The sequence below is a fragment of the Abrus precatorius genome, unplaced genomic scaffold (genome assembly GCF_003935025.1).
Source record: "Abrus precatorius isolate BTA unplaced genomic scaffold, Abrus_2018 Scaffold3, whole genome shotgun sequence".
Taxonomy (NCBI): Eukaryota; Viridiplantae; Streptophyta; class Magnoliopsida; order Fabales; family Fabaceae; genus Abrus; species Abrus precatorius.
The window spans coordinates 1,225,679-1,364,190 of record NW_020874373.1 but is presented as its reverse complement, the minus strand read 5'-3'; the positions used below and the strand labels follow the sequence as shown (position 1 = coordinate 1,364,190).

General features: G+C 32.5%; 22 protein-coding genes across 37 annotated transcripts; 10 read left to right on the top strand and 12 right to left on the bottom strand.

Annotated features, from left to right (window-relative positions):
• Positions 1-13,400: 13,400 nt before the first annotated feature.
• Positions 13,401-15,980, bottom strand: LOC113863380 (floral homeotic protein APETALA 2-like). The gene is made up of 10 exons (XM_027496942.1): positions 15,379-15,980; positions 15,253-15,278; positions 15,142-15,172; positions 14,970-15,057; positions 14,718-14,863; positions 14,539-14,583; positions 14,353-14,456; positions 14,112-14,254; positions 13,848-13,961; positions 13,401-13,761 (listed from the first exon to the last, which is right to left on the bottom strand). The coding sequence occupies exons 1-10, from the start codon at positions 15,807-15,809 to the stop codon at positions 13,510-13,512; spliced, it is 1,380 nt and encodes a 459-aa protein (XP_027352743.1). The 5' UTR covers positions 15,810-15,980; the 3' UTR covers positions 13,401-13,509.
• Positions 15,981-23,216: 7,236 nt separating this feature from the next.
• LOC113862937 (60S ribosomal protein L4-like) lies at positions 23,217-24,871 on the bottom strand. 2 transcript variants are annotated; one of them, XM_027496249.1, is made up of 2 exons: positions 23,677-24,871; positions 23,217-23,415 (listed from the first exon to the last, which is right to left on the bottom strand). In XM_027496249.1, the coding sequence occupies exons 1-2, from the start codon at positions 24,766-24,768 to the stop codon at positions 23,302-23,304; spliced, it is 1,206 nt and encodes a 401-aa protein (XP_027352050.1). In that variant the 5' UTR covers positions 24,769-24,871; the 3' UTR covers positions 23,217-23,301. The 2 variants fall into 2 exon arrangements, with proteins under 2 accessions (XP_027352050.1, XP_027352051.1); XM_027496250.1 differs by having other exon boundaries at positions 23,217-23,412.
• A 962-nt stretch (positions 24,872-25,833) lies between these two features.
• Positions 25,834-29,366, bottom strand: LOC113862024 (protein REVEILLE 8-like). 3 transcript variants are annotated; one of them, XR_003504410.1, is made up of 10 exons: positions 29,072-29,366; positions 28,785-28,842; positions 28,568-28,691; positions 28,332-28,490; positions 28,097-28,216; positions 27,889-27,998; positions 26,981-27,040; positions 26,811-26,856; positions 26,466-26,588; positions 25,834-26,385 (listed from the first exon to the last, which is right to left on the bottom strand). XR_003504410.1 is itself a non-coding variant. In XM_027495178.1 (9 exons), exons 1-8 carry the CDS (start codon positions 29,230-29,232, stop codon positions 26,484-26,486), a joined length of 897 nt encoding a protein of 298 aa, XP_027350979.1. In that variant the 5' UTR covers positions 29,233-29,319; the 3' UTR covers positions 25,834-26,385; positions 26,466-26,483. The 3 variants fall into 3 exon arrangements, 2 of the variants coding, with proteins under 2 accessions (XP_027350979.1, XP_027350980.1); XM_027495178.1 differs by lacking the exon at positions 26,811-26,856 and having other exon boundaries at positions 29,072-29,319; XM_027495179.1 differs by lacking the exons at positions 26,811-26,856; positions 26,981-27,040 and having other exon boundaries at positions 29,072-29,298.
• A 3,467-nt stretch (positions 29,367-32,833) lies between these two features.
• Positions 32,834-34,208, top strand: LOC113863163. The gene is made up of 2 exons (XM_027496624.1): positions 32,834-33,088; positions 33,877-34,208. Exons 1-2 carry the CDS (start codon positions 32,857-32,859, stop codon positions 34,143-34,145), a joined length of 501 nt encoding a protein of 166 aa, XP_027352425.1. The 5' UTR covers positions 32,834-32,856; the 3' UTR covers positions 34,146-34,208.
• A 1,785-nt stretch (positions 34,209-35,993) lies between these two features.
• Positions 35,994-39,282, bottom strand: LOC113862755 (zinc finger CCCH domain-containing protein 11). 2 transcript variants are annotated; one of them, XM_027495928.1, is made up of 8 exons: positions 38,872-39,282; positions 38,656-38,740; positions 38,438-38,578; positions 38,235-38,323; positions 37,905-38,093; positions 37,695-37,825; positions 37,381-37,483; positions 35,994-36,545 (listed from the first exon to the last, which is right to left on the bottom strand). In XM_027495928.1, the coding sequence occupies exons 1-8, from the start codon at positions 39,040-39,042 to the stop codon at positions 36,372-36,374; spliced, it is 1,083 nt and encodes a 360-aa protein (XP_027351729.1). In that variant the 5' UTR covers positions 39,043-39,282; the 3' UTR covers positions 35,994-36,371. The 2 variants fall into 2 exon arrangements, with proteins under 2 accessions (XP_027351729.1, XP_027351728.1); XM_027495927.1 differs by having other exon boundaries at positions 36,002-36,545; positions 38,235-38,326.
• Positions 39,283-40,888: 1,606 nt separating this feature from the next.
• LOC113863304 (pentatricopeptide repeat-containing protein At5g02830, chloroplastic) lies at positions 40,889-48,106 on the top strand. Of its 3 annotated transcripts, none has more exons than XM_027496839.1 (12): positions 40,889-41,453; positions 41,932-42,019; positions 42,206-42,410; positions 43,282-43,389; positions 43,830-43,994; positions 44,147-44,722; positions 45,303-45,368; positions 45,500-45,580; positions 45,906-46,003; positions 46,735-46,945; positions 47,358-47,418; positions 47,566-48,106. In XM_027496839.1, the coding sequence occupies exons 1-12, from the start codon at positions 40,982-40,984 to the stop codon at positions 47,892-47,894; spliced, it is 2,460 nt and encodes an 819-aa protein (XP_027352640.1). In that variant the 5' UTR covers positions 40,889-40,981; the 3' UTR covers positions 47,895-48,106. The 3 variants fall into 3 exon arrangements, with proteins under 3 accessions (XP_027352640.1, XP_027352639.1, XP_027352641.1); XM_027496838.1 differs by having other exon boundaries at positions 40,968-41,453; positions 47,503-48,105; XM_027496840.1 differs by lacking the exon at positions 43,282-43,389 and having other exon boundaries at positions 40,968-41,453; positions 47,566-48,100.
• Positions 48,107-48,334: 228 nt separating this feature from the next.
• LOC113863303 (thioredoxin-like protein AAED1, chloroplastic) lies at positions 48,335-52,427 on the bottom strand. Its single transcript, XM_027496837.1, has 9 exons — positions 52,154-52,427; positions 51,764-51,905; positions 51,593-51,638; positions 51,108-51,167; positions 50,708-50,744; positions 50,537-50,616; positions 50,310-50,401; positions 49,099-49,159; positions 48,335-48,780 (listed from the first exon to the last, which is right to left on the bottom strand). Exons 1-9 carry the CDS (start codon positions 52,344-52,346, stop codon positions 48,721-48,723), a joined length of 771 nt encoding a protein of 256 aa, XP_027352638.1. The 5' UTR covers positions 52,347-52,427; the 3' UTR covers positions 48,335-48,720.
• Positions 52,428-53,633: 1,206 nt separating this feature from the next.
• Positions 53,634-57,034, top strand: LOC113863161 (adenylate kinase 1, chloroplastic). Its single transcript, XM_027496622.1, has 4 exons — positions 53,634-53,953; positions 55,051-55,191; positions 55,496-55,768; positions 55,846-57,034. Exons 1-4 carry the CDS (start codon positions 53,705-53,707, stop codon positions 55,987-55,989), a joined length of 807 nt encoding a protein of 268 aa, XP_027352423.1. The 5' UTR covers positions 53,634-53,704; the 3' UTR covers positions 55,990-57,034.
• A 4,362-nt stretch (positions 57,035-61,396) lies between these two features.
• Positions 61,397-68,202, top strand: LOC113862938 (WRKY transcription factor 44). The gene is made up of 6 exons (XM_027496251.1): positions 61,397-61,494; positions 64,704-65,072; positions 65,185-65,316; positions 65,508-66,217; positions 67,149-67,304; positions 67,723-68,202. The coding sequence occupies exons 2-6, from the start codon at positions 64,854-64,856 to the stop codon at positions 67,907-67,909; spliced, it is 1,404 nt and encodes a 467-aa protein (XP_027352052.1). The 5' UTR covers positions 61,397-61,494; positions 64,704-64,853; the 3' UTR covers positions 67,910-68,202.
• Positions 68,203-71,241: 3,039 nt separating this feature from the next.
• On the top strand, positions 71,242-74,946 carry LOC113863377 (probable serine/threonine-protein kinase PBL7). The gene is made up of 5 exons (XM_027496937.1): positions 71,242-71,704; positions 72,623-72,813; positions 72,971-73,160; positions 73,256-73,647; positions 74,318-74,946. The coding sequence occupies exons 1-5, from the start codon at positions 71,605-71,607 to the stop codon at positions 74,582-74,584; spliced, it is 1,140 nt and encodes a 379-aa protein (XP_027352738.1). The 5' UTR covers positions 71,242-71,604; the 3' UTR covers positions 74,585-74,946.
• Positions 74,947-75,207: 261 nt separating this feature from the next.
• Positions 75,208-77,814, bottom strand: LOC113860956 (glutathione S-transferase L3). Of its 2 annotated transcripts, XM_027493536.1 has the most exons (10): positions 77,740-77,814; positions 77,582-77,656; positions 77,447-77,507; positions 77,079-77,165; positions 76,902-77,000; positions 76,528-76,630; positions 76,364-76,440; positions 76,042-76,149; positions 75,706-75,786; positions 75,208-75,594 (listed from the first exon to the last, which is right to left on the bottom strand). In XM_027493536.1, exons 1-10 carry the CDS (start codon positions 77,748-77,750, stop codon positions 75,583-75,585), a joined length of 714 nt encoding a protein of 237 aa, XP_027349337.1. In that variant the 5' UTR covers positions 77,751-77,814; the 3' UTR covers positions 75,208-75,582. The 2 variants fall into 2 exon arrangements, with proteins under 2 accessions (XP_027349337.1, XP_027349338.1); XM_027493537.1 differs by having other exon boundaries at positions 75,211-75,594; positions 77,079-77,507; positions 77,592-77,656.
• Positions 77,815-79,368: 1,554 nt separating this feature from the next.
• LOC113861592 (glutathione S-transferase L1-like) lies at positions 79,369-81,311 on the bottom strand. The gene is made up of 10 exons (XM_027494517.1): positions 81,301-81,311; positions 81,115-81,189; positions 80,951-81,011; positions 80,790-80,876; positions 80,580-80,678; positions 80,172-80,274; positions 80,014-80,090; positions 79,790-79,897; positions 79,493-79,573; positions 79,369-79,404 (listed from the first exon to the last, which is right to left on the bottom strand). Exons 1-10 carry the CDS (start codon positions 81,309-81,311, stop codon positions 79,393-79,395), a joined length of 714 nt encoding a protein of 237 aa, XP_027350318.1. The 3' UTR covers positions 79,369-79,392.
• Positions 81,312-83,665: 2,354 nt separating this feature from the next.
• On the bottom strand, positions 83,666-86,093 carry LOC113861590 (glutathione S-transferase L3-like). The gene is made up of 10 exons (XM_027494511.1): positions 86,014-86,093; positions 85,826-85,900; positions 85,624-85,684; positions 85,036-85,122; positions 84,832-84,930; positions 84,613-84,715; positions 84,459-84,535; positions 84,216-84,323; positions 83,858-83,941; positions 83,666-83,765 (listed from the first exon to the last, which is right to left on the bottom strand). Exons 1-10 carry the CDS (start codon positions 86,022-86,024, stop codon positions 83,757-83,759), a joined length of 714 nt encoding a protein of 237 aa, XP_027350312.1. The 5' UTR covers positions 86,025-86,093; the 3' UTR covers positions 83,666-83,756.
• A 2,831-nt stretch (positions 86,094-88,924) lies between these two features.
• Positions 88,925-92,856, bottom strand: LOC113860816 (glutathione S-transferase L3-like). The gene is made up of 9 exons (XM_027493331.1): positions 92,708-92,856; positions 90,501-90,575; positions 90,328-90,388; positions 90,105-90,191; positions 89,926-90,024; positions 89,723-89,825; positions 89,565-89,641; positions 89,208-89,315; positions 88,925-89,014 (listed from the first exon to the last, which is right to left on the bottom strand). Exons 1-9 carry the CDS (start codon positions 92,854-92,856, stop codon positions 88,925-88,927), a joined length of 849 nt encoding a protein of 282 aa, XP_027349132.1.
• Positions 92,633-98,579, top strand: LOC113861587 (zinc finger BED domain-containing protein DAYSLEEPER-like). Its single transcript, XM_027494509.1, has 2 exons — positions 92,633-92,803; positions 94,040-98,579. The coding sequence occupies exon 2, from the start codon at positions 94,056-94,058 to the stop codon at positions 97,608-97,610; it is 3,555 nt and encodes a 1,184-aa protein (XP_027350310.1). The 5' UTR covers positions 92,633-92,803; positions 94,040-94,055; the 3' UTR covers positions 97,611-98,579.
• Positions 98,580-102,020: 3,441 nt separating this feature from the next.
• Positions 102,021-104,783, top strand: LOC113861591 (protein MODIFIER OF SNC1 11). Of its 5 annotated transcripts, none has more exons than XM_027494514.1 (6): positions 102,048-102,448; positions 102,572-102,649; positions 102,742-102,870; positions 102,991-103,051; positions 103,138-103,208; positions 103,334-104,783. In XM_027494514.1, exons 1-5 carry the CDS (start codon positions 102,189-102,191, stop codon positions 103,171-103,173), a joined length of 564 nt encoding a protein of 187 aa, XP_027350315.1. In that variant the 5' UTR covers positions 102,048-102,188; the 3' UTR covers positions 103,174-103,208; positions 103,334-104,783. The 5 variants fall into 5 exon arrangements, with proteins under 5 accessions (XP_027350313.1, XP_027350315.1, XP_027350317.1 ...); XM_027494516.1 differs by having other exon boundaries at positions 102,060-102,448; positions 103,151-103,208; positions 103,334-104,730; XM_027494513.1 differs by having other exon boundaries at positions 102,060-102,448; positions 103,135-103,208; positions 103,334-104,691.
• Positions 104,784-105,923: 1,140 nt separating this feature from the next.
• LOC113861589 (probable protein phosphatase 2C 38) lies at positions 105,924-108,477 on the bottom strand. Its single transcript, XM_027494510.1, has 5 exons — positions 107,965-108,477; positions 107,480-107,872; positions 106,798-107,165; positions 106,310-106,546; positions 105,924-106,231 (listed from the first exon to the last, which is right to left on the bottom strand). The coding sequence occupies exons 2-5, from the start codon at positions 107,763-107,765 to the stop codon at positions 106,013-106,015; spliced, it is 1,110 nt and encodes a 369-aa protein (XP_027350311.1). The 5' UTR covers positions 107,766-107,872; positions 107,965-108,477; the 3' UTR covers positions 105,924-106,012.
• Positions 108,478-117,429: 8,952 nt separating this feature from the next.
• On the top strand, positions 117,430-119,133 carry LOC113863269 (dirigent protein 17-like). The gene is made up of 2 exons (XM_027496793.1): positions 117,430-117,621; positions 118,322-119,133. Exon 2 carries the CDS (start codon positions 118,345-118,347, stop codon positions 118,822-118,824), a length of 480 nt encoding a protein of 159 aa, XP_027352594.1. The 5' UTR covers positions 117,430-117,621; positions 118,322-118,344; the 3' UTR covers positions 118,825-119,133.
• A 1,327-nt stretch (positions 119,134-120,460) lies between these two features.
• On the top strand, positions 120,461-123,457 carry LOC113863026 (protein ALUMINUM SENSITIVE 3-like). Its single transcript, XM_027496400.1, has 3 exons — positions 120,461-120,869; positions 121,352-121,597; positions 122,274-123,457. Exons 1-3 carry the CDS (start codon positions 120,582-120,584, stop codon positions 122,583-122,585), a joined length of 846 nt encoding a protein of 281 aa, XP_027352201.1. The 5' UTR covers positions 120,461-120,581; the 3' UTR covers positions 122,586-123,457.
• A 1,015-nt stretch (positions 123,458-124,472) lies between these two features.
• On the top strand, positions 124,473-126,870 carry LOC113863281. The gene is made up of 4 exons (XM_027496808.1): positions 124,473-124,710; positions 124,783-124,958; positions 125,307-125,505; positions 126,438-126,870. The coding sequence occupies exons 1-4, from the start codon at positions 124,629-124,631 to the stop codon at positions 126,659-126,661; spliced, it is 681 nt and encodes a 226-aa protein (XP_027352609.1). The 5' UTR covers positions 124,473-124,628; the 3' UTR covers positions 126,662-126,870.
• Positions 126,871-128,391: 1,521 nt separating this feature from the next.
• LOC113861675 (serine/arginine-rich splicing factor RS2Z33-like) lies at positions 128,392-131,913 on the bottom strand. Of its 5 annotated transcripts, none has more exons than XM_027494643.1 (7): positions 131,856-131,913; positions 131,360-131,484; positions 130,545-130,584; positions 130,278-130,373; positions 129,405-129,592; positions 129,180-129,278; positions 128,392-129,031 (listed from the first exon to the last, which is right to left on the bottom strand). In XM_027494643.1, the coding sequence occupies exons 2-7, from the start codon at positions 131,464-131,466 to the stop codon at positions 128,656-128,658; spliced, it is 906 nt and encodes a 301-aa protein (XP_027350444.1). In that variant the 5' UTR covers positions 131,467-131,484; positions 131,856-131,913; the 3' UTR covers positions 128,392-128,655. The 5 variants fall into 5 exon arrangements, with proteins under 5 accessions (XP_027350444.1, XP_027350448.1, XP_027350446.1 ...); XM_027494647.1 differs by having other exon boundaries at positions 130,545-130,825; positions 131,856-131,901; XM_027494644.1 differs by having other exon boundaries at positions 128,442-129,031; positions 129,180-129,275.
• Positions 131,914-134,358: 2,445 nt separating this feature from the next.
• On the bottom strand, positions 134,359-136,614 carry LOC113860814 (ABC transporter G family member 20-like). The gene has a single exon (XM_027493329.1). The coding sequence runs from the start codon at positions 136,612-136,614 to the stop codon at positions 134,359-134,361; it is 2,256 nt and encodes a 751-aa protein (XP_027349130.1).
• Positions 136,615-138,512: the final 1,898 nt, after the last annotated feature.

Below are 138,512 nucleotides of genomic sequence, written 5' to 3'. Positions count from 1 at the left end.
TAAAAATAATTCTTAAAAAAATATTAACTATAAACTTATTATAATAAAATAATTTTTTACCAAAATAATCTTCTTAAAAATTAAAATATAATTGTTAATTTATTTAAATATGAATATTGAAAATATAATATTTTAAAATATAAATGTTCATAAATAATGTAGGATTAACAATTTTGTAACAAGGAATTAAAATTGTAACAGTCTGGTTCCACATACCTTTGTTTGTTTAGAATAGTTTAATTTGATTCCCTCGCTGTCATTGGATTCTTGTGATAAAAGTTGGGGCCTTTAACCAATTTTGTCCCCTTTTTAACTTTATGAAATCTTATTTATGTTCTTATCTCGCTATATAAAAGGTTCGTCACATCACATTAGGTTTCTTAAAGATACAATATCACCCTTTAATTATATATATAATTTAGTGTTAACTTTCATATCAATTTAATACATTATTGACATATGATTACAAATAAAAATATAAAAAAGAATAAATAATATTTTTATGAAATTAAAAATATTAACTATTTTATTTTCATATAAAATATTAAATATCAAAGAAAAATGGAATAAATAAAATGTTGTTTTTGTTAGTGCATTATCAATATATTAATATAAAAATCACCGCCTTTCACTTTTAGGTTGTGCAGCTTTATGTAAGTTTACCTTTGTGCATGTCAATCTACATTATTGCATCACATTTTCTTGAATTTGTAAAGAAATGATGATTTTCATGTATTTTGTTTTGTCATCAGGTTACCTAGAACAACCCAAGGAAGGGTTAAAAAAATTTGGAGGAAATAAAAAAGATAAATAAACAGCTTAAAATGAATTTATTTATATTGTTAAAAAAGGACCGATGAAGTTTGAAAAAAATAATAACGTCAAGGATGACTTTTTATTCATCCGAAAGCAGATTTCTTAGCAATTCAAGAAGTTTAACTGTGTGATACGAAATGAAAATTTTTAGACATATAACTTATTCACATATTAAAATTTTTAGCTTGATGCTTGTGCTACACATAATCTAGAAAAATTTCACAGGTTGCTTTGTCTATGAGGTGAGTAACTATGACAAATTTTCTTGTTCTTATTTATTTTTATTTATATCATTTTTGTGTGATTAAACTGCTAAATTATTGTATTTTTCATATAAGTTTTATTAACTTAACTTTTAAGACTAAGGATAAGCGGTTAATAATAATAAATTTTTATTAAAAAATATTTATTATATTTTTATAATTTTAATATAATAATTATATATTTTTTTATAAAAAAATTATTTATAAATATTTAATATCAACCTTAAAAGATAAAGTTAATAAATTTCTTTTCATATTTGTTGCTAATAAAAAGCAATAAATGCAAAAGAACAACCTTTTGTCGATCTTTGTTTTATTATGGATTTTATAAATACATCAGCAGATAGGATATTATATATTAATTGCCCAATAGTTGCTTTTACAAATAAGAAGCAAAAAAAATGTACAAGTTTTACAAATCACAAGCCAAATGATGCCCAACATTTACAGATTTTGAACCCATTAATGGATTTTGAGGTACAAGTATACTGGCCCTCGCATAGAATCCCTGGTGGTTGTTACTTATCATCATGATGAGTCTTCATTTAATTCTTCAGACAGCATATGTTGCCAGTACAAGTTAATTTGAAACATTAAATTGATATTTCCACATTCGTTTGGTCTACTACTTCAATTTAAAGAAGAAAACAGAAGACTTTCAACTACTGTTATTGTTATTGTCAATTCAGGATTTAGGGCTTCTTCTTGAGAAGACTAACAAAGAAACAAGGAATTTGGGTAGTATACTAGTTGCATGATAAGTAGGGCTAAAATTTATACTAGGCAGAATTCAAGCACTTTCAGTTCTTCAATCCTTATTGTCTTCTTGGTATTATGAGATCTATAGGACAGATTACCTCAAGATCAAGTGGTTCCACCACTATAAAACTTCAAGTCCTCTAGTCTCAACAGAACTTGTTAAACTTTTCACAATATAATTTTGTTCCCTTTCTTAGTACCTAATTCCAGCTCAAATTCCTAAGGGCAAGAATGAGGAGAATTGTGCATGATGATCCTGCTGTGGGTCTAGGAATTTTGAGCAACAGTTCTTTTGGAACACAATTCTCGAAATCGTGGTAGAAAGACTGATTTATCAAAGCTTCAAATGGTATAGAAGTGCCTTTGAGAAAGCAGTATTGGAGCTCTTAATTTTCCTTGCATTCTCATGTTCACTAATAAAGATAACAGGTTGGCGCTTGAAGTAGTCATTTGCAGGTTGTCAAAACCAAAATGTAATCCCTCTTCTTGAACTTGCAGCAATAGAGATTGCTTATAACATTTTATTAATCTCAAAGTTGTGTTTGGATAGAGGAATTTTAAATTACTAGATTGCATATATTTAACTAATAAAAGAAAGTATTATTCAAATACTTTAGAATTTTAGTTAGAGAATTTTTATGTCAAATATAAAGAATTTTAAATGACATATCATTAGAGAAAATTTAAAATGTCTTCTGTTATACTTAACTTTCTGTAATTATCATTTATAATTCTTATCATACTTGATTCATATTTTAATTATTCCTCATTGTTAATTTCAAATTCTCAAGAATTCTAAAATTTTCGGTGCAAACATAACACAAGTTTCTTTTATCAACACAAAACTTCTTTCCACTGCATTGTCTAACGGTAAAACTTCTCTAGCAGCTTTTATGAGCAATAATCAAGATATGGTAACATCTTCTGTGAGCACTAGCTTACAAAAACTCTCCAAGTCACACTGTTCAATTCTTATGTTCAAAGTAATCATCTATTAGCATGTGTGATCTTGACGATTCACTCTACTGATTCAGATAGATTACTATGCACATAATAAATGAACCCTTTGTGTGTGAAGTTTTGGGAGCATGTGAAAAGTAAAGGTAATGTTAATAAGGTTGCTTCAGACATGGGAGAAAGAACGTTATATTTAATATCTTGTCTTTATATTGGATGCATGCATGGGAAGATTCATAAGTTGCTGGATGTAAGTAAAGAACAATGCATATCCTTTAAAGCATCAATTTTGAGGAGAGTCCATGACAAGAATCAATTCCCTTATGAATGAGGCATCTGATATAGAGCAATTGCATGTTTCTAGAGGGATCCTTCCTTCAAATGGTTTAGTGAGAAACAAGGATACTCTCACTGGGAAATACCTATATGTTGTGTTGTCAAGCAATTCTGATCTATCAGAGAAATTCATTGGAAGTGAGTCTTTTTTGTCATCAAAATTTTCTGCTGAGTACTGATTAATAATGAGCTAAGGACTCTCTTTTGGCTCTTGCTATTTATAGTTTCTTTCACTTGGTGATATTATATGCATAAGTCTTGCGGTTATTTTTTGTCGGGTGTTCTTATTCACTATGGCACTCTGATTATTCACTTACTTAGATTGTCATAAAATCTGCTGCATTTAAGTTTCCATAATGCTCTCTAGTCTCTTCTCTTTTATCTCTCTCTCAATGGTTGGACTTTAGAGAAACATTTTGTGTACTTTTACTTAATGAATGGATCTTTTTGCTGGTTTCTTCCATTGCATCTTTGACAGATGATTTTTCATTAATATATTTCCCTTTTTGTTTTGTTGTTATCATTCGGGCATATATTTGTGAAACTTTGCTATATCCTTCTATAAATCTCCTTAATAATCCGCCTCCTACTCTGTAAAGTATGTATTAAATAAAAAACAATAAATATATTTATTATCTTAAAACATAAAAATCGTTTAAGATTTTCTTAATTTAGTAATTAAAAAGATTTTTAAACGTACCAAGTAAGAAGATTTAGAATTATTCATATTTGTCACTGGTTTTCCATTTTAGTCCGACATTCTTACATATCAATCCCCCCTCCCCACTCATCACATGAAAACAATTAAGAACTTATTAACATGGCACTCTTTCATTGCTGTGGATTTAGCTGAGTACGGATACAAGTTTGATGAAATTGATGGTTATATCTTGTTGATAAATTTTTGTATTTTATGAGTGTCAAAAGCTCATGCTTGGAGTCATCCAGGATTTTCATTTTTATCTCCAGCAGAATATCTCCTGGCTGTTAATGTGGGAGTGTAGAACTTGATTATTTTACTTCTGGTGTGTCTCTATGGTTGAAGTTCTACTCTGATTTTTCTCCTTGTGTTTCCCTTTCTAACTACTCAATTACATTGTACTTATTAATATTATTTTCTCCGGTGAAACATTTGCAACAAAAAAATGTCCCTCCTTATGGAAATATCAGCAGGATAGGTGTTAAGATATTCCACATCAATTACAAATAAAATCAAAATATTCTTTATAAGGTTTGTGTAAACCTTTTCCTTTGAGCTGACTTTTGAGAGTCACTTAGGTCCAATTTTCTAATAATAGGAGATGCCCAATTTAATGATCATGCAATTTTGAAATTTTGGAAGAGGATGATGGCAGAAAGGTTAAGTTGTTAATGCAACAATCCTTACCTTTACATAATCTAAAGCTTCCGTGGTTGTTATATTAACCTGTTCGGGCGGTAAGTGTTTCCTTCTTTCTTTTTATTGGTTAGTGAAAAAATGTTAAATGATATGAAGGGATGAAACTCTCAATCTTATTGACTGGATCAATGACATGTTATAGGAACCATTAGTGTTTTCACTTAAAAGATTGCTATACAAGTTAAAACTACAAGCAGTGTAATTTAGTTACAGCTATTCAACTAGCTGCTAAGCATAATGAGATTTCTCCAGGGAAGAACGCTCACTAAATGGAAATTTAGATAATTTTAGGACACTCAAATTCATTGCTATTAAAAAAAGCGCAAGTTTTAAGAATTTGTTCTTACTTTTTAGATATTTTTATTAAAAGATTTGGCTTTAATAGAAGTATCGCAATGATCATCATCATTTAGGCTGTTTTTCACGACAAACCACAAGTGGTATAAGTAAATTAGAACTACTAGCAAGAGATTTTAATACACTGTAATACATTTTGTAAACTTTTACAGACTAGAATAATTCTAAATTTTCATATTTTTTATGCATATAATTTTTCTTATTATAAATAAAAGTATTAAATATTTGTTATGTTTTTAAATTAATAAATATATGTATTTTTATTTAACATTTTATAAAATAGTGAAAGAATTATTTAAAAATATAGCAAAACTCATTTACAATGATACATATAAATTTCAATGAATAATAAAAATATATTTAAATAAATATATTTAAATGAATATATTAAAGAGTATTTTTTTAATATTCTCTCAGATCAATTTGTCTAATTGAAATATTTGTTTACTCTAACTTTTATAATGAAAACAATTACTAAGTAGAAGATGACTTTTGAGTTTTTTAATGAAAGTTTCTTAACATTTTTTTAATAGAAATATTGCTTAGAAATTTATTTGTAACTTGGGTTCATTTTCTAATATCGTGATCCAAATAACTTGGGCTCTTAGTAATTTTTTAAAAAAAATTAGTCTTCAAATTTTCTAACTGCTGCATGTAATCAAATTTTATTCATTTTTCTCTACTTAAAATTTAAGGTATATAGTTTTGTTCAAATAATTATGAGTTTATGATAAACTTGATATTGAAAATAATTTGAACGACATAATGATAATTTAGTATTTTATCAAGAAGTAAAGTTATGAGTAAAAGTATAATTTTTTTAATTTTGGGAAATATAATATTTTTACTCTTTAATACGTTAATTGAAAGGAAAAGAGATTTTTGGTGAGAAAAATAATTTAAAATAATTCAATCAGTATAGTTGTGAAAGTTTTGTGTAAAAAACGAGGATATAAATATTTCAAGCAAAAGAAAAACAAAACAAAAATTTAATAATTAAAAAGATCAGAAACTAAATTTAAATAAACAAATACTTATAGGCCAAGATTCGCATAATAATGATAATATAAGAATAAAAAATTGTATGTTTAAGAAGTACACTTTGTTGTTGAATATAAAATTACCTAAAAATGTGAAAGTTATTGTAAAAGCACTAAATTAACAGTTTTAGTGAAAAATCTTGGATAATAATATAGTAAGAATGAAGTCTGGTTAATGGTACGCAGATCTCGCCTTTCTCGAATGCAGTTTGCTTTTTCGATAGCAAAACATGATAAAAGAAAATTGCCTAAACGATGTAAACAATGTACAATGAATATGCAACTGCACGGTGCGAATGCTATCGTCCTTTCGTACGCTTATGCTGTGTTCTGTTCGATATGGCAGCAGACAAACACTGCTTCATGAATCCACAAAGTGACACTTATGAACTGAAATAAGGTTCAATGCAATGGTTGACTGCTTGTGCCCCAGAATAACATAAGTTGAATGAAACACATGTTTTAAGTTCATGAAAGAAAAAGTGAAAAGCATGCCTGTTTACTTCAACATTACCAATGTACTGAATTTAATTTTCTTCAATTTTGTTTTTCATCAAACTTCTCCCTTCCATTCTGCCTTGTCTCCCAGACTTAGAATTGAGACAAAAAAGTAACATGTTTTATAATTCATTGGTAACAGATTTAATATTTAAAATTAAGATTTTGTTAACAATCTAAATTGGCTCAAGCCACAATAAAAAATATAAATTATCACATAATTTAATAATACATTAATAATATTAAATATTATCACTTTTAATAAAAAATATTATTTGCTAATTATAAATATATTCATTACAAATTAATTGTTTAAATTGAGCCTTGAAACAAACTTCAACAGAATCCTTAAAATTACCCAACAACGGAAAAACCCAATGGGTAAATATAGGAATCACTTTATAGCATGAATCATGGGCATGCTTTTAATGCAATTTCCTCTCAAGGCAGAACAATAAGTGGAAGTTGAAACGTGGAAGATAAGTTCATAGTTGATGCAGAAGGCATGCATGCTGCTCAACTAACTAATATTGGTGATGCAATATTGACAATTCAACGGCCATGTTTGGCTTGAAAGGGAGAGAGGAGAAGATAGATGCTCACAGATATCATATAGAAAACAGAAGGCAAAAAGGGAAGATGTTTCCACATGACATGACAAACACATGCAGGGTTTGTCCTAATCAAACAACAATGCAATGGACATGACAGGGAACCCCCAACGTCCTATATATGTATGCTTCCAAGTCCAACTCACTCCTTAACCCTTACAATGTCTTTGGTCTGTGTAATATACCAAAAGGCTGCAAAGACTCAAGGGCTAGCTAGTGTTTGAAAAGGGGTCACTTTGTTAGATTAAATTTTGAAGCTTTTTGTTTGTAGTTTGCATCAATGGTACAGTGGTTTGGTTGGACATTTGTGTGTTCACAGCATCTGCATGCTGTTTGAAATAGTTGTTTGTAGCCTCAGTCTTGCATGCATTATAATGCTAGATACAGAGCCGCATGGTGCGGCACTCTTCCTACACAAGTTTTTGTTTCTTTTCTAATGGAGGTGGAATCTAGGATTCTATTTTGGTAAAGAATGAAGATACCTTAGATTTTTATTTCATGAACATGAGGAAATATGTTTCATTTATATAGCCAACACCCAAGTCCAAAATGGTGAAGAAATCTTCAGCTTGCGTGCCGCAGATTGACAATGTATTGTTGAAATTTTAAATGATTCAGTTATGCTAAATTTTCGTACTTATTTTTCTTTTCGCAGATGCTAAACAAGTACAATTTCATTAAAATTTATAAACATTTTTTTTTTGTAAAGAGAGATAAAATAAACAAATTTAACATGCATTAAAATATGAAACTTTAACATAAGAAGATTTATACTTAAGAGGATTAGAGTACATTGAACCATGACAACATCTAGCTTGTGTCATTTCCAAAGAAAAAATTACTTCATTTATTTTTTCATTGTTCAGCTTTTATCATAGAATTTCATTTATTTATCTCAAAAAATAAGAATTGTGTCTTTTTTTTTTTAACTATTTGTAAAACATTTTACATATTTATTACAAATGAAAAACAATACCAAAGGTCATATTAAAAAATTATAATAATTCTTATTTCAACTAAAATATTAATTATTTTTCTTATCGTTGTAAATAAAGTAAAAGAACATAAATAACATTTTTTTTGCAATCGTACAGTGACAGTGGCTGATAAAAAAGAAAATTTAACAGAGCCAAAATATTTAATATTTTATTTGGATGAGAAAAAATAGATAATAATATTTTTGATTTATTTGAAAAAATAAAGAAAAGAAAGATAAAAATTAACTTTTGAAAACAAATATTTATTTTTTCTATTATTTTCTTTTAATTTTTTGACTGTCAATTTTTTTTAAAAAAAGTAGAGGGTAAAAATGAAAAATAAATCTTGCTGGTCAACATAATATGTCCTGCTATTTTATTTGATAAAAAATATTATAATTTTTCAAAATTACAAATGTAGGTCATATTAGTGTTTTAAGAATTAAAGTATCCCAGCAAAAATTAATTAATATAAACTATTTTTATAATTTTTAATAATTAAGGGTGAACTTTTTTATATATTATCATATACTGAAACGTTCCTCCCTGGCAACATTTAATAGAGAAATATAAGTATTTATTTTTTAAATTTAAGTTTTCTTTCTCTTGATGTTCTTCTATTTGGAGGGTGCATATGCACATAGTATAGTATGTACAGTTTTAACTTTTCTACATAAAATTCAACGTTTGACATGAGCTCATGAATCTACTCATTAATTCTAGTGTAATTTTTTTTCAGAGCAGGTCGCTTTCAATGCATGTTAAGAAGAGGTTGTTTACCAATTCTAATGTAATAATGAAGGCCAACAATACCCCCACCAATTTTAATTAGCTTAATTAATCTGGAGAGTTTACTTATACTTAAGGAGAGTGAGGAACACCTGAAACAATAATGAATGATCGCCATCACTCACAATTTTGAAAATTACAATCTTGGATCAAAATTAATCCCTCCTCTGAACTCATAAACAGTGCATGCTATAAACCAAGAAGAAGATTAAAGAGTAATGTTTGGACTAAGGGGCAAAATTAGATGAAATAATAGATACAAATCTCACTTTTTCTGCTGTTTTAACAATCGTAGGAATAAATGGTGAATTGACTTTTCATGTAAGAAAAATGCCAAGAAAAATATTGGTTAAAAATTTGAAAATAATTTTTTATTACAAAATATATAATATATTAACTTTCATTAAGGGAAGTGTCCCCGAATCGACTGTGTTATGTCTGCTGCCCTTGTCTCCTCCAACAACCATCCTTGGATCAGTCCCTCTCTTGCATTAACATCAGTCAAATTGTAGCTAATGAATGGCGTATAAATAAACACTCAATACTTGTATAATGTAAATTAACTTTGTATTTTCTCCTCCTCTACATAGTTTAATGGATCCAGATTCTTCAGTTTTAAATTTAACTAATAAAATATATTAATAAAATTTAATATTATATTAATTTAATTTAATATAATAAAAATTATCATAAAAGAAGATTTTGTATATGTAAAATAAAAAAAAATTAAACATATTATTTTCTATTAAATCTTAAAAAATTCTTAATATATAAATTGCACAGAGATAGAACAATTTATAATTTGAATATAAATTACAATACTCATATAAGTTATGCTTATGCACAAGCCTTAACTTGAACATGTGCTTGGAAAAAGAATATATTTTAAGATTTTTAAAAAATATATATATATATATATATAATTTTTTTATTTATTTTATTGTAAATATAAACAAAAAATCTTCATAAAAGAACTGTTTTTTTAACTATATTCTCCTTCACCAAAATTTCTTTTTTCAAAAATTTTCCGTCCCTCACCAACATTTTGTCAAAAGCAGCCGTGCATTGTGACAGTTGTAAAAAAAAAAATAAAACTCTTGACCATATAAAGAATTTAGTTGACCTTAAAATATTTTTTTTAAAGAAATTTAAAATATATTAATTATTTTTAATGATACTTTCATTTATTACATTATCAAAACACTTAAATGATTGATAATTATAATTTAAAATTTTTTAATAAAATATTTTTTGTCAAAAATAATTATCATATTATAACATTTTATATAATTAATATTTTTCCTAGTTGCATTTCCAGAAAAGCTCTTAATTAACCAAAACAACACAGACAAGAAGGGTTAATCCATATATAAACAGTACAACGCTTAAGTTCCAAACCTATCCAACACTTTTAGAGTATTTGTACTGTACACACTGCAAATCTAAAGGTCATTGATTGTGGGCATGCAGCAGAGGGGTAAATTTTGTTCTTTTATAATATTATACATAGGGAGGTTAAAAATGAAGAAGATTGTAATAATTATAGCTGGGATGATGATAATGATGTTAGGAGTTGCAATCGTCACGGAAGTGAATGAACAAATTGATGGAGGAGAAGAGAGAGAGGTGTGTGTAGGCATTGAAGTGATTTAGCAAAAGCATAGGAATAGGATAGCATAGCATAGAGCCCAACAAAGGGAAAAACCAAAGTTACAGTGTGGGATTAGCCCATTCATTTGCAACCTTGAAGTTTGGAGAGAAGCGACAGGGACAGATAGAGAGAGAGAGAGAGAAATTTAAAGTGACAGAGATAGGGTCAGTAACTTGGTTCGGAATTGATAAGTGACCTACTTTTGAGTGAAGAGTGGCCCTGCCAGAATAATCAACTTTTTACTATTCACATATAGAAACTAGAAAGTGCAGTACAGGGGAGGGGTCAGGCTTTTGATGCTGCTCATGATACAGATGATGCCATTGCAATTTCAATTGCCATTGTTATTGCTATTAAGCTACTATATACTATATATTATATTAGATACTATATGCTATTGATATTTGCTATGCCCCCTCCTTCAAATATTTATGAAGGTCATTTATGCATTTGGGCTTTGCAGGTTGTAAGACTCAGTCCTAATCCTAAGGCACTGCCAAAAGCCGACGAATGCGGAATTACTTTAATTCAAGGAAAGGGACGGGACATAGCAAGCCCCTAATTCTACACGTGGCTGCAAATTATAACGCCATGCGACAAAAACACCAAATAAATCATTTTCAATCTCGTACCTCTTGTCCTTTTAGCATCTGCCATCCCATACTTCTTTTTTCACTCAATTGCAAATCATTTTCAGTTTTTTTTCCCCTTTTTATATGTGATTTTTATTTTATGTGATGTGATTTCTTGAGCTTTTAATTAAATATTCAAAACTTTTCTAGTTTTTCCATTCAAACTTCCGAAATGAAGAATTTAAAAACAAATAAAATATTGAAGGAAATCTTGTTATTTCTTTGAATTTGTACACTGCACTAAACCTTAATTTTAAAAAATATCAAGAAACACGTTCAGTTAACATAATTTATGAAAAAGTCAACAAATGATATTATTTTGCCAAAAATTATGAAAAGCTTTTAAGGACAACTAATTTGGTTCATATAGATAGAGATCCATTTCCTTTTTATGCAAATGGAGACTTTTAGCCTGCTTGGATATTTAATATAATGGAATTATATAATGATCAATTTTAATTGGAGTTATTAGCTTAAAAACTCGATTTCAAAAATAAAACAAACAAGCTATTCCTTAGAATGCAAAATTTCCATTGGCGTTTAAAAATTGTGTCGTGGTGCATTTACGTTTGAAGTATAATCAACTTCATAAATAACACCGTCACTTTACCTTAAAAGAAAAACTCGTTCGTGTATGAATTAATTCAGATATTCGTATAATTAGTATTAGATCATGTTATTGTTTTATTATCAAATTCATAACTTTCCATAATTACACTTACAAAAACAATTCCAATTTATGTTATCCAGAGTACATTTACTTTTATCCAAACATAAATTATGCTATTCTAAAATCAATTTTGATTCTAATTCTTAATTGCTAATTCTAATCTAAACAGGAAAAAAGTAGAGTTTCAATAATAACGCAGCCTGTTCAGTCCAATTTAAATACTCATACAAGTTAGCCTTAACTTAAATCGACCTCAATTTCAGTTTTTTCTACGCATCACATTTTTATATATTTTTATTTTATTTTAGATCGTAAATACTTTCTAAGAGACAATTTTATTTCAACTGAGAAGCATCTTATGATTTTTTGGGGGGTCAAAGTTAAACAATTTTCTATCAAATAACAGAATACTAGCCTTCGTTCCTATTTATCCACAAAAAATGAAATTATGGACTTAAATAAAGCTGATTATTTTGTTTAAATTATTAGAAAATTCCCAATTTATCTTTTATTTTAGTGTTGAAATAATATAATTACTTTATTTGTTATATTTTAAATTTGTATATAAACAAAGAAGTATTAATTAATAAGTAATAATATTGGCTTAAATTTCTGCATAAATGAAAAAATAAAAATATTTCTTCTCTCTAAAAGATAAAAAAAAAAAAAATAGTATAGAACAAATATATTATTATACTATAACTTATAAAGCTTCCATTATCTTCACAGACAGTGCAGCCGTACTCTGACAAGGATGCTTATTACACACTACTGCTTCAGTTTGAGGTAAATTTAAAAAGTGTTAAGCAAGTGAAAATGCTTATGCAATTAGTGATAAAAAAAAAGGAGGAGAAATAAAAGTTGTTACAGGTAATATAATATGACAAAAGCTGTATTAACTAATGCCTTTGAAACCTTGATTAAGAAAAAAAATTATTACAAGTATCCTGAGATTGTATTAAAAATTATGGTAAAAAGGGATTAATGATATGTTTAATATTTTTTTTTCACTTTTATATCTTTGAAACTTCCTTTGGCAAATATTTCCTTAAAAAAGTAATAAAAAATTGAGGTAAAAGAGAAGTAAAATTAATGTAAAATGTGTAAGTGAATAAATGTAAAATTCTTCCTTAAAAAAAATACTATGTACAAGGAAATGGGACATAAATTGATTTGGACGTCCTACCATGCGCACAAAACAAACGTATAAACTTCGGCCAAGGACGGGGCAGGTATCATTAGGATAGACTATGAGACAGCTTTGGTGTTCCTTAAATATAACAATAACCATGTGATGGGATTCAAGCCAAAAATTGTTAATAGTGTCATGTCGGCAATAATATACACTGGCGACTAACTAACGGAAAGTAAGATAAATTCAAAACAATGACCCACACATACGGAATTGAACTTAGCATGCGCACCAATCTGTACAAATTCAATCTCTTCAAAGATCACCATCATCTTTTCAAATATTTTCAAGATAGAAAACCACTAAGGTTGGATGTTGGATACCAAAGTAAATGCTGGGTCATTATAACAGTCTCAGATCAGCAAAAGCAGAGTTCAACCATGCCGCGAGGCATGACATTTCTTTACACCGAAGAAAATTGGTATATTAAAGACAAATAGTAAAAGCTATTGAATCAAGCAATTCAATTGCAACTTGTAGTCCTACTACTTTGTCAAATCACAGATCAAACAAATAGTCTAGAAGATTTGCAACTGTAGCTTTGCTCTACCTTGCTATGCTTTCAGCTCCTGCAGTAGAAAGGGGATATGGTGGTGGAGTTAGTGATTGATGGAGGAAAATGTGAGTGGAGGAACGTCACGTTCGGAAAATGAATTTGACTATCCGCAGCTGAAGGTATCATTGTAGAAGGGAATCCTGATGATGCTGCAGCAGAGAACGGTGGAGTCAGAGCTGCCCCGCCATAGGGACCTTGGACTTGCCATGCCCAATTTGGAACAGGAGCAGTTTCCATCCTCTTCTCTGTTGCTCTTTCCTGTGAATAATAATTCATAATTAATAACTAATGCAGAAGAAACTAAAGCAAAATTAATTATGGTGGCAAGAATATATGAAAATCACCTCATAGACGGGAAAGAAATTGGTACCACTCCAGACGGAAGGATGATGCTCAGATGCTATGGAGTAGCCATGAGATGGCTGAACATTCAGCGATCTCGATCCGGAGTGCTCAAACTATTAATCAAAATGAAAACATTCCTTGGGAGCTAAGTATACATTACACAAATACTAGCTCATAAAAAAGATGAAAAAAGCAAAGAGGGGCATGGGAAATTACAAAAAATTGAGTTAACTGAAGGGTCATGCAACATCTATCTAACTTACCATAATTCTCTTATCAAGAGGGATATCATCCCAGCTGCGTTGAACTGGCAAACAACTTCCATTATTGGGAGTGTTCTTGATTTGACCATCAGAGTAAGAAGGGGGAGCTATTCCCAAGTTAAGATCAAGACTTCGCCTGTTATCTGAATATTGTAAAAATGTTAATGTATTTTGTCTTCATAGATCAATCACTAAGCAGTTTATAGACCAAGACAAAAATAACTAAATAAACAAGTAGTACCTTCATTATCAGACTGAGAAATCACCTCCCCTTCATATAAGCTGGGCTCGAAGTTCGTAACAGCTTCCCTTCCATTGCATTTTATAGCAGCCCTATCATACGCTCTGGAATTATTACACAGCAAGTCAATAGCACACTAGGCATAAGAGAATATATACATATATTTTGATCTACGACTTGTAGAACCTTGCAGCCTCTAGTTCGCTGTCGAATAGCCCAAGATATATATACCTGCAGGTAAGCAATAAAGATTTAGCTTACGACAGGGAGTTAAAATTTGAGGTATCACTCAAAGCAAATGGAAATAAAAAATTGATAAAAAATGCAAGGTGATCAAAGCAAGAAGACCAAATGGGTTTTCTCACTTTTTCCCAAGAAACTGGCCCATACGAGCTTCCCACCGCCCGCATTTATGCAGAGTAACTCCCCTGTATTTGGAGCTTCCTCTCGAAAAGCCAGTGCTCTGTCGACGCAGAATATGCACAAACTCCTCCTTTGTGAAGTTACTCATCTGCACGACGCAGTAAAAAAAATCGATACTACAACTATAAAATATAAAGTCCCATTCTAAATTTTTAGAAAAAGTGTAGCACACATAAAATCACGAGGTCACCAACCTGCTTTATATCTTCATCATAATCGCTAACGTTGAAATTGATATCCGCATCAACGCCACGGAACTTGATAGCAGCTCGATCATAAGCCCTGAAATTCAAATAAAACAAAATAGAACTGCATGAAACATTTCATCATACGCTAAAATAAATAAAACCTAAACACGAAATTTACCTTGCTGCAGCATGCGCTGTATCAAATCCACCTACAAAAAAGAAAAGAAAAGCGATATTGAAGAAAGCTGAAGCACAGAATATAAAACGAATCTTCTACTTGCATCCTCACCCAAGTACACTTGTTTCCCACAATCCCTGCACGCAACAAAAACAACGCAGTGAACTCAGAAACAGTAACGTATCAATACAAAGCAGATAGCCAAAGTTAAAATGCGGAGAAGCATCTATTGCTAACCAAATATGCGATTCCCATCTTCCCGTTCTCCGGTAGAAAGTAACACCGCGATACTGCGAGCTTCGCGACCTTGGTCCACGACGGCTCTTCTTCACCTGCGGTTGCCGGGGAGTAATCACCTGCTCCGGCGGAGCACCGTGATGATCCACCTCCTTCGACGACGAGAAATCCAACCATCCTGGCGAGATTCCCGAGTCGGACGCCGGAAAAAGCTGAATGGTCCGAACGGCGGCGTCATCAGCAGCAGCGGTGTTGCTGTTGAGGATGGCGAAGTTGTAAGCGACGGCGCCGTCGCCGTAAGAGCAGGAATCTTCGGTGTCGGCGGCATTGACGACGGAGGAATTGAGGCTGCCGGAGCTCTCCATTGGAGTGGCGGAGAGCGGAGGAGTGTTGGTGTAGTCGGAGGAGGCGTTGAGGTTGAGATCCAACATTGCGACGCGACCCGACCCGAACGGTGAGTTTGTTAGAAATAAACGGTTTGGAGGGAAAGTAAAGTTAGTTACAACGGGAATGATCGAATCGGCAACTGCATCACATCATTGTGATTGTGAGCGAGGAGGGAATTTCTTTCATGCAGCGAGAGAGAAGAGTTAAGGATGAAAGAAAAAAGAACAAGTAGAATGGTGAAGAGAGTGCGTTAACCCAAGCATGATATGATATGATATGGCACCAAAGTGAACGCTGGCCCTCCCCTTCTTTTTCTCTTACCTCTCTTCTATTTCTATTTCTATTTCCCCCCTTTTCCTTTCTTTTTTTCACACTTTTCACCTTCTATTTCTTTTTTGGGTAATAATATATTACTCCCCATTAATAATCATTGTAAAATAAGGCAATTCTTTTTTCTTTTTTTTTATTCTTCCCATTTTCTTTTATGAGAGCGAAAGATTAAACTACCCGAACCAGAAATACTACTTGCGTAATACTGATCCACGCTTTTAATAATTAATATGTCATTAATTAACATGCATTTAAATTTTCTGTCTTAAATTAAAAATAAGAGAATTTATTGATTTAAAATTATATAATTATTCAAGACATTTTTTTAAATATTTAATGACATGTATTTAATTTATTTTAAAATGTATTTTTGAAAACAAATTAAATTTTTTTTAATTGAGATATGAAGTGCAAAATAAAAATTAGGTGGAATTAGATTAGAGACGCATCCCTATGATTCTGTTAAGGCTGACGATGTCATTTTCCAGTGAACTGACCTCGTTTTGTCCCTCCCACCCCTTTTGTCCACTGTTTTTCTTTTATACTAATACTTTGTAAAGAAAATATAGGATTCGGATTTGGGTGAAGTTTAAAAATACCACTGCAGATTCATTTATTTTATAATAACTTTTTAAATATTAAATTAATGTTTTATTTAATGGATTAAATTTATAAAATATATAAATTCTAAATTAATTAACACTTCATTAAATAACTTATTTGAATATATGTTTTTATAAATTAATCATAAAAGCATATATTTATAAACATTTAATTTATTTACTTAATATAAATATAAATATTTAATATTTTAATATTATATTATTTAATAATTAAATTAATAAAACTTAATATTTATAGATAGTCATTAAAAGAGCAAATCTTTAAAATAATTTGATATTTACACTTTAAAAATATATTTAAATTTTTATCATTTTTCAATAATAAATTAGAGATCAAATAATATGATTTCTAGCATTTACCATTTTGACAAGCCTCGAAAAGTGTAATAACTATAAATATTTGTCTAAACCTTAATTACAATCTGAGAATTTAAAGCACCTTTAAAAGTAACAATAAATAAAATATAAATAAATTTTATTCTTTATTAATTCATTTTATTAGATAATAATATTTGAAAATTTTATAATAAAAAAGGAAATTCATATAGTAATGTTGTTATAATATATTTTTATAATCGAGTAATTGTAATAACAGTTACACGACAATTGGAACTATTTTCATAACGCGGTAATATATAGAAAATAATTATAAATTATACTTAATTTAAATTATATGTTTAAAATTATTGAATATTTATTTCACAAGAACTTCAAGGAAAAGAAATGAATATTGAATATAATAAAATTTAAAGTGCACGAATTAAAATTTACTTGCGCTAATGTGAATGTCTGCCTCTGTCTTTTTTGGAAAATATGTGTACTGTAAAATGTAGTCACTACTTGACAACTAAAGTAATAAAATTGTCTACCAAAAAAAGTAATAAAATTGAAACAAAGGTACATATATTGGTATTCTTCATCTAAAACATAACAAAGTTGGCTTCTCATCCATGCTCATACACCGACCACACTGCCTTAAACTTAATGCATGTCAAGAGTTTACATTTATTGGTAGAACAAAACTTATAAGAATCACACGTTTTGGTGTGTAGTTGGATTTGATACGTATATTTTATAGGTCTATATAAGTTTATTTTGTTCACATGCAATGGACATAAGGTAAATAAAATTCGAGTGAGATACGTACACTTTTTTCTTTTTAGTGAAATACCTACGCTTTCTACGTAGATACAACGGTAGCTACGTGGATTATTATATTTATTGAGATTGTACGAATGAAGAAGAAACTAGAAATGGAGAATGACACATTGTAATTGCTAAGTTTGTTAGGCTATTTATGGTGCACCTGATTGTATATGGCAATACGATGAGACATTGATAAAATTATTATACTAAAAGGTCTTTGGTGTGGGCATAAGTAAATATATGACTACTCTTGTACCCAATTTGTCCCGTCCCATAATCACACGCCATTCACATTCTTGTGTTGCCTAGCTAGGGTTTGGTGGCACAGGATCGATCAAACAACCTAAAGTGGATGTTAATTAATGTAGTGCATTTTGACATTGGCATCCAACAAGTGACTATGTATTTGATTCTTTGTTAAAATAAAATTGAATCAAACACATTGTGTTCCTTTGAGTATATGATTCCATACCATACCAATTTTTTATTTGTATAGACACCATTTGGCTAATTCTTGGAAAGAAATATTTGGAAATGATTTTGAAATCAATGTCATGTTTGTTATAAAGTTATTAATTTTGTTTTGTACGTTTAATGAAAACGCTATATGTTCTAATGTGAAAATATAAAATCAAAATTAATTTCTTTGGTTGAAAGGTGGTTGAGTGGTAGTACAATAGTCGTTTAGCAAAGGAACAAATGTAGTGCAGGGGTAGGCTGAGCACAGGGATATTGTCTTTAAAGGGAGAGAGATGAAGGGGTGAAAACTGGAAAATGACTATTCTTGACCTGGTCATCGATATTTATTACAGGGAAAAATTATAGGCTGGGTTTCATTTTTGGATTTAGCGTGGCAGAAAAAAACGACAAGTTTAAAAAATAATTAAGAGTGTAATAAAAAAAGAGTTAGAAAGTAAGCATAAAAGAATAAAAAAAATATTACTACGTATGTGACAAACAATTCTCATAAGATATTGTTTGCTTTTTATAATTTTTCCATTTTAAGAGTATTTTTTATGATAGACCAGTCATTAGTGGAATCCTTTTTATAGTATATTTTTATATATATATATAATTTTGAGATTTAATTAAAAATCACACATTCAAGGAATCTGAGCGTTTTTTTACTTGGATAAATACATGCTGGTTAATGTAGTTGGTTTAATTAATGAAAACAAATAATTGATAATTAGTTTTAATTTTTATATTTAAAATGTGATTTGTTTTATTTCGTTATTACTTATAATTCGTCTCTTGGTGTCGTGTAATAGTAATACTTAACTTTCATACGGATTAATTATCTTTTTCTTATTACTTATATAACGATCCTATTAAATTCTATCATGTGATGTGGGAGAGTACAAGAACAGCAAAATATTGGCATCTCTCATAACCATGAAAATTCCTTGTAATGGCATGGAAGATGCACGGGTTCCCGTGGAATGAATAAGCAAGATGAAATCATAATGCAAACCACATTACTACTTACGGAATTTTTATATTTAATATAGTAGATTCTGATTTTTCTCTCTTTCACTTTAATACAAAGAAGAATGTATATTTTTAAATGAACAAGTCCATGCTTAGCTAAGATATTTCAGTTAGTTAAAGTTGATTATACCAGTTAAAAAATTGTTTAATTAATTTTTTTTAAAGTAATTAAAACGAGTAATTATTAGTATTTATTTAAATGGTACTCATATTAATATCTTTCATTTTCAGTTATTAGCTGATAATAATTTTTTTATTTTGTCTCTATTATTATTGAGTAATTCATTTTTTATTTATTCAAAATTTCAAACACCACTCAATAGATAAATGCCAATTTTAATTACACATGTTATTAATATAAAACTCAACTTTTAATTAAAGAACAACACCCCCCCCCCCCCATCTTTCAATCATTATTTCCAATTGCATATTAAATTCTCATATCCAATCCCATATGCAACATATTCGATCTTATGTGTAGTTTTGTGTCATCTTTCATTTTAAATGCAACGTCCCATATCCAATCTCAGCCTAATCTTCAAATGCAAGTTAGTTCACTTACTTGAACTTTACAAGTGAAGCTAACAAATTTTCATTACACTTAATATCATATTTCATAATTATTTAGTTGGTTGTAATTTTATAGCTTAGCATATAAATTCTTAGGATTATATATAAACACAAATTCTTATATCATATCACAATCAATATATGTTAGAAATATTCATTGTCCCCTGTGATGAACTAATTTATGGTAATTTCCAATGTGATAACAGTAGTACATGGCTTGTAAATTGACAGTACTACCAAGTAGATGGCCATAAAGACATGGTACATGGGTAGTATTAGGATTAGCCTAACGTTGTAACATTGCTCCTATATAGTACACCGAACATGAACCCTACTAATAGCTAGAGTATCCGTTAGCCTTGAACATTAAATTTTGTTAACAGTAATAACTGCACGTGAATGTGAACGGAATATCATTCACAATACTAACGGCGGTGAATCGTTGTTTAATTTTAGTTTCGGCTTCCCACTTTCAATTTACCAATATACCCCTAACCGCCACCCAATGCCTATATTTTATTTTCCCATCCTCAAAGATCAATCTTGCTTTGATCAAATAATATATTTTGTAATGATTAATAAAAATATTTTATTTAAATGAAAATAAAAAAACTAATTACACTTTTATCTTTCATATTTTTGTAACATGGGGTATCGCTTTTTTATTCAAGATAAAAAAAAAAAATTGTGTGTGACAAATAAATGTGAGGATCATATTTCCAAGGATGAAACTACGAATACATGACACATGCTTCAAATATTTACTTTGGATTGATAAAATAATTTGATAAGAATGGAATGTTAAGTATAGCACGTTTGAAATTTTTTAATTGAGTGAAGTAGATTGGATATGAATGGGGAAAAGAAGTACTATGATAAAGTTGTTGAAGTGGAATGCTTCACAATCAATTGGACAGTGTCCACATGTTAAGATCCCACTAATATTTGATTTATTTAGTAAGATTTTAATGCATAGAGTCAAAGGTACCATACAATTCGGGAAGAGATTAAGACACAACACAAAACATTGTTATGCATTGTATCTATATTTATATTTGGATCCACTGAGGCTTACTTTAGATATGCCAATAAGGAGCGCTGAGGCTGTTGATTAGCTGGTTTTTACCGACACAAAGTGGAGTCTTTAAAATTCATACGCTGACATAATTAGAACAAATATTTCCATAGCATTATTTAATGTTAGTGAAGTTTCTTTTTCGGGGTACATTGTTAGTGCAGCTTACTATTTGTCGATGTGCTCCAATTTCACCTTTTGTTTCGAGAATTTATAGGTTCGCACCAACTTTCCCTTTATGGACGAAAACCATGTTGTAATATCTCAATTTAGAAAAGCCCAATTTGCGTTCCACGTAATTGAACCAGGTCAGCCCAACAGATGAAAGCGAACCTCACTTTCCACTTTGTTGTGCCATAGTTAAAAGCAACTTGGATCAGTGACGAACTTATTCTTGGGTAGTGTATCAGTGACCAATGATAGATGCATATCACTTTGGGGTGAAAGGAGTCGCACTAGTTACACAATGCTGTATGATCTTTTATAATTTGTCTCTATATTCATATGGAGTTACTTCAACTTACATTAAAATCGACCTCATCATAACAAAAATAGTACAACTTAAAAATAATGTACAACTATCTCTGCTTTAATTTATAACACGCTCTAATAAAACAAATATGCATTCACGATGAAATATATACGGTCTCTTTTTCCTTTCTTTACTGCTGGCACCAAATAGGAAATATATCCTTAAAAAGAATTCAGGTACTATTGATAAAATTGGTCTTACATATACTTTTGGTCTCGATTATGTTTAACTTGTGATTTTGATTTTCTAATAAATTTTTATTTAATTCTTCAAAATTTTAAATTTTGTAATCAAGTTAGTTAATTATTTGTTATTGCTACAATCAAAATTTTAAATAATTTATTCTTTGTTTTGAACTCTCTCTCTGTACTAAATCATCTTAAACTCTTCTATTAAAAAATTTCTAATAAAAAAATCATCAATCTAAATCAAATAACTCTAAATTTTTTTTTCAAATTTTTTGGTTTCTGAATCTAAATCGGGTTACGTATCTAGACATAGTGGATGAATTTATCACTGAAAGTTTTTTATATATTCAAGAACTCAAATTTAAAACTTTGTTTAGTTGCCACTCAAACCAACATTCTTTGATAAATTTTGTACTTTTTGAACTCTTTAAATCATTTTTTTTATCACAATATCGTCTTAAACATTTAATTACTTTAATTATAATTTAATTTAAATAAGTAAAGACTTTTTACTGTAATATAAACAAAAATTATATTTTGCAACAAGTAATATAAGATTTTTTTTTTATCACAACAGGGTATCGACATTTGGTAAAAAAGATCGTTAAACTTGAAAGTTAAAATCACAACCTCAATCTCAGTTTATGAGGTTGGCCACAAGTAAAATGTCACTTGTTCCTTTCATTACCGGTACTTTTGTTTGCGTTAATTTATCTTCACATAAGTTTAACTTTATGATTCTAACTGTCATCATCTTGGATGCAGTCTCAAGTGAAATCTCGAGGGTTATGACAATGATTTTATTAGCATTACTGCATCATAGCACTTCCCAACTTGAATTTGATTCGCATGACAAGCTCATCCTTTACTTGTCAGGAAAATACGTTCCTCTCTGAATGGTTGATCCAGTACTTGATCACCAGAGGAGAAAATAGTTTAAACCAACTCCAGAGCTTCCAAGAACTAGATAAAATTTCGAGTCAGTTGCTTGGGAATTTATCTTTCACCGTTGGACAATATTTCATTTGTTCGACACTTAGCTTCGCACGTGATCAGATCTTTTAATTGGTTCTTAGCAGTGGGGTAGAGAATAAGAGGGAGCCCTATTCATTGTAAAATTGCTAACACAATCTCTGGGAGGACTTTCTCTATCTCATTTAAAAAGGATCGACACTTTAATCCAGATATTATATACTGGATTTAGAAAAATGAGATTTTTTTAAAAATTATATTTATACAAAATTTCGTGTAGAACTTAACAAAGAGACAAGAAAATGAATGTAAGATAAGTCGATTGATATGATACAAATAAAAGGAAAAATGTTGCATCAATTTATTCTGTAAACAATATAACTCAATCTTGTACTGTGATTTTCAAAATTTTAAAATTTAGCAAACAAAATCTATTTCCAGCAACATTAAAACGCGAATAAAAAACATGTTACTCGAAGTATCAAACCAAGACATGTCCTAATAATCTGCAAGATTTTCTCCCACGATATAATTGCCGTATCAAAACTGCAAAGCAATATAATCCGAAAGAAAGTGACAGAACAAAATCTACACGCTACAGAAAAGAATTCACTGAGAAATACCCAGCCACTTAGAAAAGTTATCAAATTCGGCATAATCAGAGTCGGACACCATGGTTTGATACCACGCTTTTCCGGCAGCCTTGATAGCAGAAGCCTCCTCCTGACAAGAAACAAGTGTCAGTTCAAACTTCAAACAAATGCTAGCAGCATAAATTAATTATACACCCAACTTCAAAACTAAAAACTATTTAAGGAAACCTAAACTCGCAAACAACACATTACAAATATACGTTTCTAATCTAATATCTCCTATGCTCCCATATGGATACTTGGAACAGTTATGTGGATATATTTTATACATAATCACCATGCATATTTAATTATATAACGATGTTTAATGGTAAAGGATAAAGTAATTGACCTTAGAGACAGTGGTGCGCTTCTTATCAAGCTTCTCCTTCTTAGCTTTAACGCGCTGCGCCTCCGCGAGAAGGGACATTCTCCTTGCAGTCTTAGCATAGGGATTGAGCTTCAACATAGCATTAAGGTTCTTAAGAGGGTTCTTCTTCAGAGTGGCTCTCTTAACCTCTTTCTTAATGGGCCTAACAACGGACTGAACCTCGTCGGAGTTAATGATCCGGGCCAAGTCAGAGTTAACCATCTTGGACCTGGGAAGGAGGTAACCCTTTTTCTTTTCGGAAACCTTATCGAAGGACCCATAAATGGAGTCGAGCTTCTCAAACGCGGACTTGGTCCAAACAACGAACCTCCCAAGGTGGCCACCGGGTGCTAACTTCAGAAGGTTAAGCCTATCAACATTTGCCACGTCAACGCCTGGAATGTTCCGGAAGGCTTTAACGGCTTTGGCACCTTCGGTTCCGTACACGATTAAAGGGCCCTTGCGTGAAATGTACCTACGGTTCCTCATTTTACCCTTACCGGCTCGAATTCCGTGGCTATCTTTCGCTTTTTCTGCGTCGGCCAAGGCTCCGATCTGTTTCAGGACTTTCACGGCTTCCTTGCTTTTCTCGACGCTTTCCACGGTGTCGCTAACCACGAGGGGAAGCTCCGGGACGGAATCGATGCGGTGGCCGCGGGCGAGGACGAGGGAGGGAATTGCGGAGGCCGCGATGGCGGAGACAACAGCGTAACGTTTCTGGTTGACGTTGATCTTGCGGTGCCAGCGGCGCCAGATCTTGGTGGGAGCGAACATGCGGCCGCCGCGGCACATGTTGCCGAAGGCCCCCTGGCCGGCGCGGTGAGTGCCGCCGCCGGGAACGCGAGGAATGCGAGAGACGGCGCGGCCGGTGCCCCAGGATTCGGCGGAGGTTTGGTGGCCGGCGCGCTTGCTGACGGCGTAGGGTTGGCGAGCGTTGCGGGAAATGTTGGAGTGGACGAAGGTGACTATGTCGGGGCGAATGGAGGCCTTCATGACGTCGGGGAGTGGGACGGTGGGGGCTGCCTCGCCCTCTAGGGTTTGAACGGAGACGATAGGGCGAGCTGCTGCTGCCATTGTTGAAGAAATGGAAGGTCGTATGGTACAAACAAAACTAGGGTTTTGGGCACATGCAGAAGAGAAGCTTAATGTTTATACGGTGAATATATAGGGCCCTTATTCTAACTGGCCCTTTCAGTGCTTCAGTCCTACTCAGGCCCGTTCACTTTGCCAATATGATTGGGCCTGTTCTTCTTTACCGGATCAAGTTCTACTCATCCCAGATCCAAAAAAGAAGAAGAAGATAAATGTAGGACCGTATATAAACTGGCTTGTAATATTAATTATTTTAATAATGGAAATGATTACTCGGTAATGAACAGTGTAATTCCACTTCCCATGTTAAAACCCCAAATAAAAATTGCACGTCTTTGATAAAATTTCCAAATTCTAAACGAATTACATTGCATATCACAAATTTTTAGTAAAAATTATATACATTTACCGTAATTTATAAAATTGAGAAAAATAAATTATGAATTATCAGAAATAAATCAAGCATATCACAAATTTTTAATTAGACCAAATTTTACTTTATTATAAAGCAATGAATTTTTATTGGAGTTTTTTTAAAGACAATAACATTATAATTATAGGCACCTACAAAGTTGTATTGTTGCACATAATTTTACAAACTTAAAAATATTGAAGATTGAAATTGCAGAGACTCATAATTATAATTCACAAATTATATTAGTCAAGAAGAAAATACTGCACGTTCATAAAATAACAAATTATTAAGTCATTTTCTCTTCTTTTTTATATGAATTTCTTAAATATAATATTATATTAGTTTATAAAGCCTATAAAAAATTCTCGTTCTGTATCATGTAATATGCAATTAAGGTTAATAAAATATTTAAGAATTTTAATTCTCTTTCTCTTAATTTTTTTTACATGAATTTTTCTTTGTATTACTACATTTATTTGATTACATGTATTATCCGGCAAGGAAATTGTGTTGAAAGTGAGGCAAGATTCCTCAATTTTGTAGCTGAGTACTAATAAGTGATTAGTGAAGATATGTCGATGCTGTTTACTATTCATAAGTGGTATTCTTGTGCATAATCTAGCGTTTAGGCCTGAAGTTTGGTACTTCATTGTGACGACAAATAACTGAAGACACAACTGGTACTATGTTGAACTGCTTTCTTGATATGTTCATACTTGCATTCAAGTTAATGAAGCTAGAAAATGTCAATCAAAATTAGAAACTGGGACCATCTCCATCTCCTATTATGATGCTTCTTATTCCGCATTGAAAAGCCACATTGATAGATGATAATAGCAACCTCCCCCAACCCACCACCACCAACAACCAAACACACAAATTTAATACCACTGAAACCGTCAAGCTTATCTTACTATTTAGACCTGTGTGTACCTGAAAACCACATTCTACAAATAGCTATCGCCTATCATAATACACAATCACTGCAATTCAGCAAAACCTTATGGACCTTAGAATTAGCTGAAGAATATTTTTGGCTCTAGTAGAACTTCTAACAATACACTCTCGTAATAGTGGTTACAAAGACTGATGGTTTTGTTGCATTCACAAGCTTCACAGCAAGTGCATGAATTGTTGCTGGTTGAGCAAAACCTCATTCTTCCATCCAATTTTGACCCAGCTAACTGTAATAGGCAACGTTACAATGTAAACGTAAATGGAAACACAAAAGAAAGTTACAAAATATGAGAGGGAAAACACGTACTAATTCAATTAATGGTTGTCATGTGGTTTGACATGATACATCATTTCTCTGCTTCTTCACGTCAATTCCTTCGTTAACTCCTATAATCTTGGTCATGACATTGTACGATAACAAGGCCTTCCTCTAAACAAAACAATAAAGATGAACTGGTATAATCTCAGATTCAAAGACAAAGCATATCACATCAACTTCATGAGCATGGCTTACTTTCTACAAGAATGAACCACATGACATGACATTAGCATAAACAACGGAATTATCAGGGGTTTTTTGGTTATATTTTATTTTCTCGGAATTTTTTAAAGAAAAAAACAGTGAGAAGGGGATGAATAATGCATAACTCACAGATAGAAAAGCCAGATGAATAATACATGTGAAATTGGCATTTCACCTTGATGAATCCAATCAATCCACGGCCAAGATATTCGCCAAACATGAGTAATTGGAGTGCAAATAGTGCAGATCTCTATATATAGTGAATATTAATTATGATTGAGATTGATTTTAATACTTACAATGGGATCAAAGTCAGGGGAAGACAAGTTGACAGAGAGGTTTTTCATTAATAACAAAACCTGAAGAAGAACACCAAATATATGTAATTCTAAGTCAACAGATAATCAAAAAATAAAAAGAAGTTTGTATGCTCATTAGTCCCTTTTGCGCCAATCTATTATACAATAAATTGGAACCAATCCCTTAATGAAGATTGAAAATAGTTCTAGAAATGGTAGGGCGTTTCATACTTTTGACCTTGAAGTGATCATAGAGAGAACACGTACTATGCTTTACTAGTTCGCAACCAAAAGGGATCATAAAAAGCAACCACTGGCATTATGTATCCCTATGAAATTGATTTGAAAGATTAGATTGGCCAACAAAAGCTCCCAAATGTTAGGACAGTAATTAAGAACCTGCCTGATTCATACAAAGCTTAATTACACTTTCAATTTTACGAAACTTCTAACGTGTCTTATGATGAATAATGTTAGACACTACTAAAGACTGACATGCCGGAAACGAGGTGTTCTTAGCCAAGAATCTAAACTTGACATCCTAAGGCATGCATATAACACTCTAAATGATTTTAATTAATTTTAATTCTCTCCACTTCCATACGTGAAGGTCTTTCTCATTTCAAACCTAATTATGACAATCATTCAAAATTTCCCAAATTTTTTTAATGTTTTCAATGGGTTTACCTTCCCCTAAAATATCTTTTATTTTTATTTGTGTTCTTGAAGTATCATGGAAGCATTCGAGTTGCATGGAAGTGTTGGTCTAAGTGTTCGAGCTAACAAAAATAATTTATTTAATTGAACAGTGTGTGTCAGAGTCAAAATCATGTCCTACACGAACACCTAGGAGAAATGTTCAGGTTTCATTTTACAACTGCGATGTTGACAAGTGTTATTCAACTTACAGTTTCAAAATTTATAGGATCCATTTCCTTCAGCTTCTGGACATGGCCTTTTGTTTCTGGATCAAAAACACTTCCAATGAAGCTGTAAACTTCAGCAAAATCTGGCAAACCTGTGAAATTTGGCCAAGATGAGACAATCACCATCAGTTTACCAATTTCACCATGAAAGCAAGTGCAAAACAAAAATAAATGCACGTAAGATCATTACCCTGAAGCACCGATGCCTGTTTCCCTTGTTTTGGCATCTCAATAAGCTTTCTAGTAGAATTCCCTACACCACTAAGACTACTGTGGCCAATTCGTGTTGTTCCCTTTGATCCAATATGAGCTGAATCAGTAACATCATATAACATAACAAGTGGTGGAAAAGTTCCATTTAGTATAGCCATTGCAACCTATTCACATCAAACAATCACGCAACAACAAAAAAGAAGCATCCATGCCTTCATTTCCATGAAGATCGGTGAGTCCATCCTGACAGGGCACTGATTTGTTGGATCCTTCATTCGTGCGCAAAGAATTTTCATCCCATGTGGCATAACCATGTGGAAAGGTACTAGAGGAAGAAACATAAGCCATGGAAGCTGGCAATGGCACCAAAACTGCAAAATAGCATGTCAAGAATGCACATGTTGTGCTTTTAAGGAACATAATATCATAGTTTCAAATAGAAACCAACCATTTTTGGGTGCCTTTTGTGGATAAGGATGAGCAGCTTTGCGCTTAGGACGAGGAGGAGGAACATGTGCTATTGTCCCATTCTTTTGAACTTTCAAGAAGTATTTCTGGGCATGACTTCTAATCTGAAGAAAACTCACAGTGAGAAGAAGAGAGACATATAATGACATGACACCAGACAAAAATGAAGTCACACAGTTGAAGAGACGTTGTCTCACCTGAATAACCGTTTTTGAACCTACAAAATCTTCAATTTTCTTCCAATCTCTATCAAATCTAAATAGCCAAAGAAAAAAGGGAAATTTAGTAATTCAATTGCATGATGTCTTTGATCCTTCACTCAAACATTCAAAGCAAAGAGGCTGCGTAATGATAAACGAATATAAAGTTGTGCACTTTTTCTGTCCAAAATTTTAGAAGAATCAAAACGAGGGAATAAAGTTCAAATTTGAATAAAGAATAGAATAATTTGTTATGTGAAGAAGCATTATGGTTCTGAACTCACAGTTGAAGAGCTTCAAGAAACTTGTCATGCTCTTCTTCAGACCAGCTTTCCCTAGACTTGGTAATAGTATAAGGCTTTCTAACCTTCTTCCCTGACCCATTCGTGGGAATTGAAGGCGCCATTGCCATTGATTGACAACTTGAACTGTTGATATTATTCATGCAAAAAAATTAAAAGTAATAATAAAAAAAGAAAGAAAGAAAGAAAAACAAAAGAATTGGTGGGGTGGGGTGGTGGACATCTGAGGTGCATATTTGTTAAGGAATGGTTGCTTTTACTGCCACTCTTCTGGTTCCAAATTTAATTTTCTAGGATGATTAATATACTATAGATTTAAAAAATAATAATTTACATGTATTAACGGTATATATTTTTTATATTGTTGTCTAACTATGGGTTATCATTTCAGTCAAATCCTTAATTTATGTAATAATTAATATCAAAATTATATTCACTATATATTTTAATTAACTGTAAATGTAAAATTTTTTACACTGATAATGTCCTAAAATTAAATTTAAAAAAACCTTATTAAGGTTAGTGTCAGTGGCACAAAACCCAGCTTTCGCTATACATCCATTTCATCCTCTCATGTCATTGGTATACCCAAAACGCACTATGATCAAGTTGATCCACTAGCGTAAATACAAATTTCTTCCAACATGGAACATACAAATTTCAACACAGTTTAAGAACTCAATTATAAGACAAAGCAAGTGTACAAATACGTTTTTAACATAAGATAAAATGTCATTTAATTAGACTTTTTTTTATAACAAAGGTCTAGAAAAAAGGTACGTGAAAGTGTACATGGTCTCCAATAATTTGGCGGCGTAAATGCATAAGGGATTTATTTATAGCATATAGATAAATGTTGAGGGTTTAATAGTTAAGAGAGAGGGTGGTAGAGAAAAAGATGAGACATGGGGTGTTGAGATGGGCCTTAGGCAATGTTTTTGTGAACATAAGGAGATGATAGTGAGTGAAAAGAAGAAGTGGGTCATACCATATGGGCATGAAAGTTGAAACATTTGGTATGTGGGGGTCTGAGAGTGAAGAGCAAGAACCACAAAGACCAATTACAAGCCATGTGCTTGTGCTGCTGCTCTTTCTGCTTTGGCAAACCTAGCCATTTAATAAGGTCCAATCCAATAATTTCATTTATTCACGTACCACCACAAAAATCATTTCATTTATAGTCCAATGAAGGGACCAATTTCTACTGTTTCTTTGGATTTTTTTGGCTATATGTAGTGGTACTATATATCCACGTACGTTTATTAATATTAATAAATGAGTAAATTAATTAGTATAAGTTTTTTTTATCTCGAATTCGAGTCCCATTAAAAATTTGATAATAGAAAATTTCATTTTTTTAACTATTATGTTACTTTAACTATTAAAAATTAATATTATATGTTATTAATTTTTTTATATATATGAACATCTTAATAATATACTTTAAATATATAAGGTACACTTACAGATATTTTCTTGTCTTAATTAATACGCAAAATATTTTGCTTATCTATTTCTCCACGCAAAGTTTTGACAACTAGCAATATTAGGACGTGTGCCTGATTTTTTTTTTTGTCTACCCATTGCCTCACAACAAGTAGTATAATATGGGACGGGGAAGTCTATCCACTATCCCATTTGTAAGATCTTCAGATATTTGCTGAAAAATATTTTTTTAAAAATTAAATAAAAAGTAAATTATTTGTTATATTAAAAGTATAATATATAAATTTTGACATTACTAAAAATATTTAATATTTAGTGAAAATAGTTAAATATTTTTTTAGTTAATATTCTTCAAACATTTGTCAGACAAACTTAAAAGTGAGGTAAGAAAATATTAGAATAAATTATACCTCATACCCTTAAGATTTTTCTAATGCTTTGCTTTATTTGAAACAAAAAAGAAAAAGAAAAATTATGATTAAAAGAATAAATTAAAAAATTGTTTGATACAAGATAATAAAAATAAAGAAATTGAGTCTTCTTGAAGAACCAATAATGTCTCTAATCATAAAATTGAGTTTTATAAAAATATAAAAAATTAAAACTATAAAAATATAAAAATATACCTTTTCTCTCATTTTCTCTTCACATGAAAGAAGAAAATTAAAAATAATGAGTCACATGTTTTTTTTTTCTTTTTTTTTTCTTGTTCTCTCTCACCTAAGATGGAGAGTCTCTTCATTCTCTTTCTCTTTTTTTCTTATCCAATTGAATTGTGACCAAATAAAGTATAAATGACACTAAATTTCAAACTTACATAAAAAATACAGTCCACTTTTTAAAATTTTGACAATTATCTTAGTTAGCATATTTTAAGAGAATGAAAAATATTAATAACACACTTTTTAAAAATATATTATTTATTATTAACTAAAATATAGTTAAAAAAATACAAATTATGTACACTTCTAATTTAATGAGTCTCACTCATATTTTTAAATTTTTTTTAATTATTTTTATTAATAATTAAAAGAATGTAAGAAATAAAGTGTTTCTAACACTTCTCTCCAAGATACTATTCATTAGTTAGCCTACTCCTCTTAATTAACCAATCACTAATTCTTATACTTCTCAGTTTAATCATTAGAGGGAAAAACTAGTTCAAGTAAATATTCGAAAGAGACCATGCATGAGCTATAAAACAAGTAACATTGAAAAATTAAAAGATATGCCAACCTTTATAATAGATTTTGGTTTCACCACTTTAGCCAATTGTTTATTGTTTTTCCTTGGCATGCTTGTAGAAGCAAAAGGGACTTGATTGAGGTAAAGTGAGACAGTATTTTGTAGATGACATTGGTACTCTTTTGATGACTTCAAAACGTATCATAAATTCATAACAATGATATTGAAGAAAAATTATTAGAATTTAACTTCAATCAAAGCGGTGTTCTGTACTCTTTCTATTACTTCAATTATTAATAGTTGAATAAGAATTAAAATTTGTTGTAATCTCTCTTTCAATGCAAATTATCAAGCTATATGTTGGCTAAAAACTCGACTTGCATCTTGTTTTTCAATCTTATTCTGATTCTATCTTTTCATTGTTGATTAAAATATCTTTCAGTTATTGTTGTAATATTCAGAAGAATCAAAATAAGGAAAAGCATTTTGTCAACCAAGTAGTAAACATTTGATTGCTCTGTTATTGTTAAACGTGAAACACAATTCCTAGATAGTTGCTAAATTTTTCGAATTTGATTCTTGATAAACATTAACAATGAAATGCTAAAGTTGAAATTGAAAATTAATATTCTACTCATTTAAATATATGAGATAATATTTTTGACAAGAGTGCAAATTCTATGAATGTAAAAAACTTGCAAGCATCATTCAAAAATCAAAGCCGAGCTCAAAGTTATTCCGATAAATTTTCAATTTTATTAATATTTTAACAATATTTTGAATATTTTATTATATTTAATTTTAACTAAATAATTTTACACATTAATTAAAATAGTTACAGAAAATAAATTTTGTTTAATTAAATAGCTAGTTATAGCTAAAAGAATAATTTAATTTGAGCTGAAAATTTATAAAACACGTATTACTAAAATAAAGAAAAAAGAGTTACATAATTTTTTAAAATAATACTGAAATTTATGGTATAAAAAATAAAAAAGTTGGCATTAGAGTAAAACTGCATTTATTATTATTCTTATTATTAAGTGATTGTAACGTGGAGCTTGAGGCACGGAAGGAAAGACACGTGTGACAAAGTGAGGAAATTTGAGATTCTCGTAAAGGATAAGGAAGATGTGATGATGGAGTTCCTATCTGGGTTCCAAAGCAAGCTTGAAATTGGAATCTTCAATCTTCAATACAATAACAACATCATGCAATTGCAAATGGGTGTTTATACACACACTTTAATATCTCATCGCTTCTCATCATCATACCAACCCTCCTTTCCTTTTTCTTCCTATTCCCCCTTCAAACTTTTCTGTTCCAACTTCAAGGAATCACAACGAAACGATGATAACAATAACAAGGGTATTGCTCAACGTACAATTATCAATTTTTTTATTGCATACATCTCTTATTAATGTTGTTTTTAGAGTTCTTTGGCATTTCTGATTTCACGGATCGGATTACCTTGCTCTCGATCGATGCTTAAGGTTCCCATAAAATGGAACCTACGTTCTAACACAAATTGCTGAAAGCACCATTCATAGTATTTTGGGAAATGGCGTACATTATATTTTGATGTATAGTTGTTTATCAAGATCATACTACATGGGTAGACACAATATCAAAATTAACGTAACACACACTGTTACACTTCAGAAAATAATAGTTTTTTAATCAATGACTACTATGGTTTTTGGTTAAGAAAAAAAAACCGGTACCGTTAATTGGACATAGCGTCGTCTATGATCAACGTGGTCTAAAGTCCAGTTATAATATAAAATCAATTCATGGTTCATTACTTAAAAATTTAAGTTTTTGAGATACTTAGTTCATCATTAGTACTCCTTTGCCGAGAGGAATGAAAATGAGATAGTAGAAGACACTTTTCTTGGAATGGTAAATAGAAAGTTACAGAAAATGCAGAGACATTACCTTAATCATGTCATGCATTATGTATCTGATTTTGTGTTGTATTGAGAGAGAACTTTGTTTCTCTCCATATTTGCCAATTTTGTTTCCCCCTTTTCCCTAAGCACAGTAATCTAACTCTTAAACTTCATTGCTTTGAAAACTATTTCCTTCCATTTTCACCCATTCCAAACAGTGTAGAACTCACGACTATTTACTATAATTGTTTGTAAATGTCTTAGGTGATAAATCTTCAACAGACTGGGACAAGGCATGGACAAGCTTCAAGAAGCAAGGGAGAAAAAGACCCTTCTCTAAATTTTCTCCAGATAAGTATGTGAGCTGGAATCCTAGGCGATCAGAGTTTCCACTGTCTGAGGAGGTTGATCCTATTAAGAGAACAGAGAGATCAAACCTCATGTTCTGGAATAGTCCCACTTTCACTCTAGGGGGTGCAATTATAATTGTCACATTTCTTTTGTTGTACACCATTCTTGCACCAATCAAGTGAGTCTCTTTAAAAACAATAAAAGTGAAAAATATTGTTTCACGGAAATGTAAATTCTTTACTAATGTAGCTGATGGTTTACCCATTGCATGAAACACTTTTCTTCCTTTGATTTGTTACTGGGTAACAATTTTTGTAGGGTATAATTCTGGAATGGTCAAAAGACAAGATAAATGTTGGGCTTGGATGGACTAATAAATGACAATTAGTGAATTAGGTCGTGTAACTGGTTGAAGGTTAATCAATTGTTTGATTAGATAACTAGTAGTTATTAGTCAATTTCCCTCCCTATGATCATCATTTCAGGATAGTGGATTAGGGCAGGCGGTGGTTGTCTGTGCTATCTGTGTATTAGGAACAATTACATATATTGCATCTCGAATTGGCATATATTTGGTATGCCAACTTAATAATACTAAAATAGTGAGCCAACAGTAGTATTTTCAAATCGAGGAATAAAATCAATGACCGATTTTACCATTAACAATTTGATGACGGTGAACAATCGGTCACATAAAATATTTTACAGTTGGGGGTATGAGGAATTACAGCTTATTATTAGGTGAACTTTGGGAAGGTTTCACTAAACAGAGTTAACCATAGTTATTTTGTGAAATTTACGTGAAATTGATATAATAATTAAGACTGCATTCTCTTCTATTATTTATTTCTTGTAGTATTTAACAATGAAAAAATTGTTGTGGGTGAGAGTGTAGGAAAATTTTTCAGCTTATGCGACAGTGATATTTAAATTAAGAAATTATTTTGTTGAGATCATAAATACCCTCCCAAGCATATTATGATCTCCAAATTTGCATAATGAGATTCCTTACAAGTTCAAACGTTTAATGATAAATAAGCACTGTTTCCTTGACAGTTTATTTTCTACACTTTGATCTATCTTTCTCGAAGTATTGTCTTCTCCGACATCCTCGCAACTGCGTGCATTTTCCTAAAAAGACAAAGTAGGATAAATGCTGTGTATTTTGGCTGGATGAAAATGAGGCTCGTGGAGTCGAGAATGACGAGACTTATGTATCAGGAATATGAATGGCGTACCCATTAACATGTCCCACTGATTCCCCTTTTAGAATTAGCAAAGCTTATGTCTCAGAATTCTCGAAGTTATGAGTCACGGCTGATAAAGAACAAGGATAAATCCAACTCTCCGGGTTCAGCACACTTCTGACCGACCCTTGTGTATCAATGTTTCATGCCCTCTCCGATGAATCTATCTATAGATTTATCATCAACTGCATTCACATTATAGTATATACTATTTTGAACATTTGCTCTTAGGTTACGTTGAGTGTACAGAACAGTGATTTCATATAATATGAAAAGAATTAGAATGGTAAGGACTGCTGAATACAATCAATCTATCTTAAATTACATAAAGATTCATCACTGATAAGTGATAACCAAAATTACTTGCAAGAAAAGGTTTTGAAGAATTTTAGGAAGGTTTGTGTGGGGTATGTAGGAAAAGAATTTTAATGCTCATTCCATGAAGCATGGAATCTCCACCACCTCCACCTCTCTTAAAGGGCTGATAAAACCTAATTTTATGGAATGAGACTTGACATGGAATCACAATAATATGTTATTTTCTACGAACAACATGGGAAAGCTCGTTCCATAGAATGGAATTGCCATTTCAAGCACTAAAACATAACATTAAACTCGTCTCTGATTTTTAATCCCCATTTTTAAGGGAATACAATTACGGGCTTCATGCAATTCCATTTTTAAGAGAACTAGTCCCTTATATATTCATTTATCTTCTGGAAATTTTTTGCCATTCCGATGATGTATTGATATTGATTGCTCAGTTACTGTAGGGGAAGTTAAAACATCCAAAAGAAGCCACAGTGCCATTTTACGCTTCAGTGTTAATAAGGAGAACAAACCATAAAGCAATACAGAAGATCCCCATCGTTGATTACTGAAATAGACATACTCATCAACAAAACTAGGTACAAACTACCCAAGACAACCTAATGTTCAAACAACAAAAATGTGTGCAGTAAATTATCTCACACTGGCAATTATTCTAACCAAATGCAAAGTTGAGAACAATAACTTCATTATCATCAAAGGCTTCATTCAAAAATTTTCTTAAAAGAAAGAAGTGCTAATGGCGACAGGCACGTGCTCTATGTGTGCATCAGGCACAGAAAAATATCACATGGAGGTTATAACTGATTCACAGAAATAAGTTCCAGCTCCTTACTCCTTTATTTGAATTGATGTTTTAGATAAGCTTGCTTCCAATTCATTCAACTCATCCATGTCCAGTTCATCATCATCATCGTCTTCGTTGACATCAACATCATCAGGATCTTCAGCATAAGCACTAGCTGTTGAGGTACTAGGACCCTCATCACCAGCATTCCCATTTGCCTAAATTAAACCAGACAATTAGCAAATTGAAATACACAGTCAAAAAATAAGGCTGCAGTATTCTAATAGTTCAAGCACATATTTTAGCCATTAATTCGATAGATCAAAAGAGGGCAAGTGAGATAACAGTGCTAGGCCTAGATGCAACAAGGCCCCCTAGAAACAGCTGGCCTGTATATATGTTTAGAGAAGGAATATTGAAATTAGTCTAACTACTGTTCTGAATGGGGAAGAGAAAGCTTCAATTGGCTATAATTCATGACATAGCTCCACGAACAAAGTAAAACACAATCATCCCTGGATTCATTCCGGCAGGGCATGTAATGTGTAGCAACCTAGATGCAAGATAATAATGAATTTACAGTTTTACTTACAAGAATTTTTACCTTTTTATTTTTTAAACCTCATTAGAGATAGATAAAGTCCATTTCAATGTGTTCTGAAACAAGCACAAGCTGTATACTAACTACAAAGTATACTTCCTGGATTATTCAGGAAATGCAGATCTAACAATGATTGTTAGTATTGTATGATTTGGGAGGCGTATTGTCTATGTTACATGGATGTGGTATGGGGGTTATGAAAGGGGTTGAGCCCCACCCCATCATAACCAAGTTCCAATGGAACCCCAAAAAGTCAAAGATTAACAATACATGTGCCCAACACTGCAAATTGAAGAAGTTAAATGTCAAACATTGTTTCCTCTTACTAACAGATTGAATACCCAGCATAATATGCATCACGTTTACATTCACCAGTCTGCTACTCATTTGCAACTATATCCATTAAATAGGCAACTAAATTAGGCAGAGAAATAAGTGAAGAAAAAACTAACATTCTGTTCAGTGACATAAGATTCTGGTTCTCTTTGGTACTTGTCATATGCTTCAGCATCATCCACAAACAAGCTAGCATCTGACAAAAATAGCTCACGACCACTGCAAATGGGAGGGAAACAATATAGCATGATTAGTGACAAACAACTAAAAAGATAACCAGCCTTCATAAGTTGTAACTAACCATGATCCTACCATTCAAACAATTCAACATCATGCAGTATCTTTGTTTTTTTGAGTAACAAGACTCGTACACACACGACACACTGTCATTCATTCACAAGTGAATCATAAAACAAAGATAAAGGATTACCTCATGCGATCATTCTTAGCCCTCTCCGCCTGTTCTGCAGCCAAATTGGCATCTCTCTCTTCTATCTTCTTCTTCTTCCATTCCATGAATAACTCAGGAGTCATAGGAGTTGTAGTTGCCACTTTGGCACGCTAAACCATGATAAAATATTTTTTTAGCTAACCTAATTGATATCAAATGGCATAGATCATTGCAGAATAATATTTTCACCTGATTTTCAATCTCCTCCTCTATTGTTATTTTTTCAGTTTCCTCCTCTAATAGAGCCTTCATTTGAGATTTTAAAACATATCCGGGGGGGAGAGCATGTCTATAGTGGCAACTCTTACCCCCGTTGGGGCAGACCCAGAACCAACCATATTGCTTCTTCTCCACTGCTTCCAAAAAGTATTTACAGACCTGAACAGAATTCGCAAACACCATATAATGGTCACTCTGAGTTGCACAAGCCAAACAGCAAAAAAGGTTTGAAAACAATCAATGTCCAATAATCAAATATCTGAAAGACACCCCCACAAAATCAAACAAAATGAGACATACTATGTCAGTTGGTTTGTTCTGATTATACTCTGTTTTCTTCGACTCCACCACCTTCTCCAAGGTCTCTTGATCCCAATCCTCCATCGTTTCTGACAAAAACAGACCCAGACAATGCTTAAATAAACAGAAACCCATCAAATGAAACCCAAACAACAGCAAACAAGCAAATAATTGTCACAATTGAACTGTCTATCATCCAATACCCTGGTCACGTGTATCACTATAAATGTCAATCTTTTCCCCTTTCCTCTGAACATTCAAATCATGGGAGAACTTGCACTTGAAACCCTTAGCACACTGCCCCACTTTAAAAAACTCACACAATATGGACTTTGGATCAACACCTGTTCAAATTATTCAGATATCAGTTTCCTGCAACACTGAACAAACAAACCCACGATGAATCTTAGATGACATTTACCAACTGGCACTTTAGGCTGACTAACAGCAATTTTGAACAAATCATTTAACTCCTTGTCCTTGGCCTTCTCTTCCTCCTTCTTTTTCTGCCATCATCATATCCATTATACAATCAGCGAGAGTTGAAAACAAATACACGGATTAACGATAATAAAAATAATTGAAGTAGTAATTAACGATAGAATTAGAAAAAAAAATAAAAATTCAAAACTCGGACCTTGGCAGCGACTTTGGAAGCATCGGGCTTGGGCTGCACGGATTGCTTGAGGTTCTGAACATATTTCTGAACATTTTTGCTCTTGTTTTTGTTCTTGAGACCGAAGGTTTTGTCCTCTACGATCTTCTGCTTCTTCGCTAAATCAGCTTTGGATTGCTGCTTGGGCGGCATGAATTAATAGCCTTGGAGAATTGGGAACGAAGAAAGGGATGAGAAAAATTAGTGTTTGAGGGGGTGACAATGTGGTGCTATGCGTTACGAGACGATGACGTTCCCTCCGCCAGAAATTGAATGGTGTGGTGCGGTTTGGTTAGGGTTTGAAGAACCGGAGAGGGTCGAGACTCCAAATTTTAAATTTCCCGATTTACCCTCTAACTCTTCAGAGGTGTTGACGTGTCGGGCTATCGTGGACCGGGGTGTTCTGGACACACACTTCACGGTTCCCCCCAGAAGGGAAAGTACGGTAAAATTAGTGATTAAACTAATTAATGTATTTTTTTTTTCTAATTTAAATTTACAGTTTCACTTTTTGTCTTATAAATTTAGTCATTTAAACTTTTTTTTTATTTCAATATTTTCTTTATTAATATCTCTATTTTTTTAATCTCAAGTGAATGTATCTTATGAGTAATTTATGTGAATGTAATGTTATTATGAGACATAGTTGATAATATTTACTTACAACATTGTCGTTTAAACAATATTTTATCTTCTTAATGTAGATTTAAAAATATGCAATAAAATTAGTAAAAAAAATAAGAGGATCAAACTAAAGGTGGCCACGATAATATACTTTTTAAGTGGTGGTTTGATCTGCTTGAAAGCATGGGTGAAGTGCTTGAAACTCATCTGGAGAGAGTGATGTTTGTGAATATGGCTTCCCCATTATTGAACTTTGTTTTTAGTTATAGCTTCTACCTTGCCTCTTCTCTCTTCTCACTTTTATCTTACTTTATCTCAATCTTCTTCTTTATGTTTTCATTTATTGTAGAAGGCATTAACGATTATTTATTACTAAAGTTATGTGAAAATGGAACAAAAACAAATGAAATACCAGTTAGAAATAGGTAGGAAAAAATGAAAAAAAAATAATATTTTAGACGATAGATTGTGGGCTAAAACTCATTATATAAACTTTGGTTTTAAATTTTAAACACAAAAACATTTATTACCCAACCATATTTTTGTTTTATATTTATTTTTAACATTTTTTTTGTTATTTTTACTTTTTTATAATTTTTTTAAAATCTAACATTCACTGCTATAAAATAAATTATTGGTCATATTTTAGTTCAATAAAACCTTTTTTTATGGGATTTACATATTTGACTTTCATTTTTAAAGGCTTATGTTTTATGTGTTATGTGTTTATTAATTTGTTTACCATTTCATAAAATAAACTTTTATGTCCTTAAACTTAAACTCAAAAACTTGTAACATAATATTATTTCTAATTTTAACATACAATTTTTTTTTATTTTATATATTGTTAAAATTATAATATACATTCTTCATTTTTACCTACACCAGTGAAATTCCTTAGTTGCAACATCTGTCACCAAAGCTCAAATTTAATGATACTTTTTCTTCATTCACAATATTATATATATATATTATATGATAATAACGTTGTGCATGTATTCGTTAAACGCATTAAAAACTAGGTTAACAAATAATGATTTAAGACTGATGTAAACTTATCCTCAAACAAATTCTTACTCTCACCTACTGTAATTCTTACACTCGTAGATCAAATATAAACTACATGAAAACTTATCACTTTTAAAACTCTAGAACACGTTATACATGATCATGTATTTTCTTTAAATTAATAGATATTACATTGAAGTCTTTTCTTTTTGATTTTTTTTTTATTAATATCTTTAAAAGATAAAACGATTAAAGAAATAAAGGAATAAAATATTATACCAACTTGGAAAATCATCTAGGGGGACATGGTAAAAGGTAAAACAATCTAGGATCTTCTTGTGTGGGTACCATAACGCTGAACATCCACCTTTCATATCCAATCCAATCCAAAATCCAAAACCCATATAAACCCCTCCATTTTCACTCTTCTTGCTCCATTCAAAACGGTTGGCCAATAATAATGATAGATTTTGTGATCCTTGGCTCCTCCTCCATTGTCACTCCGCTTCCCAACCCACAACAACCACAACACCGCCACCCCATCAAACCCCACAAGCCTTCTGTCCCAAAGTTCGCTCCTTTTCCTTCTCCTCCTCCCTCTTCGCATTGGCCCATTTCCTGCACCCTCCATGCCCCCTCCACTCTCACCCACTGTGCTGACTCCCACCTCGCTCAAGAATTTCAAACGGTCATTGAAGACGTGCTCGATTCCGGGGTTGACTCTGAACTTCTCGCCAAGGTGGTTCTGTTGGGTATTCGAGCCAAGAAGGTTAGCACTGTGATTCACACTCTTAACAAAGTGAAGGGTCTTCACATTTCTCTGTCTACTCATCTTCATGGCTCTGACATCGATGCCATTGCCAAGGAGTGTTGTCACATGGTCATGTGTGGCCACATTGAGGAAGCTGTTGAATTCATGGAGGTTCTCGCACGTAATTCTTTTTTCACCAATTTCCCTTCTTTTTTTAAATATTTTAAGCATATAAAAGTAGTATTCTCTTTATTCTTTTTATAAAAAAAACTACTATTTTTTTAATTATAAGAAATAAGCTTATTTTAATTTATTAATTGCTAGTTTTTTAATATGTTTATTTATTATAAATTTTGCTATTACTTATTTATTTCGTACTCAAAGAATAAAAAGAGTGATATTTTATTAGTAAAAAAATATTATATTAAAAATATAAAAGTACAGTAAATATTTATTTTTTTATTAAACATTGTGATCAATTTTAGTTTTTCTTTGAATAGTAGGAAACAATTATATAAACATCTATGCTATCCATTCATTCACTGAAATCTTTTAATCTTATTAGCGAGGGAGAATATTAAGCATGGAAAGAGCTTCCTAATGATTGACATCGTGGTGACTTGTGATAAATTACAATGCATGATTTTCTTCCTTTTCAGGTTTCCAATTATCAATCAGAGAAATTGTTCAGCCATCTGACGTAATAAAACGATGTGTTCTTAGTCGGAACCCAGTTTTAGCTGTTAGGTACGGTTTTATACTGTTTTTGACACATTGATTCTATAAAAATGTGCTGTCTTCTATTTCTAGTAAGTGATTCTGCATATGGTTTCTTTTGTGACATTAATTTTTAATTTATGGATTCTAAACTAGTGCTTCGTTCCGTATTCTATTCCAAATAGTTAATTTATATGATAGTATCACATCTTTCAGGTATGCAAGCCTTCTTCCACATGCACATATATTGTTCTACAACATTATATCTGAATTTGGCAAAAGGAGGGATTTAGCGTCTGCTCTGAAAGCATATGATGCAATGAAGAAAAACTTGAACAGTCCCAATATGTACATATACCGGGCAATAATTGACGCTTGTGGTCCATGTCGTGATTACAAGAAATCTAGGTACATATATGAGGTATTTTCTAGTCAGTTTACATTGACTTCCTTTAACTTCTGTGCTAATGATTTAAAGCTATGGACCTGTTTAAAGACTTCTTTTATTTGAGTATTTTATACTCCTTGATGTAGTTCTTATGGTGCACATGTCCATTTGCTTACAATGCCCATGTTTATGCACTATTTTGGTCTTGCTCCTGTTTTCTTTATTGAACATTCGTGCATATATCAAACCTGGAGCTATTTTAATGAATACAAGTATTGCATTGAATCAAGTGTTTTCAATTATAATTTTGTAGAACTCTGCAGCTAGTTGGCAGTGAAATTGTAGTACAAATTAATTGTAAATAGTTTTAGAATATCAGTGTAACATTATAAGGATTGTTTTATTGATTCTTATTCATGAATATGTAGTCTCTCCATTCACCATAGTTTAGTTGAATATGCAGCAGTAAAAGGCAGCATTCAAGAATAAGAATTCTCTTGGATGGGAAGAGATGGCTAGAGCGTTGGCATTATTAATTAATCAACTATTACTACTATGGCTACAACTTTAGAGAATGGCCTGAGGCTTATAGTTTGAAAAATGTGTGAAGAACGTATCAAACTTCTCTGAGCCTATGGAGACCACATCATATATTCTTATCTGGATTAAATTTGAATTTGTTGACTAAATAAAATGTAATTTGGCCTCCACTTGTTCTCTAAAATGGTGGTCTTAGAATTTCAAATATGAAGTTTAATCTTGATTCTTGATTGATCTCTGAAAGATAAGTACCATACTAGTGGTCATAATGTTTGCTTACAAATGACAGTGCAACACAATTGCACAAATCTCGTATTATTCATTCATTTTCTCATATGTGTAGCATTCATTTGCTCTGATGCAGGATTTGCTTAATCAGAAGATCACTCCAAATATTTATGTGTTGAACAGTCTCATGAATGTGAATGCCCGTGATCTGGGCTACACATTAAAACTATATCAAAATATGCAGGTAGCCCCCTCTCCCCCAAATATCATTTTGGTATACATATGCATGCGTGCACATACACACCCATGAAATATGCATGCATAAACCCAAATAATAATAATAACAGAATTCTAGAATGGAGATGTCCATTTATTATATCTAGTTCAATAGAGATTCCCAAAACCAGGCATAAGGGGATTACCTATCCTTACTGTTCTTGTTTTCTCACAATAATTTTCATTATTGAATAAAATACCTCAAGCAAATTATGTTTATATTACTTTCCATTTGGTTTCACTTAAAAAATGAGAAAGCAAGACTAATTATATTTTCTTCTGCATAGCTTGATGTAATAATTGACAGCACATGCTTTCATTTTCATGCCAAGAGTTGTCAAGAGCATTAAAGTTTCTCCTCATCTAAGCAAATACTGTATATTGTCTAAATTCCTTCTACAAATCCAGAATCTTGGTTTAAAACCAGATATGACAACCTATAACATCCTACTGAAAGCATGCTGTGTTGCTGGAAGAGTTGATCTAGCCCAAGACATTTATAAGGAACTTAAGCATTTGGAATCAGTGGGACAGATGAAATTAGATGTTTTTACCTACAGCACAATTATAAAGGTATATTACGATAGATACAGAATCACCATACTTTCATTGATTTGCATAGTACTTACAACCCTGAACCCTCTCTCCTTCATCCCTCTTCAGTTAAGGAATATGGAACACATAGTACACTATATTTGGTATCTCCTGATCAGAACTGATTTCAGGTCTTTGCCGATGCAAAATTGTGGCAAATGGCTCTAAAAATCAAGCAAGACATGCTGTCTGCTGGTGTTTCTCTTAATACTGTTGCCTGGTCATCATTAATCAGTGCCTGCGCACATGCAGGGCTTGTAGAGCAGGCAATTCAGTTATTTGAAGAAATGCTTTTGGCTGGCTGTGAACCTAATACTCAGTGTTTCAACATCATTTTACATGCATGTGTTGAGGCTTGCCAATATGACAGGGCTTTTCGCTTTTTCCATTCTTGGAAGGAAAAAAAGATGTTGTGGTCCTTTGGTGAAGGCGACAATAGCAATTTAGAGCATGGAGGCATGGGTAATGCTACTACTAAGCCAAATGGAATTTTTAATTCGCACATTTTGAGGTTTGCTGAGAGGTTCCCTTTCATGCCAACTACCACAACATACAATATTTTACTGAAGGCCTGTGGTACCGATTACTACCATGCAAAAGCACTAATCAAAGAGATGAAAAGAGTAGGTCTTTCTCCAAATCAAATAAGTTGGTCAATTTTGATAGATATATGCGGAGAATCAGGAAATGTGGATGGTGCCATTGAGGTAAAGATATAATTAATCTATACCATCATGTTTTTGCATCTATTTTGCACAATTTTTTGGAAACTTTTTTAGCCAAGTTATATCAGGATTGGTGTTTTTGGTAACACCGCCACTCGGAACATCATTTGCAATATTTAGTCACACCAAGGGAATGACTACTAAGTATTTATTAATCTCATAAATGTGTCCAATATGCTCAATTTTTAGGTTGGGTATCAATTGAATGTAAGCTTGGTAAATAATTAGATATGACTTGATTTAAACTATGGAGTTATGGAATAGTAAATAGGAAAACCCTTCCAAAATGTTGAAAAGAAAAACTATAGCTGCAGGATTTATGATAGTGGACCTGCAAAATTATCATGTTTGATTTGCAGCTACATAAACTAATTATGGGCATCGAGTCTCCCTTACCCATCTTTAATTAGCATACATTACAAGGAAATCATATTCCATGTAAAAGCAGACTTCACAATCATCAGTTAATATTGATATGCATGCAGTACATATTATTGTACTTAGCATAATAATATCATGTTAATGCATTTAGTTCTCATGAGATGACCGTGTTCCCATGCAGATTTTGGAAAACATGGGTGATGCTGGAATTAAACCTGATGTTATTGCATATACAACAGCCATTAAGGTCCAAAGCTTTACTGTGATAATTAGCTTATTTTATTTTATAAAATTATCTATATACTCAAAGTGGCATTTTTCACTATCTTAAAAGTATATGGCCCTTGACGTATGGGAATTTTGCTTTTTGCTTCACAGGTTTGTGTTGAAAATAACAATTTTAAGCAAGCATTGACATTATATGAAGAAATGAAAAGCTATGAGATACATCCAAATTTGGTGAGTGTCCATAAACTGTAGTTGTTATCATGTTATGATTCTATTCACAAAATGGTAAACTTAGATAGCTCTATCCACTAACTCAACTCAATGTGACTTGGATGAGGCTGCTCTAAGGTTCTACAACCATAAAAACCAACTAAAATATAAGTAGAATGGTTGACATGTCTACTCATGATAAAAAGAAATGAAAGACAATGCATTATATTGTAAATATCTGAGAAAAAAAAACTATAGAAATCACAACTTTCTTGTGATCTGGGGAAAAAATAATAGAATATGGTTCATATTGTAATCTCTATTGATTTTGTTAATTATCTCTTAGGTGACATATAACACACTTTTGAAGGCAAGGAGTAAATATGGCTCCCTACTTGAGGTGCAACAATGCCTGGCTATATACCAGGATATGCGAAAGGCGGGGTATGTTAGCTTATACTCTCATTACTCTGTACTTGGACTCATTATCTTTGTCAAAGTTATGGGTAGATGTCAAATGTTATGTATACCTTGTTTATTCCATTTTAAATCACATATTAGCAACTTTCTAAGTCATTGAAAGTTTGGAAGATTGCTACTTAATGGTGTCAAGAGAAGGTATAGCTAATTAATATTGTTAGCAGTATGTAATGTATATATGCAGATTGCCTATGCACAACAAGCTTCTTTATATGTTATTTCAAGCTGTATATGTGCACCTACCACATCCATAAAGAAGCAGTCTATGCTGATGCCATGTTCGTAAACGTTAACCTGGGTTTGCCTGGTCCTATTAGATATGAATCATTTACTATTAGGCATAATTTGTCATAGGTTGTTGCTTCTAGTCATAATTTCTCCAGAAGAGAATTGGTGATAAAAAAGAATTTGAGATAGTATACTTTACTGTAGTGATACCTATACCATGACTCTCTGAGTCTTCCTGAATCCCTCATTGTCCGAGGAAAAAGAGGGTATTCTGAGCCAATTTGTTGATGCTCGCTGTCCTCATGGTACAATAAAATGAGTTGGAAACTATTATAGCTTACAAAGGACTGAACTGAAGGATATAATCCAGGACTATCTTGTATGTTTAAAGTCTTAAGGGAATGACCAGAAAATCCTTTGACACCAACATTGCTTCGGTTTTAAACTAAATAATGCATGTATTGCAGGTACAGACCCAATGACTACTATTTGGAAGAACTGATTGAGGAATGGTGTGAAGGAGTGATACAAGATAACAGAGAAAACCCAGGAGAATTTTCTTCCAGCAATAAATCTGAATCAGAAAGACCTCATAGTTTACTTCTTGAAAAAATTGCAGCACACCTGCTAAAGAGGATAGCTGACATCCTAGCGATTGATGTTCAAGGGCTCACAAAGGTGCCTATAAATTCTTAAGTTAATATTTGGCATAAATCTGTCTCAACTCAAGCATGGGTTAAAGCTATGTTTTTATTTAGAGAAATGCTAGCAGGATAATATTTTGTGACAATTTTTTCAACATAGTATTGGGAAAATTTCATGCAAATCTCTCTAAACAGGAATGTAACTCACATGATTTAACGAGTCTTGGATGAATTTTAGCCAAAGTGTGTTAAAAAGAGTGTGTTATTACTATTTCTTTTCTTGTTAATTGCAGATCTTAAACAGCACTTAATCTGTTTCCATATCTTCTCTGGGCTTCTGTTACAACTTTGAAATTTATGTAATAAAACAATATTTTGTAAGTTACATTTGATTATGGTGAAGTCTTAGTTCTTACTTTTTGTCATCGACCCTTTGGTGTTAACAGGTTGAAGCTCGCTTGGTTATTCTTGCAGTTCTTCGAATGATCAAAGAGAATTATGCTTTAGGTATGAATAATCTGCATTCTCTTTTTGCATGGTATTTTGCCTACATAATCATTCAAATTCATATGAACTTAGCAAGAAAGCAAGTGGAGATTCAGAGAATAGTCCACGTAACTAAATATAACTCATTGTTGGCCTTTGTGGAAACAGGACATTCAGTGAACGATGACATCTTGATCATTATAGGAGCTACAAAAGCAGATGAAAATTCATCTGAACACTTATTAGAAGTGCAAGAGGCAATAATAAAACTTCTTAGGAATGAATTGGGGCTTGAAGTTCTTCCAGCCAGAACCAAATTTGCACTAACTGACACAGCAAAGATAGTGAGCCCCAACCTTTCAAATCTCAACATAGAAGCCTTGAAAGGAGAGAATGCATTACCCTCAACAATGGTGTGTCAGACAAGGAGACCTGCCGTTCTACTAAGGTTGAAGGTCACCAGAAAATCATTATACAATTGGTTGCGCAGGAAGTAAGCAATAAATAGTAGTTCGACTAGAACTTCTAGGAATTTTGTACAAATATTAGATTAGTTATGCCAAATTTTTTTTTCTCTCAATGGCTTCTTCAACGTATATATTGTATGTGGGTATAGCTGCATATGTATCTATAACCGATGTATAAGCTGTAAGTAACCCAATGAATGATACCCGGTATCATGGAATAAAATAATCTTTTTTCTTCTTTATTTTCATTATCTTTGTTCAGTTGTACTTGTCATTCCCAATTGCTATAGTGGTTTTCAATTCAGGATCATAAGAGAATCTCAAGCAATTCAAAAGTACTCTGGTTTTGGAGTTTGTTAAAGTTGGTCTCAACTTCCACATTTACTGAAACACGACTAGAACCGTTGCAGACACTAAACTAAAATCATAAAACAACATTAAAAACTGTTAGAAACATAGCATGATGGGTAAGGCCAATGTTTCCATTCCATCTGCAAGAAGAAAACAGAATTGCGCGTTTCAGGCCTCTCACCAGGTAGAATAATCCACAATGCTGGTAGCCAAAAAGGGAATGGATTTTTCTTGGAATGGAAAAAAATATTATATACAAGATTTCGAAATAAACGATAGAATATTAAATTAAGAGCTTAATAGTAATAGTTTACAAATTGTGAGCTTTCATTTGGTGTATTGCGGGTTAAAAAGTTAGCATATAACTGAGCCTCAAAGAAGAGCTACTGTTCAGCTAAAGAAGCAGCTAAATATGATGATGTAGAATGCCTTGTGCAGGGAGTACACACTTAACGAAGCAAGATAAGCAGGGGAAAGGACCGGCACGGCGTATTCCATCCTTTCTTCAAGAGCAACATGCTTTTAAGATATCTTCGATTTCAGGGTCATCCCCTGCTTCTTTATCCTGTTCACATGAATATTCAAGTTATTTAATTCATATAATATTTTTCTACAATATTTTTTACAACATTATTTTTCTCTTTAATTATCTCCTCTACATTTATCATTTAATCTCATATGTCTCTTCTTGTCTCTCTTTGTTGTAAAAGAAATAATACAAATTTGATGTACTAATATAATCTCTCTGAATATATTCCATGTAATGACATCAGAAAAATGTTTATAAGCCATGAATATTTTGCTGATTGATGCTAATTGTAGCTAAAGTGGCAAGGAAAATATATTCTACAAAGAATGGAGCAGATTAGGGGGTTGCACGTACCTTGTGCACGTATGAGATGTTATTTTTACCTGGACCTGCAACTACAATTCCTCCTTGCTTCCTGCCGCAATACCAAGTTCATGTTATAAAGGAAAAGTCAAGAGTTCAGCCATTCACAAAGAGAAGAATATGATTCTGTCAAGTGTCAATTACTGAAAATGGACTGGGGAAATGAGTCAGAATCTGTTATAATACCTAGAAAATATCTCATATCGTTATTGGAATTTAGAATATCTTAGGTGATATCGTAAGAGTGGAATTCATATTTCATTTTGCTTAGTAAATTCTTAGGTTACTGATTAGGTGAAAAGTCTAGTATTAGTATTAGGTTGCTATGGATGACAACTAAAGCCAATTCTTATTCAGACTCTTATTATATAAGAAATTTATATCATAAATTTTATCATGAAATTTGTTGGCATAAGATAAAAGAACTTATTTTGATAAGCTATAAAAAAAAAGCTTATTGAAATAAGCTGAAAAAAGTTGTAAGTTATTTTTGCTTTCTATAAGTTCTTCCAAATAACTCCTAAATAGAGGTCAGTTCTTTTTACTTTATTATCACAACATAATCATTATATGACAGTCCAATATATCATACCAGAGTCTTTAATTTCTTTTCTCCTTCCTTCCCTACCTAATAATATTAACAGAATTCAAGAAGCTTATATACAAATTTAACTATCCCCTCAAGTGAGAAGGCATATCCAAGACATTGTCTAAAATCTTAAAGGATCTAGCTTTCTAGCACTGGATTTTTCTTTTAGAGAGTGATAGATGAGAGGTTATCAATAACAACAAGGGAAGGTTAGAGAGGGATGAGAAGTCAAGCAGTCAAAATTTCGTGAGTCATTACAGCAGAAATTATGATCTTTATTCCAACAATGATATTCCTCCACAATATTCAAGAATAAGATGACAAATAAACAAATGTTCACCGCAGGGTTCTCTAATATCAGGAGGTAGGTGTAATAGATGGGCTAATGCCATTAAGTTGGAATGGACTGCTTATCTACTATCCTACATCATAGATTATTAGATTCATAGTAAATAAAAAACTTTGGGATTTTGAGGAGGACAAAAAGGAAAAGAGGACATCAAGCAGGATCCTTTTTTATAGTGGTATTAGTATAGATTAAGAGAGCCTTGAAAAACCAGCATAACCTGTCAAATCAGACAGTTTAACACTTATTGGGAGATAATTAACATACCAGCCTCCTTTGGTAACGGTGTCCTTTTCAAATGAAAGCTTCCAATCTTGTCGATAACCATCCATATATAATTGTATTATTTTAAGACCTGCCTGCAGTGTAACAGCTGAAATTAACATGGGAGATCCTTTGTACTGTTAACAAAAATCTTAATTTATGAACATATATCCTTCAACCACTGATGTTTACATTCTTTATGATAAAGGATGAGGCAGTTTCTCACTTACTTTGGGGGTAAATGTGGTTAAAACTCCAGAAACAAATTTAAAGGCCTCGTATGATGAGTGAGTGGGGTCTGCATAGATTTCTAGAACAGATAACAGGAACCAATCAAAGTGATGATATAAGATGGTTACATTACTAAAAATAGAACAAGCATTAGGTTAGCTGAATAGTACCTCCTTCAAATTTTGTTTTCTCAGCGAAGGCTTTAGCCTGTACAAAATATAGGTATTTAATACAACTAAATTCTAGCATACTCACATGGTAAGAGAAGGAGGAAATTAATATTTGGGAGCATTGGACTTAGAATTGTATCTAGTAAAGAGAATTCTAGTGCTCCCACTCAAAAATATAAAATAAGACTCTAATTGAATATAAGCAATCATCCCTTACACTCTTTCCCACTAAAAATTATATCTTACGACAACATGTTTTGAGAGGATTTATGTTTAATAAACCAGTTAAGCAGATCAAGGATGCAATAAAAAAATGCAACACCGAAAAATGAAAATAAAATCCAGCCCGACAGACCTGATCCAGAAGTACAGACATTCACTATAATTTCTTCTGATATACCTGATCAATGCTCCCAGGTCCAATCAACACAAGTGCCACACCAGATGCATCCATTCTATCCTGTTGACAGAGCATATCCACGTTAGTAGTAGACATATAATTTTTGCTGAAATAGAAATGTTTCTGTTTTACCACTAAAATTTTACCATAATAAAAAAGATTATATGTTATTCCACTTGCCAAGACTTTTATTGCAAGCTATAGAAAATTGGCACTCACTTTTCGGCATTCCACCCACGGTAAGGATTAGGGAAGATATCTTCATTCAGAAGTAGTCAAGGTAAAATGCAGCTTACACAAAAAGGAAGGCATCCAAACATTCATGTTTGGACCTGCATTTTGAATTAAGATGCATACTGGAGGATACCCTAAAGAGTATGTTTGTTTGACAAGTCATTTCAACTAGCTTATAGTTTATTTGACTAGCTTACAAGTTTGTTTGACCAAAATAAAGATGTTTGTATAAGTACAGCAGAAAACTTTACCTTCTTGGATGCAAGATAATCAGCCCTTTTGCGGCAAAGCACGCACCTGCAAATGTAAAGAAAGGAAAAAAATAATGCACAATTAATCGTTAAACAAACCCATAAACAAGAACTAGCACATCTAGCTAAATAAAGGGAACTTCGTTTGTGTATCAAACATGAGAAAATCACCCAAAATGGCGTGCAAATGCCACAACGGCTTTCCTATCTTTCCACAAGTCAGAAATTGGAATCCCGTTTCCACTCAAATCAAACACTTTCACCGAATCCAATGAACTCATGGTATCCTCACTCAATGCGGCAGACTCAACTCCTGTTCACATTCAAACAATCAACCTTAAATTATGAGTGATGAAATCTTAAACAATTCTAGTGCAATCAAAATTAACAAGTAGCTTGAATTGTCATGCTCATGCTGCTTCAGAACAAAAAAATGGTACAAAAATCTTCCTTTTTTTAATGCTATTCCATAAACTTATCTCTTCACTTACTTTACAAAGAGAAAAGACTAAAGGGTGTTTCGAAAAAGATGATAAGACTAAAGGGTGAGACAAAACTTGCCTGCAGAAGCAGAAGCAAAGGGTATGTTCGTTACACGGTGTAGTGTTGTTGAGAGTCTGAATATATTCTTAGAATATATTCGAAGGTTTTGTTTTGGTGGAAGAGTGGGATGTACATGCAGCCGACACAGACTCGTTGTTTTGTTAAGGTGAAGAGAATTTGACAAAAGCGTTGCAGAAGGAGAGCATGCCATGGAACGTGGTCTCAGGAAACAAAACAATGAATGGTTAAGGCTTCTGCTTCTTTCTGTTTTTTCCCCTCGTTTCTTAACATGTGGAAATAAAGACAAATCACACGTGTGATGTTTGAGGAGTGTGAACGTAGAAGAACTTAGAACTTGTGAGTTCCGAGTGAGAGAATCGACAAACGTGGCATATTCGGTGGCACATAATTTCTTTTAGAATATATGGACACAAACAAAATTTTCCATTCAAATTACGTTAAATAATGTAAAAGATGTATCATAATAGTTTTGCATCTAAAAACTCAAAATCATACTAATCAACGGTACAACACAGTTTTCACCCCCTCGAGATACATGATATGAAACAGTGACATTTTATTATGAGGATAAAATTTAGTCCTCTTTCGAAAATTTGAAACTGTAAATTGAACAAGTGTATGCAGTGGTAAAAAATTGTAAACCTTCGTAGGTAAGTAAAATCACACAAGTTAGTTTTATCACTAATCCAATATCCTTCAATACCACAGACAATCAAAGGGTTATTATATCTTTATGAAAAAAAAAATGATCGTACAATGACTAAATTAGATGTCAAATGAAATGATAATAAAAATGATAAATGTTGAAATAATATTTTTTTATATTTAAAATTGTGTGTATGAATAAAGTATATATGCTTGTAAATTATGGTTATCGGTATATGGGCTTTCAGTTATTAAAATTGATTAATTTGGTATTAACTTTTAGAAGAATCTCTTAAAGATCGTCGCCAAAATCTATATATTTATCACATATCCGTAGTGTGCTATCAATGAGATAGATAGTTTAGTAAAAGATTAATGCATATGATTGATTATATATTATTAAAGTTAATGTTTAAGATACTTTAAAATATATTTCAGGTGTAAAGAATGGTTTTAGTTAAGCAGCTATCTCAGTCACAAATTGGTTAAGATGATGAGGGGAGAAGAAGAAAAGAAAAATAATTTTTTTTACCAAATAGTTAGATTTTAAAATTTTTTACTTTTTTTTAATGAATCTATCAAACATAATAAAAGAAAATAAATAATTTATAACGATTAAATAAAAAAGAACAAGGCTTAAAACTTAAGCAATAGTTGTCGGTTAACGGTAACGCTAAAAGAAAATTAACGAAAAAACAATATCCCGAAAAAGATATTCTGATTAAAAATGAAAAGAAGAATAGAGCTAGACCTAGTAATCAAACGGCACAAAATGAATTAAAAAAAGAAAAGAAAAAAAAAATAATATAAGAAGTATAATAAAGAGGGCATTAAGCATTGTAATAGGCAATAGCATCACTTTCTTCTCATTGTTGTGCTTCGGAGTTTCTACCTGCGATTCCAATGGCGGCCATTACCCGCCTCGTAAAGCGCAACCCCCCTCTATTTTCCTTGGCGCGTGGATTTTCATCAACCATTTCTCCCGCGCCGCCGCGCAAGGAGAGAAACGTCCAGTGGGTGTTCTTGGGCTGCCCCGGCGTCGGAAAAGGCACCTATGCCAGCCGTCTCTGCAACCTCCTCGGCGTCCCTCACATCGCCACCGGAGATCTCGTTCGCCATGAGCTCGCCTCCAATGGCCCCCTCTCTTCTCAGGTTCCTTCTTCTCTCTCTCTCTCTCTCTCTCTCTGAATCTTACCCTTTTCGTTAGTGTGATTTGGTGTTGTTGATTGTTGATGTGCTATTTTATGCAGTGTGAAACGCAAATCGATTAGATGGCATAACGTTGTTTAATTTGAGCACGTGATTTGTCTCTTAATGCATTTTTAGTTCCAATATTAGGAACCCCTCTGTGAAATAATCATAAAAATTTGTGCTTTTGTCACTTGCAAAACTCTGGACACAACTCGCGCGCCTCCAATAGCCTTTATACGATCCCCTTGGTACTAGGTAGTCTCTTTTCTGTTGTTCACTCTGGCCTGTGTCTTTGAATTTTGATGCACATAATTAGCTGAATTGAGATCCAAAAGTTTGTCACTTGTTAGAGTGGAATGTCTAGGGATCTTAAATTAGTTCAAATCTCTGATTGGAGATTCGTGCTGCGACTTGTTTGGCATGCCCTCATTTTGCTTTGAACGGATCTGAGTTCTTTTAGCCGTTTATAATTGTTCCAAGAATGACAAATTATGCCGTATTGTTGTCACTTTACTTCTTGTTCGTTGTTGTGTTTTCGTGACAACCTGTGCAGCATGTATCTAAAACCGAGATTTGCTGGATTTCAGTTCCTTAAACATTTTAATCATTAATGTTCTTGCATTGTTATATTTGAGAGTGGTGGTGGAGCTTTATTCTGTTCTTTTGGTTGCATATTGCTCTTTGTTTACTAGCTTATAAGTAAAGCCTGCCTGTTTTGTCTTCTGAATTGGTGAATTCTTGACACTTGATTGGTTCTAATTTTTATTTTTCCATCTTTTATCATACAAGGTATTGGAATTTTCACTATTCTTGATCTCGTTTGAGGTTTTAACTATACTTAGTTATGGTAGTTCAGTTTCAATACATCATATGGAGTACCCTAGTTTTTACCTGTATATCAGAAGCTTGTGAGTGTGAATTGAAGATAACATGATCTTAACTTTTAAGAAGTAGCATACTTTTTAACCAAACAAGTTATAAAAGGATAATGTATTTATTTTATGTCAATCAAGCCATCTCTTCTGCTATCTGATTTGCAGTTTTTGGTCCTTTTACAGCTATCAGAAATTGTTAATCAAGGAAAATTAGTGTCAGACGAAATTATCATAAGTTTATTGTCAAAGAGACTGGCAGATGGGGAAGCTAAAGGTGAATCAGGATTTATTCTTGATGGTTTTCCTCGAACTATAAAGCAAGCAGTGAGTATCTTTGTATTTCATTATTCTTAAACGCCCCCACCTCCTAGTGTTCTAAAAATCTTTTAGATTGATACTCGAAATGCTATTTCCAACAAAAAGTAACAGAAGGAACTTTGTAGATTGACTTGTGTGCTTGTAATTGGCCGTGATGTTTCTAGAGACCAACTAACCAAACAAGCAGCTATATTTTCTGTCCTCCCCAAACCCCTCCAATCCCTCATGTTTGAGGTTGCAACAATGCAGTGACATGTTTACTTTTCATTGCAGCAATTTATTTAAAATGTGCTTAAATTTGTGTGCTCAGGAAATATTGGAAGGGGTAACTGACATTGACTTGGTGGTCAATCTGAAACTCCAAGAAGAAGCACTGCTTGCAAAATGCCTTGGTAGGAGAATTTGCAATCAGTGTGGAGGAAATTTCAATGTTGCCACCATTAATGTCAAGGGTGAGAGTGGGCGCCAAGGAATGGTCATGGCTCCACTTCTTCCTCCTGCTCATTGTATGTCAAAGCTCATTACTCGTTCAGATGATACTGAACCGGTAGTCAAAGAAAGGCTTCGTGTATACAATGAAATGGTATTTGTCCTCCTATCTATTGAATATCCCAACTTATTTCTCATATTTTTATAATTTGATTTCTGTCATTTTTTCAGAGTCAACCTGTAGAGGAATTTTACCGTAGTAGAGGAAAACTGTTAGAGTTTGATCTGCCAGGAGGGATCCCAGAATCTTGGCCCAAGTTGCTGCAGGCTCTTAATCTTGATGATTATGAGGAGAAGCAGTCTGTGGCAGCATAAGATATAAAAGTGTACTATACAAATGAGTATTTCATTCTTTGCATGCATGTATTGCATGCTTGGCAATTTTGCAGGAAATAGAACCAAAGAAGGTGGACTTCTCTATTAGTGTTATACGGATAAATAATGATTTCAGGAAGTGTCGGAATCTGATCTAACTTTACCCTGTTGGGATTTCCATTATTTTAATTTTGCTATATATGGCAATGGTTTTGGTGCTTTCTGATGTTGTCAGGAGCAGTTAATTTCTGATTGAATTGCTGCATAGATGGTTGACACAATTATGTGTTGTAACTGAAATAAGAATGAACCAATGTTATTGTATTATCAATCAAGGGATTTAGGGAATGCTTTTCGCTGGAGTTAACGTCGAGGAAAAACTATTGTACCATGCTATTTAATTTTAATATGCTTGTTGATTTCATAACAGTCACGAATGACTCCTTTTCATCGACTATGCTTTGGTTTGAATGCATTTTGCAGGTTTAACGTGAGGCCAAATCCTAGGCATTCTTATTTTACTGTTAGCAGGGGTGTGGGTATCATACATTTTATCTAGTTCAAATGAAAATGAAATTATCAATTTTCTTCTAGTTTATTTAATTGATATATGGGTTACTAATATTCAATTCTTCTGTCAAAGTTGCCTTCTTCCCAGATATCGAGGGGATTTTTCTTTTGGGTTAAGAAGGAAATGGAAAAAAGGGAGAAGGGTGTGGTTTTAGAACATTGCAGCTGGCCGAGCTGGTTGGCATAAGTGTTTGCTAGCCAGTAAGTTGAAACAGCTGCTAAAATAATACAGGGCATAGTACCAGCTCTTCACTGCTAAGCTTTTGTGGTGTAAGATAGATTGTGCCGTGCATTTTTTACCTAGTTAGTCATCCTCGTGTTCCTGTGAGTTCCTTTTTCTTCCACCTTTTTAAGCAGTTTCATGTGGACCTGCGGTTGAAGTTCTCTCATGGGCACTCACTGATAGATTTTGTCGATTCTTTTGTTTTGGTTTTTTCGTTTGTGTCAAACATTTTAAACTTATCTATTGTAACTGATTCAAGAAGGGTTGAGTTTCTTTCTTTTTTTATCTGGGAGGAATTAGTATGATTAATCATTAACAATTGCATTTTTATGTTCCGTTGTAAAATGGTTATATTTGTTTTTGTAACATTTCTGTGTGTGTCTGTGGGTGAATATTGTCGTTGAACAATGCTCAGAGGGGATGTTTTGAAAATCGCAAGTTTTAAAAGCTTTTTATTTGGGAGTGGGCGAGGGGGTTGGTTTTAAGGGCCGGATGTAAAAATTGAGACTTCCAAGTTAAATTATTAGAAAAATTTAATGTAATGTAAATTGTTGGTTTTAGAAAAAAAATTCAATCTTTTGCAATAAAAAAAATTATTTAGAAGTATGTATGTATATATATATATATATATAACGATTATAATCAAGGTAGATATTATTTTTAAAGAACTTTTAAATAAGGAAAAAATATCTTAAATAATTAATATTTATATTTGCATATTTTTCATGAATTAATAATATATTTTTTAAAATATAAAATGTTTCTGGAAGGTATTTCGAAAGGCCCAAGGCAGTGAACGTGTTGGTTTAAAGATGCCAATTTTTACTTTTACTTTTGTGAAAAAAAAAAGAGAGGATAGGGACTATAAAGTCCAGCACAAACAAAAACAGAAAATACACAGGGTTTGGAAGCCCAACCATTTCAATAGCAGCAAGCACAAGTAAAGGATGCAGCACATAATGAAAGCCAAGATGATGACATAAAAAAAAAAGAGCAAAATAATAATTTAATTTTTTATAAGTTAAAAGTAACTTATATGTTGTAAGTTTTAAAAGTTAAATAAGAGTTAATTTCTAATAACGTTGAAAAATATAAATTAATTTTAATTTATAGGAGATGTTTAATTCACGTTACTTTCTTAGACACAATCATATGCAGGATACGTTAAAACAGTTAATGGAAAGCAAAGTCAGCTTCCTTAGTGTAGTGAGTAAAAAAGGAGGATGTGAAGGGAGAAAGTGTTCAAATTCACATTATCCGTTTTTACTCTCTCTCTCTCTGATCCATTTTCTTTTTCTTACTCTTATCAAACACTTCCTTTGAGCAAAGGACATTTAACAATAGAATCATATTAAGGAACTAAGTCCCAATTAGAAATTCCAGCAATCTCTCCACACGATTGGTTAATGTTATTTCTATAATTGTTAAGGATGAAAGGAGGGAGAGGTGCTAATTAAGCATCATCACTTCTAATTTTACATAGTATATGTATATGTAAATGACTTCACAGGAATTTATTCTTGGGTTGGGAGGGTAAGGCCAATATTTACTTTTGAAGAGAATCTTTACTTTACTTCACATATTAAAGATATTCCACTTTTTCACGAAGCATTTATCCATCACGAAAAGTTTGTGATGCATGCTATTAGAAAAGAAACAAAATGGTGTCATTAAATGGAAGGAAACAGTTGCATATTTGATCGTTTAAAGTGAACAACATGTTTGGCTATACAAAGGCAGAAATGGGATATTGGGGGTCCTCTTAGACTTTGAGTTTGTCCCATGCAAGTGACAAAAATAATTATGCATGAGGTGAGCATGCCTTGGTTATGTATTCATAATGACAAGGTGCAAGTTGAGCAATTTTAGAACATAATAAGAAACAAACACCAATGAACTAATTTTCTTAGATTTATGGAGAAATTTCTTAAAGTTTAGAATTGTACCCATATCCTCAATTTCTCATCATTTATAAAGGTACGCTATATTCACTCTGCTTTTTTCTCAAGCCTACTAGAACTGTATTTGAACACGAGTCAAGATGAATATGCCAAAAGAAAATTTTCATATCACATATTTTGGGTGTTTGATATCTACTGGTATCATTACCAATCAATAAACTTAAATATGAATTTGTTGGACTAATTAAGTTTGCATATATCATACCATAAAAAGAGAATATATAGATAATTTGCACAGCATTGGTGAAAATTTTATTGTATACGGTCCTCTCGTAACATTTTTGCCGCAACTGATCAAGAGATTGGGTGCTGTATTGCATGGGTTAGGTTTCAAGAAATTTAAATATTCACATTTTGATAAAGTACCTTTTATTACTGAATTTACAATTTTGTCAAACTCTATATTTAATTCAACAACAAATCTTTGAAGAATGAATAAATTTAGCTAGAAACAGAGAAGAGAATATCTTTAACTTAAATTAGTCAAAGCAACAGCTAAACTAACAAGAACATATCTTTTTCTAGGTGCTTAAATATATACATACTATTTATATTAGACCAAGATTGATCTGAAGGGTTGTGCTTTGTAAAAGAGTAATACTACATTATGAAGATAAAATTCAACCAAAATTAGTTGAGTGATAAGAATTACTCATCTTTAGCCAACGGGACTATAATATTTCCCTTGCTTAAAAAAAAGAAAGTGGTAACTGGTAAATATTGAATAAATTTTCGTATACCTTGACTTTTACAACACACTTTTCCGCGAGAGACCAAACAAAATTAAATGATAATTTGAAATCACAAAACATATTCAATCTTTCTCATATAAAATGACAAACAAAATTATTAATAATGTTAGGACATAAAAATATAATCTCTCTCTGTGGGGACACATGTCACAACTACTGGTCATAACAATGGAAATTCCGTTTGGTAATCAAAATAATTTTATCCAGAGGGGTACCCACGCGTTCACTTCCCTTCCATGCTCCCAACTAACGTTCCAATTTTCCAATGCCTAAACTAACTTTCAAAGCACCCTATGTTATGTGAAAACCCTCATATTGATTCTAGAAATCTATGACACATCGATTCCATTCCTTTCTCATGAGTACTTTTCCTCATTCTGTAATCTAATGCATATTATCTTCAATCCTCATCACTGATTAAACACAGACTGTATATATGGTTGTACTGTTCAATAGGCACTACACTCTCCCATGCCTGTGTTATAATGATATTGATGATGTTTGAATCTTCAACTTCATGCACATTAGTTATATATACCTCTCATATGATTAACCAAATTATAAACAAGTGTTTTTTATTTTTATTTTTTTATATTGGTTTTAGTTTCTTAACATGTGTTTTATAACAAGCTTTTAAGGATTTTGATAATTAAGGATTGTTTTAAGGTACTGATTATGCAAAGAGTTCGAATAATATTAAATGTTTTTTTTAAAAAAAAACTAATTAAACTTGTTTAATAAATGATATGGAATGAGGATCCTTTGATATTACACGTAACGAATATGACAATGTTATGGTATGAAAGAGAAGGATATAAAATTAAATTAATGGAATATACATAAATAATGCAAGTATTAGTGCTTTCTCTTTCGTGGCATTATCATGAGTCACGTTTCTCATTAAAAAGAATTTAAATATATTTAATTTGATGACATCATTAAAGCTTTCTTACCACAACCTGAATTCTAAAAGCATATATTTTGTTAATTTTGATGCATGTATATAAGATATTACATAGTTTTAATTCAAAATTTTATTAATATAATTTATGTAATTAAAAATTTTAAAATTAAATTATTTATTAAAATAATCGATTTTATAATAGGATGGTCAGGACTATCGAAAGAAAATAAATGCTTACAAAAGGAACAGAAAGGGGCATTGACATTGACATAGTTACGTGAACTTTTTCACATGTGTGGTATGGTTCATTTTTACCTTTGATTAAAAGGAATCTTATGTTTATGTCGTGGTTCTTCCACTTTCTCACTGCACACGTATAACCTATGAGACAGTAAGCTTTAGCGAATGGTCAAAAAGAACACCGTAGACAGTTAGTTGTCCGTACATTTTGGAGGTTGGCTCCCACTGCCAACTACCAATCCCAAGATTCATAATTTCCAATAACCCATGCAACTATATTCATTTTTATAATAGTTTTTTTTTTTTTTAAATTATAGTTTTCATAATTGACTGTATTATTAAGAACTAGAGATCAATGTGTGCTGTAAATTTTTTAAAAGGGAACATCATCATTTTGATTCAAAACTTTAGGAATCAAAGCACTCCTCCTCTCTCTCTCTCTCTCTTCCTTACTCACTCACTCTGTGTCTGATTTTTATATATATTCATACATATGTATAAATATTTATGTATTAGTATATGGTCAATACTGACTGAAGAGATTCGAGAAGATCCTTGGAAGAAGCTGAAGGTCCCTTTTTTTTGTTGGTTTCTTTGGATGGATCAAAAGAGGACAATCTTAGCAGTGAGGCCCATCTTTCTTATGTTTGCTTGAGTTTGTTTCTCTCTTGCAAGTCAACTTTTGTATTTCAATAAGAACAGATATTGTTATTTTGAAGGCCGTATATGAATTTTGGTTCCTTTTTTATTTTCTTACAAAATTTTGAGCCTTCCAATGTACATACAGCTGGGAAAGGAAAATTCACCGAAGCCAACCTGCCTCATGTTAGCATGTTGGTTTTTCTCGGCTTTCTGGTTAGTTCTCTACTCTTTTTCTTCTTACTTTCTTCTCTAAATTATTATTGATAACACTACTTCCCTTATGAGAAAACAAAGAATAAAAAGATAAAGACAAGAAGGAAAATAGGAGCTTTTGTTTTTTCCATTTGAAAGACTATGGTTTGGAATAAAGCCAGAAGAGATGAACTTTGTTCAAATCACTTATACTACTACATATATATTTGGTTTTCACTTTTCAGTTTTCATACATCAAACGTAGAGTAGTGCAAGTTATAGAAACTTTTTTTTTTTTTTTGGATATTCTATTTGGGTTTGAGGGGCTAACTACTACTAAGAACAACACAAATTCAATCATCACTCTTCATCTCTCTCTCTCTCTCGCTCTCTCTCTTCTTTCTCTACAACATCATATCACCTCACATTTGGAATGTGTGAAGTCTGTGCAACGCATCTTCTGTATAAGGGGATCGACAATTTCCTATGTGAATTAAAAACTCATAACCGATGTGTTTAAGTAAATTTCAATTGACTTGTGGTTAAATATGTTTTTAATCTTTAAATTCATTTGATTAGAAGTTGAAAAAACAATTTGAATTTCAGTAAAATTTCAAACTATGGTTTGTAAGTTATAATACAAGCAAAGTTCCTTGTACGCATAATCAGATCGATGCTATTGACGTAAAAGGAATGATATTATACGGAGAAAAGGCTATGAAGATATAAGTGTTTGAGTTTGAAAAATTGCATGGAGATTGGTGAATGAACTTATGAGTAAAATGACAGCTTTTATCTTTAAGTTCAGCACTTGATTTTTTTATATTTTATTTTTTCAGTCACTTTATATTTTTTTTATCGCATTACTTATAAGGTGTATTGTTTTCTTTCTCTATTTTATCTTTTTCTTCTCCATCAATTTCTTAAAGATATTAAGTGTACATTTAAAAATATATTTATAAAGTTATAAACATTATCAAATACAAAAATTAAAAGTAATATTGTTTAAATAAACATAAATATAAACATACATAGCATTTATGTTTGCAGACAAAGTTCTTAGAACTTAAAAAAAGACATCTCTTTTATTATTATATTTTTGTAATATATATATATATATATATATCACTCATTTTATTAATTTTTTTTTCTCTTTTCTTTGTTTAATTTATATAAAAAATTAGACAAATTTATACCTCCAACTAAATTGATGCTTCTTGTTAAAGTTTCAAAGGCTTACAAACTTTAATATATCATATTTATAAGGTGAGACTAACGTCCTTTCATTTATTGTATGAAATAAGATAAAATGTCTTTTTTTTAAAAAAAAAATTAAATTATGTGAACTATAGATTAAGATCAGATGATTAAAAATGAAAGAAAAAAATTAATTATATAAGTTAAATTTATAAAAGGATATATTATTATCATATATGTTTGTATTCCTCATCCTTTTTTCTTTTCTTTATCTTTCTCTTTTCTTTCTTTTGTTATTCTCATCGCATCTTTCTTTTTCTTTTCTTCTCCTTTTCTTTACTTCTTATTTTCATTTCATCCTTTTCTTTCTAAAGGATTCATAAATAACATAACTTTTTATACATAAAGATATAAAAAATACTAAAAAAATTTAAAATTTAAAATTTAATTTTTTTAAATCTCTTTGAGTATTTAGGTTAGATAGATATCAACAAGTTATATGAAATAAATATATAATTTGCATAAATCAAAATTTTATGCTAAAAATCATGACTTTCAAAGTTCATGACATTAACTATAATAATATTCAAATTTTTTACTAAATTCTATGTCACTACTTTCTACATTAGGACATTAAAAAAATGTTACTTTTTAGGTTAATTTTCTTAAAAAATCAAAAGTAATAATTTCTAAGTTACTAAATTAGTTCTCTAAAGTAAGTAGTGTTTTTTTTAATCTATCTTCTACTTCAAAAAATTTTCCATTGTGATTGTGAAGGTTGAAAACTAGAAAGAAAACAAGAAAGATAAAAAAAAAGTGTGATAAAAAATAACATTTCTTCTTTACTTTTTATCTTTTTTAAATGAACAATATTTCATCTTCTTCGACAATATAGAATCAATATTAAAATTTAAATAATATATATTGTTAATTTTTTAATAGAATCAATATTATTTGTATATACTTATGTCACGTTATAAATATTTTATACTTATAATATAATATTAAAAATCATATAACTTCGATGTTTATAAAAGAAGAAACTAATGATCATGAAAGAAAGATAAGTCTCTAGGCCATAGTTAAAGGTACAGATATAGAAACAAAACAATTTATTTTTTTACTCTTTATGATTAAGATTTAATATATATTACTCATTTTATTTTTATTTTTACTTTTTTTTAATTTATCCATTAATTTACTACAAAATCATATCGATAGTTTTAAATAATTTATGATTTATTTATCTAAAAATATTTTTTTTCTAATTCTCTTACTTTTTCAAAATAAATGGGAGGACTGATCCATATTTATAGTCCCTTCCTTTCTGAAAAAGAAAAAATAGCATCCAAAACTGAGTGGTTGTAAAATATTAACACAGCATTGTTGGTACCGACAACTGCAAGTTGTACATCCTATATCTCAACACTTGCTAAGCTAAAGGCAAATGAGAACGCACTTGAAGAAAAGATAACTTTAGCCCTCCCCCAAATAACAAAATTGATCTTGCCTCTCTTTGATCGATGTTGAGTTAAAAGGGGAAAATTATTTGGATTGAGAACAGAAGTAGCATCCATTATATGTCCATAACTTTTTGAATTACAGTTCATTTATATGCATAGTGGAAATTCCGTGAAGCATACAGAACAAGTATTTATTTAGTGGAATCCAACGTCACTATTTTTTTCGCATTCCTTGTCCTGTTAGGAGAGAAGACTTTTCTTCCATGGCTGTCAGTATTTTCTTATTCTCACATTTTATCTCAATTATTTTATATTTCTTTTCATTTTTTTTTTATTCATTTTATTCAATATTTTTATTTTTTACTTTATTTTTATCTCTCTTCTTCCATTGAATTTACACCTTAGAAGAAGAGTGTCAACTTAACATTTATGTTGTCTCAATTACAAAAAGGTAGGATAAGATATTACATCATAGCATCATATAATACTATATACCCTCATATACAATAATTATTATAACCCTTGGAAATTTGTATTATATAATTTTAATCAACCATATATATCTGCTAGGTGATTTTAATCTTGGGTCAACTGGATCGTTAGAAATTAATTGGTGCTGAGTTTTGGAAAGTGAACGGCAAACCGGGGTGCAGATTTTCTTTTCTTGCAAGCATAATCACACTTAAAGGGCATATTTTGCAAGACATATAGTGATTGAAGATGGATATTAAGGAAGCAGAAAGGGTGGTCATTGCCAAACCAGTTGCCTCAAGGCCTACTTGTTCTACTTTCAAATCTTTCTCAGAGCTCCTAGCAGGTGCAATCAATGCTTCTCCCGCGATTGCATCTTCTCAAACTACAGTTTCTGCCATTAGACCAAAGACAGTGAGGTTCAAGCCAACAATAAATCGCCCTCCTGCTGGATTTGTTTCTTCTCAGGTCAACTAGGACAAACAGAATCTCTCTCTCTCTCTCTCTCTCTCTGTAAATATATATAGCTTCTTGCATTATTGATCTCCAATAACTTATATGTGGTATTTTACAATTGCAGGATGACATTTTTGGAAACTCACTTTGTGATTCTCCTGACAAGACTCCTAAACTTGATACCAAACAGTCACTCATATACAAGCCAACAGCAAAACTCGTGTCAAGAACAACCGTTTCACTTTTAGCAAATATGGTTAGTATATATCTATATATATATATATATATATATATATATATGTACGTTAGTCCGCATATACTAGACATGTCTAGTTAATTTTGACCCTTCATTATGATTGAATTGTGTAAATGCATCCTTGTTTCTGGCAGATGAGTGTCTTTATCTATGTATGTTTGTGACATCTTTTTGTCTTTATGTTTTGGAAGGGAAATTGCGGTACTAGTCAGCAACAAACACGGCAATCAATGGAGACCAATCTTCAACATTCCATCCATGAAAATATTAGAACCAATATGAGCTCAAATCTTCATCATTGTATTACTCGAAATGCTGAAATAAATCAAACCAGTGAAACTAGTAAGATGGTACAGCAGAACATAGAGGAGGACCAAAAAGCTTTAACATCCTCAACCAATTGTGATCGACCTTCTTATGATGGGTATAATTGGAGGAAATATGGTCAGAAACAAGTAAAAGGAAGCGAGTACCCACGAAGTTATTATAAGTGCACACATCCTAATTGTCCAGTGAAAAAGAAAGTTGAAAGATCATTTGATGGGCAAATAGCAGAAATTGTTTACAAAGGTGAACACAACCATTCAAAGCCACAGCTTCCTAAGCGGAACTCATCAGGGACACAAGGATCAGGAGTGGTGTCTGATGGAATGGTTCAAGATATTTGGAGTAATAATCAAAGTGAGAGGAATGAAGGAAACGAAGAGAGAATTGAGAACACGGGACTTTCTATGCATTCAGATTATCATGTTAAAGCCCCACATCCTAATGATTCTGTTCTAATTGGTGCAACTAATGCTTGTGGAGGAAGCACAGAAAATTCGTGTGGTCTAAGCGGGGAATATGAGGAAGGAAGCAAAGGATTTGAGGCAAATGAAGATGAACCAAGAAGTAAAAGAAGGTAATACGTCTATAACCATCATACGTAGGCATGAATATGATACGTATTCGATGTATGTATCGTATCTACGTCTATTGTTATTGAAAATATACAAGATACATATTAAAAAAAATTAATTTGATATCAAACATGTTACTGTATATGTATATAAAATTTGTAAAACATAATAAAAAATATTATTTTTATAAATTCAAACCAAGCATCTTTCTTGAATATTATTAAAAAAAATAGAAATTATCAATCGTTATTTACTGTCAACGAAATCTCATTTCCTTGAAATTGAAGGGGATGCTTCCATGTCCAGTTCATGAAGTGTATGACTATACTTTTATGTGTCACAACTATTTGCAGTAAAATACAAAGAAATAAAATCTGTGATATATACATTTTAAAATTAAGATTTGACGTAGCTAGGTGGTTTACTATGGATAGGATTTTCACGTAAAAGAATAATTGATTTAATCATAAAATATGAAGCAGTTTTACTTGAATTAATTTAAATAAAATCTAAATTTAGCTTGATTCAATTAAAACAATTTTTTATGATTATTAATTTAATCTTTGTGATTTTTATTGGATCAAACCAATTTATAAATATTCATATATAACGAGATATTTCACAGATACGTATTAGTAAAGTATCTAAAAATTTCGTTATTATATACATATCTGGTAATGATAGTCTATAACTTTCTAATGTCATGTGATGTGCGTGTCAAATAGATGGATAAATCCATAGTTTCATCCTAAGTTTTTGGGATACATGATTCATGACACCCTTCTTGTGCATCCTTCATCATGTCCAAAATCGAAAATTTTCCATTGAGTAACATAATAGTACAATTTTAATCTGTAGCTAATATATTACTACTTTGTCATGTAATTTTTAATTAAAATTTATATATATTGTTAAAAACTTTTCATCCTTCAGGAAAAATGAGAATCAATCAAATGAAGCAACATTTTCAGAGGATTTAATAGAGCCGCGCATTGTGATGCAAAGTTTTACGGATTCTGAAATACTTGGAGATGGCTTTCGCTGGAGGAAATATGGGCAGAAGGTGGTGAAGGGAAATCCATATCCCAGGTTCATACTTGTTACCTCTTCTTCTATACCAATATAAGTTGCTAGGCTCTCCATCAAATTAACTACATTAAATAATTTGCTTCAATATTGCTTTGAAAGGAGTACTTTGGATTCTGCTATGCATTGCCTTGACGATCTCTAAAATTATAGATACAGCTGCAATATTATAGTTGAGGGATACAAGAGAATCCTAAAATACAACTCAGGAACAATAATTCCTTGAAAATATTAAGGACTCAAAATTGATGAGTTTGATTTCCTATTCAAATAGCTTCTTACTAGTATCTCTTTCTATTTTCCTGTTTCATAAATTTTTCTAACATTTCTAAAAATTTGAATTTTTACTGAGTTTAATCACATCATATAATTCATCAGTAAAAATTATATGATGAACTAACACCAACTAATTGTCTTGCAGAAGTTACTATAGATGTACTCATATCAAGTGTAACGTTCGCAAGCACGTAGAGAGAGCAATAGATGACCCAAGGGCATTTGTCACAACATACGAGGGAAAGCACAATCATGAGATGCCACTCAAGAACACAGGAAGCGTGGCCTCCGAAAGAGATTCACAGGCTTCACTTAGTAAAGATAAATCATGATTGATACTTCAAATTAGTTAACAACATTATGACCCAATGGCATTGGCACAAGAATACAAAACTAATTGAGAGGATCCATTACCTTTATTTCCTAAACTATGCTCAGAATAATTGAAGTTCATCAGAAGATATTGACAATTTCGAATGCATTAACTACTGATACTAGGATATTTACTCATGGGGCAACTTGTTGATGCCGGTGGTGGTAATTTGTATCATATTTATGGAATCAGTGGCATTCTTCAATAATTTTGCATCTCTGCTAGCTGCCTTGGTATACCAAATCGGTATATTCTATCAGCTTTATCACCATATACATTTATTTTCCTTCCGCATTTAATCTGAACTATATATCCTATGCTAATAATTCTTATCGTAAATCACTGGAATCACCAGAGGAACAAGAAAAGACCTTTATTCAGTATTAGCTATGGAGTATGGACAATATATATTTATATATATTACTTTTTTTTCTTCTTCAATGCAGTTTAATTTGATATAGTCTGTACTTTCTTGTTCGATATGTTATCAGGAGTCAATAGTTTATTATTGTCATCAATCACAATCGCCATGAAAAAGAAAAAGAAAAGAAGTTAACGACATGCTTGGATACCATTTTGTCAAAAAGGCTATGATGCTATATTAGAGAAAGTAGTCTATTAAAAGTGATATGTTTAGAGACTTTTATCGACAAAAGTGAGTAGGAAGTGCTTGATGGTTGATTCTCTTGATCATGCAAAAAGGCATGGTGGATAACACTAATTACATAAGTGATAAATAGGAGGCAAGTAAACGCTCCTCAGCTACTAACACCTAATCAATACTCCTTAACAAAACTCTTCTATTTTATTGCAGTTTGATTTATCATTTTGATAAGGTTTCAATGGCATTAATTGCTATATCAACCACGATGCATGTTAGGGTATGATTCCTTTAAACTTTAATCAAAGCAATTAAGAATTGTCTCAATTCAAGTTCTAAAAGAATATTGAAGATCAAATAAACTCTTGGAAAAATAACTATTTCTCCTAAATACATCTCTTGATTCCTTAAACCGTACTTAAGAGAAGTATTATATTTAAGAATTTTTTAAATATCATATTGTCAACCTTAATTTTAAAGTGTCACCAATCATGCATATTATTAGATCTTAATTTTAATTTTTAATTTAATTTTTTCAATTATAACTAGAGATCTACAATATCTATTTATAATAATCTTAGAAGGAAAAATATGACATTTTCAATTATATAGCGATCTAATATTAAATGCTGATAAATGACTATTCAAACATTAAGTATCCAAAATGCTTATTCCTTCACCTTATAGCCAACATTTTAACAATCAATTTCTTCTATATTATAACACTCTTTAATTTATAAGTTTTTTTTAATTTTTACTTTTTTGGATGAATCCTACCCACTATTTCGATCAAAGTAATCAATTTTATTATGAATCAACCTATGAATCTTCAATTACTATAAAAACTACACATACTAGAAGTCACATCATGAAACATCTATTTTTGAACGATTTAAAAAGAAATCAAATGTCTATCCAAGTCGAATACACATATGTGTAGCTTTATACAGCAATCTTTTAATGTAACTAAAGCACCTTCCACTCTAACCAATATCTTAGGTTGAAGAGGAAAGATTTTTTCTAATTGTTTAACTAAATTGAATAATTATACGGGCTTTGCAACTTGATATCTTTGTGTCAAAACAAAGTGTTCACCAATCAATAATACAAAAATTGCAAGACGAAAAAAGGAAATCAATTGGAACCAATACCCTGCCTCCATAATACAAATATGTTTGGTATTAATTGGTCAGCAATTGATGTGTTTTTATATGTCAAAATGAGGAAAATTTTGATAAAATAAAAATAACAATAGCATCAAAAGTATAAAGTTTTAAATAATATGGTTTTGATGGAAAATTTTAAAAAACAATTAATATTTCGTTAATTTTCTCAAAGGACAGATTTAAATAAGCAAAATGACTTTTTGAAATATTGATAAAAAGAGGAGATTAAAAAGTGTTTTGCGTTTAAAAAAAGGATGTCTTTAAGTTTTTTTTTTTGCATGTAAGATATTAAGATGTGTGCATATATATAAAAGAAATGTTACATAAATATATTTTACAGTAATTTAAATAATAGACTCAGTAGAGATAACACTTCTTTCGTTCAAAAGCGTAAAATCTCCCGTTTGATATTGGAAACAATTTTAGACCTTGAGTAGTAATTATTTCTAATACCGTGAGTTCATTGCGTTTATAAAAATTGAATTTAAAATAATAAAATGCATATCATTTTATTAATTTTATTTTTATTAAAGATAAAGAAAAGAAAACATATGATTGCATTACAAAAACAGGTGGCACGCTCATAGAGAGCCGTTTCCCACCAGCTGTCTCCGGGTGGTAGATTTGTTAAACCTGAAGCTTCTATCCATATTTTCATGTCTTTTTTTAAGGAAATTAAATTAGGTCCAAACTTTTTTTTTTTAATTGAAAGGATGAATATGAAATTAGAAAGACGAAAGCGGAAGAGTGAAACTTTTCTTTTTTTAACACCATTATGACAAGTCCTCCTACAATTAGACACCTATGGATAGAAAGTTTATCCAGGTTTTGGCCTAATCCCTTCATTTTTATTTTTCTTTTCATTACTTTAAAAAAGGAAAGAAAGGAGAAAAAAGAAAGAAAATTGGTAAAACTGTATCTTCTCTCACTCCAAAGAATAACTTTCATTGACTAGAAGGGGAAAGAAAAAATCAAAGAAAAGAAAGAGAACTAATTTTAGATGGTGTCATGAAACCCATCTTGTAATAATTATAGGAATGTCTTTAAGATCTACAGCTGTTAGTACTTGTTCAGTTTGTTTGCCAAAAGTTGAACTCTGAGAGCGGCCAAAATTATGATCATTGAGTTACACTGTAGCACATGTATTAATTAGAAAAAATAAATCTTCTTACAACTTTTTTTTAAAAATTATCCTAATTATTAAAAAAGAAAAATAAATTTATTTATATTTTAGTTAATACTTAATCACTAAAATCTTGAGAGAAATGATAAAAAAAATAAAAAATAAAATATTATTCATTGATTGAATGAAAAATTATATTTCGGTAGAAGAAAATTGTATATAGGAATTGTTCAAATAAAAGAACAAAGCATCTATTTTTATAGATTCCCGTGGCAGATAGTAAGCACTAAGCAGGGTGTGGAAGGCAGATAGGAGTGGCTAGCATGACATGATATGACAGAAATTAACTTAATTCCAAGGCAATTATTTTATGCTTAGCCAAAAGAAAAGAGGCAAATATATATATTAGATTAGTTTGGAGTTGGTTTCGGAGGTGATCCAGTGAGGCGCATTTGAACCAATCATGGGGTTTTTCCGACCAAAAGACAAACCAATGACTAAATTAATGAACTCTAACTAAAACACCAAAATAAAGAAATAAACACAAAATATAAACAAGGAAACATAAACACATGATAAAAGTAAACAAACACACACACATATTGAGAGAGAGAGAGAGAGAGAGAGAGGCTGTTTTCTAAGTTGGTGTAGTTAGACGCCCAAACACCGTGTGTCGGGTCGGGTCATAAGAGAGTGATTTGATAGGTGCTGTGGTTTCTGATCACTGTACTTTGTTCATCTGAAGAGAGAAGGGAAAAAGAAATATGGGTTGGATTCCCTGTTCTGGAAATTCAGGCACTAAGAAGAAGATTGAAAAGATGGAAGTTCAGGACAGCCTCGTTGGTCAGATCAAAGCCACCCCAGGTACCTTTTTTTTCTTTTTGTTTTGGTTCACTGAAGGAAAAAAGCGAGTCACCAATGGGATTAAGATAGTTGGACCCTGTTTGGGACAATTGTGCTTTCACTTAATTAAGGTGGTTTGGGGGCTTATGCAACATGTCTAGTAAATATTTTATCTATTGCTTTATATGGGGTTTCTTGCAAAATGAAAATTTGAGTGAGTTTTATGTATTCGGTAGACCGGATTGGTGTCCCTGACGTGTGAACTTTCTAGATATAGGTACCTGGGATTTGACGTGGTTAATGAGGGCAATTTTTTTTATGCTATAGAAAAATGTTTGTTTTTTTTTAATGGCGGGGGAGGGGGGATTGGAATATGCATGTGTAATCTAATAATCTGCTATATTCGTTTCTATATCCAAGAAAAATCTTTAATGCTGCTCTGCGATGTGGTGTTGGATTTGTAGAACTTGTGTGTTAGCATTTTTATCTTTTTGTTTTGAGCCGTTTTAGACTCTCTTCTATTACTTTCTTGGATGCATTCCGTTGATCGGTGTGCTACTAGCTTTCAGGTGATACACTAAGTTACTACTGTCAACCTATAATATTCCAAGTTAATATAAGTATTCTTGATAGTTTTCTTAATAACACGAGACTTCTTATTTATTTTGTTTTCTTTCAGCTCGTTGATTTCCTGAATTACGAAGTATATACCAAGCTTAAACTTATATTTGAAATGACACTATGCTAGTAGAATCAGTTTGGGATTCATATTTGAATAATCTTCAGTTATTTGTTTCTGAAACATGGACAATGGGGCCAGGTAGTATTTTCATGGTTCCAAGAGATTGCATTAACATGTGTTGGTCTTAGAAGACAAATCTAACCCTGCTGTAGCTTGTGCTTCTCCCCCTAAATATTATTCTTGTCATTTGGGTGCAGGAAAGTTGAAGAGGAATTCATCCACGAATTCGAAAGATACATCTAAAAATGGGAATCCTGATCACATTGCAGCACAGACATTCTCATTCCGTGAGTTGGCAACTGCAACTAGAAATTTTAGAGCTGAATGTCTTTTGGGTGAGGGCGGCTTTGGCAGAGTATACAAAGGGCGCCTGGAAAGTATTAATCAGGTGATTCTGTTTTCTCATTATTCTCATCCCGCTTTTACACTTTGATTCTTCTAACAGTTAGAATAATAGAATGAGTTTTGTTAACACAACACATTGCATAAATTTTATGTAGGTTTAGTTTGTAATCATGTTTCATCATTTCTAATGTTGAAAATAGGTTGTCGCAATTAAGCAACTTGACCGAAATGGACTGCAAGGGAATAGGGAATTCCTTGTTGAAGTGTTGATGTTAAGTCTACTTCACCATCCCAACCTTGTCAACCTTATTGGCTATTGTGCTGATGGAGATCAAAGACTTCTAGTTTATGAATATATGCCATTAGGATCCTTGGAAGACCACTTGCATGGTATTTGTATTTCAACTAAGCAAGTTTTCTTTCTTCCTCTTTGAAGTTTATATTCTTTTTCTAGTAAATGTTGGTTATAAATGAATGATTGGCAGATATTACCCCCGGCAAGAAACAACTGGACTGGAACACACGAATGAAAATAGCTGCTGGAGCAGCAAAGGGATTGGAATATCTACATGACAAAGCTAATCCTCCTGTCATATACCGAGATTTGAAGTGCTCCAACATTTTGCTTGGCGAAGGGTATCACCCAAAGTTATCTGATTTTGGTTTGGCTAAACTTGGCCCAGTTGGGGAAAACACCCATGTATCAACAAGGGTTATGGGCACCTATGGATATTGTGCTCCAGAGTACGCAATGACAGGTCAACTCACTTTGAAGTCCGATGTGTATAGCTTTGGTGTAGTTCTTCTGGAAATAATCACTGGAAGGAAAGCAATTGACAATTCAAAATCTGCAGGAGAGCAGAATCTTGTTGCATGGGTAAGTGATTCCGACTGTTATGTCATTTCCTAGGGTTTGTTGATGACTTAAAAGCAACCCTTAGGACCAATCCATGATTGGAAATGCTCTTGGTTGAACAACTCTAAAAATATTTTCATTTGCAAGATAAATGGTTAAACTTAAAAACAGCCAGTGTGGATACATTAAGGTGAGGCAATTAGTTTAATATGAATCAGTCATCTTGCATAACTGTGCTTGAGCGCAAGAATTTGTGGTAAGAAATCATTTACATTCCTTTAGTTCACAATTACCTCTTTTAAGTCTTAATCAAACATAATATATGGAGAATATTTCAAGAAAATTTGTCATTGTGGTTGAATAGTTTCTTCAAGCTGATAATTTGCTCTTGGTTTTAGTTTTCTTTTAATTTCCTTTCTTTTATTGGTATTGCTTATCCTGTTCTATATTTTCTTCCATTCCTGACAAATTATTCTTTTAAAACAAAATTCCTGTTACTGCAATGTTAAAGATAGAAGTAGCAGTTTGTTGAACTTTTTAATATGCATATCACATATACTCCTCAACTGGATTTTGCATATCTCTGGTGGGGAGAAATTAAAGTATTTCCCAACGAAATTCATTACGTGACATGGTCCTTGCTCCTTATCTGAGTAGTAAATTGGGATGGACTATTCTGATTGAATTGCAGGCTAGACCCTTATTTAAAGATCGAAGAAAATTTTCACAAATGGCTGATCCAATGCTCCAAGGTCAATATCCTCCAAGAGGGCTATACCAGGCCCTTGCTGTTGCAGCAATGTGTGTTCAGGAGCAGGCTAATATGCGTCCTGTTATAGCTGATGTTGTCACAGCTTTGTCTTATCTTGCTTCACAAAGATATGATCCCAATATGCAGACAGTTCAAAGCTCTCGCCTCGTTCCTGGTACTCCGCCTAGAACTAGGAGGGGGCTATGATATGGAGCTCAATGTTTGGTTGATATAAGGTAGTCTGGAGAAAACTTCTTCAAATATCTTACTTAACAGGCTTGTCAACATGCTTCAAGACATAGGTTTATAGATGTTAATATAAGTTGTCCTTTGGTGGTGTTTTCTCGGCTCACAGCATAGTTACAAAAACCTTATGGAATTTTGTTTTCCTCCTGTGCTCAAAACTGCTCCTATTTCTGTTTGGGGCTAAGATAGTATTTCCACTTTTTTTTTCTTGAAAATATTATTTAAGAGCAAATTGCTGGATTCATAATTCATGTGCCTTCTGTCTTGGCAATGGTTCTACAGGAGTCCCTGCATCCAGAGAGGTCCCGGCCTTTACTTATTTATCCTAGGTCTCTGGAAAAGCTATATTTCCGGAGAGCTTAATAAACTACACAACATAGAAATCAAGTTGATTTTGCTTTTTTTAGTTGCGTAATTGCACATGAAGTATCTTTAACCTAAGCTGGATCTTTGCATCTGCACGCAACTTATTTAGAAAGTATTTACTAAATAATTTATTTTGTGAAGTATTTACTTATTATGACATTATTGTTATATTTTATAAGCGTATTTTCACACGTAATAATCTCTAAACAATATATCTGACTCACAAAACGCAGCTTTTTATCTAGTTTATACATATGTTTTGAGATAATGAATACATATTCTCCACTCAGTTCATCGAATCCTAAAAAGTACAAAAAAAAATCACAAAATGACTGAATTCATCGTTAATTACCATGGTCGAGATGTATAAAAAGACGATTCAGTCATATAACTCGAGATTACATACACAAAAACATAATAACATAGGGATGTCAAAAGCCGGTACGCAAACATCATTATTACTCCATAAACATCAAACAAGCTGTTAAATAAACATCACTGACATTAAATTCAGCAGACAAACCAACATTTGGCTATAAACACAAGCGACACTTTATTGTCAACCATCAACACCTCAGAGGACGTGCACTCTTTCACTGTTGAGCCTGCAGGGTAGAAGTGTAGGAAGTTTAATAAATTGGCAAGCGAATTGGCAGAAAACAATCACAATTATTCAAACTCAATCTTAAGAGGTATGTGGATGTTGTTTACAGTACCAAAAAACGTTTCTTGAAAATATCAACGATTTCCTTGGGATCAGCTCTTGTCTGTGTATAAGCACCGATCTTGTTCACCTCCTGCAAAAGAAACATGTTTCGAATGAATATATATTTTGTGACCAGTACGTCTGAAGCAGTTAGTAGTCAGGACCCATATCAAAGGCATGAACAACAACGTTGGATGGGCCATTCTGTTTACACTTGTTCCAGAGCATATGGAGTTTTCTTCATGTTCAAATTGATTTGTAATCAATTCATCATATAAAAGAATGAAAAGCAGTGGAATGTCTTTAAACCAGAAAATAATTTACATAGAACAGCTTCTAAGTGTACCTCAATCCATGCTGCAAGTTTAGGCCTTCCTTCCGTAATATCATTCTTGAACACATCAGAAAAGACAAGCTGGAATCTTTCTACAAACGGAATATAGGCAATATCCACCTGATAATGACAAACATTTACAACTTATATGGGAGAAAAACTACAGTCACGGATATTATCATTTATCTGACACTGTATTTGCACTCAAGTCATTACTACTTTAATACATAGTTCCATCAGATTATTATGTGCTTTCAGACCTTTGGTACGAATTTGCTGAAATTTCTTAAAGTCAATTGAAAAGGAGCATCTTCAAGACTTGATTTCAACTTACCCAACTAAACTGACCAAGAAAGAATGGCCTATCATCAAATTTACCAAGAGCATTCTCCAAGTAATCAAAGGCAGGACCTGAGTTAGATTATCAATCCTGAAGGTTAATTTTATATGTCGTTGAATAACACTTCCCTCTATTAATTAACTTCAAATCTTACTTACTGGCTTGTTGTATTGGATCTCCTTTCAATGAAGAATACAGGTCTTTGGTGAATGTATCAACATGGGAAATCAACTGCTCGCCAACCTTTTTCTTGGCAGGATCCTGGAAAAACATCTTTAAACCATTTCACTGAGAGGCATTTGAAAACACAACTTAAGTTTTTATTCAATATGTTATTTTAATACAAGGGCTTATATATTTCACCATAAAACTTCTTAGAATAAGTTAAAAAGAACTTATTCTGATAAGTTATTTGAAATAAGCTGAAAATAACTTATGAGAGATCATTTACTCTTATAAGCTCATCGGTTTAGAGCCTAAATGATAAATAGCGATTGGGGGAGAAGGGAGAGGGAGAAAGTGCAGTTCTTACACTGGGAACTAGAGATGGCCCTTCGAAGTTGTCATCTATGTACTTGATCAAATCGAGACTTTCTCCCAAGACCTTCCCATTGTGCTCCAATGATGGCACCTATAACACAAGAACAAAGTCATGATCAATTACCAGCCCATAGACTAATTTATATTCTTCAATCAGCGAGTTAAACACCTTGTTTTCAGGGTAGACTTTCTCCTTATACCAAGCAGGCCTGTTTAGAAGATCAATAGGAACCAGTTCAATCTTGTCTTGTAGTCCCTGCAGTATAACCAAATTGATCATCACTCAAGAAAGAAAACGACCTATGCCTCAGATAATACAATAAATTAAAGAGTAAATTTCAACTTGATCCTCTAATTCCTCAAACTTCTAAAACATCACAAACTAGTCCTTTAAAAGATTCGGTGGCCTCACCGTTTAAGTAAGATGATTTATTGACAATATTTTTTAGATTTAACGTTTTAGAAGTTCGAATAATGGTTAATAAAAATTAAGGTGAATATTTCACAAAGAGGAGAAGGACAGAGGAGAGAAACAACCTTATAGTTGCGAGTGATCCAAGCACGCTGCGCATAGGGACAAACATAACTGATATACAACCTAAAAGGAAAAAAAATCGTTACAAAATGAGCATAAAAAAACAGAGTTAATAGACGAAAAAGAAAAGGAAGGACCTGGTGGTACCGTCAAAAAGTGGAGGTGGATCTGAGGTGGAAGTTAACGGAGGAGCACGAACTTCTTGCACACCGCTAAATTACGAAGAGAAAAGGAATTAGATAAAAGGAACCAATTTCCGATTCTGTAACAGATCGTGAAAGAAGAAGTGTCTTACGCAGTTGCCATGGACGTATTTCTTTGGGAGCTTACTCAGTGAGGCTTTGGTGGAGAATCTTTTCCTGCACGCAATGGCGTCTACAATTGAGCGAGTTCGCCTTTTATACTACAAAGTAAAACGATTATCAGCACAAATCTAATAATTTTTTACATAAAATAATATATATTTATTGTATTTTTTTTAAAAAATTTATTATTAATAATTGTTTAACACATTTTCCTACTTTTATATTAAAACTAATAAACGAATCAGTTTAAAGTAAATTTTTTTAGTTCTTGTTAATCATGCTTTGAAAATCGAGAAACTCGGTTGCGGTCACCTTCCGTTACAGGCACGTGCTCTGGACGTAGCGGTGGTGACGAACGTTTTGCGTTCGTATTACCGTTCCACGCTCTGCTTCTGGAAAACTCTAAAAATAGTATTTGTATCGTGAATGCATGATTCTACGGCTTTCTCATTTCTTATGTTAATTGTAATTATTCAATAAACTGAATGTTAAATAATTTTTTATGATTTTAAGATTATTATTTATGTGAAAAAAATCGACTGGTTCAATTGAAAGTGGACTAATGTTCTGTAGTTATAAGTTACTAGATAACTCTAGAAAACAATTAAGGGTGTCATTCGAATATCTCTTTTTTAGTTCTTAATAATTATACTTTTCAAAAATATTTAAAATACTTTTAATATATCTTAAATTTTATTCAGAATGTAATATAATATTTTTTAGAAATGTTTTGATATTATATTTCATTTAAATATTATTTTTTAAAATATTAGTGTTTCTTTTAAAAATATATTTTTTATTTTAAATATTATTTTACTTTATGTTATAATTGATAATTTTATGTTATTTTAAAAAATAAATTAAAGTTTAAAATAAAATAATATAAGGTATTTATAATACAATAAATGTGTGTGTGTAATGGTATTATAATAACCTTTTAAATACTTTTTAATTATAATAATAAGTTAATAATAAAACTTTTAATTTAAAAAGCAATAATAAAATAAAAAATAACATAAATTAAATTAAAATTGAAAATATTGGTGAATTTTTTTTACTTTTATATAAATATCTTAAATTTTTACTCCTGCCAATATTTTTCTGAAATAGTTTAATTAAAAACCGTATAACAAGTTAGGTTTCTAAAAATATAGTGTTGATACTAAATATAAGAAATTAATATATTCAAATTAAATCAGTTGAATTTTATCAATCTAATTTAAAGGAATGACATTTTATAAACTTAACACTGTCCTGTTATATAGAAAAGGAGAGGATCCTATCTCAATAAATTGACAATATGTTTTATGACATTTCAAAATTAATGTGAACAACCATGAATGATGTGTATAAATAATACTAGGAATATTTTCAAGCTGATAATCAGAGACATTTTATCAGATCATAAAGATTATCAAAGTAAGATTTACTTTTTTTTAACAAAGTTTTGCCCAAACACATGATTAAAAATCAAATTCTCATCATCGTGATAGGAATACAACTATTATTATCCCAAAATAAAATTAACCAAATCACAAATAACCCAACACATAATCGTTGTACTACAAAAGCATTTCACTGTAGAGACCTCTCTCTTTTATTATACACACATGTACTGCCATCCAATTCCAGTATTGCAATGTTCATTGCTGAGCCTGCACCATAGAAATGAAGATTACAAAGTTATGCACAAGATGTAATAAGACTTCAACTCATATATTCATGTGGGACTATGTAAAGTACCAAAAATCGTTTTTTGAACATTTCCAGAAATGCCTTAGCGTCAAGCTTTGTTTGTGTATAAGCATCGATCTTATTCAGCTCCTACAACGAAAAATTCAATTAGTTCTAAGACCCTTAGCAAACCACTACTTTTATTGCCTCTAGCAAGAGTTATATGCCAGAGAATTAGAATAACATTCTTCAACACAAGAGCAGAGTCACAATTAAGCTAGAGAATAAACCAGGGTCAATTCTTAAATACAAGTGCAAAATCATAAGCCACAAAATAAATTCATATATAAATTGTTTCTATTATACCTCAATATATGCTGCTAGATTAGGCCTCCCTGTTGTAAGGTCATGCTTATACACATCAGGAAATACAATTAAGAATCTTTCAAGAAATGGAGCAAAGGCAGCATCCACCTGATGGTCACCGTGATTTCCAAAGATTAACGAAATGAAAATATTCGATATTATATATACATTTGATAATTCTATTTTTCTTTTGTTCTTTAAATTCTTGAATTTAAACTTCTTACCAAGCTAAATTGGCCGAGGAAAAATGGCCCGTCATTAAATTTACCTAGAGCACTCTCAATGTAATAAAAAGAAGCACCTGAATCCAAACGTATTAGGTTTAATCAAATTATTTTTATCTTCAATATCAATCTCTCAAATTTAACGACATTAATCTTACTAGTTTTTGGTATAGGATCTCCTTTGAATGTAGAGAAAATATTTTTGGTCAACTCATCAATGTGGATCATCACTTGCTCACCAAATTCTCTCTTTGCCGGGTCCTGAATAAAAAACAAAACAAAACAAAAATATTCAAATCATTCCACTAACATAGAAAAAACAATTCGTAGACTCAGATTTTCTCAAACTAGCAACATACTTTATGTGATTAATTTATTTTTATTGAATTATTTTTAAAAAAGTTGAAATGACATTTAAAAAGTGAACAATTGACTAAACAAATATAATGAATTTAAAAAATAAACTAATAATAAAGAATATTACATTGAAAAGTGTATTAAAAAAATTTGTTGCTAGCCTTTATCTTGTGGAGTATAATAACACGTGTATAGGATGCAATTCTTACACTTGGAAATAGAGATATTCCCTCAAAGTTGGCATCCACATATTTGATTAAGTCAAGACTTTCACCAATAACCTTGCCATTGTGCTCCAAGGATGGCACCTATATGATATCAGAAGCACGACAATAATTAATGACACAAATTTCTTAGATTTTCAAGTATAGGATATATGGTGATCTTAGCTGTGTTTTCCACAGTACCTAGTTTCCCACCTTATTTGGAGGGTAGACTTTCTCCTTATACCAAGCAGGAATATTTGCTAGATCGATAGGAATCAATTTGATTTTGTCTTGAAGCTCCTGTAACATTGATCACTTGTCAAGAAACATATAAATAAGTAAACATTTCATGGGGAAGTAGAAGTGGGAACAACCTTATAATTCCTAGTGATCCATACACGTTGCGCAAATGGGCATGTATAAGACATGTACAACCTAAAAGAAGAGACACACACTCTTGAACTGTGGACATTTATAAGAAACTAATCGTATTTATCATAATGAAAATACAAACACTTGTGATGACATAGGGATGCACCTTGTGGTTCCATCAAAAAGTGGAGGTGGGTCGGAGGAGGAAGTAAACGGGGGAGTACGCAGTTCTTGTACAGCTCTAGTAAGTTACAAAGAAACAATGTTAGAAAGGGAGGAACTGGTTCAGAAAAAAGCTAAGGTTGATGAACTTTGTGAAACGTAATTGGAAATGTGGAAAAAATTCTCTTACGAAGTTGCCATGGATTCAATGATCTTGTTCTCCTGAAATTCACAAAGCTTTTTTTCAGTGTCGACGATGTTCAATCAATCTTGTTAATCCTTTCTTATAGACTTTGGTGCACCCAGGTGGCGCCAGCAATGACGAAATTTAACGAAAAATAAACGATTATATTAAAAGAAACAGAGTCTTTGACCGGCATTAAGGAAAATTAAAATAGAGCGAAATAGTTTATCGGTTTACGATTAAAAAAGAACGGTGGTCATCCTTGGTTGGCCTTATTATATATATTTGTTGATTACTGATATAAAATACACGACTAAGATAACGAGTATTTTAATATTATGTTCAAATTTTTTAGTAAAAAAATTAGCTAAACTAGTATGAGTATCAGATTCTACCATTTTAAACATTAAAAATACTAACAATACATTTGTAACATATTTTTTAATATTTATTAAAATTTATTAAAAATTACAGAAATTATGTGTTTCATTTTTTTATTTTTAAGTAAATATTTCTCTTACATATTTTTTTTTAGTTTTCAAAAAAATATATTAAAAAACGTGTTAATAACATCACTCTTTTAAGCATTGAGTTAGCTTTTCCAAACTCATCTAAGTTGATATTTTATCAATTTTAATTTTTTAAGAAAATTATTTTAGGTTTTAATTTTTTTTAATTTAATACTTTTGTCTTTAAAGATGATAAAGCTAACTAAAATATTGTCACATTTATCTGCTTCTAATGGAAAATACCTGTAGTCTAAATAAAAAAAAATTATTACGTCAATTTTTTTTGTTATGTCATGATTGTAAAAAAAGATAAAAAGTGCTGAATTAAAAAATTTTATAGACTAAAACAAAAAATATTTGAGAAATTAAAATTAAAATCTTCTAAAATTATATAGACTAAAAATATATTTAAGTATCATATGTTATTTTTAAAATTTGACATATATATATATATATATATATATATATATATTAATGCGAGTAATCGATTAAATAAGTATGATTGTTACGGAAACTATACTCATACCCATCGAATTTAGTGGGCACATACTTAAATCTAGACCTATCAAACAAATATTTACCACGCATTATGATGTTTTGCAAGTACTCACTAGTTATATGAACTAAAAAATATACTATAAAATTATATATTTAAGCGATGAATGTTATTTTAAAAGTTTGATAAATTTATATATAACTAATATAAATTTTAGTTAAATTATTTTAAGAACAATATATTATATTTTTATAAATAATGATATATATATATATATATGACAAAAAATTAAATAATATTTTTTTTAAAATATTTTGACCTAACTCTGTAACTACGAATATTATATATTAAATTTAATAAGTTTAAATCATTAAAAATATATTTTGTTTTAAAATAATATTTTTAGTTAATTTTCAATAATGTGTGTGTCTTATTAATCATAAATTAAAGATATAAAACTTTTAAAACTAAACTTTAAATTTATAAAAATAAAAATTAGCGTAATTTTATAAATGTTAAAATGAGTATTAAAAAAATCAAGAAACAATTTTAATCTAAAAAAAATAGGACAATATTAATATCATGGAAAATAAAGTTGTAGTAAAAAGTAAATTATCATGGAAAGAAAGTGAAATTCAAATATTATTTTTATTCAATTAAAGTTTGAATGAAAATAATTACATAAATATTCACTTGTTAAATAGTAGATTGCCATATCTAACATGGAGGTTCATTATTTTAACAAATATGTAATGGCATCTATAAAAATTTTAGTCAAGATCCACGGGTGTCTATTTATATTTGTACAAGTAATTGAGTAAAAAGATATGTATGTTTATACTTTTACTCGTCAAATATTTTAGGTATTTACTCATAGATACCCACCTATTATAAATATTTTTTAGAAGTACTCAATGGTTATAGAAACTATTTTCATGCTTGCGACTTGCAACCTACATTTTGTTCGCTCGTTATCCATTTTCTTTGGTGTAATAAATGAAAACAACTGAATATATTTTAAAAAAAATTGGAGCGCTTGACAAAGTTTATAAAATATTTAATAAATAACACTATCATAGTTTTTTTTAATTAATTTCGATTTAATTCATGATTAAATTTATAATATATTCTAATTATATAATAAAAACTTGTGAAATAAACTTTAAATTAAACTACTTGGTAGTTCGAGGAAGCGAATGGCCTACTTTAAGGTGAAAAACCATTAATTTAACATACATTACAAATACATATCAACCATATGACATTTTAATTTATTATACTATAACACAATGCATTACACACTGGTACAGAAATATTATTACAAATTATATTTGCAAAGTAGCCATTATACAAGCCTATGCGTTTGTAGTGTAAAACTAAAGCATTCCTTGAAGCATTCACCTCACACTTTATTTTGACTAATGCCATCATAAACACTTGCTGTTGGCTGATGTTTATTACTGACCCTGCATAAGATCATAATAATTAAGTTACCAAGGTGATATAAGTGTAATATAATGAAAATTAACTATGTATACGAGTAATTTTAATATAGTACCAAAAAGCGCTTTTTGATGAAGTCAACGAACTCTTGTGGATCAAGCAATTTTGTTTGCTTATAAGCATTGTTACTATTCAGCTCCTGGAAAATGTGTTACACCAATTAACCAAAATATCTTTTCTTTAGGGGGGCGGGGAAACAACATTACTTTTGAATCAAAAATTATTTATTTATTATTAAGATTTTCTATCAAAAGGGGCCAAACAGGACCCTTCCAATTATATTTTGATAGCATTAGGAGGAGCAACATATAAAAACAATAATTTAATTTGATTCATTTTATATGTGAACTTCGAGTAAGTTGTTGTTGTTATTCAAGATAGTTAAGAGGGTATATGAAAGTATTTTGAAATACCTTGATCCATGCTGCTAGTTTAGGCCTTCCAGCTGTGATATCATGCTTATACACCTCAGAGAAGAGGATTTGAAACCTCTCAATGAAGGGAATATAGGCAATATCCACCTAATAATCACCATAATTTTGTTTTAAAAAAGAATAACTATAGTCATAATTAAAAAAATTAAGATATCAAATAACCACTTTATAAATGTCTCACCAATCCATCTAATTTTCAAGTATATTAAATTTTCAACTTACCAAACTAAATTCACCAAGGAAGAATGGCCCATCATCATATTTACCAAGAGCATTCTCCAAGTAATCAAACGAAGCACCTAATTCAAATGATGAATTTTAAACAAGGCATGATCTATGTTTATCATACCCTTCAATTTAGAAATGTAATTCTTACTAGTTTGTGTTATGGGATCGCCTTTGAATGAACCAAACACATCTTTTGTAAACGTATCAACATACTTTATTAGCTCCTCTCCAAGTTCCTTCTTGACGGAATCCTGAAATTAAAATAATATTCATATCATCATTAATTATCCCCAATCAACATACAGACACATGAGTTGGGGAAGAGAAGGATTTTCTTATCAATAAATTAAAATGCTTTCATTCTTACATGGGGAAATAATGATGGCCCTTCAAAATTTGCATCGACATATTTGATCAAGTCAATACTTTCCACTAAAACCTTACCATTATGTTCAAGTGATGGCACCTACGATATAAGAAAAATATAATCATCAATTAGGAAAATTAAATAATTCAATCAAGTTTATGTTACTTTTATGTAGATCACTATGTTTTTCTTAAGATTATTCACCTTGCCTTCCGGATGAACCTTTTCTTTATACCAAGCTGGCTTGTTCATAAGGTCAATAGGAACCAATTTTATCTTGTCTTGCAATTCCTGGTGCACAAAAAACATCAATTGTTTATCATAGTGGAGACAGATATCTACAGCTCTACTAAAATAAATAAATGATTGAATAATAATTTATTTTTGTTACATTCATTTTTTTCTGTATGATTTTTTCTTTAATTTAGTTTTAAAATATATAATTACTTTAAATTTATTTTTACCTTTTATTGTCATTTTAATACCTGAAAATAATATAAATTACCATTCATTATAGGAATAAAATGAAAATATGAATATTTTATACGGGACACACACTAGGCTTAACTTTATATTTTAATTTGGTCTCCATATATCCCTGTATCATGTTTTAACAAATGACGATGAAAAATATTAAAATAATTTTACATGAATTAAATTAATGTTTAAATAAAAACCTATCTTATAGGGGGAAAAAAAACCATAAAAGCATCAAATGATTATAGGAAATTAGGAATATAAAACGAGCAAACACATGAATGAGTGAAGAAATACTTAAACAGAGAAAATAACCTTGTGGTTCCTTGTGATCCATACGCGCTGAGCAAATGGGCATGAATAACTCAGGTACAGCCTAGAAGAGAAAAACAATCCAACGTAAGATACTATGCACAGGCCAACCTCAAACTCAAAGCAAAACCATGTTGACCCAACAAAAACAAAGCAAAACCATGAAACAAGATGAATTGGAGTTTAATAGGACTAAATGTGAAACCTGGTTGTTCCATCAAAGAGAGGTGGTGGTTCGGAGGTTCCAGATAGCGTAGGAGGACGAATTTCTACCACACCTCTGGATTTCACAGTACACAGGACAACGTAAGATAAAACGAATCAATTATGATAAATAGAAAAAAGTAACGAAAAACATGATTTGTGATATTAATAAAATTAAATAATTCTTACGCAGTTGCCATTGATATAATGATCTTCCGAGATACTAGGGATCTTATATTATGCAGAGTAGAGTGGTGTTTACTTACTATATTCATGGCAAGTTGGCAACCATTGCTGAGTTCTTATAACAAGTTGTTAGTGCCGTGCAGGCACCGCCAATGAATAATGACGACGACTTCGCCTTTAGTTTGAATTATGACATTGTTCAAGTTATATAATTCAACTTTAGCAGTGCAATAATTCAACTCTGTGCGTGTAAAGAGAAAAAAATTATTCATATTAAAAAATTAATTATTTTAGTAAAATTATTTGTTAAATTTCTTAATTAATTAACACATAATCTTGAATTCAAATCTGATAAATTTAATTGTGTTAAATATTTAGAGGAAGTTTGACTTAAAAGTATTTTTACATGTAGTCTAAATAAAAATAATAATATAAATATTTATGTGAATAGAAAAATATAAACAAAAGAGTATCAATAATATTTTAAAAAATTTATATAAATAAATAAATAATATATTTTCTAAATTGATGGATAAGAACAGAAATATTATTATATTATCCGTTATTATGTAGCTATCAACAAGTAAGATCTAGAAACAGCAGAGTCAACCTTTGACCAAGTTATTGGGGAGAATTTTAGATTTGAATACTGGAGATTAATATGTAATCTAATACTAATACTAACACTAATAGAATAGTGTTTTCTTTTCTTTTTAGTTTAAAGTTGAATAGGTGATTATTCATTGTTAAAATAATTGATTAGCTTGCCATATCAATTATCACTTAGCAGTTACGAGGTACCCTCCTTCTTCTGCAGTTTACTGTATAAACATGACAGCTAATGCAGGGGAAAAATCTGGAAAGTTAGACCACAGCGTATTCAGAATCTTACAAATTTTATTCTATAAATTTTAAACTTTTAACATAAGATCATAGCAAATGAAAACTCATAATAGCAAAAAAAATCACTTTTATCTTTTCAGCAAATCACAAGAAATTTTAGATTGTGTCCTTTCAATGCCCTTTCTTAATTGGGCTCAGCCTCTAGAAACCACACAGAGACAGTTTTTCTCCCAACTAGGTCCCACCGCCAACGTCCCAATGTTTGACTTTTGGTTTTGGTGAGTACCAAATTTTTTTTCTTGGGGGACTTTTGATAATACAATAAATTTATAGTAAATATTTAATTTAATTTAGAACAGGATAAAATAAAAGTCCTCTTCTTCACCATGACCTAACACAAGACACTGTATGACACAGACAAGATAGTATAATGGGTTAACTTGCTCTTTCTTTCTTTCTTTTTTTTTGGGTTAAAAATATCAACTTATTCTATCTTTAAGATGGCTTGGGAGATATACCATTTAAAGAACAACAAATATAATAAAAAATAATATATAATTAAATTTTAACTTAAACAAATCTAAATTTTATTAATATTAAAATTTAATTTTTAATATTATCAATTTAAATATATAAAATAAGAGGCATGAGAAAAATTTAAATTATATATATTTTAAAATATTTGACTAAACAGATCAACTTATTCCGCTACTTTTTAATCCGCTTTAAAACCTCCTTTCCCCTCCTCCGAATCTATTTAATAAAAAAAGAGAGTTAAATATGTCAATTTGAGGGACTGAACCATAATGTGAATATTCTAAACACACATAAAGTTATAATAAAATTTAAAATTATAAAAAATGATATAATATTACAATGAATTAAATTAACATAAAACACGGATTTTTAATTAAAAGAGAGAATTGATAATTCAAAAATAAACTTGATTTATTGTAAATATACTAAAATATTATAATTTATTTAATCGTTATAATTTTCATTTATACTAATATTAAAATTTAAAGAATTATAAAATGCATATAAGAGTATGTAAAGTGTTTAAACATTGTCTAGCACCAATATATGTCCAACGAGATATTACTTTTTTTTTATATGTTTGTTTCCTTGATTAGGATAATAAAAAATATAGCTTTTATAATAATAAAAAAAAATGACACATCAAAGTCAATTTTTAAATAGGATACTGAAGTACTATATGAATCTCCAAATAGCAAAAGTTTTATGATTAAAAAAAAAGTCATTTTACGTAATTTTTACAACAACTCTCATAGTTTTACATTTTATTTATTCACATTCATTATTTATTTATTTATCTCTTCACCCTCTTGGTGTGAAATATAATTATTCTTTCGGGAAATATAAATACAAGGTGTCATTTTTGAATTATGAATTTTATATTTTCTTGTGTGGCGTAAGAAAAAAATATTAATAATGTTTTAAAAAAATAATAGAATATTAGATTTTTTTGAAAATGTCCGTATCACAATTTTTAACTATATTTTTTTAAAATCCTTAATAACAATTTTTATTTTTTATAATTTTTAAAAAATTATTATTGATAATTTTTAAATTTTATATCTCCATATTTTTTTCAAAATATCATATTTTTGTATATATATTTTTAAATTTTTATATTTAAAAAAAATTCCGCACCAATAACATGAAACATACCTTAACGGTACAATAAGTGAAATATATTTTCCAACTCATTTGAAAAATTCGCCAATTAATAAAAACATAACATCGGATTACCAATTGCATTTTAAACACATTAGATTTCGGGACTCTACAATAGGGTGGTTCCGTACAAAAACATTATTGAGAAATCAAAGTAAGTAACTGCAACACAAGCAGATAGAAAACACCATTCTTAAACTGAAAAAAGCATTACATGAAGGTAAATAAATATATTCATTGACTATGTCTTAAACATCATGATTGCAGCACCTCACTTTCACTGTTAAGCCAACTGTCAGCAATCTAGCAACAAGCCTGTCAAGACAGCAATCACAAATTTTCAAACAAAATGAACTATAACAGTGGATGATGTTTATTTTACCAAAATTTTTTTCTTGAAGGCTTCTAAATATTCATCCCTGTCAACTTTTGTCTGCTTATAACCATCAATCTTATTTGCCTCCTGCAAGAATAATCAACATAAAAATGTATAATTTTTTGGAATCGGTATCTAAATGGATCATTCCATTTCCCTTTGCAAAGCGGCTTATATTGAAGATTACGATCAAATCATTTAAGAAACGAATGCAATGTTTCAAATTATTATTTTTTTCTTTCAAAACAGAGAGTTAGAAAGATTGCACACAATTATGTACCTCAATCCATTTGGCAAGATTGGGCCTTCCTTCCGTGATGTCGTGCTTAAAAATTTCAGAGAAAATAATTTGGAACCTTTCAAGAGACGAAACATAGGCAATATCCACCTGATGATAATTACATGCAGTTTATAAATCATCAGAATGTTGGGGAAAAAATATCATGCATTTTTGTTTATATACTATAATTTTTTTTTATTGCATCATGATCTGATTATTTCTCTTTCCTACTATATATATAGCTAGATAACAGATTGGTCTGAATTCCACAAAACTTTCCAGCCAAATATAATGAATATCATTTCTCTTAGTGGCCAAGTTAACAAAATTTCAAGACTGATGACAATTTCAACTTACCAAACTAAATTGGCCCAGGAAGAATGGTCCATCATCAAATTTGCCAAGGGCATTCTCCACGTAATCAAAAGCATCACCTGAATCAAATTAATTATTTTTCACACCATCTAGTTCAATTATCAATATTTTCTCTTTGATTTAGAAAATTTAGATCCTACTGGTTTGTTGAACAGTATCTCCTTTGAGTGAAGAGTATATGCCACCGGTGAATGTATTAACATGGGAGATCACCAGCCCACCGTATTCTCTCTTGGTAGGATCCTGGAAAATCTCCAATAAGCATTACTTCACTGAAAAAATAAACACATACTATAGGCAAAGGGATAGTAAATAATGAAATCAAATGCACAATTCTTCTCACCCTGGGAAATAGAGCAGGCCCTTCAAAGTTGGCATCTATATATCTGATCAAATCAAGACTTTCTCCCAAAACCTTGCCATTGTGCTCCAAGGATGGTACCTATAATATAAAAGAATGTGTGATGATCTTTCAAGCAAATCAAATAGTTTTCTTCAGTTGTGTCGATCACACTTATCTACCTTATTTGGACGGTAAACTTTCTCCTTATACCAAGAAGGCCTATTTTTAAGGTCAATAGGAACCAATTTGATCTTGTCTTGCAGTCCCTATGGTTCACAATCACACATCAATATCACTAATAGGCAAAAGGGACAAACCTTTCATTGAAATTTCTATGAAGAACAAGACTTTATATCAGAAGAACTTGAAAGCTGAAAGAGGGGCCATAGATACAAAAACAGCCTTACAGTTCCTAGCTATCCATGCACGCTGTGCATAAGGGCATATGTAGCAAATGTACAACCTAAAAAGACAATCATAATTACACTCATTAAATTACCATACTACGAAAGTTAAATCATATATTTGATTAATGGAAAAAAAAAATTAAAATTGAGTTGATTGATGAATGTCACCTCGTGGTTCCATCAAAAAAAGAAAGTGGTTCGGAGATGGAAGTTAATGCAGGAGGTCGAACTTCAAGCACACTCCTAAATTGGCAAGGGACACAAACTTAGAAAAGATGAAATGACCAATTAATAAAACACTAATGCATGAAAGTTGTTTAGAACATGCAAAGAAATATATCTTAAGGATTTGCCATTAATATATTTCTTTTTTTCTAGAAAAATGATTAGTAGTATATGTATATATATTTTGCAAATAAAGAATGTAGGATTCTGAATATATAGGACATGATTTTAAACTGTTAAGTTTGAAATCGCAAGCAGTGACGAAACAATTGCTTTGCATAGTGTTGGGGCGGCACTAAGCATTACATTCGAAATTTGAGACTCCAATGGCTATGCAAAGGTGGTTTGATGTCATGAATGCGTTGGGGTAAGTTGCATGGAAGACATTTGTATATTTATTTGACTTAAGCAACGAATTGGCTTTTTGACAATTTTTCTTAATTATTTATTCAAATTAATATATAAAAAATAATTTAGCAGTTGTGTAATAAATTTCATCTGGGGTTAATTTAGCAGTTTTTTTTGTTGTTATTTTTTCTTCTGATTATTTTTTATATGTTTATACGTAATAATAATAATAATAATAATAATAATAATAATAATAAAAGTAATATAGAAATATATAGTTATATATTAAATAATATTTTAATTATTTAATGTTTAAATAATAAAATTTTAATTTTAAATCTTTATTTTAATGTGGAACTATAAAACATTTATTTAAGAATCAAATTATAAAATAAAATGATAAATAAAAGTCTGAAATAATGAAGATATAACAATATCAACAAAAAAATTCTAAATTTGAGAATTACATTCACAATAATTTTGGAATAACTAATAATTTTTATCAAGTAATATTATATATATATAAAAGCTACTTTTAGAAGTTTTTAAAGCAATTGGTAACATATTGTAACTCCTTTTATACGTTTGACATTTTTAAATATTTATTTAAATATATTCAATATTTTATAACTTTAAATATAAAACGTATTTATTTTTTATTTAATAAATTTTACAAATTATTAAATAATTATAGTAATACATTATATAAAAACATAACTCATTAAAATGAAAAAAAAAATGAAAACTCTTTATTCACATTTGTTTGTTTGGTTTTTTTTCTCTATTTATTTTAAAGTTAAAACTAATTTCATATTTTATAACAAAAATACATATTTTAATTTAAATTAATTTATATAGACATTTTAATCATATTTAATAGTTTAAAGATAATTTTATTAAACGCACAAACTTGTGCATGTTTATGCGTATTTATGATTTTCAATAAATTAAAATTGTCTGGTGTAATTTTTATTCAAATAATATAATTTTAAGGTTTAAATTTAAACTTTAATTAACAAAACTATTTATACTGATAAAATTAAAATATATATCAAATGTTTAAATTATTAAAAACAAAGAGACACAATTATGTTTATGTAAAATAATTTTGGTACTCCTTGTTTAAAATTTTTCAATTAATTCAAAGCACTGTTTAATTTAGAATTTGATAGAATTGATTTTTAAATATTTTTAAATTATAAGATATAGTTAAAATTAATCTGAATCATATACTTATATAAAAACTTGTACTTTTATTAAAAAATAGTTTTATAATTTGAAAAGAAATAAGGATAAAGACTAAAGAACAAGGATGCAATTATAGTCAGAGGAAGTAGTTGGATCAAATTACAGGCAGAGAGAGTGGTTCAATTAGATCAAATTGAATAATATATACATTTTTGTCAAATCAAGTTGAATGAGTATAGAAAAATAAGAACATAAGAAAACGTGACATGTGTTATTGGGCCAAATTTCCTAAAATAAAAGAAACGAAACAGAATTAGGGACCCCTCACTCGATTACCAATAATACACCATTAAGGCGTGGGCTATGTGACCATTTGGAAACATAGCACAAAGAATTTTCATAACAAAAACATGGGAAAGAAAAACACAAAAAACCAATAAATTAAATAAATAATAAAAATAATGGACCAAAGTCCAAATTCAAAATCCAAAAATATTTTTAATTCATTTGAGAACCCTATCTCCGAACCAAGCCGAGCCATTCAAGAGGGGCACCTCAGAGACGAGCAAGGTCCAATTAGCTTCTCGGGTTGGTTCCGAAGCCCAATCACTCACTCACTCTCTCCTTTTGCCACACACAAGATCTCACTCCGGTCAGCTCCGAAGCTCGGAGCGGCACTCTGCCGATCCGTGTTCACCGTCACATAGCTGGTAGATTCCGATGCCCTAACTTTTTTATTTCTCCAATTCAAAATTTCCTTCATCCCAAGCCTATTTTACTTGCACTCTTTGTTTTCCATGAATGTCCAAGCACTAATTACTCGTGTTTCTCTTAATTAAATTTTCACTCCAAGCTTTGATTTCTCGAAATCATGATATGATTTAGTGGGTCTTCCATTTGATGCTTAATCTGGGCTGAATTAGTTCGATAACTGGATTTTTTTTTAATAAATAATTTAATGTTTGATGTATAGTTTTTTGTGTTAATTCCCTGAAAGATCTGGTATATCAGGCTTCAGATTTTATACTTTTTTTTTCAAGCTTGAGATTTTATACTTGATCATGGGTGCTGGATTTTGCTTGGTAGAGAATCTGATTTGATATGGACCTTGGGTTATTCGGTTCATATTATTATTAAAATTTCCTATTGCGATTGAACTGGGCTGACCTGGCCCAACTGTGGGCCCAGGTTCGCTGAGAGTGGTGTATTCTAGGCTTTCATCCAATCCAATATGTTCAACCTTTGTGACTTTGCGTGATAGACTTAACGGGCATAAGCAATTCGAGTCAATAATTTGCAGTGCGGATGCGCATTGTGTCTGCATGCATGGGATTATTGTTCACTTTGGATTTGAGTTGCTCGTATTGTGTTTTGTGTATTGAAATATGGTTGTATAGACATGGCAACGATTATTTTCACTACTAAGGATAAGATGTACGAAATTTCTTTCCCCTTTTTGCTATGTGTTAGAGTGGGTTCACACCTTAGGATAAATTCCGTGTTATGCATGACAAGTTGATAAAGATATGAATGTCTCCTTCGAATTTCAACCGATGCAAATTTAGTGCTCACTTTACTTTTACACTTGAATTGTGTGCTGCTTAAATGAATACCTTTATTTCAATAAATATTTTTGCTACTTTCACAGTCCTTTTATGATTTTGCATTATTTGTTTACTCTAAGTTTTTAATTCCTTTCCTTTTGTCTCGATTCACAATCATCAAATTTGACTTTCCATGTTTCAGTTATTCATGCGGACAGATGCAATGAATGTTTACTTGTTTATGTTCATTAATCCTGTATTTTTTTTCGTGGGAGGGGTAACACAATGCCTCATGCTCTAGCGATATCATTTATCTTCATATCTATGGTGCTCTATTATATCCTTATGCAGAAAATGTTTCCTGCTTCTAATTAAACTGTTTGTTGTGGCTAAACTTGGAAGATATATATAAGACAAGATGGCTACCGTTGAAGCAGACAAAGTGGTGGTGACCCCTGATGTCAAAAACGAGTTAATCAGTACTGACAAGATAGTGACCCTTGTAGAAGACAAATTGGTGGTGACCCCTGACATAAAAAATGAGTCAACCAGTATTGATTCTCAACCTACCAATGACCTAGCAAATTCTGAAACTTTGGCTAACAGTAGTGTGGAAAATTCCAAGTCTCAGGCTGACACGGATCTCTCCAATCCCAAAACAAAGCCTGACGAAGGACTTCCTGGATCTGAAACACTGGTTACTAGTAGTGATATAAATGAGTTGGACGACAACAAAAAATCTTCGTACAATGAACTAGAGAATTCGGAATCGCTACCTAACAGCCAGTTGGACTCTGCTGGGGCTCCACACAGCAATCAAACTGTTGATTCAGAGGCAATGCCTGACCATTTGTCAGTCAACTCTGAAGCACTGCCTGATGACAAGCTTCTTAGTTCTGAAATTACTCTTGATAAGAACCCTACTCCTGAGGCACCACCTAGCAACCAGGCGATCAATTCTGAGGCACTTCCAAACAACGCTGTGGTTACTTCTGAAATTCAGACTGGTAATGATGTGGTTGTATCTGAAACACAATGTGGCAACGTGGTGGTTGTATCTGAAACACAGCACAGTGATGAGATGGTTGTGTGCGAAACTCTGCACAGCAATGAGATGGCTGTATGTGAAACCCAGCACGGCAATGAGGTGATTGAATGTGAAACACAGCACAGTGACGAGTTGGTTGTATCTAAAACACATTGTGATGATGAAGCAATTTTGTCTAAAACTCATCAAAGCAATGAAGTAGTTATGTCTGAAACTCAGCAAAGTAATGAAGCGGTTATGTCTGAAACAAAACCCAGCAATGAGGAGTTCATCTCTGCCCCACATCCCAGCAGTGAGGCTGTCATGTCTGATACGCAGCTTAGCAATGAGGCAGTCATCTCTGATACACAGCCTTGCAATGAGGTAGCCTTGTCTGACATACAACCCAGCAGTGAGGTAAGCTTGTCTAACACACAACCCATCAATGAGACTGTCATGGGCGAAGCCCAGATCAGCAACAATGTGGTCATATCTGAAACTCTGCCCGGAAATGCGTTGGTCAGTTCCACAACAGATCCCAACAGTCATCTCTCCCATCTGAAAACTTTTCCTGATAATAATCAGTTCACTAATTTCCATATGATTCCTGAAGATCAGCTGCCTCAACCTGAATCGCTGCCAAATTCTGAACCCCCAGTTAGTTGTGAACCACTGGCAGACAGTCATCTCACAGACATCAAACCAGTACCCCCTAATCATTTGCCTGAATATGATACATTTCCGAACAATCATGTGGAACATTCTGAGGAACTGGCCAACAATCAGCTAACTAACTCTGAAACATTGTCACATGATCAGCTAGCCAACTCCCAAATGTTGACTCACTATGAGCTGACAAATGGTGAACCCGAGCACCCCAATCAGCTAATCAATTCTCAAGCTCACTATGAGAAAGTCAGCAGTAACACCCTTCCTAGATATGAGATTGTGAGTGTTGAAACTCCACTTAACAATGTGGAACATATCCCAGAAACGCAGCCAATTAAGAGGAGGAAAAAGAAGTCTATAGTCTGGGAACACTTTACCATAGAAACAGTCAGTGCTGGATGTAGAAGGGCATGCTGCAAGCAATGCAAGCAAAGTTTTGCCTATAGTACTGGTTCAAAAGTTGCTGGTACCAGCCACCTTAAAAGGCACATTGCCAAGGGAGCGTGTCCAGCCCTTCTGCATAATCGAGATCCGAATCAATCAACTCCATATACTCCACGCTCAAGGGGAAATGGTGCTGGCAGTGTTAGCTATACACCAAAGAGACGGTATAGATCCCCTAGCACTCCTTATATAATTTTTGATCAAGATCGTTGTCGCCAGGAGATTGCTAGGATGATCATTATGCATGATTACCCCCTTCACATGGTTGAGCATCCAGGATTTGTCGCATTTGTCCAGAATCTGCAGCCCCAGTTCAGTATGGTCACATTTAACACCATTCAAGGAGACTGTGTTGCAACATATTTGATGGAAAAACAAAACCTTATGAAGTACTTTGAGGGATTATCAGGGCGTGTTTGTCTGGCACTGGATATCTGGACCTCAAGTCAATCTGTAGGTTATGTGTTTATTACAGGACATTTTGTTGATAATGATTGGAAGTTGCAGAGGAGAATTCTCAATGTTGTGATGGAACCATACCCTGATTCTGACTCTGCTATCGGCCATGCTGTAGCTGTCTGCCTTTCTGATTGGAATTTGGAGGGCAGGCTGTTTTCTATCACTTGTAATCAGGCACTGACTGAAGTTGCCCTTGAAAATCTCAGACCTTTACTCTCTGTGAAGAATCCACTTCTCCTCAATGGGCAGTTACTAATTGGAAATTGCATTGCCCATACCTTAAGCATTGTTGCAAATGATTTGTTGAGCTCAGCACAAGGCATAGTCAATAAAATCCGGGAAAGTGTAAAGTATGTGAAGACTTCAGAATCACACGAGGAAAAATTCCTGGAGCTTAAGCAGCAACTTCAGGTCCCCAGTGAAAGGAGCCTTTTTATTGATGACCAAACCAAATGGAATACAACATATCAAATGCTAGTTGCAGCTTCTGAACTAAAGGAAGTGTTTTCTTGTTTGGACACTTGTGATCCTGATTACATGGGAGCTCCATCTATTCAAGATTGGAAGCTTGTTGAAACCCTCTGTACTTACTTGAAGCCCCTTTTTGATGCAGCAAACATTCTTATCACAACAACTCGTCCCACTGCTATTACCTTCTTTCATGAAGTTTGGAAATTGCAGTTAGATCTAGCTCGCGCTGTGATGAACGAGGATCCTTTCATTAGCAACTTCACTAAACCTATGCAAGAGAAGATTGATAAGTACTGGAGAGAATGTAGTCTGGTTTTGGTGGTTGCTGTTGTTATGGACCCTCGATTCAAGATGAAGCTTGTCGAATTCAGTTTCACAAAAATCTATGGTGAGGATGCTCATATGTATATCAAGATTGTTGATGATGGAATTCATGAGCTGTTTCATGAGTATGTAGCCCTTCCCCTGCCACTGACTCCAGCTTATGCCGAAGAAGGAAACATGAAGGTGGACGGATCCCCAGGAGGAGCTACGTTGGCAGATAGTGGTCTCACAGATTTTGATGTCTACATCATGGAAACTACTAGCCAACAAAACAAATCTGAATTGGACCAGTATCTGGAAGAATCATTGTTGCCACGCGTCCCAGATTTTGATGTATTAGGTTGGTGGAAGCTAAACAAACTCAAGTACCCTACTCTTTCCAAGATGGCCAGGGACATATTATCCATTCCAGTTTCTACTGTCCCTTCTGACTCTGTATTTGATAAGAAAAGCAAAGAGATGGATCAGTATCGAAGTTCCTTGAGACCAGAGACAGTGGAGGCCCTTGTATGTGCCAAGGACTGGATGAAGTATGGAGCAGCTGATGCTTCGAATTTGCTTGTAAAAATGGAATACTAGATTTTAGGTTGTACTCTGTATGATATGATGGTAGGTTCTCTGGTATTTTTACATTTTGCTCTTAGTTCTCTGTTAGGCTATATTTTGTAACATTAATTTTTTTTTCTTTTGATAATTGGATGTCAATATTTAATTTCTAGTGAACCTTTGGTTTTAGTCCTTTAGATGCTAAAATAGATCTGCCTTTCTGTGACGCATCATTGCAAGTTGTGAATATACTATTGGAAAAAAAGATTCCATGAGGATTCAGGAGTTGAAGATGATGGGATTGGGCTGGTTTTGCCCCAAATGAAATAGGCATAATTCTGAGGTGTATCACATATGAAGTCTGCATCCTGTTGCCTACCATATCAAATATGCTTCCCAGCCTGCAATAGTGCGCTAATTTGCTGCCTTTTAATTTTTAAAATTTTCTTTTGGCTTCTGACATGTCTGTGCGGACTGAAACACTTGCAAGATAGCCCCCGACTGTATCAATAAACTGATATAAAATAAGGAAATATATAAGAGTAAACAGGACATACAGTTCTTGAGCAATGTTTTCAATTTTCAAAACTGAACTGATAGTTGAACAAGTATGGAGAGAGGATCAATACCAAGTCCATCTACAGCTGCCATGAGGAGGCAAAGAAAGCCCAGCTTACCCACACTTGCACTGGTTTCCATGACTGGTCCAGTGGTGGATGATAAAAAGGAAAGCAAAAGCATTCTGGTAAGTGGATATCCTAATTCGTTAGGAAAGCAAGAGCATCAAGTCAGTGCACATCATAATTTGTTTCTCCCATTATATTTGGCTGTTTCCTACTACTTAAGAGAATTGGGTATGCAGAGTATCTTACCTGGTCTTTCTGCTCTCTGTTCTCGAGTTTTAAAATCCATCGTCAACATTTTTTGTCCCAAGTTAATGGGGCTGGAAACATTGAGCCCGTAAGGTCCTTTAGTCACTTGCAATGCATTGAGGCATAGGAAGATGAACAAGACATGTATTTATCATTCTGTTGCAAAGTAGAATAGAAGGCCACAAGTCTTAAGTGGCTAGGATCTTGGTTCATTGTTCACCTAAAGCAAGGTCTTCAGATGGAGTATTGTAAATGATAAAATAGGCATTGAGAGAGTTTTGGCCTCTCCACTCGATTTGAGTCAAATTACTCATGACCCAAGGTTAAAATTAGGCTTGACTCCATTCCATAGCCAAAACATTAATTTTTTGTATAAAAAATATTAAGAATTTGTCACGATCATAGTAATGTTTATTCCAGTCAAAATAGCATAGGTTTGCAAGTGATTAGCCAGCTTTAAGATGTTATTATGTGCCATTAGAGTGACACTCTTACAACTATTTTGAAGGTTCATTTCTATGACCAGAACATTTGACATCTTACAGATATACCAAAATGTAGCTTCTTTAACCCCGTCCACATAATGCATGTTCTAATCAAATTGTTTATTTTACTTTACTTGTTTATCATATAATACAAAGGACTCATAAGCACTTATTACAATTTTCAGTAGAAGAGTCAAGCGAACATCATCGAATCTATCATAGTTTGATTGCCACCACTTGTCATAATGAAGTTTTATCACATAACGCTCATCAACATATACAACTCTCATCACATCGCATAAGTCTTATCTTTTCAATTTTTTTTATCATCAATTTTTCCGTTAAATTGTCTTGTGGGTTATTTATTCTTGATTAATCTTAGTCTCAAAGTTCCATAGTTTGTCTTAATCATAATTATTCTAAGTATCCTAATTGGGATTTTACAGAGTTGTTTTTTTTCTATATAATAAGTTATTAGATTTATTAAAAAATTTATAAGAACTTAATTCATTTATATTTTCTCTATTGAACATGTAACAAAATCTCTCATTCATATTTATATAAATAATAAAGAATTATTAACATTTTTTCCTCACTCACATATTTTTACCTTATTATTATCTTTTACCAAAAATTATAATTTTTACTAAGTATCAACCATCTTAAACAATCACTTTAAGTTCAAATCATATTTTTGTTCTTTTTTCTTCTTTTCTATGTTCCATGCTTTTTGTGTGTCAACTCGTACACCTTAATATTTATAATAGTGATCATTTTAACAAACATTTAATTCAATACACATCATTTCAACATGATTCATGCCATTTTAGCCATCAAACACATTTTATTGAGCTTAGACACATACTTTTTTTCTTAAGACTCCATATAATAAACATCCATTTTCTTTCTTACAACCAATATTTTAGCCATTAATACATAGAAGCTCAATGCTAATACATAACAAACATTTATTTTCTTTATAACCAACCTATGTTTTAGCTAAAAATTCATAGAAGAACAATGCTAATATATAGCCATGTGAATGACATCTCATCATAGTTTTATAAGCACAAGTATGGGTAAGACTTTTTCCCACAAAATACAACATTTTTCAACACAAGTCCAACCATGTATATATGATAAATATGACAAAAATAAAGTCAAAAAATAGTCTCAAACATGGACATCATTATGTCCTAAATCACCTATTAGAAGTCCCTTAGCAATAATTTTATTGCTAACCAAAACAACTAACAAATGAAGAACACTCTTCCTTTATACTTCTTGTAGTTTTTCACCTTTTCTTTATAAGGAGAGGGAGAATGAGAACAACTTTAATCGAGCTCCCATACACCAAAATGAACAGCCAAGAACATATCCAAAATAGAAATTGAGAAGTGGTGAAGAAAAAGGAAAAAAATTGAAGAAGAGCAAAAGTGGAGGTGTGAGAGAGAATGATTAATTAGGCCAAGATGAAAAGAAGAAAAAAGAAAACTTTTAAAGGAAGAGAGAGTATTTGCACAACCAATAAAAGTGAAAGGTGTGATTTTTTTTATTTTTTTTTATTTTTTTGCAATTTTATTCATTTATAGAGAAATAGAAAATAACCAAGGTTAAGATTATCTCTCATCAATTTAAATCAAGGTCAAAATTAAAAGACTTATTTAAAAAAATGTAATCAACATGATAATTTGTCATGTAAAACAGTAACTATTGGTTACATCCACAATGACTAGTTATGTCACAAAAAAGTATTTTTACTCCCAACTCTTATTTTAATTTTAAAAGTTAAAATCTTTGTAACAATAATAATAATAATAATAAATATTTTTGAGATTTCAAAACTCAACTATCCTTGTTCCATAGATATTACTACTAGCAAAATCTTACATTACACTAATTTATGATATTAGTGAAAATAATATAAAAAATTAAAAATTATCTTTAAAATAATTTTATAGATACATTTTTGAATTATGAAAAATTTCCAATAATTAAATAATTTTAGTGGGTACGAACAGTCTTGAGTTTGTTACACTGCAAATTTTTTTCACAGAGAGCATAGCAGATTTCCAAACCAATCCAAAACAATAAAATTGCCTTGAAATAAATCCAAACAAATAAACATAGCATCCTAATAATCATCAATGCACACTCGTACATAAAACAATCATCCTCATAGGATAATTTCTTAAACAATTGTTTATTTTACCCTAAGAGTTAATAGACAGAAATAAGAAAAAGAGAAGATGTTACACAAAACTTATTATTGTTTTAAATTTCAAAATAGTTTTTTTTTAGAACCTCACTATTCGTCTCTATCACATTTTGTTCATTCTCTTCACTCTTTAACTTGATTTATCTTTGAAAATGACGTTTTCATCAACATTTGTCAATCTATCAACGTTAATATTTTTTGGAAAATAAGTTTATGAAATTAGGATTCTACATTTTTTAAAATAATTTTTTGAAATTATATTTTCACACATTAAGAAAAATTATTAATCTTTTTCAAAAAAGTTTCCAAAATTAGAATTTAATGCTTTTAGAAATAATTTTCTAGAATTAAAATTTCACACTTTTATAAATTAATTTCAAATTTAAATTTTTACATTTTTAGAAATTAATTTTGAAAATTATTAATTACTTTTTGTAATAAATTTATAGAATTAAGATTTTCCACTTTTAAAAATAAAATTTGAGAATTAACGTTTTACCCTTCTTAAAATTAATTTTCAAAATAAACTTCTGAAATTAACCATTTTTATGTATATTTCCATAATTAAATTTTAGAAGCATTTTTTATATAAGCTTTTTAAATTTAATTTTCAGAAGCCAAGTTTAAGCATGTTTTCAGAATTAAAATTTTGAACTAAATTTGAAAAAATAAAAAATAATAATTTTTTTAATTATCGTAAAGAATATTAAAAATATCTATAATTATTTTAATGGGGTGTATTTTTTTTTTTTTGTTAACATGAAACCCCTGTATGCTGACTGACTACTCCAGGCCAGGCCATGAGGCCCAGTAGCCCACATCCCACCCTTAGCCTCAAATAAAATTAAAATTAAAACGTTAAATGTATATGTAATGATAAATTGGGAGTAATATAGAGTTTAGAAAAGGAGTTAAGTACAGAGTGTATATAGGGAAGGGAAAAAGAAGCTCAAGAGTTGCGAGTCATCCAATTTCATTTTGGTCGCTTACGCTCACGCAGTGTTTCTCTCTTCTTCGATTCGATCTTCCACTCCCAATGGCAACCCCTATCGACAACAACCCACCACAGGAAAACCCTAACAAAACCCTAGACCCCACCGACCCTAAACCCGACCCTCTGGCAGATCCAATCCCCACCGTCAACGACGCCGACGCCGCCGACTCCAAGACCATTCCCTCTGATGCCGGCAACGACGCTCCTCTTTCCGATGTTCAAAAGAAGATGCGCCGCGCCGAGCGATTCGGCATTTCTGTTCAGTTGTCCGAGAAAGAGAAGCGTAATTCACGAGCTGAAAGGTTTTATTATAATCTTTTCGATTTCAATTTTTAGGGTTCGATCTTTCTAGTTTCTAAGATGCATTAAATCATCCATGTTATTGTTTTATGTTTGTCTTGACTGCGCATTTTCTTCACTTGCAGGTTTGGCACTGGGTCCGCATCTCAGGGATCAGAGTCATCAAAATCGGAGGAGCTAAAGAGAAAGGCTAGGGCTGAGAGGTTTTCACTTTTTCTGATATTAACTCTGAATCATTTTTATTTATTTTTCACTGGGAATTGAGGAGAACGCTTTTACTGATCCTCCTTCACAGGTTTGGGATGCCTAGTCCATCTACAGCTTCAGATGAGGAAGCAAAGAAGAAGGCTCGGCTTGCTAGGTTTGCACCCGTTTCCAAAACCGATCCTTTAGAAGAAGATAAAAGGAAAGCAAGAGCTCTCAGGTGAGTGAGTGTCATAGTTTTTTCCTCCCATTTCATGTACACCCTTTTTCCTGTTGTTTATAAGAGTCAAGCATGCATGGACACGATGTCTTATTAGGTCTTTCTGTTCTCTGTTTCCAGGTTTTCTAATCCATCACCAACTTCTCTATCTCAAGTCAATGGCGAGGGAAAGCTTGAGCCGGTAAGACCCTTCAGAATTTGGTCATTTGGTCACTTTATAATCCATCATCATAGTTTTGTGTTGACTGTTCTGTTTCAAACAAGAAGGCAGCTATTGCAGGCAAAGCTGGAGGAGGGACCTGAATGACAGCTGCATCTTTAGCTGTAGGAAAGTTTTTGTAAGTCAATAGCCTGTTATCCTTTTGCTTTGCTATGTTGTATGCCTTAAATTTGGGTCTGATTTGTGATTTTATTTTCTCTTTGTTTTGTAAGCTTTTTTTTTTTTCCTTAAATTTTTCTGCAGTTTTAGTTTTTAGCAGTTCAAGATTTGCAGAGTGGCCTCCATACCGATTCTACTTTTCGTCATATTAATCTCCAGATGCATCTATATTTCATGGTTTACTGTTCCCTTGCTCTCAATGATGGAAAAGATTCAACTGGTCTGAAGAAGCTTGCTTTTATTTTTCTATTGTTGGCTTAATAGGTGACACCTTTGGGGTAATTAACGGCCATCTTCATAGGGTACTTACCTTAAAAGCAAAGATTTGAATTTTGGAATCTACAGCCTAAAAAAGAACAATGAACTAAGGTATGCTGGAACAATGGTTTTTATCAATTTCTTTCATCCTTATCACTGCAATTCACCAACACACTGTCTCTAATCTACTGCTTTGGAAATGCCCTTATCATTGTGCTAAAAGGTAATATCAATTTGGTTTTGTTGATCCAACATCTTGCTGATCCAGAATCTGTTAATGTTAGGATAGGTTTTGTTGCATAATTTGTCTTTGAGGAGTGATGATTAAATGAGGAAATAGGCGTTCAAATAGAATAGCTGCATATAGAATGAACTTGTTTCTGCTTAATGCTTAACAATTTTTGGGCTGGGGGGGGGGGGGTTGGAGGTAGAACTAGCATCATTTCGTTGTCATCAATATCAATTATGTTGGTTCACTTTTCTATTTTGCTTTTCCAATGGTTATACATCTAAATTCTCATTGATATGGTGTGGGTTTGAGATGCTATAGATCTAATTTCTCATTTCATAACCTACGTTTAACCTCATTGCCACTTTCAGAGTTCTATCGTGTTTAGGTTTTATTTTAAAGTAGATATTAAAGCACATCGCATGGATGAGAAGCATGTTTCTTGAAAACTGAATCAATAGACTGCGTTTTGGTGCTTTTTGAAATGTATCACGTTTAGTGTATTGCTGTTGCACGACTTTACTGGATCAGCAAGGATGTTGAAGCTCAAGTTCCTGGTACTATCTTTTGGCACTGATGAAATATTATGGGTGAATAATGGTAAGCTGAATGTTTCAAATGAAAAGTCAAGTGGTGTGGCTGAATTCTGTAAATGTTTTCAAGTCGGATTTAAAACTCGGTTTATTTCCAAGGCTGTAGCTTCCAATTTTTATTATCTTTGCTGTCGCCTTAAGATAAGTGAACCCTTTGAAGATGTTTGGCAGTTTACTTAGTTGCCAAAATTTAGGATTGTACATTTGTAGGACTGGATGTGGAGGGCGAACTCTGTACTTCTTTGCTTTATTATCTTGTAATTTATTTTTTTGCTTCTGTTTGGACCAAAGTTTGTAGAATGTGGATATATTCTGTTTCTCGGGTTAAAATATTTTGCCTAGCTAGTTTTATGCAAGGACTTCATGCGATTCATTTTTAGAAATGACCAGCCCAGTTTATGCAAAATAATATTTTCCCCTGCTTTGAGTAAATACAGTTACATTTAATTTTTCTCTAACATAGCCATGGAAGAGGACCACTAGCCAAAATAAGGGATATTATGAAGTTTACAAGTTCTTAAGTATAACCTGGGAATTTCCTTCCAATTCCCGGTCGAGCCTCCAAACCTGTAAGGAGACGGGGCGTTAAACGACGGATAGGCCTGATGGGCTATGGTAATGACCAGGATAGCGTTTATTAATGCCAATTTCATAATAAACGTTTAAAACTATTGGCTAATTAAATGTTTGATTGGTATTATATTCGGAGGGGTTATGAAATGTTTTCCACATGTTTGGTGATTGGTTTTTATGAGTTTCGATTTATTTTGTAGGATGGGAGTTTTTCTGTTTATCTCTCTTTCTAATTGTTCTACTAATAATTTTCTTATGCTATATTTATAGTTTATAATACAAGGAAAAGTTACTGGTCAGTGAATAATGGATATGCAATAACAAGTAAAAAAAAAGTCAATTAACTTCAAATGCTGGACATCGTCTCAATCAGTGATAGTTGATTGGCCTACTCTACTTTTAAAACAGCCTACCTTTTTACCTTGAAAAAAGCACACGTTACAATACACTTAGAAAAAGCAACAATATTTTCGATAAAACTTTTTTTTTTTTTTTTGTGGGGGCGGGGCGCACTTCGTCTTCAAGGCGAGGGACAATAATACATGACAATTAAAAGACATCAGCACCTGCAATGCCCACACGGACTAATATACATAGAAATTACTGAGCTTAGCTATTATGCATCTTTGCTTGAGCTTGAGCAACCTGGCGCTAGATTCATTGTCGTAGAAATCCAATTAAAAATTACACAAAAAAAATACATTTTCTAGCTAACCAGATCCTAAGCGGAAAAAGAACTCAGGAGAGAGGTCGTGGAACATTATATAAACTTGCTTGGTTAGTGATAATTGCTCATTTTTTTAAATTATTGCTCTTTTGGTAAATTAAGCTATGACAGCATAATGTCATACTACTAATGACTATTTTTTTGTGGGGTGGTGGGGTTGGGGAAGAACCTGTGTGGCTTTGCCTCTTGTTTTAATCTCTTTCGAAAAGAGTTATTCATTCCATAATAATCTTAAAACTTGAACCATAATCAGAGTCCGCTTTGGGGAAATGGAAATGATGCATTGCTGGTGTTGTGGAAGTGTGATATTATGTCATCTGCCTATCTGCTTTATACAATAATTCTGTAAACAAAGTATGAATGGAAGCCCATAATTGTTGGCCCTAAGAAATGGCAGGTCCACCTCCTTTGATTGAAAGAGGAGAACCCAAGAGGGAGCTATTATCAATGAGTTTAGGATTTAGAAATACAACAATAACAGTAATATCATCGTGGAAGTGTCTCCTCACTCCTTGTTCAATCTTTTGGAGGTCAGAGAATCTCATTTCTCTCTTTCTAGCCGCTTCTCGAAGTGCAGCTTTGACAAGCCTCCTAGCAATTCCCTGTTACACCAATTGTCAGAACAGACAGTGCATAATAAAATAACTGAACATCCTTCAATGGACACAAAGGAACCTTACATTCCGTGGGTTGTTGCTGACTATATTGACGGCCTCTTGGTTGCTGAGTTGGTCCCATAAACCATCAGAAGCAAAGATGATAAATTGATCGTCAGGATGCAGTTTATGCATTGATATTGATGGTTCATAACTAAGAATTGGCTTGAAGAATGGTTCCGGTAGTCTAAACTTCAATGGTAGAGGCTCCTTGTTAAACTCGCCTTTCTTCAGATATGCATCACCTATGGATCGTGAAACCTACAAAGGCTAAATCTGTTAACTTGGAATTGGAGTCATAAATAGTTCTTTGTTATGTACAAGAAATTACTTCTGCTCTATTGGTTGGTCTTTTTGCTTCAAAGGGTTTGGCTCTAGAATCTTACATGTGCTTGGTAACGATTAATTTTAGAGAAATAATCATGTTTTCTTTTTCATCATTTAAGTTTGAAAAAAGAAATTATTTCTAAATCATACTAACAATAATTTCTATGAACCTTTCAAATTTCTACCTGTATGATGCCTTTCACACGCCAAACATTGTGTTTCTTAACCACGATTTGTGAATCATAAGGGTGCTTTGACCGAAGTTCATCTCTCTCTGTTAGGATGTTTACGTTGTGTTCTGCAGATAATTGAATAGCTGATGTTTCCCTTGTAGCCCTCTCTGCTCTCCCCAACACTGCCCTTGAGTCTCCTGCATTAGCAATATATAGCATGCCATTGCAAATTATCCCCGCCAAGCAACATGTACCCGTGGATGCAATCTGTGGCTTGCTTAGCCACTGTTTCTTCACAACAGAGAGAAAATCCTCTTCTGTTGCTGCAAAAGCCCTTCGGATAACATTTTCTGAGATGCCTTGATGTTCAGCTGCAAAACCTGGTTCACACAAAAATGATTTAGCAGGTACCACCACAATAGAATAAATGACACAAGATTTCTCTTGTTATGAAGTTTTTTAAACAACTATATTTTTATTTAGTTCCACTTTTAGTCTTTTACAATTCAGTTCTGACTGTAAAATATAGGTACTAAATTTTGTTAGTTTTCAACTATGGTCCAAGTATGCGAGATCAAGATTCAATTGAGAACAATGTTTAAAAATGAGCTAGCAAAAGTTGAGAGCAACACAGAGAGAACTATACTTCTAAGAAATATATTTTTTATATTTTACAATAAAGTTGAGAGCATACTCTTGAAATTGCTGAAAAGATTGTCACTGACGAACTGAGAGGCCGCAGTGCCACCATGACCATCATATACACCTACATAGGTCCCTTGAGGACCAAAATAGTCAGAACTCAAGGGTCCAGATTCAAGTTGGCTACGATCCTCCAATGAACTATTAGCTTGAATAACAGCCATTGAAAATTCCCCATAAAGATGGTTCCCCAAATCCTTGTACCAAAGCAACCCCTCAACTCTCCCATTCACATCATCATCACCCACTACAGTTGGTCTCCAGCAGGATCTAACCATAGTTTATATGGCAACCTTTAAAGTAATTAAAGATCAAGCTTGAAGTGATTGAAATAAGATCAAGGTTTTTTAGATGCTTATGCTTCAGACGATCTCATTTACTCAAGTTATATACACAGGAGAAGCTGACATCATCAGATATGAACAAGTCTGAGCTAAAATCCAAACTGGTATGGGCTGAACTAACTGAGAAATGTACCTTGGGATGAGAAACCAAGTAGCTTTCATGCAAGTTCAGAGAATACTGAGACATGCTGGTTCTATGTACCTTGAACCTTTGTGGAATGCATTTAGACCATTGAGGTGTGCCATATTCCAGTAACAGACTTAGCTGTAAAAGCACATATGGACTCAATTTGGCAGAGTTGGTCTAAGATTTGAGTGATAAAAGGGAGCAACGGATAAGAGAAGGGTTTTGGATCTTTTTGACAGAAGATCTTCAGAGTACTGAGACTAGATCTAAGATCAGGAAATGAAAAGAGATTTAAACTACAAATTCTGACATTGTAATTCTTGTCCTTTCATTTGTCCCCATGTGATTTTAATGTTTTGTGGCCATGTGGGTTTCCAAGGTTTGCATGGTTGAGATTTGAGTTCCATCACATTTAAAAGCAATAATCCTCAGTATTAGGTAACTTTGCTTGTCTACTACCACTTTCCATTTTTCTGGGTAAACATAATCCTTTTCCTGGTTTAATTATGACCCACAATTTTTTTTGACCCTTTCACCATAATGGGTTCATGCACTTGATCATTCAACTGTAATAGTTCTCTCCAGATTTCTGTTAAATCACTTTGTTTTACTCAAGAATTCAACTGTAATAGTTCTTTCTAGATTCCTGTTAAATCACTTTGTTTTCCTATAGGTCTATATTTTAAGAAAAATATAAAATCTAGATGAGGGTAAATATATGATGAAGTTATACAATCTGAGTAAAATATGTTTGACAGTGGTCCTTTAACACTACTTGCCTAACTGATTTTGTGGACAAAACTGTTTGTGGACGGTTAACTAGATTTTTAAGTAAAAAGCATCGTTCACGTTTTCTTTTACCTAACAAATTTATCCAAAAAGAGAAAATGGAGCATAGTAAGAGCCATGTCATGTCAAATATCTACCAATGTAATACCAAATTTATTCACCCAATTTCTCCTGTATAGTCAATTCCACACGGATCAGCCAGACATTCGTGTCACCGACTAACAATATAATGAATCTGCATTTTTTTCTTTCTTTTCTTTTTCTGTTATAATAAAATTTAGATTGTACTACAAAGAGAGTAAGCCCATTTTGATGAACCTCACCTACTTGTATACATGTCTTAGTCTAATAAGCTTTGAAAGTTTTGATAGGTAAGTGTCACGAGGATACTTTAGCTGTTGCCATACATAAAAATATATGGTACGCGCATGAAGACACCTTGGAAATTGAAATCATGCATGCACTCTCTGTATACAATAAAGACTAACTTGCTTTTCTTATTCCTTTGTCAACAATATAAACTTGTGGTGGTCTCATTATTTGATGAACGTGTATTAGTTTGCTAGCCATAGTTTAAAGAAATAAAAGCGATTTCAAAACGGATTTATCCATTTATATATTGTGGTTATGGATATTGGCAAATTGGATGATGTTATGTATGGGTTCCACCTATAATAAATTGGATGTAAACTCATCAGGGAATGATTAGAAAACAAGACCGCATGATAGATCATATTTAGTTATAAAAGATTTTCAATGAATAGTCAGTCTAGAAAGGTGGGCCTCATCAGCTCAACCTCACTCGATATGGAAAAATGTTAAACATATATCCAAATGTAATTAATAATGATAGTTACATGTACTCATCCTTGAACATTTCTATCATACTCGTGTCAATGTTGAATTATTTTTTTTAAAATGAATTTATTATTGAACATTTATTTAGAGAGATACTTTAAAGATGATAGCTAGCATGTATAAAAGCCAATCTTTTATGTTAATTTTTCATTAAGATAAATAGAAAAATTTAAAGCAAAAATATAACAAAATTCGTTAAGGATATGATAGAGAAACATGTGGTTCTTGATCTTTCAAGCCTTACATGCACAATTCCTCTTGAGAATAAATAAACTTTTCTTTTCTGATAGCATGTCAGAAAGGGCGACTGTATTAAATAAAATGAAATGTCATCAATATCTGTAACTCGGTGTCTATGTTGTTCAAAATTAAATAAATTTAATTTTAAATCATTGAATTTGAATGAGATACACATCCATTAATTTAAAGCATATATTTTTATCAGAACATGTATTTTTTAATAACATGATATTTTTTTCAATTATAAAACAAACAGTCTCTCAAACCTTGTGAATTTATGAAAATATACTCCTTCTCATACTTTTTTGATATTCTTGAACAAGTTATTATTTGCGTTTTAATCTTGTCATAATATTTTTCAGAATGATCCAAATGGATCAACTTTAAAATCCATGAAGAATTTGAGAAAATTAATTATATGGAAGTTTATTCTTTTAAAAGAACAGTATTGAGATTTGCACACAATTGAGATTTGAGTGAATATCCAGTATCTTCCATAAACGTAGAAGATCTCAAGTCTTGAAAATAATTTATGTCATGATAAAGTATTAAAAATCAAATTCAAGCCATTGATTATCCACCCTTTATTATGTAAGAATAGAGATTATATTATTACAAATAAGAGTACAAGACATATGCACCAAAGTCCAGTCTAGTACAGATTAAAAGGACAAAGAAGATGCAAATTGGCTGAAACAACAGACACATAAGATCATACTCTTCATTTCTAAACAAAATCCCAGTGGGATGCCATAGAAGTTGCCAAGCAGATATTACCTGTCACCATCTGAAAGCTACCTTGAAACCGAGCCAAAATAATAGAATGGGTAGCAGTGCAAAGGACCAGTTCAGTTTTAAGACCCTAGAGGATCTTGATTTGTAGCAACACAATTATTAATAATAGTACATCTCTTAGATAATTATTAGAGCGCATGTTACAATGTCACAGGTCACTTTCCAGTCTTTACGAAGCAAGTCATAATGCTTCCTTCGTTTTCTACGCTTCTAAGACTAGTATATTAATTCTTTCGGTCCATTTTATAAAAATTTATTATTAATATTTTTTATTTTAATTATAAAAAATAAAAACTTATTTTAAATGTATTAATTATTAAATTATTTATATATATATATGTATAATACATAAGTCACTAATTTAATAATTTTATACTACAGATATTTTTAAAATATAGTATAAATTTATGATGTATAGTTATTTTTTAATAAAAAAAACTAGAAAAAGACAGTAGAAGTCAAACAAATTACTGTCCAAATCTGATATTCATTCTATTATGTCTACTTGACATATCTAGTGAATTAAATTAAATTAATTTTTTAAAAAAGAATTAATTTTAATCTGAACCAAATCGATTAAGGAACATAGTTTTGAGTTCAAAACCTAATAGATGCAGTTGTATTAACAATGATCCTATTCGAACAGAATTGTTTTTAGTAAAAAAAAAATTGTGTTTTTAGATAGAAAAAAAATACTAATGACCCGCACCAATAATAAAGGTACGTAAAGGCGTATGCTTGTTAAATAAGTTTTGATGTTTGGTTTAATGTTTGCAAACTTGTACATAGAAATAGCGTTAGTTGCAACTCAACCCATGCAAAATGTACAAGGGAAAGGTTTGGAGATTTATATACACAAAATTTTTTATTGTAATATTTATCATAATACCCTCTATCCAGTGTAAAAGTTACATTGTAAAGTTGATCCCGGTAAACTCGATCGCTTATCACCCATGGATATAGATATGCACATTTGTGACAGCATTGTTTTTGATTTTTTCCAAGTTAGCAGTATTATTACAAGTGGCCTGTTATGTTTGCCAGAAAAGTCGCAACAAATAATGGCTGTGTTACGATAATTTTGAGCTTAAACCATAAACCTATACCAAATTCAACATTGGGAGCCATCACAAAGAAATTATATTGAAAGATATAAATTATTCATCTAATATAATGTCTCCGCATGTTCAAATGTAATATTGTATCTGGGATTTGGATTATCACATATTTTCAGGGAAAACATGAATTGGGCTTGGATTTGAGTTGTAATCATCAGTACCATGAGAGTTATAGCCTTTTGGCAATGATTTTGAGGTTGAACATGAAAGCCTGACATATTGCCAAATGCCAAATGAAATCCAATAAATTAAATTAAAAGACCAGAGTTTTTTTATCAAATGCAATGACTCTAGCTACAAGTTCAAATTGGACACCTCACACCTGTTTTTATCATTTATCAAATTCTCTGAGCTCTTAGTTGGAGCATCATGTAACTGATAACCCCCCACTCTTTAGTAGTGAATGAACTATTGTTGGTCTGAATGAGTACATATTCTTCTTCAACATTATGGTTGTGGCACAGCATTTTCTAGGAAAGCTGGATTCATTGTATGAAGAGTTGTTTCATTTGCTTCTAAATGTCTGGAAGGTGTACAACACGAGGATGATCCACAAAAAAGTCCACATTTTTCGGACGAATAAGATTGCCCTGATGGGAAGGACATGTTGAAAGATTGAAACTTCCTCTTTAAAAGTTGAAGTTTTCTTTGGGCTTTGTCTCCTAGTTTGATCTCTTCTCTTAGCTTGTTTTCTAGCTCAACAAACTGTAAAGTAAACCACCCCCGTTTTTTCTTTTTTCAATTTCAGGAATCCTATAATAAAGCTCATGGAGAAATGCTTGAACATATTCGTTTAAACATATTCTTCAACACACTTTATATGATAGTCATTTTTTAAAATGTTAGAATTCTTACCTCATAAATTGATTACTCTTTTAAAGTTATTTTAATTATTTAAAAAATTGACCTTTCCCAAGAAGTATAATGAAAAATGTGTTTAAAAGAGTGCAACTATGTTGCTAACATCTTGTGAAAAAAATTTAAAAGGCTTCAGAAAACAGAACAGTAATGCCATTTTCTTTTTTTACAGTGATAATCTAAATTCTCACATGGATGGACAAAACAATTATTCATGATTGAAGCTAGCTAGCAATGTATGAAAATTACCTTGTTGCCCATTGATTCTGCTTCCTCTTTTGCTACCTTTGAAGCCTGTCTCTCTGCTAGTAACCTCCCTCTGAGGCACTCTAAAGTATTCAAACCATCAAGTCCTTCCATTTTCTTGCCACAGAGATAAACCATTTCAGAGATTAATGCGTATGAGAGAGAAAGAAAAGGTGACTCTTATCTAAAAGTCACTTTCTCTTGCGGTTTTAAGCTTCAGATCAGAACAGAAAGTGTTTCACTATCACTGTTTTTAATGATCAAGGAAAGGTGACTCTGGTTTGGTTTCTTTGTAAGGCGAATCCGTGTCATGCATGTAATGTTTAAATATTATTTTATCTTATTTATTTTTTTTAAACTTATTTATTTTTAATTTTTATACTCTTATAAAATTCAAGTTTTGATACTTTCTTATTGACTTAGTTTTAAAGAATTTGTCATTTGACCTCTTATTTAACTAGTAATTAAGAATTAAAATTGCTGAATTTTATAAAATTAACCAATTAACAAAAATTTAAAAAATAAAAATAATATTATTAGCATAAATTTTTATAAACAAAATTACATGTAAATACAATGTATTATATTTTTAATATATATTTATAATATTTATATTATATTTATAATTTTAGTGGATTGCTAATGTAAAATTTTTTACATTTATAAAATTGATGTAATTTTTATATCAATTATTATAGAAATCAGCAATTTTAGTTTTTGTTAATATTCGCCTTCTTGTTCTTGTTCACGAATTAGAGTCACAGCCACGTGATTACCTGAAATGTTTTTAGTTTTTTGAAAAATTCAGTTAGTTTATTTTGAATTTTTACTTTTTAAATTGGATCAAATTGATTTATAACACTCCTAAGTTTAATAAGAAACAAAGGAGAGATTACTGGGTATAGTTTGTGATGTGGCCATAGATAATATCATTCTGTCGTCTAAAACGGTTTAGCTCACGCAAAGCAGCCGCAAGGTTGTCTTCAAAGTCTCCTTGTTTGGCAATGTGCAAGTATTAAACAACTTGAAAACTAGTCAGTATTAGTTACTTCCAATATTCTGATCTCTTCATAGCTTTTGCAGATGACTAAGATTGTGTAGACTTTGCATCGTTTGCCATTGTAGGTATATGAAGAATTCAACTGTTTTTTTCTTCTGTATAAAATAAAAGGAAAAGATAAATAGAGTTGAATATAACTGGATCATATTTTTGCGGCTGTGACGAGAATCTCGGGCTCCGGCATTATATGATCCATTTGGTTGTGGTCTGAACTATTTAGTTTGGTAATGGCAAGTTGCCAACTCCTTATTGAAGATGGGCTTTGTCTCGGTGAAGTTGAATGAGGAAATAAATGAGAAAGGGAACTTTGTAACTTATAACATCGACTTATTTTAGGTACATTCTTTTGTCCTTCATAAATCACTTCCAAAAGAGAGTTTAACACATTCCAAAAATTTAATGCTGCAAGTTATATATAAATCACTTTCAAAATTAAATTTTTTTAAAAAGTTTCAGAATTATAACTAATCAGCAATTTAGGTTGCGAGGCTACGGATGCAAACATTTGCGTTAGGTCGCACTATATGGTTTAGTATGTTCAGCGTAGTGGCTAGCACTCGTGAATGACAACAGAACAAGCAGAATGATAATTTTCATCCTTTACCCATTATATCATTAGCTGGCTCCTTTTGCCACCTATAAAATGCACCAAAACAAAATTGCTATGCCAGCTAAAAGATGTAGAAAAATCAAACATCAATATATTATAATTGAGCATCTTCCCCCCTTGTTTTTGTCGTCCTTCACTTACATGCACACATTCATATCTTTCAAGGCATGGGGAGTGGTTTCCTACCCTCATGGAAGTCAGCACATAATTACTTCTTGTGCGAGTATGTTTAAATGACATTGGATGCTATATTAGCAAGTACTTGGAGAGACAATAATGGGTTGAAGTTGCAATTGCCTCTCATCACCAACATGGCGACCTCACAAAACAAAATTAACTTGTACCTTCAAGCTATTCTTAAACTGAAACGTGATTAAAAAAATGTGGGTTCCTCTGTCATCCTTCTCAATCTCATGATTACGCCATCTGATACATAACACCATCTTAAATAGACTAATGGGGTTAATAAAATCTCTCTATGTACCTCATGAAGTAACTTAGACAAACCTAATACAATCAACATGATTTGTCTGAGATCTCTATCAAGCTACTTTTTGTTTGGTTAAAGGAAAAAATATATATGGAAGGGATGTGAGAGATCTTCATAAAAAAATTATTTGGTTCCAAAATTTAGAGGAACGAAAAAAATAAGGTCGGTCAAGATCTCTCGTCTCACCTTTTTACCTGTCAGTTATAATGATGTTGAAAAGATTTTCTTTTTGAAGAGCAGGAAAAAGACAGAGAATTCCAATCAGGCCCTGAACAATTGTTTGGCGGTGTTCATCCAGGAGCGAGCGTTCACCACACTTAAGCCCAGTTGGTGTCTAAATTAACAAGTCATTTCTTGAATTTTTTATCAATAAGATCCAGATTTATCTAAACCTCCGATGAGCTTAAAATTTCAGTAACAGAAAAACAAAGATAATATCATCAGCACTCCCCCCAACAGAAAAATGACTAGGCACTTTGCTGGAGTTCATTGACTATATGTCTTCTTAGGTTCATAATCAATAATCAGCGGCATAGATTTCATATAGACACATGTGACAGAAAGAAAATGTGTTCCTAACCTAGAGACCCCACACCCTAATATAGATTGACATTTTATCTCCTTTAAATGAATCCATTTAACTTCACTCGGGCTAGTTAGATTCAAAATTAGTTATAAGGCATCACAATCACCTTCAGAGCAATTCTTGCATGTATTATTATTATTAATAGTAACGTGTACTGAAGTCTTTGTCCAAGTTATTTTATTTATAGCTTTTAATTAGTTATAACTAACTATAAATAATTTGCTCATGCAAGATTGCTTTCACGTTGCGGCTTCATCAATGATCCCTAATTAATGAGCACAAGCTAGCTGCCAATATACTATTGTTGCTCTGAGTCAGGTTTTCTTCGATTATGGGGCATCCGCGCGCAGAAAGAACAAGTGCCAAACTAGAATCTCTATGAACAGCATAATTAATAAACGATATAATTGCTGTCCAAATTGTTATGCTTCTTCATTGTGATATATGATTGATCAAAAGCCTAACTTAGTTTGCCATGAGTCTACAGCAATGACAGTGGCAACATATATACTATAAGCTTACATTTCTTAAATTAAATCGACGAGTTTTTTGGGTATCGTACCAGAAATCATATGAATTATGTACTCAATACTGGTTTTCTATTTGATAGATAAACCCATAAACCACGTACCCTGAAATTATTGTGGCGTAAATAACTAGGTCTTCTCATTTTTGTAAAAGATGTATAGATGATGATCAGAATCCAAACTAAACTAAACCGGGGCACACTTTACGTGCGTTTCAATCACGGCATTGCAACCGTGGAATGTGAACAGGCCCACATGACTAGGAATAAACCGTGCCACACCCAACATGTTTCATAAAACCCAATCTTTAGAGCATCCTGTCGTTGAACAAGAAATCAAAATTAAGACAAGATCAAAAGTAAATATAAAAAAAGTGGGCGTAAAAATAATAATAAAAGAAAAAAATTTCATTCTAACATGTTGCTCACAAGTCCAAGCTCCTTATAATTATTTCCTAAACTTTAAATTTTTTTATTAGACGATATCACTCTTTTTTTGTTTACCGCAAATGTCAATTGTAAAATTCAGATCGAAAAGTAATAGACGCAGTTGATGGAATGAAATAAAGAAGTAATGATTAATTTTTGTTATAAATTCGCTGATAAATAAATATTTGTGTCTGTAATGTTATTACTTTTTTAAATAAGTATATACAAAATATAATTCCGTCGCAATTTTAAAACATCTATTTTATTTTATTTTATTGTTATAATAAGCTAATTGTAAATTGTGTAATGATATTTTTAATTTTAATATAGAGTTGATAAAATATTATTTGACCTATTTAAATAGGACAATCGCAAAAAAAAAAAAAAAAGAAGTTGAATTTAATTTAGAGTCAAAAGTGATACTCAAATTTAAAAAAAGTCATGCTTTTTTACTTGATTGGATAGCGTTAACAAAGACTTGTATTTAATTCATATTCAAAATTTAAAACTTAGCTCTTATATTTTGTTGTGTGAATTCAAATAGTTTCACTGAACAAACTTATTTTATCTAATTTATTTTAATACATTACATTTTTAGTTCAGAATTTTTTAACATTTTTATTTTACTAGAAATACATTTTTAAGTAGGTATAATGTGTAATCTTAAATCCCTTTTATTCATCACAAAAATTCATGTCACTTTATTTAATTTAAAAATTATTTGTCTTTACATAAATCAAACTTAATTTATATATATATAATTTGAAAATTTACCTAATGCTTGATTGAGAAAGTAATTATTTTGTAATAGAAAAACTTGAAAAATATGAATTTAGGATATTAAAGGGAAAGACCCTATCAATGAAACGGCGCGTTTATCCTGCGAAGATGTGTCATCGTCATCTTCTTCCTCAATTTTGTTAGGGTTTTCACTCTTGCGTTTTCTTACACTCACGAGAGACCGTGGGTGAGGGGAGCAAGAAATAGTGCGTTCTGAAAATCCCCTATTCGAACGCAGGAAACGGCTCAGCAGAATTCTGGTCGCAAGTCCTTCCCAGGTTCGTCTCTGGTCTGTTACTGTGTTATTTTCCCTTTGATTCATCAACAAGACAAAGATTTAGTGTCTGTTTGTTTTAAAGTTAGATGAAAGTGATTTGGTTGAATTGATTTTGAATAATTGAACATAATCTTGTCATGTGTTTCAATTAATTTCAGTTATAGATTTTGTATTAGAAAGTGGGTACGATAGGAGGACTTAGTTCTGGAAGTTTAACAAAGACTTCCTTAGTTAGCTTTTGTACCAAACAATGAAAGAAGACTTTGGCCACTTTCTGATTGCAATTTAAGTGCTTCTCTAATCTGACATTAATGCCTTAAATATATAAGCTAATGCGGAATCTAGACCTAAGGAGGTTACAGGTTCTCTTGTGAAGGGAAAAACAATGATGATTTATTTGGTAGATTTACATCCATTTCTTTCTACATATAAGTTAATTATTATTAATTGCACTCTGCACCATTTTTTTTTCTTTTGTTTACATCAAACATTGTTAGAATATTCTATCCAGGCTCTGGATTATGATATCCCATGGCGATTTTGCAGGATCACAAACATGTTATCAAACACTAATTTTGTTACCTAATGTTCATGAATCATGCATGATCTAATCTACAATCTCCCTGAAGTTGTAAATTGTGGAGTGTAGACCCAGGATTATCACTTCATATTCAATATGATTGTTTACTGTGTTGCTGTAGGTTTTTCAGAAAGAATTTTTGAAATGGAAGGCAATGGAAATAAGCAGGAATCATCAAATGCTTCAGCAACAGGGGTTTATGAGTTGCCTGGGGAACCTGCTATTGTAATTAATGGGGTGCCAGACATAATCCCCGGTGCCAGCACTATCCCTCCCAGTAATGCTTCAAGCACAGTTCAAACACACTGGCCTTTCGGTTTGGGTGAATGGTTTGAAGGGAGGGAAGTCCGGAAGTGGTTTATGGGAAGATATTACTCGGGTACAGTAACTGATTATGACAAAGATTCTGGGTGGTACAGGGTTCACTATGAAGATGGTGACTCGGAAGATCTAGATTGGCAGGAGTTGGAAGAGGTGCTTCTTCCTTTGGATGTTACCGTTCCGCTTAAGGCATTGGCACAGAGGATTGTTAGGAAAGGCACGAAATCTGTTCCTAAATCTGTGAAGAATGTAGCTCATTCACAAAATCCCCAAATCAAAAGAAGGTCAACAAAAGGAAAGTAGACCATACTTCCATAGCAAGAGGCTTTAGTAGAAAATTTAGTGATTTGTAGATATAATTACATAGCATGTAACACCAGGATTGGCACATTGAGAAATTAACCAATTTTGAAATTGCTCAGCTGAAAGAGCAATTTAGACATTGGTGCTGTTGGAAATTAACAAATTTGTTGTAATATTGGGGATTGCTTGTTTTTGTAGTAGGGGATTTGGTCCCTCGGAAAATTTCGTAGTTTGTTGTAGTCATGGTGATGATATTGTGTTTTACCTGGTGAATTACATTACTATCATGGCGTCAACAAGATCTGCTATGATGCTCTGGTCTATGTAAAATATAGGCAGAAGAAGTTATATTTTTGTATCATGCAGAGAGAGGGGGGGGGGGGGGGGTTTGGGTTCTGAAAGTTAAAATGATAGACACCAAAGAAACAAGTAAAAGATTTTCCGTCGTTAACCAGTAAAAAATCTGAGATCGACACGTGCAGGCATTTATATTGCACGAGTAAACAAATCTAATTATATGTTAAATAAGAGCTTTTATTTAGGAAATTAACTTGAAATCAAGGGATCAAATTTTGCTTTTAGTCGATCTCCATGTGTAGATGCATGCGTGTATTAGTGTAGTGTTCTTGGGAGCAAGAGTAAATAAATCGCTTCCTTATTAAAATATATTAATAATGTTTGATAGACATGTTAGAACGGAACACAAAATAAGAAACCAGTGGACGGGGGCGTAGCTGCCTATGCTTGCTATACAGATAACGTTAACAAGTGGAATGAGAAGATTGTCATTCACTAGGGTGAGACTTGTTGATGGCTTAATGAAATGGTTGGATTGCCGATGCTTGCTTTAACGAACAGGAACTGAAAGGAAGAGAGGGGAGGAGGAGAAGGCAGCACCAACCCGAACCAATCTTATTGAATTAGTTCCCCTCGGAATAACTAAAAATATTTGTAAGAATCGAATCAACGACTTAATCTTTATTGCATTAGACTTTTTTTTTTTCTGAAATCCGACATAATATGATTCAATTACACCGTTAATTATAGTAAAAAAAAAACCGCATATAAACAGTATTAATGGGATTGAATTGGAGTGTAATTTATATATAGTAAAAAATGGGAGTTCTTATAATTTGTCGGGGTGAACGTTATTTATTATGGTTAAAGAAAGCAAACAGTAGTGTCACATGTAAAAGCGATAAGATGATGATGACATGTGGCCGTACAGTACCTAAACCACCAGAATAACCAATGACCAAATAAGTGATAGCTGATAACTATGAACACGGACAGGTCATAGACCCACTAACACGATGCCAAAAGGCCAAAAAGGAAGAACGATTTTGTCAAACTTACTGCACTAACATAACATGCGCCGTCCCAGACCGCCTTCGGACATGGGTCCAACTGGCCCACTCGTTAATGTTACCGTCCTCGGTCGTACGTACGTCCCGTTAGTTTCACATAACTGTTTATAAAATTTATGTCTTATAGAAAGGTTCTCGAAAAAGTCGTGTATTATTCTTTTACCTTAGAACTGTGTAAAAGTGATATAATATATATGGCGTACGAATTTAGAAATGGTTGGGTCCCACCATTAATGAAAAATAATAATGAGTCCTTGATTTGATACCTCATAAGCAACTGCTGAATCAGTTACGCTCGTCTGGGGAAGGTCGTTTCTGCTTTTGGCCTTCCCATGCGGCCTTAAAGCAACGTTTTGGCCTACAAACTGAGCATAGCGTATTATCATCGCAATGGAATCCTTCTTCCTCCTAGCAGCTCAGAACCACCCATTGCAGGCCATGGATTGGGATTGGTCATGGCTGATTGAGTTTCTTAAGGGAATGGTGAATCCTGTGGCTGCCACTGCGGTGGTGTTTCTCGCTGTGGCCTTGTCCTTCCACCAGAAGCTAGGGATGGAGATTGAGATGGTCGTTGCCATTGTGAGGGCATTTCTTCAGCTCTCTATTATTGGCTTTGTTTTGCAGTTCATATTCAACCAAGACAACGCTGGATGGATCCTTCTAGCTTACCTTTTCATGGTAGTCTTTCTTCTTTCTTCAATCTCTCCTCTTTCAATAATACATATACTATATATTCATTACTTACATTAATATTTTTTACAAATAAAATTATAGCCTTTTTTTTTCAATCTTTCTATAACATTAAGTTGATTATCAAAGGCTTAACTCGGAGTTTGGATTGCTTTCTGTAAAAGATATCTATTATATGCCTTCGATTTTTATACACCTCAAGAGGACACTTGACCATATATTTAGATTGCGTATATATTAAAAATAAAAATAAAATAATATTAATTAATCGCAACTGATCTTTAACGACCAACAAGTTGGTGGTCTTAAAGATTAAGTTGATTATCAAAGGCTCAACTTGGAGTTTTGTATAAAAACAATTTATCCAAAAACTTAGTGTTATATACCATAGAGTAAATATTTTAGTTTGAATTAATTGCTGTTATTAATTTTGGTGTTTTTATCTGAAACATTATGATTTTGTTTTATAGGTGTCTGTTGCTGGTTATACTGCGGGTCAGCGTGCCAAACATGTTCCTCGTGGAAAGTATGTGGCTGGGGCTTCAATTCTCACTGGAACTGCGGTGACTATGTTCGTGCTGGTTGCACTGAGTGTGTTCCCTTTCACTCCAAGATATATCATCCCTGTAGCAGGCATGATGGTTGGGAACTCAATGACGGTAACCGGAGTTACCATGAAGAGACTTCGCGACGACATTAAAACACAAATGAACTTGGTATGTCTTGTCCTTGTCAGTGTTCTAACAATAAATTAATCAATACAGTTAGATGCTTGCAAGTTGCAACTTGGCTATGTGAGATGAGATTTGCGCGAATTTGAACAGATCCACACACGCATGAAACAACAATAACAAAAGAAAGTTCAAGTCAATGATAAATATCCGCCACTTTTAACTAGAACCACAAAATTTAAGATTAGTTTATTGATGTGTGTGTTGTCACCTTTGTGTATTTATTGTCATTGTTATCTAAAATATATTTATATTAAGTTGATTAAAAATATGTATATTTCAGATAAAAATTATTTAAATAGAAGTAACAAATACATGAATAAAATTTATTTAGTAGTCATAAAATAAAAACTTAAAAGTGGAATTCATTGCATAAAAACTATAATTAATTAAGAATTGATTTCAAACGGAGTATAATAATTAATTTTGTCATGATTACCTTTTACTTTTGTGCAATCATTGTCATGTTACGCATGTATGAATGTTATTCTGTGGCAATATTTTATTTTGGGTGTTATATTCATTGATCAATTACTATAAATAACATAGGTATGGTTGACTTGAGATAGATCAATGAAATGGTCTTTTGTATATTTATAAAACTGGTTGGTATGGGTGACTTGAGATAGATCAATGAAATAGTCTTTTGTATATATTACAGGTTGAGACAGCACTGGCTCTTGGTGCAACCCCGCGACAAGCAACGCATCAGCAAGTGAAAAGGGCTCTAATCATAGCCCTTTCTCCAGTGGTGGACAACACCAAAACAGTGGGTCTAATATCCCTTCCGGGGGCAATGACTGGTCTCATTATGGGAGGGGCTTCACCGTTGGAAGCCATTCAACTACAGATTGTGGTGATGAATATGATGATAGGTGCAGCAACTGTTAGTAGCATAATGGCTACATATCTATGTTGGCCAGCATTCTTCACCAAGGCCTACCAGTTGGAAACCAAAGTCTTCTCAAGTTGATTCCACGCCTAATAACTTGAATTTGACCCTTTCAATTTCCCTCTGACCCGGGATACAGCCTTCGAATTTCGGAAAATGTGTTCAGCTCCTATTGTAAATGACCGGGTTTTTTAATTTTTAAATTGCTCAATTATGAGAGAATCCGGTCTTAATTGAGAAACAATCTCCATTTTTTTTTTTTTAGCTTTAATCAGTAGTTAAATATGCTTTTCCATACGCTCCCATTGCTTTCTTTTCAGTATTTTGGTGCACTTTGCCAGCACACTAAACAAATGATTGCAGATCTATCCACGTTGGTAAAACCAAGCCCTACATTGGAGGGTAATGACTGAATATAAAGTAATTACAAGGGTATAATGTTTAATTTGTCTAGGTAAATATTTAAATAATTCTCTTAAGTTGAAGTCAACTTTGCAGAACCTAATATCTAACCAAGGAGTTGGTCGGATCAGAGCAAAATCTAATAAGGCTTGCGGCTTAAGACCCAAAGTCTGAAAGGAAAGGCTTGATGAGAAAGAGACTTGAGCAAATGTTGCAAACTTGTTCCTTAAGAAAAGGAACACAAGTCTATGGATATATGTAAATGAAGATATACTTATGAGCTCTAAAACTCATTTAATGTACAAATTCCAAGAGTCTATAGGTATGCCCATAAAAAGTGAATATAGTTAAACCAAGGGGTGCCAGCCAAAGTCCAAATTACCTACACATTTATCCCCTCCCTTCTTTACTTGAATCTAACTTGGTAACATTTTCCTCACTCTCCCCCATAAAAAGACTTCGATGGACCCCATCATAATTCCAACAGTTTGTATGCCCATACAACGATGAGCAATTAATTGATTGTAAACTACTTGAAAGACCTATGGTCGCAAGAAAAATAGTACTTGCTGGTTTTGCCAAGCATTCTTATTATACTTCTCTGTCTTAATAAAAAAAAGATTGGAATTAATATTGGCAGACATTCTAATTACGTGTAATAATTCAAAATTAATTCTATAAAAAATAACTAGATGGATGGACAAAGAATATTTTCTTAATTACGAAACGAGTCTTTTTACAATAAAAAGGATGTTAATAACTTTTTATTTTTTATTTAATAAATTTATAAATTTCATAAAATGATATGTTATTTAATATTATCGTTTTGCATTTTTAGAACAAGTGACAATGACAATGAGCAATATTCTAACCGTAAAAATTTATATCAATTAGCAATAAAATAAGCTGCCAATTAACAACGCATATCAGTTATCAGAATGGTAATATATTTCATATTATTGATCAATAATTTACTAATCTTTAACGACAGGTGTAATAGTAAAACATAACTAGCTTCCATCACAGCAGCACAACTTGACCAATTAATATTCAAGTTGATTCCATCCTATAAATGGGAAACGCATGGAGCTTTTTCCGACTGCAGAATGGAATAATCATGTTCAATTTCTGTTATTCCAGCATCCATTAGCTAAAATTATTAAGTATATTTATTTTCTTATGTTAAAAAATTTCCTTAACCAAACAAGATAAACTTAAATTTTTTTTAATAAAATAAAATAATCATAAAACATTTAAGTAATGAAATTCTAAAAATTTAACATTAACTAAACTCCTGTACAATCTAAAATTAACTTATGAAGTAGAGATAAAAGAATATAAGATATACCACCAAGCACATGAATTAATAGAAAGTTATTCTAATAACTATACTACATATTTAGAGCAAATATATGAGTTCATTCAATAAACCTTTCTCTCAGGACCTTCCAGCAACAATGACGTGGCAGGATCTTTTGTGTTGGTGCGCAATGCGCATACTGGGTGGGACCCACCATATGGGATCAGATTCCAACCTATAAAGCAATTGCGACGCGACCAAGTCACTCTCCCTCTTCCCGCGCTATAACCTTCAACGTCGTCGTTTAACCATCTACGACATACACGAACGCAGCACAACCTCTGAATCTCAATTCCTCCATTCAAACATATTTTTTATGTTCCTCGTTGATCAACCACTGCCAACCTCGAAATTTTCTTGCCATGTCGTTTCGACGTATGCGAAATTCTAGGGTTTCTCATCTCCTCTTATTATTCTTCTCCATATTCCTCACCTGTTTTCCAGGTAAGAAAAAACACGCAAACTTTCTTTCTTTCATTTGTTTATGCTTCGCGAAATCTAACGCGTATACAACAGGGTTGATACTATCTGCGGACGTAACGCTAAGCTCGATCGAGATCTTCACGACCCACGAGTGGCTAAGAGCCACTCCAACTGTTTATTTTCTATGCATAGGGGGAAACAAGACCCTTTTGCCTGATGTTAAGAAAAAACATGTCTTTTACGCGTTTAAGGGTGAAGAGTCTTGGCAGGTGAGGTTCCCTAATGTTGTATCCTCGCTCCATTTCGGTTTTTAAGCTTTTAGTTAACTGCTTTTAATTAGAGATTATTTAACTCTGCTAACTGGCTATTGTCTATATGTATATAAGTTTTATGATAAATAAATTGGTAGTATGATATATATGTTTATTTAGCCAAACAATTTTTGTTTTAATGTAGGTAGCTAGCTCTTCTGATTATATGAAAAGAACTATTATGTTTGTTAGGGATTTGCTTAGTAAACTGTAGCATAGTTATTAAACTCAAGTGGCTTTGCATTTGTAGTTTCAAGTGTTGCTGTTTGGAGCAGCTACTGATATTTTTTGGCTTTGTGCTTCCAGCCTTTGACTAATTTTACAGGTAAAAAGTGCAAGCGATGTGGATTCTATGAGGAAGACAAAATTCTTTCGGATGATGTGTTTGACGAGTGGGAATTGTGTCCTTCTGATTTTGTTGGCCCGGATGGTAGATATGTCCACTTCAAGGAAAAAGAATTCAATGCTAGTTTTCTATGCCCCGAGTGCTTGTCTTTTTCTGCAGGTGAGTGTCTTGGGACCTTATTCCTTTGAAATCTTCTCTTACGGCTATTGTGCTATTGGACCTTGCGGACAACTGTGTTACTGAAAACATCAATGAATTATTCTAAAGAAGTAGTTGTCACATAAATGATGCCCACTGCAACAATTATAAAGTAATAAAAAGGAATTAGTTTCAACTTTGATGAACTGTTCTTTAAATCTCTAGTATATTGCTTACATATCAATGTTGCTGTGTCAGAAAAAGGCAAATAACCTCAATCATCTATGTATATTGTAATTTATCAGTGTTTCTCTTCGTTGATAACTTTTGTATTTAATTCAAGTATAATTTTGTTAAGATTCTGAAGGAAATAAAAAATCATCTCGCATTTTTTCCCCATAACAAGGTGCATAGGCTTATTTATCTTTAACTTAATTTGTATACGAAGTATGTTCAATATTATTTATCAGTGGGGTGAGGCTTGATTACTTGCTGTGAGTATTTTCTTTTTAATGTTGATTTATTTTGTCTTAGTGGATCTGTGAATTACTGGGCATGCCCAAAATAAGTTTGCTCCCCTTCCTTGCATTTCTGAATTACTAAGCAGCTGTTTGGTTTAGAAATTGCTCACTTTTAATTACAAAACTGCTACATTGTTTTTATTATTTCTTGTTTTCAAATATTTGTATATAAACAGTAAAAATAGAAATAATAAAGTTTTTTTTAGTGTTTCTTATGCAACTCTTTGAAAATAAAAAACAAAATGAAATTAAGATGACAATTTTGAAATTAAAAGTGAAAACAAAAACTGTTCTCTGAAACCAAACAGCCCCTAACCTTTAACATTATTTTCCAAATTATTTTTCTTAGGTGTATGCTTGCATCTATTCTTATTTACTTGCCAATCTCTGCAATCTTATATGTTCGCTAATAAAAATTGTGTTCATGTGTAGGTTCTATTTCTGCACCTGCTGGGAATCATGTTAAAAAAAGAACGAATGTAGCAGTTGTGATTTTATTAAGTATTTTGGTTTTAACTATATTGGTCCTGGTAATGGTGGGTGCATACAAGTATTGGCAAAAGAAAAAGAGGGAGCAAGATCAGGCTCGATTTTTGAAGCTATTTGAAGAAGGAGATGACATTGAGGATGAGCTAGACCTTGGCCCTATGATATGATAGCAAACGAATTCCCTCCTGTACAGTAGATTTTCCTCACAATTTTGTTTATGAAAAAAGTATGTGAAAATATTTTCTTGTTTGATGTGCAACATTCAATATAAGTGATAGTTGTCAAAGTGGACAGCGATATGTTATTGTTCATATTACCTGCACATAATACACATACTATATATGGCTACTGAAAACTATGCTTTCGTTGATTCTTCCATTTTCAAAATCTACCAGTGGAACTATGACCCAGATGCTGCTCAGGGGCTGTATTTGTGTTGCTTAGCACCTATTTTCCTCTCAAAAATTAAGAATTTGACTCCTCTAAAGTGAGGAGATAAGTAAAGCAAGAAAATGATAATATATCTACTTTTGACGTACTGTTAATTATGTTTACAACATGCTAGAATTTAAATCAATGGTATATAAACTCATTTTTCTTACTTTACACGTTAAATTAAAAATTCTGTCTTTCTGGAGATCTTGGGAAACTCTAATGACAGCTGAAAACTGTGATCAGATGGAGCGAGACTACTTAGTTATGACAAAGGAAAAGAAACTCTTAAACCAATCCCTGATGTAAATCTAAAATTGAATGCGGTGCTAAGTAGGACGTTGCCCACAAGTTCTTGTTCGCTGAGTTTCTTTGTTCACAATTTATGAAGCAGACGAAAAAATTGTGACATGAGAAAAAAAGCGTGATTCTTGAAAATTGTTTAGAAGACAGCTTAGAGTTTCCATCATGGATTCAATTTATATGAAGTTTCAATAGGTTGTAGTTGGCAAATCAGAGCTATCCAGAAATTCAGATGTTTTATTTTTAATGACAGCAGATCTACTCGCTAACTTAAGGCTCATTCATCCTAGAAAGGTAAATTAATTTAATTAGTGAAGTTTCAATTGAAGAAAATACGAATCCTAAATTTCAGAACTGCAGCTATCGGTTGTTGGAAACTGGATAGCTCTGCTACAATGTTTATGTAGTGATGAATGGCCATCGGAAAGCATTTACTGATCATTAATTTATGCAACACTCGTTTTCATGGATACGAGTACCACTAATATTTAATACAATGTTGTTCTTTTGTTATAAAAAAAATTGCACAATACTCGTGTGTAAAATAGTTTTGTATTAACTAACAGAAAAGATGTTTTGCATTATGGGCATATTTGAGTAAATTTTCGAAGTTCTTATATATAAAATATATAAAAATAAATAATTTTTTTATAAGTTAGAAAAATAATTATTTTTATCAGAAATTCTCTTCTTTAACTTTTTAAAAATTAAGTCATGTTTCACTTATGAGAAGTTTAATTTCCTTTTTATATTATTTTTTCATAAAAATTATATTAAATGTTTTTCTTATAAGAACTTCTATGACTTGTGTAACATTAATTTGAAATATTTTAAAAGAAATAGGGTGCTTTAACAATATTAAATTGATTTGCTAGTTTAGGCCTTGTGATTTCATGGTTAAACAAGTTTATATAAGTTAACTTAGTTGTTCAGTAAAACTAATTATATAACTAACTTAAATATATCAAAATTATTTTGTGAATGTAAATTGTTCTGAAACTTTTAATACATATAAACAAACACACGCTCACATATATATTAAAAGCTTAAAAGTTAACTTACCTAAAATAACTTTAAAAAAACTTTTCTTTATTATTCGTCAAACAACTTTAATAGATTATTGAAAAAAAAAAACCTACGAACTGCCAAACAACCATAAAAGGGGATTCAAAACATGCTAGATTTAAATTTCTCACAACAATTCACATTGGTTTAAATTATGCTAACACTTGAAACAAATTCATGCACTTTATATTCTAGGTAAGCCACGCATGTTGCTTAACCAGCAAGAATCTGAAAAATAGCATACATAAAACGGTTCTTCATAAACAATTGTCACGGAATTAAGCTAGAGTGCACTGCATAAACAAAGCAGATACAAACAGATGAGACACATCCCGACCTCATTTTATCAGAAAAATACGATTCAAGGTGACTGTGAGTGGCGGTTGTTGTCATCATCTTCATCGATGGGGCTCCTGTCATCATCCCTAGGGCTCCGACTGGGACTGCGGCTACGCCCATTAGCTTTAGGGCTATCATAGCCACTCTCATTGCGATCCCTAGCAGGGCTAGCAGGGCTAGCAGGGCTTCTACGCTTCCCCCCTCTAGGACCATCACTGTAGTCAGATCCATCTTGCTGTGTGACCACCCTATCATTACCAGGAGCTGTGTCGCCTCTCTTCTGTGGGCTGCTTTGGTCAGGTGATGGACTATGCTTCCTTATCTTGGAGGGCTGAGGACTCTGTGATCTATCATCAGAAGCTGGGCTACGTTCTCTTCTGACCGGTGATCTTGATCGGCTGACAAGAACAAAGGTAACAAAAACTCATCTTACAAGCAAAGGTATTACAAAACTATTACTGTCCTTTGAGACAAAAGTAGACAATGTTACTGAAATTGCAGCATCACTTGATACATATTTAGCACTAGAAACTTTTAGTATCCAACCTGTAGCTGCGGTCTCGGCTGTAGCTTCGATCTCGGCTTCTGCCACGTCGAGGAGAACGTGACCGGACCGGTGAACGTGAATGACTCCTTCCACGCCTACTGTTGGAACAGTTCAAACTGACATTATCAGTTTAAAGCTCACAAAATTAATCAGAAAGCAACATCCATGTTAAGTAGAATAAATCAACACATGCAGTAGTTTATAAACTCTACAACATGACCTACCTCAACTTTTTGGGACTGTTCTTACAGTTCTTTTCTATATGACCTCTTTCCCCACAGCGATAACACTTGTTCTTCCAATCCCCAGCTTTGCAATCTCGAGCCCAATGACCGTCAATACCACAGTTAAAGCAGCGTCCAGATCCAGGAGGCGGACCCCTACCCAAGTACTCCCGGGAACCACGAGGACCCTGATTAATTAGAGATCAGATGAAAAAACAAGATTAAGTAGCAATCAAAAACTAACAATTCGTTGACAAGTCATACAGCAGAAGAAATTGAATATCTATGTTTTTGAAGTATTTAAGCAAACAGTTAGTGCAGTAATAAAAGCCCGCCTAAAAAGGTAAACGCAAGAGACCATCATCATTTAACTAAAACGTATTTTTGTACTTACAAAAAGATGATGGGTTGATGATAAAAGAAAAATACTAAACTAAATAGTCTTCAATCAGTATTCGAGGGACTGTTTTTATTAGGACAGAAATCTCTAATCAGAAGTGAAATGTTGAAAGAAAAAGTGAAAAGTAACAAGAGAACAATATGTGAAATCAGAACCGATAAGGACATAAAAAACCAAATTAAGAGATTATGATTACAAATGGCACGCACAACAAACTCTTTCCTGGCAAAACGACACGCACCTGCAGCACACACACATATATCCCTGTATGCTAACTATGATCCAACAACCATGCAATTATATATATTAATATACATGGAGTAAGCTCTCACATCAAGTAACTAAACTTTTTATAGATATACACAATAAGCCAAAACTCCAGTCCCAAAGGAAACACCCATTTGATAATTAATAACTAGAGAAATAGTAATTTTAAAAGAAATTGATAAACCTTGAAGGGAAGTAATTCCTACCCCTTTGGCAAACTCCACAATAATACGACTTCCATCAACATCACGGCCATCCAAGTTATATCTAGCATCATCAGCATCTCGAGGATCGCTAAATTCCTGTCCAAAAGATGAAAAGGGCAAGCAAAGAAAGTAACACAAAATCCTTACCATTGTCTACAACTGAATTTCCCCAAGCAGATACTAAAAGCAACCTTGGAGCAAAGATGACGGGAAATTGAAAAGTCAACAAATAATATAAACAAAGATAAAGAAAGGGTGGTAACTTACAACAAAGGCGAAATCATGCTTCATATCCACAGCTCGAACTCTGCGGAAATGGTTTCCAGAAACAGTAAGGCCATCATTACTTAACTACTGGAACTGTATGATACTTCGCCCCTCAAAGACGAACTAAACACCAGTTTGTGATTGTTGCCATTTCCATAAAAAACACGCAATAACATTACAGAAAGAATCGCCAAAGTCAACACTCGACAGGAATTTCCACCAATTCCACCAAGGCCAACCTCCCAACACAGACCTCCAGGTCTAGCCAAAACCCCAGAAACCTTCAACAAGATCATTCAAGTCAAAACATGACACCTAGGGGATCTAGTTCCCACGCATAACATGACAAATAACCAATAAAAATCCAAGCTCAAAACAAAGCTTGGGAAAAACCTGTGTATATCCCCTAAGTTTCATCATAAAACATGGTTGACACCCCCACACCAACTTATCACTAAATTAGCTTCCTTGCCAATTCAAACAATAAAAATGAATCAAGGAGACATGACAAACATTTTTCGACGGCTCATGTCAAACAAATTAGAAATTATAGTGATAGGATACAGCAAAATATTTCCGGCCGGCTCAAGGCAAGAAATGAGGTACTAAAAGATATAAAGTCATATATCCAAATAGGCACACAAACAATCGCGGAAAACATTAAACAACAGCCACAATGAGGTCGTTTACAAGCAATCGGCATTAATTTTGGAAAAGATTGAGATTGCAGCAAAGAGCAATAAATCAAGACTATGCTGTATAAAAAATTCAAAGGAAAAGGATTAGTGATAGGAGAAAAAAAAAAGAGGAATTACCTTCCATATCTGCTGAAGACACGCTCAAGATCACGGGAACGAGTCCTGGAAGACAAGCGACCCACGTAGAGGCGGGTATTACCATACTTATCATCATAGCGAGGCATCGTTGATTTCTTCTAGTTCTGCAAAATAAACCACCGAAATCGCGTAATTAACCAAGGAAGAGGCCACACATACAGAGACCCCTTCTCTCAGCGACAATAAACAATTATTCGTATGTGCATAAGAAAACAACAAAAATTGTAAATTGAATTAAACGGAGATCGATAATGGATAAATAGATTGAATTTCAACCACACAAACAATTTTAAACCCGAAGTCGAAGAAAACAAACAAATCGATAAATTATTAAAAAGGGAATTAATGAGATTAAAGCGCAAGCAAAATGATTAAGAGAAACAGGCAGAGATAAAATCTGATAGAAACCTGAAATCAGAAGAAAAAAGGCAAATAGAAATGAAATCTAAGGGAAGGAGGGAAGAGAGAGAGTTACCGTCGAGAGAATTGCCGTTTCTCACAAAACCTAACCCTTTCAAAGTGGACGGCCTCTTTACCTACAAATTTATTTATACAATAATACGACACCACTGCCACATATCTCCAATCTTTTTGTTTTTGGTTGGTTGGGCCTAGACTTGGGCTTTGAAGGATTGCTAATTACTTTCTAATGCTAATGTGGATGGATCGGCCCACCAGGATGGATCAGTAGGATTCTTGAGGACGATCCTATCACTTGGGTTACCATTTTGCTAGAAACATTAGTATTTCACCCGTTTTAATGGCCCAATTATTGGGAAAAATATTCATGTTGCGTGGAAGTTAAAAATTACCCACTTATTGATTCAAAATGGTTTGAGTATTGCTATCTATTTGATTTTTAATGCACTTAAACCTTAATAATAATATAATAAAAATAGTTAATAATATAAAAATAAAAGTATTTAATATGTTATAAACGCTTACATTTTAAATAACAAAATTTAATTATGCTTAATTGCCCTCCGCAATCTCGCATGTTTATTTATAAAATAGTTATGTTGATTTTTCTTTTGTTACACGTGGATGTTGACTTCGTAACATCTACGAATAAATAATGCGAGAAAGTGAGAAATAAAAACTAGCTACTACTCTATATTATTCAAAATAACAATGATTCAACTTCTCACAATAATTCACAATGGATGAGCACAAATTCGGGCTGGTTATATTCTTTGTTAGCTACCCATTGTGCAACAAAAATAAAGTGAAAAATAGTTTAGAAAGACAAGCCTTCAGATTTGTTTTTTCTTGGTGAGTAAGTCTTCTCATGCTTTGTGCATACGTGACTCTATATATGAATATTTGTAGTTTTCATATTAAACTTTTAGTTAAGTAAGAAAAATTGTTAGATTAGTTAACTAAGATTAATTTAGTTTTTGCCAATATTGACAGGGTTTATACTCATTCAGCCAATTTTTTCTATTTGGTTTCCGATTCCTTCGATTATACTGAATCTTAAATGAATTTCGACGCAAGATAAGCTAGTTCATAACAAAACATAATAGTATTATTTATGATGTGTTTCGTTTCTAACATAAAACTTTGATATTTCCTTGGTGGGAATTCGGAGGAAAAAATGCTTCAACTTTTTTTGTAGCCGTATAGGATTGCTCAAAAAGAAAATTTCCTCATATGGATATTTACATCATTCACAAGCTGAGAATGCTTTACTCTTGTTTGACAAAATGCAAAACCTTTTGTTTCTCTACATTATTTTGGAAAATCTTACTGAAAATTAAGCTTCTTTGATGCTGTAACTTAATTCGAAAGTAATTACGGTTGTTTTTTCATGCGTGATTCCCATGACGGCATTATTGATTTTAGCATTATTGTCGTTATTATTTTAGAAAGAGATGCATGATTATCATAATATTTCCTTGTGTCTCCTGGCCAAATTAAAGTTGTGACTCTTTAATGCTTGGCTTTTAAGTTTTAACCTTAATGACTATATATAGGTGACCTTGTCACAACCAACATACATGTGTGTGTTCGTGACTTTATCAAATACCCCAACCAACTAACTCCTAATTTTAATTACTTCATTATTAACTTCTCAAGCTGAGATATGCCCCGGTCTTATATACATTTCAACCTTAACATTTATATCTATGTATGTTGAGTAGTATAAGTACGGAATAGGAGAGATGCATATAAATATTGGGAAAAAAGAAACATTTTTTAGTAAGAGGAATGAGTATGAATTATTTATAATCACATATAGATAATAAAAAATAAAAGTATTTTAAAATACATAATTTTACATATTTTAATTTTGATTATTTATAATAAAAGTTAATGATTAATATTTTCGTTCTCACTTTAATAATATATAAAATGTTGTTTCATAAAATACATATCTTTCATTCAAATTTTAAGAGCAACGATCAATAGAATTTTGCTTTGATTAAGAGTGAAAGCGGTTAGCATAGTGGTTTAAGATGTCTAATCTCATTGCATTACTTATTTTGGTTCAATATTGATGTAGTTCATACATAGAAGATTTAATTCTTTTAAGTATCCCGATGTGTTTATACTGATATATGTGACTAGCCAATTTTCTAAGTTTAAAGTAACACTTTTCGATCATTTTTTACCAAAAATTGCAATTTCACAAAAATATATCATAAGATTTGAGTATATATACTGCAAAAAGTATTCTCATGACATCCCACAGTGACAGAATGACCAAATTAGCATGAAATCATTATGATATAGATATATAACCAAAAAAAAAAAAACCATGAACACTTTCTCAAAGAAAAACACAAGAACCTATATTGAGTTTAGCCAAAACAGCGACCTTATAATTAACACAGGATAGTGATAAAATTAAACTAGTGGCATTTTTTGTTGTTGCACTTCGATTTACTGCTTGTTATTGAGATGAAGAATGAGTAAGCTAGAGCCATGGACAGAGGATGAAAGTTGATTCGGATCGATTCTCTGATCAGTGATCCCTAACTCCTTTTGTTCTTGCTCCCAAAGAGAAGCGTCAAATAAAAGAGAAAGCGAAAGAAGAATCCCCAAGCAATGGTGATCCACAAGCAGTTCCACTTGCTGAGCTGCGTGATCCCCTGCTGCTTCAGTATATCGAGTCCGGTGATGACGCAGGTGGAGCTACTTATGTTCATTCCCAGCGTCTTGCTCATGCTCTTGAGGAGCTCCACCTTGAGGGTCTCGGGCACATCACCCAACGGCGTATTATCGAACATCTGAATCCCTCTGACGAAGCATCTGGGAGGACGAACATGGAACTCGTTCTGCAACACTCCCTCGTAGGGGTACTTGACAAGCGATAGATAGTGGAACCATATCCAGTAGGGAGGAATCCTGTCTCTGCTGATGAAGAAGCCGCTGAAGAGAACGAAGTAGGCCAATATAGCAACCACCACCGTGAAGCCAAGCATCACGTGCGAGACCACACCCGAGAGGAACGTCACGAAGGAGCTGCCGGCCCAAAAGGAGGCTACAATGGTCAAGAAGTAAAAGAGGAAGCCGGAAGTGCCGCCAGCGAGGCCCACGGCCCAAAATGTGGTGGCGGCGAAGGCAAGAGAGAGGAAAAGGAGGGAAGGGAGGGAAATGATAGAGTGCGCGAGGACGTAGGAAGAGCGACGGTAGGCGTTGTAAGCGGTTTCCCTCATGAAGATGTAACGCTCTTGGAGGAACACGGGGATGGCTTCGGCGCAGGTGTAGAATGTGGTGGACATGGCGAATGCGAAGAACCCCAAACGCTCTTGAACCCCTTTCGGGGAATTGTCAAGGTGCCAAAAGATCGTCGCCAAGATTCCACCCGTCACTAAAACTGCACCCAAACGGATTCCGAATAATTCCGGCATTCTCCGTGAGTTTGTTAAAGACCGTTTTCCTATAACAGCCATCTCCATCCAAAACGGATTGGCGAACGTCGGAACTGCCACCGTCGAGTACTTGTTCCCGTTACCGTTAGCGCCGGAAACTAGTTTCCCTCTGGAAATGCTAGCACCAATGGCGTCCTTCAGAGACACTTTGGGTTTGGTCCCGTTTTGGGCTTCGACCGAGACGGCTTTGTTTTTATTCTTTAGCTGCCACGACTTGTTGAACTCCACTAGATTTTTGGTACCAGCGGGAGCTTCTTCCAACTCGCGAATGAGATCCAGTGCGAACTCGGTGCGGTTCTCATTTTCCGGTATGGGATGCCCGAACTCGGAGAAGAAGAGGGGGAGTGCCGCCGGAGAGCCGCTGAAGACGGTTTGACCGTGGGAGAGGAAGATCAAGCGGTCCAGAAGGCTTAAGATTCTGGAGCTGGGCTGGTGTATGGACATGATGACGATGCTTCCGCTCTGAGCGATTCGCTGGAGCACCTTTACCACCATGAAGGCGCTGGTGGAGTCGAGGCCGGAGGTTGGTTCGTCCAGGAACAGCACAATAGGGTCGTGGATGATATCGATTCCGATGGAGACACGACGGCGTTCTCCGCCGGAGACGCCGCGGTGGCCCTCGTCGCCGATGACTGTGGTGGCGGCGTTTCTTAGACCGAGCTGGTCGATGAGGGCCTGGACGCGTGCTTTCTTCTTGGATTTGGAGAGGGAGCGAGGGAGGCGGAATTGGGCGGAGAACATGAGGGTTTCTTCGACGGTGAGCATGGGGAATAGAAGGTCGTCTTGCATGACGTAAGCGGATATTACCTTCAGGAGACTCGACTCCAGAACGTCGCCGTTTAGGGTCACCGTGCCTTTCAGGCTCTCCTTTGAAATTCGGTCGGCGAGGGCGTCGATGAGCGTGGACTTGCCGGAGCCGCTGGCGCCTAGGACAGCCATGATTTCGCCGTCCCTGGCCTCGCCAGAGATGTCATTGAGAAGAATCTTGGTGCCGTTGGGTTTGGTCTCGGCCTCGTGGTTCGCCGGCGGGGAAACGTTGGTAGGGGAAAAGAAGAAAGGGGTGAGAACCGTCTTGCGGCGGAGTTTGACGCTGTAAGTTAAGTTAGTGAAGGAGAGAACAAAGGGGTGAGAGTGAGAAGAGAAAGAAGAGAGGTCGAGAACGTGGTGGGGTGGTGCAGCAGTAGCAGTGTTGTCGTTTTGAGCGTCTTCGACGCGTTTAAGGAGCTCGCCGAGGGTGGGAGAGATATGGGTTCGGTTTCGGGTTATGGGTTGGTTGGGAAGTTGAACGAGCTCCATGGATTGGTTGAAGAAAGGAGATCTATCGTAGTGGTTTGGATTGGGTGTTAAGCGAGACATTCGTGTTGGGTTCTAACTCACAACTCAGAACTCAAGTGAGAGGAGTTCCACAGTTGCATTGCATTGCATTGCATGGCTCATTCACTTCTCTAAATGGATTTCTATAAATAAAGCAAGTGTTGTGTGTTGTTTCGTAGCTGCTCAGTGCAGTTGTGGGGGTTGTGACCATATTGCTAGCTATAGCTAAGCTCCATCACTATACCCTTTCTACTTACTCCCAAGCCTCATCGACAATGATAGCTTTTATATTTAGTACATAATTAATTATTGTCACCTTTAATCATCATTTTATATTTTTATCTTTTGACCAATTCTTTAATTAATCAGTATCGTGATCAACTAGTTTCTCACACCAACACACTTTTATTTCTCTGTCTTGCATTCTACCCAAAAAAATTTAAATGAACGCAGCATATAAGAAAACATCAGTATTCTTTTATTATTTACCATAGAGAATACATTACATACGGACGAAATAAATAACTGTATACTAATTAGCAACAGTTATCTCTCTTACATATTCTTTGCGCATGAATAATTAACTAAAAAAATGTCTACATATATAGACATATGTCAATAAATATTATCATTGTTTACGTATTTATGAATTAATCATAATGATACAATTGTCAAACTTATGCGAAGGAAGGTACACACAAAACAATACTGGTCTTATTATTTGAAAACAAAAAATTGATAGTACATATAATATTATAAATATATGTACACATTTTAAAAATATAATCTCAAATTATAGAAGATAACCTTTTTTCTGCAATTTGTGTTAATAAAACTTTTTCCTTGCATATATAACGACGTTTCGCACTTCTTTCTTTAATTTGTTACGCCGTATATTAAGTTAAATTTGACTATATCCCAACAATTAGAGTGGGTGAATAAAAAAAAAATTTGAGCTGGTGCACGTAAAAAGACATAGACTTCTTTCATCTTTGTGGACCCTTGTTTTCCTATAACTTGTTTGAATATTTTGAACATCAGAAGACAAAAACTATTGAAAACAACCACAGGATATATATCACGCATTTTGGGTTAAAAATGATGTAACTTTTTAAAATATTATAAATACAATTTAATTGTATCGTTATACACACATATATATATAGTATATAACCGAATTAAATTTTAAGGTTAATTTTCAATTTAAAATAAGGTACGAATTTTCTAACATAGTATTGGTTTTGATTTTGGATAAAACTTGCTTGAGCACATGGCATTCTTCTATAACTAGCGACAATTGACGTTTTGAAGCAGCCCCACCAGCATGGAAGAGACTTGTTAAGGTGTCCATGTCGGGAAAAAAATCCACAATGCATCGAATACTACTTTTTCTTCTTGTTGTTAACAAAATCACCAATTGGATACTTAAGTTGTTGCATTTTAGTTTAATTTTGGAAGCGTGGAGTGATCAAAGTCTCAACCAAAAAGTTAATAAGATCCAATTCCAAGCACAGTTGGGGAGGGAGATGATCAATCATTTAAGCATAAATTCTTAAAAGCTCGTTTGATATGTTGGTTACAGCAAATTGAAATACTATAGTCAAATGCTCAAACATAAACTGCGTGCAGTCAATTGCTTAAGTTTGGTTAATTGTTTATTAAATGGAAGTTTTGGGCTCAGCACACACAGATGCATAAGAAAAAGGGGTCACCAAACACATCCCAATTAATCCATATTCTCCTTCGGCACGCATTCGATTGTGCACGAAACCGATTGCCCACATCACTAATAACCTTACGAAGTTGATAAGTGGCTACCCCTTATTGGATGATTATTTTCTTATAATTTTCCCAGAATATTTTAAAGCAACATACATAGTTTAGGTGTGGATGTTATATCTAATGTATTAGAGTGGAAGCGGTATATCTACCATCTGCTT

Coding starts and splice junctions, on each gene's coding strand:
- LOC113863380 (XM_027496942.1), bottom strand. CDS start 15,809: ATGTTGGATCTCAACCTCAACGCCTCCTCCGACTACACCAACACTCCT. Junction 15,173..15,252: donor TGGGAAACAAGTGTACTTGG/GTGAGGATGCAA, acceptor TCTTTTTTGTAG/GTGGATTTGATACAGCGCAT. Junction 14,584..14,717: donor GGCCAGTTTCTTGGGAAAAA/GTGAGAAAACCC, acceptor GCTTACCTGCAG/GTATATATATCTTGGGCTAT.
- LOC113862937 (XM_027496249.1), bottom strand. CDS start 24,768: ATGGCAGCAGCAGCTCGCCCTATCGTCTCCGTTCAAACCCTAGAGGGC. Junction 23,416..23,676: donor AGCGCACCACTGTCTCTAAG/GTCAATTACTTT, acceptor GTTTCTTGTCAG/GAGGAGGCTTCTGCTATCAA.
- LOC113862024 (XM_027495178.1), bottom strand. CDS start 29,232: ATGAATAATATCAACAGTTCAAGTTGTCAATCAATGGCAATGGCGCCT. Junction 28,491..28,567: donor ACAAAAGGCACCCAAAAATG/GTTGGTTTCTAT, acceptor GCTATTTTGCAG/TTTTGGTGCCATTGCCAGCT. Junction 27,999..28,096: donor ACAGGCATCGGTGCTTCAGG/GTAATGATCTTA, acceptor CAAATTTCACAG/GTTTGCCAGATTTTGCTGAA.
- LOC113863163 (XM_027496624.1), top strand. CDS start 32,857: ATGATGGAGTTCCTATCTGGGTTCCAAAGCAAGCTTGAAATTGGAATC. Junction 33,089..33,876: donor CGATGATAACAATAACAAGG/GTATTGCTCAAC, acceptor TAAATGTCTTAG/GTGATAAATCTTCAACAGAC.
- LOC113862755 (XM_027495927.1), bottom strand. CDS start 39,042: ATGCCGCCCAAGCAGCAATCCAAAGCTGATTTAGCGAAGAAGCAGAAG. Junction 38,741..38,871: donor CTTCCAAAGTCGCTGCCAAG/GTCCGAGTTTTG, acceptor TGATGATGGCAG/AAAAAGAAGGAGGAAGAGAA. Junction 37,484..37,694: donor GCTAAGAATGATCGCATGAG/GTAATCCTTTAT, acceptor TCCCATTTGCAG/TGGTCGTGAGCTATTTTTGT.
- LOC113863304 (XM_027496838.1), top strand. CDS start 40,982: ATGATAGATTTTGTGATCCTTGGCTCCTCCTCCATTGTCACTCCGCTT. Junction 42,411..43,281: donor AATCTAGGTACATATATGAG/GTATTTTCTAGT, acceptor GCTCTGATGCAG/GATTTGCTTAATCAGAAGAT. Junction 43,390..43,829: donor AACTATATCAAAATATGCAG/GTAGCCCCCTCT, acceptor CTACAAATCCAG/AATCTTGGTTTAAAACCAGA.
- LOC113863303 (XM_027496837.1), bottom strand. CDS start 52,346: ATGGCATGCTCTCCTTCTGCAACGCTTTTGTCAAATTCTCTTCACCTT. Junction 50,745..51,107: donor GACCTGGGAGCATTGATCAG/GTATATCAGAAG, acceptor TATTTTGTACAG/GCTAAAGCCTTCGCTGAGAA. Junction 48,781..49,098: donor ACATCTCATACGTGCACAAG/GTACGTGCAACC, acceptor TCATGTGAACAG/GATAAAGAAGCAGGGGATGA.
- LOC113863161 (XM_027496622.1), top strand. CDS start 53,705: ATGGCGGCCATTACCCGCCTCGTAAAGCGCAACCCCCCTCTATTTTCC. Junction 55,192..55,495: donor CTCGAACTATAAAGCAAGCA/GTGAGTATCTTT, acceptor TTGTGTGCTCAG/GAAATATTGGAAGGGGTAAC. Junction 55,769..55,845: donor TTCGTGTATACAATGAAATG/GTATTTGTCCTC, acceptor TCATTTTTTCAG/AGTCAACCTGTAGAGGAATT.
- LOC113862938 (XM_027496251.1), top strand. CDS start 64,854: ATGGATATTAAGGAAGCAGAAAGGGTGGTCATTGCCAAACCAGTTGCC. Junction 65,073..65,184: donor CTGGATTTGTTTCTTCTCAG/GTCAACTAGGAC, acceptor TTACAATTGCAG/GATGACATTTTTGGAAACTC. Junction 65,317..65,507: donor TTTCACTTTTAGCAAATATG/GTTAGTATATAT, acceptor ATGTTTTGGAAG/GGAAATTGCGGTACTAGTCA.
- LOC113863377 (XM_027496937.1), top strand. CDS start 71,605: ATGGGTTGGATTCCCTGTTCTGGAAATTCAGGCACTAAGAAGAAGATT. Junction 73,161..73,255: donor CTTGGAAGACCACTTGCATG/GTATTTGTATTT, acceptor AATGATTGGCAG/ATATTACCCCCGGCAAGAAA. Junction 73,648..74,317: donor AGCAGAATCTTGTTGCATGG/GTAAGTGATTCC, acceptor ATTGAATTGCAG/GCTAGACCCTTATTTAAAGA.
- LOC113860956 (XM_027493536.1), bottom strand. Junction 77,166..77,446: donor GGATCACTCGCAACTATAAG/GTTGTTTCTCTC, acceptor GTTATACTGCAG/GGACTACAAGACAAGATTGA. Junction 76,150..76,363: donor TTCTTGGTCAGTTTAGTTGG/GTAAGTTGAAAT, acceptor TGTCATTATCAG/GTGGATATTGCCTATATTCC.
- LOC113861592 (XM_027494517.1), bottom strand. Junction 80,091..80,171: donor AGATCCTATACCAAAAACTA/GTAAGATTAATG, acceptor GTTTGGATTCAG/GTGCTTCTTTTTATTACATT. Junction 79,898..80,013: donor TCCTCGGCCAATTTAGCTTG/GTAAGAAGTTTA, acceptor GGTGACCATCAG/GTGGATGCTGCCTTTGCTCC.
- LOC113861590 (XM_027494511.1), bottom strand. Junction 85,685..85,825: donor CTCTTTGATGGAACAACCAG/GTTTCACATTTA, acceptor TTTCTCTTCTAG/GCTGTACCTGAGTTATTCAT. Junction 84,716..84,831: donor GGCCATCATTATTTCCCCAT/GTAAGAATGAAA, acceptor TTTTAATTTCAG/GATTCCGTCAAGAAGGAACT.
- LOC113860816 (XM_027493331.1), bottom strand. CDS start 92,856: ATGAAGGAAATTTTGAATTGGAGAAATAAAAAAGTTAGGGCATCGGAA. Junction 89,642..89,722: donor AGATACTGTTCAACAAACCA/GTAGGATCTAAA, acceptor AATTTGATTCAG/GTGATGCTTTTGATTACGTG. Junction 89,316..89,564: donor TCCTGGGCCAATTTAGTTTG/GTAAGTTGAAAT, acceptor AATTATCATCAG/GTGGATATTGCCTATGTTTC.
- LOC113861587 (XM_027494509.1), top strand. CDS start 94,056: ATGGCTACCGTTGAAGCAGACAAAGTGGTGGTGACCCCTGATGTCAAA.
- LOC113861591 (XM_027494512.1), top strand. CDS start 102,189: ATGGCAACCCCTATCGACAACAACCCACCACAGGAAAACCCTAACAAA. Junction 102,650..102,741: donor AGAAAGGCTAGGGCTGAGAG/GTTTTCACTTTT, acceptor CCTCCTTCACAG/GTTTGGGATGCCTAGTCCAT. Junction 102,871..102,990: donor AGGAAAGCAAGAGCTCTCAG/GTGAGTGAGTGT, acceptor CTCTGTTTCCAG/GTTTTCTAATCCATCACCAA.
- LOC113861589 (XM_027494510.1), bottom strand. CDS start 107,765: ATGGTTAGATCCTGCTGGAGACCAACTGTAGTGGGTGATGATGATGTG. Junction 107,166..107,479: donor TCTTTTCAGCAATTTCAAGA/GTATGCTCTCAA, acceptor TGTGTGAACCAG/GTTTTGCAGCTGAACATCAA. Junction 106,547..106,797: donor GTGTGAAAGGCATCATACAG/GTAGAAATTTGA, acceptor TAGCCTTTGTAG/GTTTCACGATCCATAGGTGA.
- LOC113863269 (XM_027496793.1), top strand. CDS start 118,345: ATGGAAGGCAATGGAAATAAGCAGGAATCATCAAATGCTTCAGCAACA.
- LOC113863026 (XM_027496400.1), top strand. CDS start 120,582: ATGGAATCCTTCTTCCTCCTAGCAGCTCAGAACCACCCATTGCAGGCC. Junction 120,870..121,351: donor TTCTAGCTTACCTTTTCATG/GTAGTCTTTCTT, acceptor TTTGTTTTATAG/GTGTCTGTTGCTGGTTATAC. Junction 121,598..122,273: donor TTAAAACACAAATGAACTTG/GTATGTCTTGTC, acceptor TATATATTACAG/GTTGAGACAGCACTGGCTCT.
- LOC113863281 (XM_027496808.1), top strand. CDS start 124,629: ATGTCGTTTCGACGTATGCGAAATTCTAGGGTTTCTCATCTCCTCTTA. Junction 124,711..124,782: donor ATTCCTCACCTGTTTTCCAG/GTAAGAAAAAAC, acceptor CGTATACAACAG/GGTTGATACTATCTGCGGAC. Junction 125,506..126,437: donor GTGCTTGTCTTTTTCTGCAG/GTGAGTGTCTTG, acceptor GTTCATGTGTAG/GTTCTATTTCTGCACCTGCT.
- LOC113861675 (XM_027494643.1), bottom strand. CDS start 131,466: ATGCCTCGCTATGATGATAAGTATGGTAATACCCGCCTCTACGTGGGT. Junction 130,374..130,544: donor AGCATGATTTCGCCTTTGTT/GTAAGTTACCAC, acceptor TCTTTTGGACAG/GAATTTAGCGATCCTCGAGA. Junction 129,279..129,404: donor AACAGTCCCAAAAAGTTGAG/GTAGGTCATGTT, acceptor CTGTTCCAACAG/TAGGCGTGGAAGGAGTCATT.
- LOC113860814 (XM_027493329.1), bottom strand. CDS start 136,614: ATGTCTCGCTTAACACCCAATCCAAACCACTACGATAGATCTCCTTTC.